Raw genomic sequence first — 143,122 nt, forward strand, 5'->3', positions numbered from 1 at the left:
CTCTGAAGGTCAGGGCTGGAGCAGGCAGCGGTTCAGCTTCACAAATCCGCTCACTCCAGCTGGTTATGGGGAGAGCAAGTGCAACTCCCCCACGGCTTCCCAAAGGCACCGAGTCAAACAGCACAGCACAGAAAAAATTGGGGTCCCTAACGAGAAATTAGTGGCACTGTGGCTCTTGGTCATTCTGCCTTTTTGTTATTACTGCTCATTAATTCAGCCCCATCTGCCTGCAGGAGCCCCCATAAGTGACAGACACTGTGCAGACAAAGGACAAGGGTGGCAATCCCTCCTTCAAGACTAGAGCAATGCTTGGAGCCTGTTAAATCCGAGATGTTAATCCATGAAGTTTTAGGCTTCTACTTTTTTGACTGTATCCAGCAGGGCTGGTACAGTGCATTTCAGAGCTAGGAAACCCCTCCCCTTCACTTGTACTTCTGAAAAGCAGAAGGTTTAGTTCAATTGACAGAGTGCGTTCCTCAACATTTAAAAATGCATGGGCTTGAATTTCTATTGTTAACTTGAGCTCTCTCTGAAACATATAAATTAGTGTTTGGCTGAGAATTCCAGTGCGAGTCGCAGAATACAACTTGCACGATACAGAACTGTAAAGCACGATGAAGCATCCCCAGCCCCTTTGCCTTTAAAATGCCATGGCAGCACAGAGGCTCTCGGCAGAACACCTTATCTGCTCTCCAAAGCTGTGACTCTTCATCCTTTCCTTATGAAGACCCAGGGGATTGCTTACTTAGCATACACCAGAGGCAATGGATAGGGTGAGCAGCCACTGCAGCCAGAAACCCCCAGCACCGAGCACGGGCAATTCCCTCCACAGGCAGAGACTTTGGAGCTGAATTGTGCTGGACGGAGAGCCCCCGGCTGAGCCGTGTGTGCCCGGGAAGAGCAGCCCCTGGCGCTGGGCTGGGAAGCAATGCAGTAAGTGCCGGGATATTGCAGCAGGCACCGCTCCCCCGGGCTCGCCGGGGCTTTGCAGCTGCTGCTGCCAGGGACACAGCCCCCAGGAGCAGGGGCAGGGCTGCATGATTTTTGTTGTTGTTTGGAAGCGAAGTGGAGGGATGGGTTTGCAGTGCCGGGGACGGTGGGGTTTGCTTTGTGTGCCGGTGGGGGTGTTGCAGGGCAGTGCTCGCTCCGTGTCCTGTGCTGAACTAGGGCTGCTGGCTTTGGGGGGCTCTCTGTGCTCCTGCTGGACAGAGATGTGCTTAATAACTTCATGCCAGCAGGCATTTGTGTTCCCCTTAATCATGCAGCATGTTTCCCGTGCTTGGGTGCAAACTATTTTCTGTACTAGTACTAGGTACTCTGGTGCTGGATTTACAGGGGCTGTGCCTTTGGGTAATGATGAATTGTAGATTGAAACTGTGTGAATGAATGAGTGTCCTGATGGTGGGTAATGCTTTCATTTCATATGGCTAATTTCTAGTTTGTGGCAAATTCTTCACTGTGGTCTGGAATTGCAGATGCTTTTTTGGTAGATTAATGTTTGTAAGCAGTACTTTATCATAGCAGAGCTGTGGCTTTCTTCAGATTCTGATGTTGTTACTGTACTCTGCAGTAGCAGCTTTCTGTTTGTACTGAGTAGGAGAGGGTAAGCATGAGTTAAAGTTTGCTTTATATGATGAAGGATTTTTACATAGTTTGAAAGTGTTTTGCAAAATTAGCATTTGGGCAGTAATTGCAGGCCTTTGGAATGATCTGTGCAGCATTTGAAGGAAATTCAACCGTACAGTTTTTGTTCTCTTACTTGGAAACTAATACCAAGCTTAATTCCTCTGGTTTCTTGGTACAGCTTCCTCAGTGACTTATGAGCTTTAGGATAACTGCCTGCCTTCAGCCTCACTGCCATTTTGGGCTTCAGGCATGTTTAACTCTTTAAGGCAATGCTTGCAAAATTCTTTTTAAGAGAAAGCAGTACATGCAACTGCCAAAAGTTAGGGATTCTCTTTTTGCTGCTCAGTCAAATGTCAATAATAAGTAGCTATTGGTCTCTTGTAAAGGAGCACTAATCAAACCATTGCTTGGTTTTCCCACTCATTATTTGTTTATAAGTTGGGGTTTATTTAGTTCTTGTAAAATATTCACATAACAAAGAGAGAAATATTCCTCTGATATATCTGTCATTTTAGTTTTGAGCAAAATTTGTAGCATCACTAATTTGAAGGTATAATTCTCAAAAATTAGGCAAATAAAGTTCAGCTTCTTCTAAAAGAGTTTTTGCAGAGATGCTGCTGAAGATGTGTGTAATGTGTAGTCCCCAGGCATAGCTGATCAGACCAAAAAACACCCTGGAAGTTCTGGCACCTTTTCACTGCCATGCAACACGCATGTGCTGGAGTTTTTTCTTTGAGATTAAGGCTCAGGTGCTGAAAAGAAATATTTCCTCTGGCACTGAAGTAAAGAGAATTTTCTCCTTTTCATCTCAGAGAAGCCTTATGACATATGCTGTTATTGAGTTGCAATTGCTAAGACAATGCAAAATTAATAAGTGATAATTATTCTTCATTAGCTGTACAGCTTTGAAGGTGGACAAATCTACAAGGAGGGTGGATCACATCTGAATCTGATCTGCTCCCCTCCTCCCTTTCTCTCCAACACCTACCTCTCCCCTTCTGTTTATGAGCCTTTGATAGGTGCTATAGCTGCTCTCATTTAAGGACCTGAACCTAAGACCAGTGCAATTTTTCCAGTCACAGGTTCACAATCCGTGTGTGCCTCATCTGCCCTTGCTTTCTCCATCTGGATTTCCAGCAAAGCCAGTAGCAAACTTGGAAGATATGAGAATTTATTATAAGTTATCTCTGACTGAGCATTATAAAGCTGGTGTTGGTATGTCTGTCATGAGGAAAGAGCAGGGATTTTATCTGTAACTAAACCACTCTCAGAATACACAGTTTTGATGACATTATCATCAGATATTTTCAGGTAAACTAACTCCAGTAATTTAACAAGCTATTATTTTCAAATTATTTCCTCTGAGGTACAAAACAGGAGAGGGAAAAAATGCAAAGAAGGAGTTGGATGTTGGAAAGTCACTGGATTCATAATGAGAATCACAAGACAAAAAGGAAGATTATGTCTGGTTTTATGCTTTCATGCAATTCTGAGTCTTTAATCAAAATGTGTTTCCTGAACTGGAACCTCAAAATTATTTGCCAAATATTATTGTTCATGTCAAATGTAAAATGGAGAACATTAGGTATAAAATCTAATTTCTCAGTCCAGAATAAGCATATTAGTAAACATTATGTTTTCACCTCACCTTGTCTGTAAGTAACCCTGGCAGGAGCCTTGCCTCACAAGTCAAGTTCACTTTATTGCATCACAACCTGAGAGAGAAACACGCAAAGGGAAGTTTACTAATTTTGTCCTACATTGCCATTAATGAGCTGCAAGTCAATTTAATTAATGAAGAGTAGCTGCTCAACATTTGTAGTCACCTGAACTACTTTAATTTGCATCACTGTATTTCTACCCGTTTGTGACGTGTAGAGGCACGGGCAGATTTCCCTGACAGTAAGAAAAACTGTCATTTAAGTACCAGAGGCAAAACTCCCAGTACAAAACTGGATAAAAGAATATCCAGTGGGTGGATAAACATGCTGCATCATTTCAAAGCCCAGTGGAAGTGTGTGTCATTGTTGCACCAGGAAGCAATGGCACAGACGATGTCACATTAAAAGACGTTCAGCATATTCTCAATGAGATAAGTTAACTGTGTTTGTACAAGAGTGGGGAATTTTTGTACCATGCTTAGTAGAACTGTCATGTTTATAAAGAAATACATCTTACAGCTAGTGACATCCAAAATGTGCCACATACATAGTCAAAACTTTCTTTCTGATTACAAAAGAAAGGACATTTTCTTCCTTTCTTGTTTTTCAAGGGTAGACTCTGGTGGCGTCAACTACTTAGATATGCTGCATAGTAATTATTTTATTCATATGTATGAAAGAAAATCTCTTAGAATCTTCATTATACTTATCTGCTGTGAGCATCAAGATTGAATTTAACTGGGATTTTCAGATATATGCTTAGACAGTCCGTTTTCAACAACAAAATGAATATGCTATTATTTTCTACTATCACTTCTTTCCAAGGGCAATTACTTAATACTCTGTAATAGCTACAATTTAGGATACTTCATTTGCCACGGTGACTCTCCTCACTTTCCACACCCACACAAACCCCAGAACCTACTGTGAGTAAAGCAGCAGTGCAGTAGCATTCAAGGAGGATTAAAGGACTAAGATTGAGCACTTCCTAAAGCCTGCAGCCTGAGCTGTCATTTAAAACAGGAGCCAAAGTGATGTACCTTCCTTTCCCAAGTGCTACCCAAAAGGTGTAGGGATGCACACAAAAACCATGCAGAATTAGAAAGATCACACGCTATGTTTGGCAAAGTATCTTCAAAGTGCACCTGGTGAGGCAGGGTGACCTTCAGAAAGTGCAGAAGAGCTGGCCCACGATTCTGTCACCTTCTGCATCTATTCCTTAAAGCTTTAGGCAAGAATTCTGGCATCTGGCTTTTTGGAGGATAATTCAGGACATTGAACTTTAAAAGGAGGCTGTGGAAGTCTGTAATCTAACAAACTTAGTCCTGAGCAATAAACTGCAAATCAGCATCTGATTTTCACTGAAACATCTGGAAGAAACTCTAAATGCCACATGCTCAGCTCTGAATCTTCACAAGTTCATGGAACCTTTAATGATATTTTCTTTCCTCCTGGACAGAAATGCAAAGGAAACAACATATGAACTAAACAAGGGTTTGCTTGAATGATGGCTGCAGAGACACACACCTCTTCTCAGCATTATTTTAGCATTTGAGTTTCAAACCTATTTCATCCAGCCCTGGGGAGACTAAGCCTCTGGGGATCCTATTCATGATACTCAGAATTCACAGTACTCAGCCAGAGAGATTCCCAGACAAGAAGAGCATTGCATCCCCCAGTGTCAGTCAGGACTTTGTTCAGAGGAAAAGATGAGGAAATGAGACAGAAGGTTGCTCAAAACACAGATGCTCACATTTCTTCTGCTAGATACAGGGAATGATTTATTTCTTTTTATCATAAATCACAGGTTTTCCTTCAAGGCTTTGCTTTAGACTTTCAATCAGTGCTGATAGCTGTAAAGAATCATATGCCCAAGCAAATCTAAATTACCTGGTGGAAAAGCCTTCCATTTCTTTCCCTGCCCCATCTGATTGATTTCATGATTACTGCAGAATTTGCTGCTTCACACATTTAGTTTGTCGTATAAATTGGTCCAAGGCAGCTGATGTCACCCATCCAATTTTGTTTCCATATTCACATTCAAGCTCCCATTCTCTCTATCAGCCTCACCAACAAATCTAAGACTTCTTACCAAATAACCATACCACACCATATGTTGCAGAATTGATTGGGATTTTCACCAGTTTAGTTTAGAATTCAGCCCTCAGTCTGAGCATAATTCAGCTGGGAGGAGGAGATCAATTCTAGAATCACAGAGTGGTCTGGGTTGGAAGGGGCCTTAAAACTCATCCCATTGCAACTCCCTGCCATGAGCAAGGAATCTTCACTAGACCAGGATGCTCAGAGATCCACCCAACCTCTCCTTGAACACTTCCAGGGAAGTGATTTTTAAAAAGCCTGGTGAGAGCCATGAGCCAAAACCCACATCAGATATTACGAAAAACAGTGAGAATGAAAAGAAGAGGAAACTTCAGTTACCAATACAGAGGGAGCCAATTTTTGTCAGTAAGATCTTGTCAGGAAAGTGTCTTCCATTACTAGAAGTCCAAATGATGATAAGTCAAAATTGCTCAAACTCAAGGAACTCAAAGTAATCAAACCAAAAAGACTGAACTCTGAAAAAATAAACATTGCATTCATTTTCTCTTTCATTTTGGGGTATTGTTAAGGATTTATGCTTCAAAGCTTTCATCTCCAAGCATATGAGAACATTTTAGAATAAAGAATTTTATATCCTTGCACAGTAACTTCAGAAGAGCTTCAAAAGCATCGCCACGTATAAAAACCACACAAGGTTAAAATTTAGGTAATCCCTATATTGAGAATCACAACTTTACAAAACATCACTTGCTTCTTGCTTGTTTTTATTTTTTACATTACATGACCATCTTTGTGTGTTACAGCCAGCAGAAATGTTTCCCAGAAAGAGAAATTGAGAGATGTTCTACCATCTGCATCAGCAAACCACCAGAAAATGATGTTTTCTGGATTATATTCTGCCTCTGAGCTCACTGTATCATCTCTGCAGTTTTGCAAGTTGCAAGCAAAAGGCAGCCAGAAAGGAAATACTCAAGTAAAGCTGATCCAATTCTTGTTCAGCTGCAAAAGTATTCAGAAATATCTCTCCTTACTCTTTTCATGTGCTATATTTGGTCAGCACACTGAAGTTGACTCGCATTATATTCTCTCCCATTCAAACCCTGTCACACCATTACAGCACTGACAGTTCTCATCTCCATGTTCACTCGGGGTATTTTCTGGGAAGAAGCAGATTCTCCTGTTTGGAAACACCTGCTTGCCCTCCATATCACTTTCCTTCTGCCACATCTCAGTAATGAGCTCTTTTAAGAATTGCCTGGAGGATGGGAACAGGTTGGTAATAGCAAGAAAAAAAAAAAACCAAAACAAACTCAGAATTGCATCTGTGAAGGAGGTTTTCCCCAGCTGCCTTCTGCTTTGGGTGTTGATCCCATATCCATGGGAGGCAGTGAGGAGACTCCCACTGACTCTGCATCAGGACCCAAAAGGCTCCTATGGGAGGTGTTTTGGGAGTGGTTTTGGTGATGTTTATGATGCAGAAAAAAAGTGCAGGAGCTCGTGACCCTGCAACCCTGGCCGTGGTGAGCAGCCCCTCCTGGCAAACACCCAGCTCCCCTCAGGGCCTGAGTCCCACACACATTAAACATTCATAGCTGGGCTGTTAGACAATGAAGTTTTGTTCCTTCCTCTTGTTTTTTAATATTTTCTTGATTTAAATTATGCGCGGAACAAAGGAAATAATATTTTAGAAGAGGAATGAAAGCATAATACAGGCATAAATAAAATTTTGGTTACAGACAGAATTAAAGTAGATGGAGTAACTTTTCTTATGAAGAAATACTGCACCTGGGGAGGGTGTTTTGTATAATACTCCATAGCTTAGGATTTGATTTTAAAAGCCTTTTGGACACACTTAGATCTCAAAATGTAGAGAAAACCAGCAAGGGAATGTGTCTCCTTTTTTTTTATATTTAAAGCATTTCCTTCATATAATCCTTGTAAACCCGAGATTTTGCTGAGATAATAAGTGCATACAAATGAAGCAGATTCTCTGAAAGAAGCAAAACCCAAAGAACCAAATAAAGATCTGGAAAGAAAATGCAAGCAGCATCTATTCCACAGTAAGTTTCCTTAAGCAATATTCAGCGCTAAGGCATTTTCTGTTTAATGTAAGAGCAAAAGCAGCAGGCCCCAGCTGGATACACCTGTCTCTCTTGACGAAGCAGCTGAGTGTTTCAGCAAGCAGCCAAGGAAGGGGTATGTCCATGTGCTGCTCCATTTCGAGCTCACTGGACAGACATGTACAGCGACCTGTCAGGGTTGCTGACATCAGTGTTTGTCTCCAAAACTACCCTGTGACACTGGGGTTGGCTTTAAAGGACACTACTGAGCTGTTAGGAAGCACAGTCTGCACAGAAACCATCACTGTCTGTAAGAGGAAGAGTTTGAGTAGGGGTAAAATACAGAGAGGACATTTAAATTATAATTGTGTACAAGTACACACACATACAGAAGCAAACCTTAGGGCTCATTTTGGGGTTTCCACCAGCTGCTCACTAAAAAGAAGGACTTGGGAGCCACTGGAGCCCACAAACCACAAGGTTTTTGTAGTATTTGTCTATGTTATGAAGACAACACACTAAGTTACTCATGAAACAAAAGAAGCTCAGAGCTTTTCTATGCCTCTTTGTTTTTAACACTCTGAGTTTCCTTCCCTGAGCCTGTAGACCTGAAGGAATAGCACCTTACAAGTGCTGCTCCCTAGCCCTGCCCATGGGCACAGATTAAATGCAGCAGAGATGGAGCTAAATTATTTTAAATTTTGCTGCCTGACTCTACAGAACAGTTTTCTGGTTCCCCTGCACCTGGGGTCATGTCATAAAAGTCATGTTATGCTTTCAGGTGATATTTAATCAGTCACCATCCACAAGAAAACACCTCAGCTGACTGCTAGGCTTTTTTCCCCTTGTGGTTAGCATTCAAGTGCCCTTCTACTGATTGTGGAACAAATTCTTCTGTGATGCTTGCCTGGGTTTCAAATGTCTGGACATGCTGCATGTGTGGTAGGTGAAACTTCTCAACCTACTCATTGCAAATACAGGGGATCAGTCTCACCCTTTGCCCTGCAGTTACCATTGCTGTCATAGCAACTTGGCCCCACATATTCAAAGTTTGTTTGTAAACCTGCTGCCCTCAAAACCATTTCTGTGTGCTCCAGTGACTTCACTGGACAGTTTGGCAGCAGAGGGCCACATTGAATTCTTCTCAGTTAAAATTCACAGGAGTTATAGTTTAACACTTAAAGGGTCAGACTGGCTCTGTAAGGGAACCACAGGAGCAACCAACCTAGGCTGAGGTTTTTTATGAACTCTGATTTAGTGATTTAAATTTATTTGGTTTTCTGAGATGGTCTAGAGCTCATAGGCAGTGCATTACTCTGTCGTGGCTGACAAGAGGTAACTTCTAAAGATGCATGACCTTAGTTTCTTGCTGTCTTGGAAACATAATAATATCTCTACCACATTGGAAGTAATACTTTTTATTAAGTTCCCTGCCCCATTTGCAGTTATGGCCATGTTATGTGCTCTGCCACAGTGATAACAGAAACACATCAACATGAACCTTGCTGGAAATAGCTCCAGCACAGCTTTGAAAGCCATTTTCTCAGGTGAATGAAGTAAAGAGAAACTTTCCATCTCCAGGAACATATGAGCCTTTCCAGTGCACTTCGAGGCTTGGCCAGCTGGAAGCAGGAGCTGTAGCAAACTGCTGTGGAGCCTGTTTGGAAGCTGACTCCAGCACAGGAATTGAAATAAATGAATTTGGCACCTAAAAGGAGGTTTTGTGGAGTCAACGCTTTCTAAGCAGAGGACAGAGAGAGATTTGGCAAGGTTGGTGCATACATTATTGACATTTTCATGTCACAAAGGGGTAATCCCAGGTCTAACTCTGAGCCAGCTGAACTTGTCGTGGTCTTGAAGCCCACCCTTCTCAGGTGTAGGGCTGAAGGGATGCTGAAGTGACAGCCTGGGTGGGCAGGGGAGTGCTAGACACTGTCAGAAAATACACACATGCAGAATAAACACCCCACCCTTTCTGCACTAACCTGTGATTTTCTGCATTCCCTACTACCCTCCCACCAAAGATAAAGCTTTTATGTTGATAGTTGTCAGAAAATGAGCATGAGAATGTTGAGAAAATAAATAATTTATGCCTGCTTGTGGTTGTTCAAACCAAAACACTTTTTTAAAGGAATCTTTCCGAAATGGAAATCAATGATGGTTGGCATCATTCTCAGAACATTGCCTTGGGACACTGAAGTGTACAAATGCTTTGCTGATATTTTGGACACAGTGCAGAAGAATTTTCCAAGTGATTTTCCACCTCCCAGGAAAGAAAAATATTGTATTTTCCTATTTGCATTTGGACAACTATTTGTATCTTAAAGCAAGTATCTGCAAAACATTCATGCCTGCAGCATTTTTAAAATTAATAGCACAGAAGGAAATAACACTGGCAGTCTAGCAGATTTTTTCTGTTGGATTTGGTAAGAATGGGATACTCTGTGCAAAGAAAGTCTTGTTTCCCTATTTGCTTAGGGATCAGAACCGTTGTCTTTAGCTTTCTTTTCTCCTGACAATTTGTTCCTGTAATCTCCTTATGTTCCTACATTAAAACCTTTGGCTAAATTGAGAGGTAGCTTAACTGACAATTTAAGCTACACATTAGTAAACATAACAGGAGGCAATGGAACAAGTCACCCCACCAAGAGAGAAAACCAGTCAACAACAGGAATCTGTGCTGCCTCACCTACTTTTTATTCATTCTTTCAAAAAAAAAAAAAAAAGTTTCCTGCAACAGCATCTTTCTTCCTGCATTTTCAAGTTACATCTGCTCACACAAAGCTCATGGTATGCAGAATAGTTTGCACCATGGTCAGGTCTGTTCTAAGGAGATAATAATGGATTTTAATCAGTGGCAAGCACAGGAACTGAGCGTCTGGAGGACACTGAGGGTCTGAGCACATCCAGGGGGGCCAAGTGGCAAGATTTGGATGGGCCCAGTGACTTGTCTGGGGGCACACAGAGCTCCTCAAAACGGCTCAGCATCAGCTGAAAGCATCTTCTCCAAGTGCAAGGTGTGTGGGGTAACAAACCCCTACCCAAAAACCACCCAGCAGGGGATTCCAGGTCACCCTTCCCTGGGATGGGGGAGGACAGGCAGAGGAGCTCTGGGAACCTCTCAAAGAGCTTTGCCATCACTTTTTCTCTGAGAAAGGATCATGCTCCATGACCAGCACAGCAGACACAGTACTGCAAATCTGTTTTCTGCAAGACAACCAGGACTGCCTCACCCAGAGCTAGAGCAGCACCACCAAGGTGCTCAGCTCTTCAGGGAGGAAGGGGCTTGGGGAAGGAATCATTCTAAACCATCAAACTAGAGCCCCAGCTCCTTGGCTAGGACATTTTCCTTGCTTTTTCCCCTCTTCACCACATGATCCAAAAAAGAGTCTCACCCCTTGACTGTCTGGGAAATGTGATAAGTTAGATCAGGAAAAGAAAAATTTCTCCCCCAGCTCCATTAAATTCTGTGGGTGTCCTGAGAGAAGATGATCTTTAGACAGCAGCAGAATATATGATTGCAAGCAGACAGTAATTTTATTACACAACTGCCCAATAGCACTTCTCTGAAATATTTTGAAGTTCTATGGCATAGAGAAAGTCAGCATTTCTTAAAGCATTTAAACCATAAACCAGAGTGGTAACCAGCAGGGGAAAATAAGAATAGCTGTTCCTTCAGAATTTTTGAGTGATTAGACTAATTTTCAACCTTTCTTGTACATGATCTATTATTTAATCTCCCACCTTACTTCATAGCAGCAAACAACAGTCTATTTTAAACCTCTGTTTTTCCTCCATTATTAAAGCATTACTCTCTAGAAGAATGGATTTTTGCAAAATGCTAAGCGGGAGGAGAAAGCAGGAGCAGATCCAAAAAAGGTTCAGATGGCTGTGCCAGTCCTGCTGCTGTGCCATGTCACTGCTGCTGTCAAGAATATTCCTCACCTTGAAAGCCAAATCAAAGAGAATTTTAAAATAAGGAATAAAATTAGAAGATCAAACATGTGAGGTGAGGAAAGTGGGATCTGGTCCAGTTCTTACTATTTTCTTTCCCTTATTGTGTTATCATGAATAAAAATCAGTAAATGCTCTAACTGCAATTTATGTCAGAGTAAAAAAAAGAGGAACAATCAAGTTTCTACAATATTTTACTTTTATCACATAACATTGGCTAACTACTGCATTTTTTCCCTCACTTGATCTCTTTGTAAGGTTATCTTAAAGAGTTTGCTCCCTCTTTATTTGAAAGGATGAATTCTATTTCTAAATAGATTTGCTCAGCAAAATTTTCTGATTTCTGTTCTTACAGTTTCCTCTCATTGTATTAACACTTTGAGTTTTTTTTCCCCACACAGCTCTTGCTAATATATACTTGCATTAACATGTTGCTTATTGGGCCCATAAACAAATTAATAAACAGGGTGGTAAATAACTACTAAAGGTCTTGTAGAAATACATTTAGCAGGCAAGAATATGTTTGAATTAATAATAATCACATCAAAAGAGCAAAGATGATTCTATATATCTCTTTCTTTTAGATATTTTTTTAGATCTCTGTAACTTTCTGAGAAGCTGTGCTTAAAACACCCGTGTGAATACAGAGCAGAACATCTGAAGTAATTTACTTTCAATCCTTCTCAAAAATGCTCTGCATCTGCTTGTAGAGCAGAGCAGCTCTGGGGACACTGAAAGGGTGCTGTGAAAATCACTGCCCCGTAAAGTCCTTGCTGGCTGCTGTTTAGAAAAGGAATTTGTGAAGGAATAAAGGCACTTTTTCACCAGGTTACAAAAAAGGAGAAGGAAGAAATAGTTTCCAGTTGCTGGAACTAAAAAAGGCAAGGAAGTGCAAGTGCATGCAAAGAGGGAAAACCACAATTCTCCTTTGCAAAAAGGAATGATGTGTAAAAGGCATTCAAGAAAATACTTCTACCCCAGCCACAGGGAAGATTTGTGTATAATCAACTTCTGTTTGCTGCAGAGCAGTTGCCGACGTATTTTCATGCAAGCTGATGTTGTTTTCCCTGCTTGAGTGGCATAGCAATAATAAATACATTTATTATTCATTAAATGCCTTCAAAATATTTTAATATGCCTCAGCATTTCCAAGGTGTTCAGATCACAGCATAAAACACCCTGCTCACATAATTTTCTGCCTTAACAACTGAATATTGCAGTTTGTAGTTTAAAGTTTCTGAGTGCACATTTTCAGACAGAGTAGAGAATCACTTTAGGTATCTGGAGCCAAAAGCCTAAAAAGAAGCTTTCCTCTTAAAAATCACACCCTACCCACTCATCCCCCATCAAAAGAAAGCTGGCATTATACACAGTTCTATTCTCCCATATTTTATAAAATAAAATTTCATAAAATAAGGTTTCATGAAATTCACCAAGTTCAGAAGTTGTCAAATGAGGAAAAGGAGATGTTTTTAAGGTGAAGACAGACCAATAGATAGGTGCTATAGTATCTATAGTATGTGCATACATTGCTTTGTGTGATTTGGTTTGATTGTTTCTTTTCTATACACAAAAACACCCCAACAAACAAAAAAAAACCCACCCAAAAAAACCCCAAAAATAAAACCAAACCAACCAACCAAACAAAAAAAATTTAAAAACCATACAAAATAAAAACAAACCCAAGCCCTGCCCCCTGCAAAACAAACAAACAAACAAACCCAAAAAACCAACCAAACAAAAAAACAGGAAAGGAGTGAGGAATCAAGATTTAGTCCTATGAATTTCTTTACTTGCTCTTTGGAAGTAAGACTTCACTGGCCACAGGGTCTCAGCCTAGATTTGCATGATGGAGAGCTCTGCATAGCATTTCCTGAGTGCCAAAGCAGATGGAAGGTGATTTATGGCCTTCATTGTTTATGGGGATAAAGGACGAGAGAATTATGCCTAGATCACTGTGTCCCAAATAATTCCTTAAGGTTATCAAGTTTGCACAGCTCTGTCTTATGTTAAGTTTATGCTGGAAAAAGAAAAATAAATCAAAATAAGAGGAAGTGAACCACTGAAGCAGAATGCCCAGGGAATGTACCAAAGCACGTAGTGCTTATTTATCTACAGCTGAACCACCTCAGCCAGGGAGAAGTTTTATTCCCAGTCTCTGCTCAGAGCTTCCAGTGCAACACCCCCAGATTATATTATTGTCACCAAATCCAGCATTTGGTGAACATTATCTACAATTAGAGTCTGGCAACCTGTAGGCCATAAGCAAATAAATAAATCTGAAAGCTAAATAGTTTTTCTTCTTTAAAGATTAGCACTTGAAACATCTAACTGCAGTTACCAGTGCTGAGAGATACAGAGAGGGAAATCCTTCAGGGAGCAAAGAGCAGCCTGTGTTCCAGTGAGCAGTGCCATGAGATGCTCAGCCCCTCAGCAGCTGGAGATGCCTGCTGCCATCCCTGGAAAGGGCTCAGAGGCACTGGAGACATGATCCTGACTGGAACTGGCAGAAACCTCTCACCAAGATGCAAAATAAGGCTAAAAATGAATATGTGTTGTTTCCTGCATGTCTCCCAGGTAAGAACGTGGAACTCCAGGGGGATGTTTCCCAGAGGTCTGGCAGTGGCAGAGCTGCCACTCATGAACTTCAGCACATCCCAGCAGCCAAGGCTGGTTTTGCCATTTGCTAACATTGCTGCACTTTAAAACTTAAAATGGAGCTTGTTACAGCCCTGGCCAAAGGCTTGTGACAGGGAGTTCTCTTTTTGCTACAAGAACTATTGCTTTCATATTAATAAAGTCAGGCACTGACAAATTTGCTGCTGTTTAGGGTAAATGCTGCTGCAGGGTTATGTGAGGCTGTGGTCTCAGTCAGTGTGGTATAGAATTTACCATTAGTTCCAAAATGAAAAGTGCAATTAAATGCTCTTGAAAATGTCCTGTGCTAAGAAGAAAAGCCTTCCAAAATAGATTTATATCTACTTGGTCCTAGTCCATGGTTCTCTAACCTTTCTGTAAGCAGTAATGGTTTTGTCCTGCAAGACAAATACCCATTGATTTGAGTTTCTAATGACTGCTAGGTCAGGCTTCCTATATATTTGTTTAATTAATTTTTCTGACCTTCCTTCCATTTAATACTTGGGATGACAAACTTGCATTTTAGCAGCTGTGTGGATGTTAGTCTGAAGCACCCATGATGTCAAAGGCTTTGTATTCATTTACTAACCAAGTTATTTTGAGCCTTTTTAAAAATAATGTGCATGGTCAGCCCAGATTTATGATTTGGTTTTTTTCAGGTCAATCTCATATCACTTATCACATGGATTAAAATTAATTCATACACATTAACCTACAGGAAAGTGATGGTTACTGTTTCTTGAGATATGAGGAAAACATCTGAATTCCAGGGAGGATTCCAGATAAATGCATTAATTTTTAAAGTTGAAAAGTTCCTTCCTACTTTAATTAGGAATGCTTCAATTTCCTGCCTGAACACTCAATAATAAAGGTGGAGACTGGAGAAATGCCATATCCAGTACAGAGACTGCAATGCACAGGCAGTTCCAGGTGCCATCCAGCAAACCAAGCACATACCTGAAATCTGACAGCACTGGTTGGGCTTAGGTTAAAAATCAAAGGCAGAGGAATAGTTTGGTTCTTGAATCCTTCCTAGAAACCCCTGTTCTCATTCAAATCTTAGCTCAGCTGCTTTGAGCAGGGTGCTGATAGCAGCAAGGCTGTGGGCTCGATCCCCATGTGGACCCTTCACTCAATAACCCTCATGGGTCCCCTCCAGCTCAGAACATTCTGTGAATTTGTGAAGTGTTAAAAGAAATTAGGAACCTAGATGCAATTATGTCTTGTCCTGACTGCTTTATTCTCAATCTGCCCTCAGTACCTATTTAAAGCCAGGCATGTGTTTAAATCCTGCATGAAAACTGTATTCAGATAAGTGATCTAAAATTAAAGTATCACCTAGCTCTTGTATATTTGCAAATCAAATTTATTTTGACAACAGGTTAACATAATACACAGATGAGACACAGAGCCTAGAGCAAGATTGATTGGGATGTGTGATTTAAGGCTCTGCAATTAAAGACAAGGCCCAGGGATGCTGCCTTTCAAATGAGAGTGTTCAGGTTCTGCCAGGACTCTGCTGTCTGCACACCTGCCACTGAACTGGAGCAGTTGCCATGCTACTTCATGGAAAATATTTATTAAGTCAGTGATTTATTTAGTCTATTTAAAGAAGGTGGAATAAAACACTGGGCTGGCCATAATGATTATGCTGTTGTTATTTATTTTTTAATTAATATTGAGCAGCCTGTACTGCAGCCAACTTCAAGACACTTCAGAATTGCACTCCTCATTCTCTGGCTGGAGAACAAAAGTCTTGGTAGGATAAATAATGTTTTCATTCTAGGACCCTGCAGAAAACTACTTTTCCTAGTATCTTCCTTGCACAATGAAAAGAACTCTTGATTTTTCTACCTCATCTTACAGGGAAAATACCTTTTTTCCCCCATCTCTGAGATATGAAATATAAAAACTCAGAAACAGATGCAGTCCCAGGTCTGAAGTTCCAATAGAGGAGAAAACCAGTTCCTGTCTCTCCATGCTTCTTTAACTCAATGCAATATTTACCAGGACAGAGCCAGGCATGGTCCCCCTCACCCTGCTGGCCTGGGATAAATTGTATTTTCCACCTGTCCATCCCAAACCCCTGTCCCCTCCCCTCCCTGCAGTTTGCCAGTGTGGCTGATCCTGTGCTCGCTCCCAGGCCTGCTCTGGGTTATTGAGGGGAAGTTTTATTAACACATTCAACCTGAAACACCCCAGAGTTTTATATCAGGGATTTGCCATTGGGGTAGAGGGAAAGAAATAAAGAGAAGAACAGCTGGGCACAATGCCCCCAGCTCAGCATGTCTGACCACCAATCTCTGCCTATTTCTAGAATCTGAACACTATATTAACCACTGGGGAAGACTCTTTCATCTTGCATGGGAGCCAGCAGGGTTTTGGTGCTGGTTCATCGCATTTGCCCCTCTGTGAAGGTCAGTGGGACAGAGGAGGTGACTGTCAGTGACACTCCCTGAACTGTGGGAAACCCTTTGACCCAGACAAGAGACACAAAGCTGACTACAAACTCCTCCTGGTGCAATGCTATAATACCATGTTGAGTTAAATCCACAACAGAACAGCCTTCAGAAGCTATTTTAATCAATTAAGAACAGTTGGACCCTTTAGCACATAGTTACCATCATCTACTTATTATGCACTTAAAATGCAATTATAGACAGGAAAATAATGTTCGTTTTCTATTGGCCTCGTTTTCCTTGAGTGAATTAAGTCTGCTTCTCATCTGCATTCACAGTCCCAGCTGCTTCCTGACTGAAACAGATCCTGGAGGCTTTTTATATCCAGTAGCAATGCAGCAAGGCCATATGTAAGGCCAGGGTGTGTGTGGGAGCTGGGATGTCTCCTGGCTCCTGAGTTATTAGGCTGTTCCAAGCTCCAGTGAGGAATCATTCCCTGTGTGGTGATTCATGAGGTAGCAAAGAACTCAGATCCAGTTCCCAGGCTGTGTGTTTAGGGTTGGAAAAGCAATGTTTCTTCTCAAGCTTAAAAAGAACATAACAGAAGGGAAGATAGTTTTTAGAGTTCCTGCCTGTAACAGAGCAGGTCTCTGAGGCTATTAATTATCCTAGACTGGTGGTAAAGTAGAAAAGGTGAATATATAGCACAGGAGTTTTCCTAAACATATATAAATAGCAAACCATTACACTTGCACTGCAAGAAGAAAAATTTGCAGACAGGGCAACGCTCAAGAGCTCCCAAGCCCACAAATGCTTGTGTTCCCTGAATGTCATTGATGCAAGTCACTTGCTGCCATAATTAGCTGTGTCAGAAGACCTGAAATAGAAGGGGAGAAGGAGAGGAGTCCCTGCAGTATAAACTGACAGGGCCCTGCACCAGGGTGGGGTGTGGAGAGGATGCTCCCAATTCCTTAAATCTGCTTTCCTCCCTGACCACAGCATCTACAGGGTCATTTGATGGACAGATATGCATAGGCTGGCCACCTTGCACCAGGAGATTGCTCCATAGTTTCAAGGTTATATTTATGAAAGTCCTGCCAAATGCTTTAATTGGTGTCTACTGCAGTAGGTCACCAAGAAAAAAAAAATAATCAAACCCACCCCAGGGCAGCATTCAGGAAACTACTTCACGGGAGAAGTTTTAAGTTGTGACAAGACAGCCTGTCAGACTTCTGGAAGACTCACTTTAAACTCTACCTTCAGTAGATGCCAAAGGAATAAATTGGATACTGTTCTTTGTGGTCAAGTGCAGGTTTTTATGCTGCTACTATAATATTTAAACACTTCCTATTAAATATTGCATATCAATAGAACTGGCTATATCAAACAGCAGATAATTGCTGGCACTTATTTTTCAAAGTCAAAACTCTGCTTGAAACTTCCCTTTGAGAAAATTAGGGTTTTATTAGCTGGCAGAGAGGGGGAAGTGATTCCAAGGGCAATTTTGGCTTGGGAATGCAGTGTTCCCATCAGAGCATCCTTTCTGGCAGTGAGGCTTTCCTGAGAGAGAAAGTTCAGCAGGGTTTCCTGAGACTGTTTAGCTCTGGTTTTATGGAGCCTTGGAAGATGCTGAGATGGTACCTTCAGACACATGAACCCAGCAAAGCACAAACCCCCCTGTCTTTCTCCCTGCAAAGTCAGTAGTGAGTCAGTGCATGGAATAAAAAAGGTTGAGGAGGAGAAAGTCTAAAGTTTGTTTGTCACACCACTGCACAGTGTGGGAAATGCCAAGTGTAGGCTGCCAGCCTATACCTCCCACTGGTTTCATGGAGGTGTCTTGGAAGCACCAAGTTTACTCACTGTCACACTGTCCCCAGCCCTGACCCAGCAGATTTAAGCAGTGCTGCCCTTGATCTCCTGCTCATGAGGGACATTTACCTCAGCCATGGTGGCATTTGTGTTTTGCTCAGCCCCAAAGCACTGGGTTAAAGTGAAGCAGGCAGAAGTTTCGAGCTGCCCACGCTCTGCCTGGTTGAAGTCAATGCAGTTTTTATGAGGCATTTTATTCGTAAAAGAATTTCTCTAGAAATCAACCCTCCCACTGCCTGTCCAACATTTACAGAACTAATTTAGTTCAAGGATGCTCACAGTCATGTAAATAGAAGCCAGATATTTTTCTGTGCTAGGGGACAGTCATTCAAAGAGAGGTACCCAGCCATGTGCAGGCCATATTTTACCATGCCCATAAAGAGCTATTTTCTAGCTGAGTGCTGTATATCCCAGTGCTTTTGAAGGGTTTGCAGTTGCAGTGTTCCCTCAGCCCAGGAAGGTGCCTGAGGCAGCCCCATTATTTACTCTGTGTCACTCCAGGGCTGCTGACCTTGGCAGCAGGACATGCATCAGGCTGTGTGTCAGCAGCTCCCCAGCCTCCTTCCCATCTCCATCTGCCTTAGCCACCAGCCTGGACATCACTTCCCTCCTTGAGGCTTGGCATATTTACAGAAACTGAATTTTACGGCACTCTCAGCTACTTTCCATTGCTGCCCCCTCAGAGCTGAGGGTGCAGCTGGGGCAGTCATGCACATGGACAGAGGTGCTGGAGGAAATCTCCATTTGCAAAGCTCACTTTGCAAACAGGGAGAAGGCAGAGCCCAGACTTACAGACTGGAGGCAGCGTTGGAGGTTTCTGCTGTTAAAAGAGCTTCCCTGTATCTTTGCTTAGCATCTTCTCAGCTATTAGTTTCAGTAATTCAGAAAAATAGAAGTAATAAGGTGTTATTTGCCTTCCTTTGTAAGGGTTGACTCCTAAATCCTGCAAAAATTGAGGTCTGGCTTTGCTGTTAGAGGTGGCTTGAACAATCCTGCTGTAAACAGACAACTTGAAACAAAACACGGTCCCTTGCCTTGTCCTGCCAAAGATAATCCCTGTGACTGTGTCAGCTGCCCCTGCACAAACCCTGAGCATCTCGCACACCTCTGCATGCCAGGCTCCAGCTACACAGAGGCTTCCACCCGAAAGAGAATGTGCATTTTGGTATAGAGGGAACCATCTCCCCCAGCCACAGCATCCAGATAACTCTTTGTGTTAATCTGCAGTGACACGGGAGAAGATCTGAGGCCTTTTTTCTGTGAATCAGAAACTGCAGAACTGGGCAAAACCCTTGTCCTTGTTTGCCTTCTAAGAGAAGACCTAGGCTGAACCACGATGGAGTTATAAATCTCCTTCTGCCACCTCACTGCCCCCCTTCTCAACCAAACCCTTGCTTTAAGATGTCTGGCTGTTGCTGGCACATGAGCAGGAGCAGCTCCTGAGCACAGCACTGGTGGAACAGCACCAGCAGAATTGCAGCTGAGCAACTGAAAAGCAAGAGCTGCTTTTGAGCTCAGTGTCCTGCCCTTCCAGATGCTCCAGGCTCAGCTGCAGCACATTGAACCTGTGGGAGATCTGGAGTCATTCCCTAACCAGGAGGATCAGCATTAGAATCATCTAGAAGACCTTGCAGGGAAAATAGTCCAAGGGGAAACAAAGAATACTTGTTTAAAAAAAAAAACCAAACAAACAGTTTCAGATCTGCATTTGCACATATATAAAATTTTGCCTTAGAAAAATCTAGTTCTGTATTGAGTCATGACTGCAATCCTGTTAGTTCCTGTCCTAACATAAATCTTCACACAGAAGTACACCAAATGAGGTAGGGAAATGTAGTTAATCCTACTGGTGTCATCGTGTCATGCTCCCTGCCCAGATTTAAAGATCGTGGCTGGATGCTCTGTGCATGCCCGTGAGATGGTGCTCAGAGGTAATTGTCTCCTCCTTAGCACTCACAGATGTGGGGATGGAATTCCTGCATGTCAGATGCTTGCTTCTGGCCCAAAGTCACCTGTACTGCAAAGCAACTCTCCATTTTCTGCATTTGCAATTAATTAAACTTCCAGGAGCGTGGGCATAAAACGAGCCTGTGACAATAAAGAAGTAGCAGCCATGGACAGGCAGAGACCCACTGGGACACATCTCACCTTATTATTCATAGGACTGAGCTGCTTCAGTTTAGTTTCTTTTCATGCATGAAGAGCTTTTGAGGAATCTCATTATTGTACTGAATATAAATATATTCAGTAAATATGAAGAGACAGAGTTAAACTAGAAGCGAAGATCAGTGCTGGTTTTAAAAGTATTAGAGCTGTATTACTTACAGATACAAATAGAGATAGAAACTGAAATTGGATCAGATCTTAAATATCTTCTCTTCTCTTAAAGGGACTTTCCAGAGGCAGCCCAAAAGCATCCAAGAAATAAGAGCATAAGAAACCTGTTGCTGGGGCAGCCCAGTGGTCTGAGGGGAGATGCTCCTTGGGGACACTATGTCACATTTGGCAGCCCATCCTCCAACCCCCACAACTGCTCCTTGAGGAATTCATAGGGAAGACCCCTTATTAGTGTTTTCAGAGTCTTTTTCTGGACCAGTTGTCTGTAATTCATCCAGTTCAAAAAACCTGCAGGTGCTGTCTCCAGTCCTCTGTGTAGCAAGTTTTGGGAAGTCACTACCTGCTGAATAAAGCAGCTCTTTTCTCTATAACAAGCTGGTTATCTACTACTGCATTGAATGCCCCCAATTACCTGTTTTGAAAACAGGTGATTATTTTTTTTTTAATTGGGAGGAAAAAATTTTCCCACTCACTTGATCCGGGATTTTTATATAGCTCAAATATGATTCCTCAGCCACCTTTTCCCCATCTTCTCCAGACACTTATAAAGCAACTGATCATCCCTCTGATCATTTTAGTTATCCTAAAGAGAACTCCCTTGGGGCAGGTGTCTATTCCTCAGCCCACTTCTCTGCTTTCAAACCACAGTGATCCTAGTCCATAAAAAAAAAGAAGATAAAAGGTGGCTACAAGGGGTAAAGGAGCACTTAAATTTGGGACGTCTGGGCACATTCAGAAGTCAGTGTGATCCCTGCAAGGGAGAAAAGACCTTCCAAACTGCTGAGTCAGCTCAGGCAAGCCCTCGTGGCTCCCTGTACATTAGGTTCACTTAAAAATGTTCCTTGTGGCTAATGGTGCATTAATAAGGTGTTGGCTGTCTGGGACTGTTGGGGGCTGTGCCAAAACCAGTCCTTTATAAATTGAACATGTACAAAGGTTCTGGCAGTCTGATTCCAGTGACCCCCTGACAAGCTACTGATCTAGCTGAAGATGTGGAGAGGGAATGTAATTGCCCACAATCTTTTTAATCAAGGACTACACTTCCAGTAATCTGCTGCAGTGACAGAGGAAACAACATCAGGCTGTAACACACGTCTGGAATCAAAGCTCTTTTCTGTACAGACTTAATTAAAGAGTGTTTCTGCTACAAGTTTTATAGAAAAGTCAATGAGCTTCCAGCTGAGGAAAGGACCTTTCTTGATGTGATGAAAAGGCTGAATGTATACTTAGAGAGTGTACATGATCAGAAAAAAACCCATGGAGAAACACAGGTGGCACTCAGGCCACGGGTTATACTTGGGAATATCTTCAATACAGACTGGAATGAGAGGGAAGGAGGGAATGAAAAAGCATCAGTCATCCCCAAAACAAGCAAAACTTTGGCCAAAGCCATCACTAGCCTGGATCAGAGCTGCTGCAGGGAAGCTGAATTAGAGCCTGGCCTGGAGTAGCCCCCAGGACCTGAGGATTCACCTAATGGTGGCCCAGGGAACATGCCCCAGGAATGAGAATGACAGCCAGGTGATAATCATGGGACGGCTTTTCACTGCTTGGACAGCTTCAGTGTCAGGCTGTGCTGGTGCTCACTAATTTGGGGTTCTGCCCACCTCCTGCCACCAAAGCCCAGTGAGAAACAGGCCCATTGTTTCACCATTCTGAGAGAGAATTTTTGACTCTTCTCTGTCTTTGATTAAAAACAAACTGCATTTTATACCCATCCATCTGGACTTCTAATGAATACATTCCACAACCGAGAGATACTCAAAGTTTACAAGTTTAATTTGTCATCCCTCTAAAACCACATTGTAGCATAACAATCTGTCACAGAGGCCAAGTTGAGCAGGATTTCATACAATCACAGAATGGTTTGGGTTGAAGGGACCTTTATAGGCCATCAAGCTCCAAGCCCCCTGCAATGAGCTGGGAGATCTGTAATGAGATCAAGTTGCTCAGAGCCCTGCTCAGTCTTTGAATATTTCCAGAGATGGAGCATCCACCACCCTGCAGTGTTTTACCACCCTCCTTGTAAAAATGTTCTTCCTTATATCAGAGCTAAATCAATCCTGTTTTGGTTTAAAACCATTGCACCTTATCCTAACACAACAGCCCCTGCTAAAAAGTTTGTCCCCATTTGCACAGGCAGCCCTTTACCAGCCAGCCTTGATGCCAAAAACCAGCCTTGGACACATTTGATTTACTGCAGTAAAATTGCCCACGTGTCCTGGGAAGGACAAGAGACAGAGACCATGAACAGCTGGGGCTCAGACTCAGGATCCTGCCTGATCCTCACTCATCTCAGCAATGGGCCATTTATCCTTTCCCCCAGCCTTGTTTGGTGACATGCCAAATTTGGAGGCTGCTATATTTGTTACCTACCTACAGAACTAGAGACTAGAGCTCAATTATCCTTAAATTCTTATCAGGATCCTTCACTCCAGCCAGGGCTGTCATGGAAAATGTAATGCATGTCCTGACTCAAGGTTTTGGTTCATTTGTAATAAAAATCATCTGGCCTCTCTCTGAAGGAAGATGCAATCCATCCCTGTTGGGAGACAGTGGAAAATGCAGTTTATGTGGGTGCCAACTGGATCCTCATCAGAAAGAATCTTTTGTGCAGTGCTCATGTGCAGAAAGGAGGGGTGGAGGGGTCTGAAAACAGGAAGATTTTTCTGTGCTGTTGAGCTGTTTGGCTGCTCACACTGATTCCAGATGGTGCTGGAGGCACTCAGTGCCTCTGAAAACAGGCCAACTTTCACTCTCCCAGTTCTTATAGTAGCTGGAGAAAAACTGTCCTCTTGAGAAAAGAAAACAGGGAAAAACTAGTAATGATATTTCTGCTTCTCCTGTTGGCAAATTAGAGCTGGAATTAGATAACATGCTGCAATAATTCTGGTCTTCCAGCTGGAGAGGAGAGAAGCTGCTGTGGGTGTCCCATGCAGCACAAGGCTCTGCTCCCTGGAACTGCCCTAACCCAAATTCATTTGGATCCCCTGGGGCCCCTAAATTTCATTTCAGATCCTCAATTATTCTTTCCCCCTATTCCTCACACCAGCAAGGAGAGATAAATCTGTGTAAGCAGGGCTGGTTTTGCCACTGTTTTCTAAGGGTTTCTCATCCTTACCCAACACCATTTCTGGGCTCTGGGGCTCCATTTCTGCCCAGTGAGCTGGCAAGGGAGGCTGACAGGGTTAAACCTCATCTCCTGCTTTGCAGGCAGGCCCATATTTCTGCTGCATCTCAGGCTGATTCATCCAGTCTTTAGGACTCCTTTGCAAGATTTCTTTTCCAGTTTAAGATAGGATGTGGTTCAGCTGGCACCACAGCCCTGGTCAGATGGCCACAAAGAGCCAGGGCAGCTGCACAGGAGGTTTGTGCATGAGCACAGCTGCAAACATCCATCCTCACCCTCCCCTGCAGCCCAAACTGCTTCAGAAAGGGAACAGCCAGGAGCAGTGCCTTTGATGGAAGCCCTTGTAGAGCCTGGGCTAGTTTGTCTTGTTTTGAGCCAAGTCCACTCTGGACTCTGAGCTTTATTTTTGCTTATGTTTAATTGATCAAATCCCTCTCCCCACAAATTTCTGAAGTGTCCGAGAAAGGCCTGCATTAAAAAAAGTGTATGAATCAGTTATCAGTATGGATTGAAGAGTACCTGAAGTTATTACAATGGCAAAGCTACCTGTATCTATTCTGGATATTTTGCTGCTCATTTATTAAAACTTTCTTGACTAGGAGTTACCTTCATTAGCAAGAATTTAACTTTTGATTTGAAATAAGTGATTCAGAGATGAAGCAGAGCTATATGATTATATGATTCCTTTCTGCCTATATTTGTGGCAGTTCTACAGGCATAACCCAGCTATTCTTGCTGAGACTTCATCCACAATACTTTTCCTCAACTGGAAAAACATTGATACAGCCTCAATCTGATCTGTATGTAGCTTTTCAAGATAAAAAAAAAGATGTGTCTCTCAGAAGTATCCTGCAAGTTGGAGAATACTGGACATAACCACCACAAAGTAATATTTATGTAAAAAGGAGTTGCTGTTCTGCCTTGAAGTGAGCCTTTTGTTTTTGTTTAAAAAAAAAATAAAATCAGAGTAGTACAGAAAAATATGGGTCATTTTTCCTCCTTGTCAGCTTTGCTGCAGTGAAAAATTTCTCCATAGTTTTGCTTATAATTCTCCTGGCTAACAGTCATTGTTTAATTTATAAAATAACTGCCAGGACCTACAGGCATGTTTGTCTCCTTTCAGAGGATTTAAACAGCAGAGAGTTTAAAAAGCAGATACTCCATTAAAATGAGTTTCTGTCATATCTATTCAGACCTTACAAGCCTTGGCTTAAAAGCCTAATCCATTTGTTTCTCTCAGACTCCTTTACATCTTGCCTTGATGAAAGGGGATGCACTGAGTGCATCCCAGCAGTGATAAGGGAAGCAGCTCCAGCCCCCTTATCAAAACACACAGGGAAGGAAGGATGGTCCTGCTCACACAGGTGTTCCTTCTCTAGCTCATCTAAACTTTTCATATCCCAGGTATTTGCATTTTCCAGGCATTATCTCCCAGAGGATGAATCAGAGTCCCCAGCAGCCCCAGCGTGGAAGGAGCACTGCAGGGATGGGCTGAGGCACCTTGTACAATCCCTGCAGCTCTCCCACCACAGCAGGAACACAAACAGGGGACCAGAGGAGTGTCCCTGCAGCTCACACAGGAGTCACAGAGCTCCTTCCCAGGGATGAGCCCAGGACAGTGCCAGGGAGGGGAGGCAAAACCCTGGGCTGGGGTCTGAGGATGGGGGAGCACTGCATTTTCTCTCTCCTCCTGCTCCCCTGTGGGTTATAAAGCAACTGATACAGAGACAGCATCACAGCATCATCCTGCATTGCCTGCTCTTGATAATAAAAAACTTGAGTCCTGTCACTTCCCACTCTTGTGTGCACCCAGCAAACCACAGACAGAGAGTATAACTGCTCCTGCCCTCTTTTTCACCTCTGAATGGCCACTTCCAGCCTCTAAGAAAGTTTCACAGATGTCCTCACCTCAGCAAAGTTTAATCAAGGATTTTTCACAATAGTTGAGCTTTGGGAGGCTGGAAGCACCTTTTCCTCCACATCCCAGCTGTCCATCAGCTCACTCAATAGTTCTGAACAGCAACTTGTTCCCAAGCACAACCATCTGTATTTTAATCTTTTGTTAATGACTAATTCCACATGCTCCTTGAAGTGAGTGAGAAATGATTATTTGATTTAGGATGCTCTCAAATTATAAGCAGCCCACGGTTATTTTAAGTGTATGCTGCATGTTTTTCTCAATGAAGATTAATGTTATTTTTGCCATGGGGCTATGTAGGAAGGAAACATTTGTGCAACAGCAACTTTTAAAACTTTCCCCAGATTGATTTATGTGTTTATTTGTTTTCAACTTTTGGGCTCTTGCAAATGATGTCTTTAGTCTTCTGATGGAGTACTGGCACCCAGTGATTTACAACTGGCTAAAAGCAAGTGTGTGGAGGGAAGATTGTTTGTCTCTTGACCGTAACTGAGGGCTGGATTGAATAAAGGAGTTTGTATAAACTAAGCTAAGCATAAAGATTTAAAGTCATTATGTAAAGCAGCAAATAAAATAGTCCAACAACCAAAACAAAACACCAAACAGTGAATTAAAAACAAAGATTAAACTTGCCTTCAGCTACACAGGAAAAATCATGCTTATAGGAAGGCAGAGTTACTGAAATGAAGTATTGATTTTCTGCTGAAAGAATTGTAAGCATAAAAGGACAATTAATTTTTAGGCTAAGCTAACGGTCACATTATTGCTCTCCGGGTGTAGCAAGAAGCTCATCTGTCTGTATCTATCTGCAGCATTTGACTCCCGTGCTCAGAGGCAGTGAGTTTTTAATCAAAACTAGATTGTTAAGAATAGTAGAGTATGATCAAGTGTCCAGGCTATTCCTGTAGAGATTTGAACTTCAGATTGAAGGTGACTTTTTTTGACAAACACACACACACAATACCTCTCTCTGGAGCAGCCTCTCCCCTTCCTTCCTGGCCTTCACCTCTAGTCCCCTGCCTGAGCACACCCTGTCCTTTGAGTCCCCTCACAAGGGTTTGGGGCTCATCTTTTGGCTTGTTCTTCTCAGCCTTCCCATCCTACACCTTAGAACTCCTTTTCACAGCAATGTGCAAAAAGCCAGGTTTGTCATCCAGCAAGCATTGCTGCCTGAAACTATTTTGTGTGTGTATCCCAAACCAGACAGACTTTAAAAAAAAAAGGCAAATAATTAATAGTTTTAAGTCCCGGTGTATCAGCTCAGATAAATCAGGCAGTTTTGTCTAAACAAACCATCCAAGCCCTAAATAAATATGCAGACTCCTGAGCAGGATCAATTCAAACCTGGCTGATCTTTCACTATGATTTAAAAATAGGATTTTCTGCTTGCTTAAGAAGAACTATTGCTGTGACCTCAGGCTTGAGCACTGCTTTTCCTCTCATAAATGTTCTTCCAGGGAATGTGTGCCAAAGGAATCCATCCTGTGCACGAGTGGCCTCAGGCTGTCCCTGGAGCTGAACGAGCCCGTCCCTCCCACACCCCACGTGAGGAGCAATTGTCAATTATTATTTTTTTCCAGAACACCCCGGTGAGAACTGCTTCCAGGTCTGGTGGAGTGAACCTGAGCAGAGCCCGGACGCCGTTAAAGCGCCACTGACCGACAAAACTTTTAAAATATGACTGCAGGGAGGATTTTATCTCCACCATGCTGCTATGCTGGGATGTGACAGGCTTCCTACCCAGGGCTGGAAGGTATGGATCTGCTTCATACATGAAATCTTATCATTTCCCTTCCCTTCCCTCCCTGTACATCTAGGAGTATAGAAGGAAAAAAAAAAACCAAAAAAAACAAACAACAAACCAAAACCAGAGACTGTTTTGAAATATATCCTGAAGGTTGAGATGAGGTGAAACGTGATTAACCAGCACAGGAAACAGCTCTCTGCTGTATGTGGTTCATTATCAGTTTATATTTAAAGTGACAGTGCCAAGATTGTCAGCTTAGGGGGAAAAAACCTCAAAAATATATCTTTTAAAGTATCTTGCATAGGTAGGGCTGATTGCAAAATTCAGGCACACTGATGAGCACAAATGTTACAGAGAGCCTGTAACAGAGCTGGAACACTAAGGAGGATGTCAACATCCTGCATAAGGTCATAAAAATTAAGTATAATCTCTCTTCTGTGGCAATCCCTTGTGAAAAGGGCCCTGGGAAACAAAACAAGCAGCAAAGACACAAAACAAGCCAGGGGAGCAGGGCACCAAACCTCGAGGATGCCAACCCCTCTGAAGAGGCACAGCTGCTGCCTGGTGCTGGCCCTCTGCAAAGCCCAAGGAGCCAAGGGCAGAGTCACTTTTGGTGCTGAATGACTCACCCAGCACAGCTCCATCCCTGGGTCAGCCTGCCTGTGGCACACAGCTACTCTCAGAGAGGTCACAGGGGGAGAGGCTGCACTGAAACACCCAGGGATTTACAGGAAGACATAGATTCAGGATGGCTAAATTGCCTCGTTGGAGCCAGGGATTGTTCTTCTTCATCTTCTGGCTTTGTTTAGACCTAATCACCTTTTCAACAAATCTGAAGAATTTTATAAAACCACAATTCTACAGCTCATTGCTGTCAAGCTGGGGGAAAAAAAGTAATTTTCTACAATTCAGCTATTCAGAGAAAACTTGATCATTCAAGTGTGAAACTTTATAATTGTTTCTGCTGATTCCTCCCCCCTCACACACACAATGCTGTGAACATCAACCCTGCTAGTAAACAAGAGCAAAACATCCAACCAGCCTGTAGCTGGAGAGAGAGCTAATTTCAGCAGCACTGATGGATTTCACACACCAAACCAAGAAAAACCGACTGCAAAACCCCTGTGCTGACCTGCACAGACATCCCAGGGCTGGGATGGAGGGCAGTGTGCAGGGAGCATCCAGCATGGAGCCACTCTGCTTCATCCTGGGAGACACTCCACAGCCCACTCCTGACCTCCTGCACTGCTGGGCACCAGGGCAGTGGGGAGGGAGTGGAGGCCCTGGCCAAGGAGATGGGAATGGAGCAGGACAAGTTGTGCAGCTGTGACAGAGGTGGAGGAGCACAAGGAGCTAGCAGACAGCAGGACACAGTGTGTCCTTGTGATATTTGGGAGCTGCACTTTCCCAAGAGGAAACAGTCCTGGTGAACACTATTTTTTTTTTTTTTAAATTTGGGGACTATTTTGCATTTTTTGCATTTTTGAACACATCTACTTTTGCATTTGGGGACTGTCTCTTGCCTGATCTAGAACAGCAATGAGTTCCAGCCACAATAAATTAATCTGGAGACAGCTGCCCTGGGCAAAGCCCCATTCCAGCTCCCAGCTCAGCCCCATTCCAGCTCCCAGCTCAGCCCCATTCCAGCTCCCAGCCCAGTTCAGCCCCATTCCAGCCCCCAGCCCTGCTCAGCACCGGGGGTTCCTGCCCTGCCAAGCCTGCTGGAGTGCACCTGCAGGGACTCACAGCATGGAACACACAAAGTGCCTGCTGGCCCCAGCCTCCCACGACTCACAGGAGCCCTTTGACAAGCCATGCCTGCAGAGGAGGCTCCACTCCTCTGACTGACACATTCAGGTGAGCAGACAAGCTGAGACCAAGGACAGCCACAGCCAGATCCTTCTGGCCAGCCCCAGAAACACAAGTGACTGCATGCAGAACAGCGCTCAGCATCAAAACGTTACCAAGTTTATGGGGGGACCAGAAGGAGAGAAAACATGATTTATACAACCTCAAGAATACAACTTTTTTTTGGAAAAAAATATTTCTAGTCCCACCGAAAATGTCTGCTTTTGTCAAAACAGATCAATATAAAACTGAAATCATTAGGTTCAAGTTGTCATCGTAATTCACTGTGCAAACCACAGCTCAGATGCCACAGCCTTTCACTCTGCTCTCTGGGTAGATCCTTCTAAAGCCTGGCTGTCCTTTCCAAAATGTGCTTTTCCCTTCCAGCTGAAGAGAACATCCTCCAGGCACAGTCCTGAAGCAGAGGAATGCAGCACTTAAACCAGACTTCTATGAGGTTGAGTGATGCCATTTTGAAGAGAAAAATCTCCAAGGGATAGATCTCTACTTGAAACCTCTGATCATTTTCTGAGTAAATTATTCATCTTTCCAAAGAAAGTACATTTGAGGTAAATTGCAGTTTTCCCTCCAAGATCAGAAATGATGGAAATTACCAGATAGTTCTGCTATTCTGCACCAGGTAACTTAGGGTGAAATGATCCCATGTGGTACAACAGCCAGAATGTCAGACGGGGAAAAAAAAATTAAAAACCACACCCATCCTTGTTGGATCTTCACAAGAGCACTGCAGGAAAAGACCGGGATACATTAACAGTTTTGATAACATTTCTTTCTTTTTATTCATAAAGTATTCATACTTAATACTCAGCTTTGCTGACAAACCCTTTTTTCATCAAGTGAAGTTATAAACTGCAATGTAAGATCTCTTGGCTGGTAAACTAGAGTGGCAGCAGAGTCTCTTGGGAATATTAGACCCCTGACCAGGCAAGGTGAGCATTACAAGCCTGACCTCACTCCTCAGAGATTTCTTCATGAGCTCCTAAGGATGTGACTGGTAAATACATGAGATCATGAGATGTCTGCTTGGTTTCATTCACTTTGTGTCGTCAGCTTCTTTCATTTCCCTGCTGCAGGACTGGCTGTCACAGTAATTTCTACGCTTTCTGGAAATTAAAAAAAATCTGACATCCTTGTGCTTAAAATAGACTCAAGAGCCCAGCTGATTTGTACTTGCCTTGTGGGATCTAGGAAGTTGTGAGGCTGGAAAACCACCTGAAAAGGAGCAAATTATGAGACAGGGAAGAAATTGTGAGGTTTTAAAATAAAAGGTCTTCAGTTCACCCTGAGGAAGACTTGCAGGGTTCAGGAGTTCAGGAGTCTCTGGGACACCCACTGGCAGCTGGCCCAGCACGGTGCTGCAGGAGCAAAAGGCTCCAGGCAGATGTGAGCCACCTCTGCCACAGCCCTGCCAACACAGCCAGGCGAGCTGGTCTGTGTAATAAAGCTGGGATTTCCTCACTGTTAGTGCAGTCACAGAGAGCAGCTGGGCTGGTTGGTACCCCAGGCTCACACGTCCCCTCTGCAGCTCAATATCTTCTGTTCCCATCTCTCCTCTCCAGTAAAGCAGGGACTGCTCCTAGGTTGATTACTGCATTTGATGTGAATGACTTTGTTGTTTTGTTTGTTGTAAAGAGGTATTCCATGTTCCTGAGCTGTAATCCCCACTGTAATCCCCAGCACTTCTCCCTCCCACCTTGGCCCAGCATGGATGTCAGGAGAAGTTTCCCCATCCCTGGGCAGTGACTCAGTTCTGTGTAAGGTCAGCTCCTCTCCTTCAGCACAACTATGCAAAGCAGTTTGTGCCACCAGCTGATGAACTGTCCAGAATCAAACTTTCAGAGGGATTCCATCACTGCTGAAGTCATTTTGGTTATGGATTCAGGTGAGGAGGCCAGAGAGACCTTCAGCTATGCAGACATCTGCAGTGAATAAGATAATTCTTGTTCTAATCACATAATCACCTGTACCTCTCTGGTTGATAAAACATCCACTTAAACATTATATTGCTCCTAAAAAAAAATCTTCTACTGCCTGGAGAACCTTGAGTACCAGAGATTAAAAGATTATGGAAAATAAGTATGCATAATTTTCACTTTGCTTTGTGCCAGTGAGAGACAGAGAATGTTTGGACAGAGAGGAAAATTGGGATAGAAACAGTCTGCTCTGCCATTTGTCTGATCTTTCACACTAGCAGAGAAATGGAAATATTTTTGTGATTAGGAAATGCTGAGACAAGAACAGTGTCTGTGCCTCTTTTAGGAGATATTTCAAGCGAATAGTGCTCACTCACTACTGCCTCTCTTTTCTTTGTTAACATCTCTTTTTAGTGTCTCATATTTTAGCCAGAAGCATTTGTGGGCTAAATTAAGGTGGAGATGAGGTTTCTTCTCACAGCTCTCAGTCAGATGAGCTACCACATTTCCAGTGGGTTTAATTGCCTGCAAGAATTTATCAGACCTGTGTCCAGCACAACCCCTGCTTTTCCCCACGTCCAGGAGCAGCAATCCCTCGTGCCTGACGCCGTGTTTGTTTTGCAGGAGCTCGATGATGTTAGGAGCAAATTCAAAGCCAGATGAAGAGCGGCCCAAGCAATGGAGGTGCCAACCCCCGAGCCCGTGTACGTTGACGTGGACAAGGGACTGACGCTGGCATGCTTTGTGTTCCTCTGCCTCTTCCTGATTGTGATGATCATCCGCTGTGCAAAAGTCATCATGGACCCCTACAGTGCCATCCCCACGTCCACGTGGGAGGAGCAGCACCTCGATGACTGACGGGCTCCCAGGCAGAGCCACGGGATGCTGTGGCCCAGGAGGCCTCTGCCCAGGGGCAGGGCTGGCACACCAACAGCCATTTTCAGATTTGCAGGGCAAAGGCAATATCTCCAAGAGCACATAGTGTAAATTATTTCTGCTCAACAGGTCAAGGTATCAGCAAGCCATTCTGGCAGCAGAGTTTACTACTATGCAGCAACTCTTATTTTACAGTTGGCATTTTAACTCAAGTAGCACAAGGTTCTCCTAATCTAGTGCTCCTAAGCACTAGATTTTCCTAATATAACTCTTGGTCTAGCACAGTTTGTCCCACCCTCAATATCACCTATAAACCCAGGGTAACCATCAGTACCATGAAAAAGCAACAAGAGTATTCTCTTTTTCCTGGAAACAGATTGCTTCAAATATTCATTGCTTCCTTGGTCGTTATGGGTGCATTTTGGGAAAGGCCCAGATTTCTTATTCCAGACCATCACACTAAGTAGAGGTGCTGAAGTACGTCTGGCTAAGTAGAATTATACAAGCAGATTTATTCTTTAACTCAGCTGGTTCTGCACTTGCACTCCCTACCCCACTGCAGCCATATTTCCAGTGACCAGGATACAGAAGCACTCAGACTTAGGGGGTTCTGGACTGTTGTAGACCCCATAGCACCACCTTGTTCTGTCCTAGTCATGCAAAAAAACAGCCATTTCCTCTGTCATGGGCCCTTGGATTAGTCAGGCCACTGATTTTGAGCTTGGTAGGCACCAAAAATCCCTGGAGCAGAGCTTGGACACTGCTGGTGTCAACTACATAAATCTTGCTGTGGTTTTCAAAGAGTGATTCCACATGCAATTTCACCCTTCTTTTGCTACAGGTGTACTTCAGTGGGATGAGACAGGACTGGAATGACAAAGACAATAAGCAGAGAGACTTTTCTCCCAGCTTTGTCATTCAGACTCCTCAGCAGAACATTTACAGTCACACACAATAATAAGCATTCTACCTCGGAGAAATTCAGCTCCTTCAAAGGTTTTTCCCACAAATTTGTAAGGTACATTTCTTTCTCTCAATTCATTAAAACAGCCATTATGCAAGAAGGCAGAAGTGAACCTGGGAGCTCTGGAAATTCATTATTTATCTTTGAAGAATGGGGACTGCAGCATACCAAAGTTCTCTATTCCTCAAATTCTAAGGTTTGCTCATGCCTGCCTTTTCTCTCATGACTACAGGTTCAATTTATGGGATTGAAAGGAAGCAATTCAGAGCAGGTGCTGCAAGCACCATGAACAGACAAGGCTTGAGAGCACAAAACTTCAAGAAGGACATTTCTCCATTTCCCCTCCTCACCATCCTACCTGACCCCCAGGTTCTTGCCGTGAGACCACACACATTGGGTGGGAAAGGTGGAAGCAAAGGCTGTGACAGGAAAATTAGGACACAGACTTTGTAAGGCACTGGCTGTGTTCTGGCTGTGACAGATTTGTTTGATGATCACACAAGTCAATTTTTATGTGCCTCAGTCTACTCATCAGTGAAATGGGTGTAACAATCTCATCTTGTCACACCTCATTTTGTCTGTCTAATAATACCAGAAAGCACCTGGAGAGCCTTAGATAGGGACACAGAAATGAGGTTCTTACTTACAACTCTTCCTGCTAAAATCAACAGGGAAGGTCTGGGTCTTGTTACACTGCAGGACTCTGTTACAGGGCAGGGGACCTGTCCAGACCCCCATTTACTCTCTCACTGCAGTATTTTGGGCCAAGCCAAATGGCACCAGGCTTTTTTACACAGCCCACTGGTTTCTGAGGATGTAAGGTGCTCAACACTGAAAACCAGAGATCCCAAAACAGCAGGCTGTGAGGCATATGGAGACTTTTGCATGGATCTTTTGAACCACACAATTTTTGCTGATCTCCGTTGTAGGAGATGCCATTCCTGAGGCAGGAAATTCAAAGATTAGCTTTCCTCCTGCTGTCCTCTAGCAAGAGACCTCCACTGCTTCCATTGCCCACTGCAGATTGCTCCTCAGGCTGTTATTTAGCCTCAGCTTCTGCTAGCCAGGTAATCACCAGGAACAGAGCACTTTTTCAGGCTTGAATGTTAAATGTTCATTGTTCTTGGAGCAAACCCACTGTTCTCTACTATTGGTGGGCAAGTCTATCTGTACCACAGGAATGGATGTCCCAGCTCAAAGAACAACACTTCTGTTCCCTGGGCTAAAGTTTGGAACCTGTTTTTTTTCATTAAATCTTGTATCCCTCTATTGGGGCTATTTACAAAACAAGCAAAATAACAAAATTACATCCAGGCTAGGGACACTTTCAGTGTGCAGGTCACCTGGCTGAGCTCACAGCTGGTGCAGAGCAAGGACAGAGCTTGTCCTCACACCTCTCAGTGCCAGCCCTTCACTTGGTGTTGATCTGCATGCAGGACTCTTTGGCATTGTCACACATCACTGACAAGCCCCAGTTCAGCTAAGGACTTTTTCAGGTGCTTAAGTTTAACCCTCTGAGCAGGCTGCCCACCTACAGAGACCAGGGTCAGTCCTGTGGCATGCTCCTGGCAGGGCAGGGACAGCAGCACACAGTCCCTGGAGGAGAAAGCCTGTCTGAGAATGAAGGGTTACAAATGCTGAGGAAGCAAATTGACAGATTTGCTTTGCAGGGATGGTTGCCACTGTTTTCTCTTTTTGTCCAGCTGAACAAACCATTTTATGGATTTTCCTGAAAATCCTCATGAAAACACCCCTCTGGGTAGCTTTGTTTTCTAATAAAAAGGCACTTGTCCTCCTGGCATAGCCTGTCAAGTCCATCCTTCTGTTGACAAAAAATGGCTTTATAAAAATCTGGATATTCACATACATGACTGCCTAAAAGTCAATGAGATTGTTTTTATAGTGAAAATGTAAATCTATTGGTCTCTTCACTCTTGTGACCAGTGACAGGACTCCAGCCAGTCTGAGTTCAAGGAGCCTTTGGACAACACTCTGAGGCACATGGTGGCACTCCTGGGATGTCCTGTGCCAGGCCAGGAGCTGGACTCAGTGATCCTGATGGGTCCCTCCCAGCTCAGCATATTCCAGGACTCATTCTAATTTCTGCCTTCCCCCACTGGTTACAATCACACAACCTCATTCACTCCTCTTTAACCAAAAGCAATACTGAACATCATGCCTAAGCCAGACATTTTGAGCTCCTTCCCCTGGAGCCAGGGCTCTCCCAGCCCAGGGGAGCTCTGCCTGGTGCCAGCCCCTCTGGCAAAGCTGAGCTCACGGCCAGGGAAGGTCTCTGTCAGCAGGAGCTGCATCACTGGGCTTGGTAGAAACTCCAGCTGCATGCAACAAGTGCCTCTGCTAGTTTTGGTTCTTTTTTAATCATTGTGCCATACTACCAGCAACTGCACTCAGAGGATGCAAGTCAAACTCGTTGCAAGTGTATTTATCTAACATAATAAACAGCTTCGACATGGAAAACCTCCTTGCTGTCTCTGTTGTGGTTTTCTTACAGTTGCCAGGATATCTTTAAAAATACTCACAACACAAGATGATTTACAAGAAGGGCATACACTCATGTCAGCCCTCCTTGGAGAGTGAGAGCAGAGAACAGCTCCCTGTGTAGCTGCACCACTACGGATTTTTGGAGCTCAGGAGCTCCAAAACTGGAACTGACGGAGCCCCAGGTGTTCCTGGGGCTCTGCAGAAGGTCAGTCTTTCCAGAGGGGCTATTTCAGGCTTTTCCCTTGGCCAGGAAGAGCACTCAGCTGAGCTTCAGCTCAGTGGGGGACTGCAGCATCTGTATTTCGGCAATTCATTATCAGTAACAAATTTCATACCAGAAGAAACAGGGCCACTGAGACCAGAATCCCTCCTGCTGGCGACTGAAAATGAGGAGCATGGAGCATCTGTGGGGGTCTCTTTGAAGAAGCTCCAGAGTACGGGATATGCAGGGTAAAAATCACCTAGGGAACTCCTCCTCTTGAAAAAAGATCAAGAGACGAATTGCTAATTCTTTCATCTTGAGAAAGAGCTCTGTTGCCTGAAAGCTGGGTGCTTTACAGATCTGCTTGGCCCTGCAGCGAGTCCTCTGGCAGCAGGGTCTGCGTGCCTGGAACCCAGTTTGCCACAAAGACTAAACCCCACTGCTAAATCATTACTGCTCTCCTAGTCAGGAGCAGGGGCTGCAGTCCTCACACTGTTTTCTGTACAGCTCCTCTGGCTGAGGTAAGAGCAGACCTGAACTGAGGCCAGCAGCAGCTGAATTTGAGCAGACACCCTGGAAATGTTTTTCTGGAAGAAGGAGGGACTGATGGCAAGCCAGAGACCCACAGGATGCTGCTGCAGCCTGCTCTGGCCAGAGGTGTCCCCAGCTTGCTGGGTCATTACAGTCTCAGCAGGCAGCTTCAGCTCAGAGGCAAACACAGGACTCAGATGGGAAATGCTGTGCTCAGGCTTCAGCCATCTCCTTCACATTTTTAACATTTTTTAAAGCCATTTTCATTAAAAATAGTCAATACCTTGCTAGCCAGGAGGAAAACCCCACTCACACACACATCTTTAAAGCAATAAACAATTTGAAAATGCCAGTTGCATTTACTCTCAGGTCATCATATATAATTCAATTCACAATGGTGTTAAGAAACAATGAGTGGCAAAATTCTTAGTTACAAAGCTCCATGTTTTGTACTGGAACCTATCCAGGCAGCCCACACAGGGAAATCAGAAACCAAAAATGTATTAAAATTGCATTAAGTGTGCCGAAGCCACAAGGACTGCAAAGTTTTTCAAAACTTATTTTATATTTAAGATTGATTGGATTTCTCCTGCAGCTGCAGATCAAAGGAAGTACCTGGCAGGGGTGAGCAGGCAGCAGAGCTGGGCACACTCCAGCCCCTGCAGCAGATCCCAGAGCCCCCCAGTGGGGTCCCGGACACCCAGGGCTCTGCAGGGGCTGAGCCCTGATCACACCCACCCTGGACCCAGTGCACAGGGAGGAGTGGGACAGGAAACCCTCCCTGTGCTCCCAGCCAGCCCCCCAGTGTTCATGACCAAGGGTTTGATCCTCCAGGCTGAGCCAAGGGATGCCCAGCTGCCACCAGGGACTTCTGCTCCTGCAGCATTTCCCTTGGGTGTTCACAAGTATTAACACCAGCCCTGCCTCAGCTGCTTACTGAGCAAACAGCATTGTAAAACCAGAAAGCACAGCTAAAATCAGAGAGCACAGGTCTGTGGTTAAAGCTTCACGGAAAACCAAGCACTTGTGCAACACAGAAAGAGCTGAGGTGAAGAAGTTCTTGGGAATGAGGGAAGCTGGGAAGGAGGAACAGCTCACAGCCAATTTGTATGGAGCAGCATGGTGCCAGTACCTCAGCATGTCCCTCACGTACTCCCAAAGCCTTCAATCAATTTTAAAATCCCAGAAATGATCTCCCTCTTTCTCACTAAGCAGCAACTGTGTGGGCATTCTGAACAGAAGCAGCAATCAACCCTGAGAAATGTTCTCCTGCCTCACTGCTTTACACCAAAAGCTACGTGAGTATCACTACCAGCCCTGTCCCTCCTCACAAAGTCACTACCTTGACCCTGAACACCCTGAGTGTTTTACTTTGAGTTATTACGGCCTGGGTAATGAAAGAATTATGAATATTGCTGACCCAAATGCTTACATCAAAACTAATTTTTTTTTGCAAGATATTGCACCCATTTCTAATTAGAAACTCTGCAGAAAACTACTTCAGATGAAGAGTGCCTGCATTTCACAGCAAAAAAAACATTGGTTCCTTTAAATTCTGAAATACATTTTAAGGGTTTATTCCATGCCTTTTTTTTTTTTGACACTTAATTATACCCACAGCACTATTATAAATTACACCCAGCTTTTTCATTACACACCAACCCGACGACGCTTTGATCTGTAAGAAAATGCATCTCAAAGTACTAAACAGTGGCTGCCTTTAGTTTTGCTACCAGCAAAATAGCAAAAGCAGGTGGAATAGTCTCAGGCAGGATGATTTATTGCCTCTATGCCCACCCTGTGACAGAGCAGCACAGCCCAGCAGCAGCTCCTGCACCCCTCCAGGAGCTCCCATCCAAGAGCCCAGCACTACTCACCCCTGGGATCACTGTGCTCCAGCATGGATTGCTGCTGAGTGGGAAATACCAGGCAGGAGAAGGATGCTCCAGGCCAGCACAGGAGCTGTGGTTTCCACTCAGACACACATTTCCATTTCCTCTGGTCACGAGCGAGGCTCTGTCTCCCCACACAGCACTGGATGACCCTGAATGAGGCCTCTCAGATGGCTTGCACAGCAGAAAGGTTTTAGTTTTTTCCTCCAGGCTTCTGAAGATCCAAGAAGGATTTTCTTGTTCTACACACAGGTTACAAACCCACAAACCTGGTGCTATGACAGGGCAGTGAAAAAGGAGCTCTGAGTTTGTTTGTGGGTTTTTTCCACTTTTGCTTGAAGCCAGATTATAAGCAAACTAAGAAAAATACATCTAAATCAAATGAAAATTAGTTATCTCTAGAAGAAGAGACAGCCATGCTCAACCCTAACTGAAACAAAATCTTCCAGAAGTTCATAGGATTTCTCAAGGAAATTAATCCAATTGAAACTGGCACTTCAAAGATAAACTTTTTCCAAGCACCCAGTCAGCCTGTTGAACTGAGAGAACCAAGGCTAAAGCACCTTCTTGTTCCAAAAGCCTAATCTTTCTACCTGTGCTCAACTTCCCCCAAAAGCAAGCTCCATGACCTTCCTTTTAAAGGACAAGGGTGCAAACTGGCCCCAGCTGCCCCAGGGGAGGTGGAGCAAGCAGGAGCTGCCCACACCACCTGTGTGTTTCCCAAAATTTGGGTCAGAGGCTGCCTTCCCCCCAGGCAGTGGGTGCTGCTGGTCCCAGGCCAAAGCTGTTTTGTGGGCAGCCCTGCACTGGCAGCACAGGTGTGCCCTTCCCTCTCCCTTGACACGGGGCACCCTGGCAGGGATGAGAACCAGCAGGGCTGTGCCTCCGGGCTCGCTGGGTTGGGTGAGGGCAGCGTGGCCATGTGCCCCCCTTCTCCACAGTGCCCACCCAAAAAAGAGCCCACTGCCTTCTTCTGGGGGGGGAAGAAAGTGGTCTTGGGCACGCAGAAAAGTTTGTCTCCTTTTTTATCATCTCCTGGCATTTTGGCCCCCATCCATGTAGCAGGCAGCAGATGACTCTGAGCTCTGTCCTGAGATTTTGGACTTTGTCCAGCTCACCTCTGAAACCTGCTGTGCCTGAGGTCCTTTCCAGAAATTACCCACCTCCTGGGAATCTGGAACTTCTCCAGGTGTCCCCAGGCTAGAGAAGCTCAGCTCAGTCACCTTGGGGCCACAGGGCCCATCCCTCCTCCCACCCATCCCCAGCATGGTGCAGGGGTGTTTGGCCTGGGGATGTCCAGAGTGGCCACTGCAAAGCCACCTCCTCCCTCAGGGCTGGCTGGCTCTGGGGCACGAGCCAGCTTGGAAGGATCTCAGGCTGGATGAAGGATCTGAGGCCTCCATCCTGGCCAGGTTTGGGGTCTCAGCACCACTGACCTTCTGCCTGAGCAGGCAGCAAGCCCAATTCCCACCTGCTGGCAGGAATTGCAGCATCCAGTTGGGAGAGGAATTCATTGGGTGTGTGCAGGACTTGCCTTTACCTTGCTCAAAGTTCAGCAAGAGCCCTATGGATTTACAGTTCCCCTAAGTATTCCTGCATCCAGAAAGCCTTGACAGCACAGTCCTTGTTGGCTGTGCAGTGTCTTGCATCAAGGTCACAGCTGATGGCCAGTGACATATTGCCCCAACATCAGCTCTCTGTCACACACTGCACTTCCAGGACATCAGATATGCCAAGGTGCACCATGGATGTTGCTTCTGCAGAGAAATTTCTCTCCTGGATAAATGCTTTGTGTGTCCTGCTGCTGCTGCCAGGAGCAAAGCCAGAGGAACAGGATGGGTTATTTCTAAATCCAGGAGGGAAGGTGTCAACTCACAATTGTCCTTTGAGGTCAAAAGATAACACAAAGCATCTATAAATTGATGATCCAGTCAGAGTACATTAAATAAATACCTGCCTATTAGTTCAGCTCCAAGAGCCTGAAGGCAAAATAGCTTTTCCTTGATAAACAACAAAGAGCCAAGGTTTTCCTGGCCAGGTCATCCTTGATTTGGGGATGAACCTCCAAGTATCACTCTTTAAAGAACTAGTATTGTTGCACACTAGAAGAAGGCCCATTACAGTGCACATGCCCCATCAGCAGTGATTTATATGCACTGCCACATTTTTTATTTAATTTTCATTTCAAATTAAATTTCCTCTTCTGCATGGCCAAGGTTGACATTCCTGGTCAGCCCCAGCTGCTCCCCAGGATGACTTTAAATGCCCTCACAGCCCACATCAGCAAAACCACCTGGCAGAGCTTTTGAGCAGCAATGGGACAGCCTGGAAAAGCAGCAGCATGGGCTCACCCTGCTGTCACCACATGGAGCCAGCAGCCTCATCAGGTTCTTCACTTTGAGGACCAAGCAAATATTTAACAAGTTCCCCTTGCACTACACCACAGTTCATTATCCGGTCTCCCGAGCTCCTCCAGTCAGTAATATCCTCTAATTGATGTGATTTGGCACTGGGCCATGGAGTTAAATTGATTTGTAGGCCAGCAGGAGACAGCAGATGCCCTTTACACTTGAGGAAAGTGGCATGTGGCTGTGCTTGCTGGCTGCTGCAGGGGAATGCTGTGGCACGAGATGCCTTTTGGGGGGCAGGAAGGGGCTTGGCCTGCCTGGTGTCCTCTGTCACAGCCCCTGGTGAGTGACAGGGTGTGACAGCCACCAGGGAGTGCCCGGGGATCACTCCAGTGATGAAATTCCCCCTCGCTCCATGACCCAAGGGATGCTGGCGAGAGAGGAACAGGGAATTCCCTTCTGTAAACCAGGGCAGGAGGAACAAGGGTGATCTTTTGACCATGACCTGTTGAAGGGTGCCCCAACAGAGTCTCCCCTCCCTGGCCTGGAACCAATCTGGGGCAGGAGAGCTGCCTCTGGTTGTGTAAGGGCAGGAGGAGCAGGGACATCCTGCCTGTTGCCTTCAGTAGTGCTGGTTATCACGTTTCCAAACTGCTTTGTTGCAAATCATTTTAGGGCAAGCCATGTAACTCTTGCCCAGGAAGGTTTTAACAACTGTATGCAACTCGCCTTCAGGATCTCACCTCCAGCATATTAACACTGTGGAAGAAGGAAGTCAGCATGGAATCCCAGCTCTTATCATCAGCCTAGTACTCTGAATATTTAAGCTTACTTGAAAGCCTCTTTTTATAATTATGAAAAAAACATTAATATGGTAGAAGAGTTAAGAATCTCATTTTCCAATTCAATCATCTTATTCATATTCTGAGAATTTTAGGCTAGCACTGAAATCCTTTTCTTATCACACCAGAGAGCCACATTCACCTTTAAGATATTTATTGATAATTAAAAATTGTAAGATTACAATCACTCATATAAAAATAATAAATCTGAATAAAGCAGGATGACTGGTAGAGGTGGGAGGAGGGTTCCTCCTTGGATGCCACATTACTCCAGGCCTCACGGATTGGACAGGGCTGGCAGGATTTTCCCTGAGCACTGGCCAAATCCCACACGGAAGCCGTTGCCCTGGCAGTAACCTAGGGACAGAAAACAACACACAGCTTGTTCTGTGAGGATAGCAGGAATAAAAGTGAATAAAGGCATAAAGAGACTAAAACCAAGTGAAAACAGCTCAGATATGCAATGAGGGGCAGAAAAAAAGAGCACCTGGAAGTTCAAGTTCAAGCAGCCCAGGAATATGAGGGAAAAAAAGAAGCACAAACTGTTAAACGCAGCAATATTCAAGTTCAGTGAATTGATCAAAGAACAAACAAGATGTGCCAGCAATATTTCTGTTTTCAAACCTAACCTGCAGCACCATCAATCTACCTGGCAAACTGATTCACTGCCTGGCCCAGCCCTGCAATTAATCAAATAAATCTGGATTCTCTTTCTGCAGCTTCAGGACTGCTCTTGGGATGCTGGGATGCTGGCAGCCAGAAAGGCAGTCATTAAACCCCCTCCAACAGCAGCACCCACCCTGGCAGAGGCTGTTTCTCTTGCTAAAGTGGTTTAGTTCCATGAGAAATTTGGCATCTGACTCCAAGTTCTCATTAATGCTGTGTTATATAAGAGGGGTGGGAGCTCTGCTGCAGAGCTCATGGGGCTGTGACAGTGTCTCTGACCAGGGACAGCTCTGGGGACAGCTCTGTGTCTCCCGAGTGATGGAGGAGATGAGGCTGGGACAGGGATGCTGCAGCTCCTCCTGCTGCCATGCATGGCGTTCACATTCTCTGAAAAATCCCTTGGCCCAGGGTTTTTCTCCTGGGAAGCTGAGGAGCCTCAGAGAAAAGGAAAACAAGTTCTTATCATATTTGCTTCTCCTGCGTTGTGCTCACATGTGGAATGTGTTTGGGGATGGTTTACCCACAGGTGATTGTTTCACTGGGTTCTGCTGTGAGTTGTTTTCACTCTTTGGCCAGTCAGAGCCAAGCTGTGTTGGGACTCTGGAAAGAGTAATGAGTTTTCATTATTATCTTTTTAGCATTCTGTAAGTATCCTTTCTGTATTCCTTAGTATAGTATGGTATAGTTTTCTTTAATATAATATAGTATCACAAAATAATAACTTAGCCTTCTGAGAACATGGAGTCAGATTCATCATTCTTCCCTGCCATGAGGAGGGAGGGAAATACAAATAAAATAGCCATGGGCCAGCCAAGCTGCTCCACAAGCAGCAACCACCAGCAAAGCTGCAGGCAAAGCAGGGGAGGGGACACAGCCAGGGCCTTGTGGCCCCTCTGAGGAGTCTGTTCTGGGAACAGCAGCTGAGGAGACCTAGTGTAGCCTTCTGCTACCGCAGCTAACCAAAGGAAGGGCAAGTGGCATATGCTGCATTTTAAGGACTGATTGCATAGTTAGAGATGGATTTTCCTGATGGAATACATCACCTGCATGTGATAAAGAACAGCTGCCTTCAAGAAGGAGCTCAACAGAACAGACCCTAATTCCCACCCTTAGCAGAGATGGAAAACTCCCCTGAGGAAGAGAAAGGGTGGGCTCAGGCTGCCAAAGTGACTGCAGCACAGAGAGAGACCCTGCCAGCCCTAACCCACAGTTCAACCAGGCTGAAATTCAAGTTTTCCAAGGACAGTGGTGTCTCTAAGTGCTTGTGTAAAGCCACAGACACCGTCCTGGTGTCTGCCAGGTAATCCTCATCCTTAAGCAGCAGTGGAAAAAGGCACTGTAAGGCTCAGCTCAGCTTCCATTTGCCTCATTAGGCTTCATTGCCAGCTTTCCTTTGAGCAGCAGCTGATTATTCCAGTCCAGTTTGGTTATCCTTGCTGTCAGGCACAATTTAAAGCAGCACCAAGGAGCAGCACACTGAACAAAGCCAGCCCTGTGCTGCCAGCAGCCCTGGCCCGAGCTCTGTGTGTGCCAAGGAGCTACTGAGGGGTTTTGCAGGCAGCTGCCAGCACCAGCAGGAGCCCTTCCCCTGTCGTGCTCCCTCCCCGAGACTCTTCTTGGGAGATATACATTTCTCTCACTTTATGTGTTAAGTCTCTGAAATGGGTCCCACGTGGGGAGTAAGAATACAAAGTTGAACCAGAAAACCAGAAATGATGTGTTGAGCACTTGGCAAGAGCTAATGGCAGTGCCCTGGGGGAGGATGGAATAGCACCAGGGGTGCCTTAAGGCCCTGGACCTGCCACACATCACCAAATAAATAAATAAATAAATAAATAAATAAATAAATAAATAAATAAATAAATAGGAGCAGCTCCCAGAGAGCCCCAGCAGCCCCTGGCTCTCTGCAATGCCCTGGTGCCACAGCCACAAGGTGTGGCAGTGTGAAATGGCCCAGCAGATCAATTGCCATGGCACTGCCCCACTGCCTCCCCCAGCTTAGCAGCAATGCCATCATTAAACTTTAAAGACAGTCAGGATTCTAAGCATTTAATGAGTTAGCATAGCTTGTCCTGGGCAGGAAGAGCATGGCTCGTGGGCTGGTCACATTTGTCCCCAGGCTGGCTCCCCATGGCAGCAGCTCCCAAACTGTGAGGTGCTCCTTGCCAAAAGGGATATGAGTGTGCAACTGCACCACCCCTCACTGCTCCCTCATGCAGGGCTCCTGGCAGAGTTCCTGGAGGGAGGCTGGGGACTCTGGAGGGCAGTGTGGCACTTTGGATTGCTGCAGGAGTGTCCCTGTGGAGAGCAGCCTCAGGCGGCTCCACGATTCAGTCACCGGGCTGCTGGGAGGCTGGAGGATGTCAGAGGCACTGGGGGCTCCTCAGGTTCATCACCTATGGCTCTCTCTAGCACATCTCAGCCTCCGCTGTCTCAGCATCTGCCTCTGTCAACTGGCACAGCTCACAGAAACATGATTTTCAAGGCTGTTGGATGGGCTGCCAGGCAGGAGGCACTGGAATTGCCAGGGGACAGGAATACATACATTCCTTTTTTTTTTTTAATCACAGAAAATTCTTGACTTTTCTTAATTTTTCTTTTTTTTTCAGAGAAAAACAGTTTATAATTGTAAACTGTTTTGTCAGAAATCCTAGGAGTCCAGGTTGGGCTGGGCAGGCCCAGGTACACAGGCACATATTAATCTCACACCACGAGGCAGCTGCCCAGGTGTTTGTCACTCACATTCTCCCTGCCCTCAGTCACACCTGGGAAGACTTTCCCCATTGCTTGAGCCATGTGCTCCTGTGCAGATCTCTCTGATCACATCACAGGATGGAGCTGCTCAGAGCCAGGTGTGGCACTGGCTGGGTCTCAGCTGGTGACACACAACATTCCCTAAAATCCCAGTAGGTCACACAGCAAAGATATTGCAGGCTTGAAACAAAAGTTTTCATGGCTGTTCTTGCCAAATATTTGCCACCCCAAACATGAGAGGAAAGGAAAAAATAGATTTGCTTTGCACTAGGGCTTTGGGTCAAAAATAAGTAGGAGTGGGATTTAGATCACAAAACACTGTGGTAGGTTTTAATTCATAAAATCCTTAGATTATCAAGATGAAAACTAAAATCATGTCTCAGCATGAAACAGGTCTCAAGCAGAGCCCTTTCCAGAGGGGAGCTGGTCAGCTGCTCTAGAAGGCTCCATGGTTTCCCACATACTTGATTTGCAACACACTTCACTGAATATGCCTAAGTTACAAATTAAATATTATTTGAAAAATAACTTTTTTTTTAAGCATTTGTCAAGCTCTGCTTGCAAACTTGCACTGTGGTGGAAACAATTCATCAACTGCTCCTAGTCCTGGGGTATTTTCACCCATAAAGGCAAACCTACCTCCATCACCCTTGGTGCTCACACAGCGGCATAGCAGGAGCATTAAGGACTTGGAAAAGCAAATAATCCATTTAGAAAACATTTATGGCAGGGAAATTTCCATCCCCTGCTTGAGCCTCCTCACAGGTAGATGGAACAGCTGTGGTTGCATGGCAGGTGTGCACAGAACAGCCCAGCTCCACACCAGGGGCTCGTGCTGCTGGGATCAGCCTGTGGAAATGTCTTGCTGAGTGTAAGAGCAGTTATCCAGCCATTACCTGTCAAAATTACTTCATCTCCATCCTGCAGGAATTTACGAGACTGCCCACTGCCAAGAGGGATTTCTTTTGTTCCATTCCAGGACAGCTCCAGCATGGAGCCAAAGCTCTCTGGCTCCTGCAGCAAGAGTTCATAAACAAATAAACAATTTTTTAGTATCTTTCCTGCTGTTCAGCTTCTTGCTGCTGGGAGCAGACACACAAATAGGTTACCTCTACAGAACAGAGTTTTGCTGTTGATTTAATTAATTGATACATTGGGTCCTTTTCCTGACGGCATTTTAATTTCTTGCTGGCTATTAGCAGTGATGCTTACAGCTGTTGTTATCTGGTGTATTTAACATAGTGTTCAACCTGTTAAAGCAGTTTGGGTCTGCCACAGCAAGAATGGAAACAAGTGGAGGAGGCTTCTACAAATCCAGTGATTTATGTATTCATATTTCAGATTTTTAATTACGTTTTGTTCTTCAGAAGAGCAAAGCTGGTGTTTGTGAGTCTTTACAATAATCTGAAGAGTCAAAAAGCACCTCAGAAATGCTCAAAAGTGAAGTACAGGCATCCCAGCTTGCAAACACCTTACCTGAGGCTGTCTTTGAGACAGCATGTACAGGATTTGTGTTTGGTGGTTCAGAAAGTGAGGGTTGCCCATACATTGCAGCCACTGTCCAAATGGCAGCTCAAGGGGGGCAACAGCTTGTGAAGCTGGCTCCAGCTTCATTGGAGAAACTAAAAGTTATATCCAGGCACCTTTTACATTCTTTTCAGAAATACAAAGCTGCATTTCATAGAGGGCAAATGGACTGTGAGGATGCTTCCACACAGAAGTTAATTTGCATCTATTGTAAAATAATTCTTAGGGAAAGAAGCACAGGAGAGATCAAAACCCTAAAACTCAGCAACATTAAAAAACAGCCAAGCAAAAACCCTACCCAAACCAAACCACCTCCCAGTGTGAGTTTGGGGCCACCAAAGCAGCACCCCAGAGTGCCTGGGAAGGAGCTGCAGATGGTTTTTGGTGCTCAGATCAGGAAGGGCTCAGCCCCAAGCCCTGCTCTGCTGGTTCTGAGTTGCTGACCAGTGATTTCATTGTTTCAACACTTACAGGTCCACTGATGGTGCCAGAGGCCAGCAGGTCTCCAGGCCTGAGGTTGCAGCCATTGATGGAATGGTGAGCCAGCTGCTGTTTCATGGTCCAGTACATGTGCTGGAGGAAGGAGGAAGAGGGGCTAAAGCAAGGAAGCAACGAGGACAAACTTCTCTGGAGGCCATTAGGCTGTGCAAAATGGAGTCATGTGGCCTGGCCTATGGCATTCATAAACCCCACACTTTAACATGCAAATTAGTCCCTTAAAATTTTTCTTATTTCAGCTGGATTTCATTTTAAATCTCTTCTTCCTCTCTAAGACCAGTAGTGCTGACCCAAGCTCCATGATTACACCCAGTATTTTAACAGCCTTGTAGAAAAATCTACTTATTAGTGATTTGCTGACTACTGATTTACTGATTAAGGTAATTACTATGCCAAGAGCCAAATGTGAATATGAAATGGCTTGAGAACTGCTGCAGCTGGCACATAAATCTGCTGGCTTCAATCAGTGGGTGGAGGCAGAGGCACCACGCTGCCCACAGAGGGGATGGGGCAGACCCAGGCTGGCAGCAGTGAGTGCATCTAAATTAGAGCTGTGGCTGCAGAGCTGTACTGCAAGAGACAATTCCCTCTTCCTGCAGTCCTCTGTTCTCCCTGCCGAGTGGGCACAGAGCTAAGGATGCTCTGGGCACCCCAAGGTGAGCAGCAGGGAGAGCTGTCCCCTTCATCAAGCATTCAGGGTTCCCACCTCACAGGGGGAACCATCACCATCTTCATTTCATCTTTCAAAAATGAAATGTTCTTCATTTTATTGAAAATTTTGGTCTGCTCAGGGAAGTGGTAGATTCATCATCCCTGGAAGTGTTCAAAAGGTGTGTGGATGTGAGGGACATGGTTTGGTCATGGGCTTGGCATTTGGACTGGATGATCTCGGAGGCCTTTTCTAACTTTAGTGGTTCTATGATCCTGTTCTACGAGTCTAATGCAAAAAGCAGTGTTTGAAATTGCCTGGGCTGAAGCTGATGGCATCAGCAAGATTGCAAATAAACAAAAGATTCTGGAGCCTTACCTTGAAATTGGATCTGCATATAGTAGTTGGTGTGCTCATTCCTTCTCCTGCAGAAAATAAAGGATAAAAAAGAGAAAAGCAATTTTTTTGTGTTGGATGAATGATGTTGGAGTCTTTTTATTTTACAGATGAATGGAGAGTTCTTTTATCACTGTAATCCCTAGTGAAAAAGCGGTAATAACATTTTCTATTGCCATGAAGACTGGGATTTCATGGAAAACAAGTGTGGGGATTGCACTGGGGCACCATCCCTGGTCAGCAGGGCCCTAAGGTGGAGGCTGAGCTGGGTTAACATCTGGATCCCACACAAATCTGCTCATTCCATGCCCTGATGACCCCTGCCTGTGCAAGGAGACCCCCGAGGGACCCTCAAGGGGAGCTGCCAACTGGGGGCACTCCCTGCTTGGCACACTGCTGCACAGCCAGCAGGGAGCAGTTCTGCCCCTTTCTCTGGGCAAAGCAGGAAAAGAAGGAGCACAGAGCCCAGAGCCAAGTGCCTGGGGGTTGTGGTGGTGCCACAAAGTTTAACTGGCAATTGCAGCTTTGTAACCCACTCAGCTTCGCCATACCTTTAATGGCAACAAAGAGCTTGATGTCAAAAGTGTAGGGCTCTTTATCCTGAAGGTAGGGCAGCGGCTTAGGATCCTAAAAGCACATTAAAAAAACACATCACAGTCTAAATCAAAAGGAATTTTAAAATCCACAAGACATTCCAGTGAGTATTGGTGTACCGGGTCTGTGCTGCACAACCCATTCACTCCACCATTCTTACTGCTCAGATTATCACTTTTCTTGGTCTCATGCACACACTTTCAAAGATTTTACTGAACAGACATGATATCCATGTAATCCAATTCCTTTCTCTGCACAAGGCTTGCAAAAGCCATGCCCATCATTTCAGCACGGATGCTAATCCAGCACAGAGTGCCAGCACACCTTTGCTCTGTGCCTGCACAGAGAAGATGGTGAGGTCTCTGCAAGACTCTCTTATCTTTTCCAGTTTTAACCACCTGCACAGTGCAGACAACTGGAAATGCCTGAACAAAGTGTTCTGGCTTGACTCCAGCCTCTCTCCACCACTTACTGGATGCTAAGTGCTACCATGGACCCAGAAGAAGCTCTGATTAGTTTATTTTCCAGGTGTTTTAAAGATGATTTTTCTGCCCCCCTCAAGGAGGATGACAGCACAACATGTGCCAGGGCCAGTGGCATCAATGAGCACTTGGGCTCAGAGGGCCCTGGCTGCTTCATCTGCTCAGAAGCAGAATCCCAGCTGTGGATTCCATGGAGACAATCCTTGGCATGGAGGCAGCTCAGTGATTTCTGCTGAAGGCACCTTCCTGCTCTGCTGACTTTTTTCTAGCACTGCTTTTCCTTTATTTCAACCTTTGCTCCTGCTGACCTGGACAGGGTTTGGCAACACAAATGGCATGAGAGCTTCCATGGTGACAACCCACGGAGAGATGGTTGTGCCAAGGCTTTTGCTCAGGAAAGGACCCAGAGGAACATATTCCCACTTCTGGATGTCACGGGCTGGGAAGAGAACATTCAAAGCAATGCAGGTGAACATATCCTGGGAATTGCACATCCATCAGACCCATGGAAGAGTAACATGAATTAAAATTGCTACTACACCCAGCCTTTTCTAGCTGTTGTGCCCAAATCCTAATTAAAATCCATCCATTTTCAATCAAATTTTCTTGGGTCAGCTAGATTAGGATGATAAATCAACAATAAGCAAAACAAACCAGATCATCCCCATATAACCAGTATTTTTTACCCATTCTTTAATTTTTTATAATTTATAATATTGGTAATTTATGTTATATAATTTATAATAGATAAATTATAAAAATAAATCTATAATAATCCTTTTATACCCAGCTAATGGTCTTTGCCAGCCATAGGGAGAATTTCAACAAGTTAAATCTTTGCAGATACTGAGGGATTTGTGATTGCCAGATCCTTTTCCTGACACTGAAATCAATCACCATCCTTGGTATCACCATTCTTAGGACTCCTCCATCCCTGCCCAGAAGAAACTAGACTGAAATTAACTCTTTCATAAGTAAATAAATCTTCATTAGGCAGCAATTTCTGGTTCTACTAATTAATCAAAGATGGACTGATACAGGCAACTCTTCATTTTCATCCCTTCCAGTGTACCAGTGCTTTCAGTGATCAGTTCTGCTATTAGAATATGTAATTTCTGCCTCTCCAGGCAGGATCCCACAGCTCACTCACCGCTCCAGTCGTTCATCAGCACCATCCCAAAGATGTGCTCCTGGGCCCTGCTGATGGGAATGGGCTCCCCAAACTTGTTCCCAGGACCTACAAAGAATGCCTGAAATCAAAAATAATGATGTGTTGATTACGTTTTTGAAGCTAAAAGTCTTTACAGCACAGAGAGTTATGGACAGCAGCAATAAAGGCTGGGCAGGATGAGTTTTGCACCATTTCCCACACACACATTTGGACAAAACCCAAGGCCTGCTCCCCTCTTCTCCCCCTCCATGAAGCTGGCAGGCTTGAATTACTTAAGAGCTCTGTGTTGCTAAGAGACAGGCATTAAACAAGGGCACCATGTTGTCAAAATGCAGGAGGAAAAAATGGTCCCTCCTAATTAGATCCGGATGCAGAACAGGTTTGCCCACTGAAGGGACTGATTGCTGCAGACAGGGAACAGGAAGGAGTTTAAAGTCATCCAAGAGGACACCGAACGTGGCTGGAGCCTGATGAGACAGTGGGGAAGAACAGGTGGAGAAATGTGCCCACTGAGTAAAGTAGGCCATGAACTGGGTGCCTGCACTCATTCCATAGGAATCCACAGCCTGCACATGCAGAGGATTTTACAGGAAAACTCAGCTGTCTCTTTCTGTCTACAATATGGAAGTTTTTCCTTCTGTTCTTGCAGCAGCCAGCAGTAGAACTCGGGCTGGAAAGCAGAGCTGTGGGATCCCCACTTTGTGGCACTGCATCTCCCCTTACAGCACTGATTGGCAAAGCACACAGCATTAAAGAGCTTCACTGCATTTTTATAACCATTTCCATCAATATTACACTTCTTCCAGTACTTTTTTTTTAAAGGGAAAGGATTGGGAATAAAACATACAAAAATTATATAAGCTATTAAAATTATATAAACCTTAATAGAATCCTATGAAACCCTCCCTTCTGGACCACACTAAGCCACAGCATGATGTGACTTCCCACCATGTTTTTTTACAACACCCACAGCACAGGTTTTAACTTTCCAGGCAGGAGAATCAGGAGTTTGAATCCCACTGCCAAGAACTCGGGGCTTCCAGCACAAGGTGCAGACAGCCTGGACTCCCCAACCCCTGTGTCCATTGATGGATCCTGGCTGCAGTGCAGAGGTAACTGCTGACCAGGAAACTGGCTGTGGTGGCTGTGAAAAAGAATTCTGCTGCCTGACTGCACCACTGGTGCTCAGCTTTGGCCAGGTGAGCTTTTTCCAGCCTGAGAGCTGTATGAGCAAACCTCCCAATGAGCTAAGGCACCCTGCTCCTCACCCAAAGCAAAGGTTTGTTCCACAGAAATCCTTACTGCCTCCAGCACTGACAGCCCAGAGAGGAACACAGGAGTGGACCTTATGGGACATTGAGTTTAGAAGAAGCTAAACCCACCCTTTCTTCCCTGTTTCTATTTTAATATTTTTCAAGTCATAAGGAGAAAAAACCTCTCACCATTTCTAACTCGATATCCAGACGTTTACAAGCACCAAACACTGGGGGTTTATCTGTGGGTAGAAGCAAGAATATATTACAACAGGGAGGCAGCTAGGGAAATAGAAGTAATGGCCAAAAGAACCGGCAGCTGGTGCTGCTTGGCATGGAACAGAAAATGTATTTAAACCAGGCCTTTCTCTCACCCTGACCCCAGGCTGGGCTTTAGGCAAGGCATCCCAGACCCTTCCACTCCACTACTCCATCATGTGGAGCAAAATTACAGAATGAAAGAAGTAAGAATCCGGATTAAAATCCTGGCAGAACTCACCATTGTCAGGCTTCATCTGTCCCACGGGTCTCCGGATGGGCGTCCCAGACACCACAACAGACGACGCCCGGCCGTGGTAACCCACAGGCAAGTGCAGCCTCGAGAAAGAGCACCACAGTGCCCGGGTTAGCTGGGTGCCAGAGCAGCTTTTTGGGGTGGAAGCACCACGGGAGTGGGAGGTACAAGGAGAAGGAGCTCTGCATGCATGGGCACAGACCTCAGCACCTTACTCTGATATAAGGATGGAAGTGAAATGGAATATAATAACAAAGCCGTGTTGCAGTCTTAATGCACTGCTGTGCCACTGCTCCAATTAATTCCTTGGATCTTAAATTCTGCTCTTTTTTTTTCACTCAGCAGAACCTAATTTTTTAGGCATATTTGTTTTTGAACTGGGGGGCTGCACAGTAACTGGTATGGCCCCTGCAATGAAGGGCAGTGCAGATTCATCTGGGGCTGGGGACATGTGGAATTTGGTTCTGGTATTGAACTCTGGACAACACTGATTCTCATCTGCTGTGAACTGAAACCAGTGTGATCCTGAAAAACTACTCAGACCTTTAAAACATCACGTATATGTACAGATAAGCCTCCAAAATACTGCTGCACTAGAGAACAAACCAACAATCCACCCACCAGTTCGGCATCAGAGCGTTCTCCTTCCCCCTGAACATGATCCCAACGTTTGTGGCATGCTGGCGTGACGAATAGAAGTCGGTGTAGTCTCCTGCACGAGGAAAGGAGCCATAAACCAGGGATCAGAGGCAGCAAAGCCCCTCATCTGCGGGGGCTGCAGCACGTCACCCGCAGAGAAGGAGCTCAGGGATGTCAGTAACAGCACCAAGGGCGATTAACAGTTCACCTACAAATTATGCAGATAAAAATGACTTTTTTTTTTCTTATTTTTCTAAAGTCTCCAGTAGACAAGAGGCGGGAACACGCAGGACACAAAGCAGCAGCCCCCTTTCCAGAGAGAAGCAATTCCCGCTGCTTTTCTCCAGCCGGCGGTACCGGCACAGGGATTCAGGATACTCAGGACATCTGCTGCCCTCTGCTGCCATCCCTGCAAACAGCTCCCACCCTCCCGAGCCACGGGAAAACAGAAGCCATGAGGGGAAAACACAGGAAGGGTGTGTTTGCATTATGCTGGTTAGTGAGCTCAGTAATTATCCTGCAGCTCCAGGAGGATCCAGCAGTAAGTTATCCCCTGCAGTTCCAGCCTCCCACAGGAGGACCCAGCCACCAAGGAGAAGCAGGAACCACACACAGGACAGAGCTGTGGAATCCTAAATGCCTCATATCTGTGTGATCCAGCACGGTCACACCAGGGCAGTCCATTCCCAGTAGCCATGGGAGCCAGGAGCCAGCAATTGTCTGACAGGACATGTTCAACCTAAAACTGTTTTCAGGAAGGTATCACACCTACGGGAACTCCTCATGGTTCCTATGGGACAGGCTAGACTTTGTCCCAAACCAGGGTTGTGCCCCCAGGAAGACAAAAGCCAACTCAGAAGAGAGCTTGGATAGAAAATGGGCAAGATCACATCCCTGTTCCTGTGCAGGTCATGCCCTCAAGTGACTTTGATAAGGTTGGTTTGAGTCCAAACACAAACTCCTGCCAAAACCAGGAAATGCTTAGGTATCTATAGGGATATAGGAATCCCAAAGCAGTCCTCATGGGAGTGGAGGCAAAACCTGGGATGCAGATTAATGGTCTGGGAGTGGAAACTCATACTTGTTCATGAGGCTGTGCTGGAATATCTGCCTTGGAAACTTTGCAACATCTGAAATATTTTCTGATGGCAAAAGGGGAAATTGTTGGAAACTGAACAAGCGTTTCTTTCCTGGCTCTAGTCACAAAGGCCTGTGGTGATGCCAAGCTGATGACAGGAGTTATGTACCACCAGACACCCCTGATTTAGTGGAAATTGCAAACAGGAGTGCTCTGGCTGCTATTGAGCTTCCCCAGGCTTTTATTCTTGTGCCACAGACAGCACCTACCTTTCATTATGTACAATAATCTACTTGTGGCTGCTGCAAAGCCCATTCCCTGTCACAGCTATGATGGGTCTGTCTGAGCCAGCTGGAAATGAAGCAGCTGCTCCGTGTGGGAGCAAAGGGCAGTGGAGGAGCCCCTGGCTGCCCCACACTCACCAATGTGGGCAGGCAGGTGCATCGTCGCAGCAGCTTGAGGAACAAATGCTCTGAAATGAAAAATGATGCCTTCAGATCTCAGCAAACTTGCAGCTCCCACCCGCAAGAAGCATGGAAGAGGCTGACTTGCCCTCCCAGCTCCTCCCTTAATTTAGTTTGTAAAGCCCTGCAGAAAAAAAAACAGCCTGTCAGAAAAGCTGGTGACTGCACAGGCTGCTGTTTCTGGGATGGGCACAGAACAGCAGCAGCTGCCAGGGTGTGATGTGAGTGGGGAGGGGGCAGCCCTGGGCTGGCTGGGTTCCCGAGGGGCACAGAGAAATCCCAGAGCCCGTGCCCAGGACAGCACTGCCTCTGCTGCGTGGGATGGTGAATTCATGGCATGTGGCTACTGGGGGGATTCCAGCTGCTGGCCCTGTTCGTGGCCATTCTGTTCAACCCCAGTCCTGCTCATGAGAGCCTAAATCCTCCCAGTCCCCCTGGCAGGAGGGGAAACAACTGCTGCCCACTGCCAGGCACTTGTGGTGCTTAAAGCATCACTCCAGAGGTGTGGGGTTAATGGGCACCCCCATTTTCCATCAGCACAGAGCACAGTCCTCCCCTCCTGCCCCTACACCCCTGCACAGCCCCAAAGCTGAAGATAATTTGACCACATGCTCAGTTTGAGCAAAGCCAAGTGGTTACTGAGGACAGTCTGGGGGGTGTCCCCTTCCTGCTCCAGGTGTGACAGGCAGGGAGGAGACCCCGGGGCAGGTGGGAGAGGTGGAGACCCTTGAACTGTGTCCCCATGGAATGCCATGGTGGAGGGGGGTGCCCAGAGGAGCAGCCCAGCCCCACAGCAGGTCTGGACACACCCAGGGCAGAGCTGGCTGTTCCAGGTGGAGGGTGACACCCTGGATCTGCGGGCAGTGACAGGATTAATCAGAGATTAATCTTTAGGCAATTAAGAGAAGGAAGCACTCGACGTGCACAAACCCCAGTTAATTCCCACGTAGGAGGCGGGTGGCCACGTCAGACTGTTGGTTTTGGTGTCCTGTCACTCAGGTGACAGAGGGCACAGCTCCCTGTGCCTGCAGCCACTCTCTGCTCCCTCACCTTCTCCGCAGCTCCGCGTTGTCCCTCAGGGTGGGCTCTCCAGCTGACAGCAGCTTCTGGAGGAAAGCCCTGGCCTCGGTCCACGCCGGCCTGCCCAGCCCCATGAAGGCGTTCAGGGTGGGCTGACAGTGACACACAGGTGCAGGGACAAAGAAAAAACCACATTTTGCTAATCCTTCACTGCAGGAAGATGTCCCACACCCCCACCCCGGTGTTGGATGCCTGTGCCCGGGGTTATGTGGCCGTGGCTGCCCAGAGCACCCGTCCCCCTGCCCATGGCATCACACCCCACAAGTCCTATGCTGCATGTTGGCATCACCCCATCCTTCACACCACTGCAGGCCCTGCTGGCTTTGATATCTCAGCCAGCTGCAGACAGAGTTGTTTGTATTTACCTTTATCCTTTACACAACCTCCCTGTCATTAATATCCCACCCATGGAGTGTTGAGGGCACAAGCAGGAGTGAATTAATATTCAGGATTTGTGTCAGACACCTGCATTGCCAAAGGATGATGACACTTTCCTGGAAAATGACCTTTGGACCCCCAAGGCCCCTGCTGTCCTTGCTATCACACCTGTGATGGTTTTTGCGCTACCAGAACCTGCCTGACAACACATTCAGGTCATGTTCATTATCTCACCACAAGTTGCTAAAGCACCTTATGGAATATTTTTTAAATGTTTGTGGAAATCAGAACAGACTCTGATAAATACCTGGTCAAAGACGTGCTGGTGTTTGGCAAGAGCTGGTCCATTGAAAAGATGTTTAATGATGCTGAGATCCAAAATCTGGTCTCCAATGGCTACCCCAAGCCTGTGCCGAGGCTGCAAAGCAGCAAGAGGAGGGGGAAGAGAAGAAGAATTTATGCTTATACCCAAAAATGCCCCAAAGAGGGCATAGAGGAAGACAGAGAGTTTAACCAATCCAGGACAAAGAGCTGGTACCACAGCAATGGACCTTCAAGAGCCAGTCTGAGGCTGGCAGCTGGAAAATGTTAAGCCCTATGGGCAGAGCATCACTGCAGACTCCCTGCAGACCTCGAGGGGTGGAAAGAGCCTCATCCCCATCCTTTAGGGAAAGGATAGCACAGCAAGCAGAGGTTTCTCTCCCTGCCCTCTTTCCCCCAGAAAGAGGCTGACTTGCTCATTAACAACCCTTATTAATGAGAATAAGCCCATCCACCTGCAATAGGCTGTGAAGAGGGAAAACACTACTGCTCCTTCTACCAGTGGGGAACAGAAGCATAGGGAGGCCATGGGCAGGGTGAATTCCATCCCTGTGGGTATGCCACTGGAGAAACAGTCATTTCTACACCCCAGCTCCTCCCCAGAGGACTGAGGGACTCCCCTGGTGATGCCAGGAGGCACAGCATGCCCAGGCACATGATTTCTGTGCCTCGTTGGACGAGGCTGCCCTACACCACCCATCCTCACAGCACACCAGGAGCTCAGGACCCCGAGCCCAGCCTGGATCCCTGCTGGATCCTCGCTGCAGGAACAGCATCCCACACATGGGGAGATGGGACAGATGCAGCCCAGGAGACAAAGCTCCTGTTCATGCCCCGGGCGCGCGCGGAGCCAGCGGCGACAGCGGGGCAGCTGCACGGGGCAAAAACACACCACAGCCTCCATTATTGTGTCTGCAGGCAGAGAGAGACAAACTATTACAGCCACTCTGAAAAGCAGCTCACCAAAATAACCACCTTCAAAGATCCACGCTATTAAAACTATTTTTCAACCTTTAATTTCCAAGCAAGATTCCAAATGCGGTAGTAGGCATTTATTCAGCAAATATTCCTGCAGGAAAAAACTAAAGGTCACGTCAGGTTAATTTGTAACTGGGATAGTCAGGAATGACACCAATTGTTTTAGCCTGAAATCATTAAAATATTCAGCTACCATCACAACATTATTCTCCTAAATAATTTCTGTAAGTCTTGCCTGTCATTTCACAGGGTTTGAGTGAAAATGTCTTTTTCAGAGAACAGTTACTGAGGAAGGCAGAAAAATAATCCAAACTTGCTAGATAACAGCATGCACACCATCTCATTTTAACACACCATCTCATTTTATCTTCAGAAAATACCACATAAGAAAACACAATCTTCTGGTTTATTTTTTTTTAACCTACATGGATAACTAGCAGAAGCCAGAAGACAATAATGAAGTTTCCATAAGCAGTGACAAATAAATTCTCCACTTTTTCCTTCTGAGAAGCAGCTCTTGGCTTGCTTCCCTATCTCCAGGAGCTGCATCCTGTCAGGCACTCAGAGGTGTGAGGTTCAGCCTTGCTGGGCTCAGTTCTCATGAAAATTGGGAACTGAGAGCTACCTCCTTGGTAGAAAGGTTGAGTCACGTTTTCTTATGTGATCATCATAAATAGAAGGCCTGGAGCTGGTTCAGCTGGCAGGCTTCAGGCCCAGCTTCAAACATGACACATTTGCACACACAAAATGCAGCACTGCATAAACACACACCCAATAGAACAACAGGTCAGCTGCAAAAACAGGTAAAACACACATTTGGTGTCCTGGTTTAATGCTTTGGCAGCCACCAACAAAACTCCCCAAGAGCAGTAGTTACTGGGGCTTTTTAAGGGTGGTGGTGTGATTACAGTCACAAAGAAAATGAAAGACCGCATTAAAAATAAAAAAAGTTGAGTGTGAAATGTGCTGTGCCTCTACGTAGGGAGTGGAAGGGTCAAATGTCAAAATTATCAAAACCACACAAGAAGTACTGTACATATTAGCCAAAGTATTTCTCATCAGTATTAACACTTCAGATTTCTTTTGTGCAGTTTCAAAGCTGTAATCAAAACAATCACACTAAGGAAACAGACAATGTGTCAGCTACAGCTTTGCCATCAGGTCAGGAAGCCCATGAGTGTCTCAGGCTGGGAAGTCTCCTTTATCCCACATTGCTGGGAATTCCTGCTGTCTCACTGCCTTGGAAGAATTACAACATCCCAAGAACAAAGTTTGCTGTTACTCACCTCCTCCTTCGTGGAGAAAACCCCATAGGGGAGGTTTTGGAGAGGAAAATCCGAGTCCTTGTCTACCTGGATGAAAGACATGCTGACCCCCTGCTTGTACACAGCTCCCACCTCCCAGGTGCTTTGTGCCTTCCTCGGAAAAAGATCCTCTCCAGGTGCTGCAACCCAGAGCAGAGGGGCATCAAATCCCACCCTCTGCCCTAAGGCACAAACCAATCGCTGCTCCGTGGCCATCCCACCCCCTGCCTGGCCCTGGCAGTGGTTAATCAGTGCCAGAGGCTGGCCTGAGTCAGCAGCTGTGAATTGTTCCAGCCAGGCAGGGACCCCGGAGAAAGGGGGTCTTCTCCTCACAGGTACCTCTCCTGGAGGTGTTCAGAAGACGTGTAGATGTGGTGCTAAATTTAGGGGGGGACCTGGGATAGCAGTTGGGCTTGATGTTCTTGGAGGCCTTTTCCAACCTAACACTTCCATGATTTTACAAACTCTCACATGAAACCAAGGCCTTCCTCCAACAGGTAACTCTGGGGGTGAAGGATCCAGCAGCTCAGAGCAGAGGTAACTGCCCTGGTTTCACTTTGGAGGGGTCACTTATGTGCCAGGGCCCTGGTGAAGTGACCATGTCCACACTGATTCTCCCACCACAAGCTCAGCAGCCCTTGGGAAGTTGCACAATTCACACTGCACCTTCTGTGGTTTTTAGTTTTGTAATGCTGCTGCACCTCGTCAAGTTCTTCCATTTTCTCCAGGTAGTTCAACCACCTTAAAACCAGAGACATGTGCAGCCAGCCATAAAGAACAGGGAGGCTGGTGCTTCTGCTCCCAGTCCCAGCATTCTCCTACCTGCAGCAGAAAACTCACGCAGTCAGTAGAAGCCAATGAGGGAACATCCTCAAAATTAAATAGCAAAGGCCATATCTTTCCAATGAAAAAAAAGGAAGACACTTGGCATTGCCAAACCAAAAAATTGGTTTGCTGCTCAACCTTTTTTTTTTTTTTTTTTGACAGAGGAGTTGTTAGAAGAAATGCAGCAAATGGAACAGTTAGAGATTTAGTGCAAGATGATATAACAGCTGCTCCCTCATTGAGACACAAGCTCACAAGGTGCTGTTTGAAAAGGGGTCTTGCTTAAATATCACAATGCCTAGCTTGTGGAAGATTTCTGGTAAAATTTCCCCTGACTATTGGAAATGTTTTAAACACACTGAAGAGGTTTTGTGGACAGATTATGGGATCTGGGCTATAGAACCTGTTTATTCCAAAACTGAAACAAAACCACGTTGAAAACCTGTTCCAATATAGAGCCCAACATGAACAGACAGACTCAAGCATTTTGTAGTGCTGTGAATGTGCTGGTGTTAATTAAAATGTTAATCTGCTAACCTCAAGCTGATGACACAAAATACAGATTGAAGTGCAGATCAACCACCAGGATAACACAGGACCATTACCAAAGCAAACAAACATGACACAATTCCATGTGTGGACATCCAGTCTAAATGTAAGCTTATAAAACAGACAGGAAGTATGTGAATACTTTTCTCATACCTTTCCTTCTTTCAGGCACCAGAACACACAAACACACCAAGTTTTCCCCCACTTTGTGAAATCTATGGTGTGTTCTCTCTGCCTGGCCCAGAAGCAGAGAAAGGTGAAAGGCAGATTGGTCAGGAGGGCACACAGTAGAAAGAAAAGGAAAAGAGAGACCAGAAATAGGGAAGAACTCAAAGTGAGAAGGATTAGAGAATAGGGAAGTAGCAGCAAAGAAAGCAAACAGAAACACCCACCAAAGGTGACACTGCTGCTCTTCCATGCCCTGTGCTGTGTAAGAGGAAGTTTAGCAAATGCTTTGAGGAAATACAGGCTCTCTGACCCATGATAAGGCAGACCATTACTGAAACTTGCCAGTAAGTTATTTATTCCTTCCTTCCTTTACTATAAACTCCATGTGCTTCGTAGATTGTGGTTAGGCCATTTCTGCAAGCACAAGCTACTTCATTTATTATTCAGTCTTGCAGATTACTTTAACTACCAGAGAAAACTCCTTCTGCTGTACAGTTTATATCCTACATGTACTGCTTTATCTATTAATTGCCAGCCATAGCTTTTTAAGAGCATTCTGAATTTTAAAATCAACAGACAAGGTCTGGAAGCTGCAGTGTCTCTGGTTGTTACAGGTGAAAAAATTTAAAAACCCATCAGAATTTAACTGGCATTGGGATACACGTGGTAGCTGTAAATGAATAAACTTTAAGTAAAGGAATCACCAATGGAAGGTCCCCACTAAAATAAAGCAAGAGAAATCCAACTTACATATGCCAGTGACAGCCACAGGGGCTCGGATTTTTTTAAATTTTATTTAATCAAAGTTAAGACGTGGATAAACATAAATACAGCACAGGTACTTCAGATCATTCTTCATATTTGTGTACAGACAAACTGATGGATGTAATCCCAATGAAAACTGCAGTCAATGAAGTGCATACAGCCTTCCCCCCACACACACAAAAACAAACCCCAATTAAAAAAAAAAAGAAAACAAAAAACCCCACACAATCTCAGCACACACTCTCATTACAAATGATTCATACATAAATAGGTAGAGGGTGCAAACAAGCTAATATGCGAACATGTATAACCTCTCGTTAATGGGAAAAAAAAACCAGAAGCAGCCATAATGATTAAAATACATTCAGTTACTGATAACTAGTTGTGCCATACAAGGCATTATCAATAAAAAAAAAAAGGAAATTGTGCTGCAGAGAAAAGCTATATACAACAAGAAAATAAACTGCAAAGTTAACGCATGCATGTTTTATCCTGGAAAAGCACAGCCCTCCAATATTTTCTCCATGTTTGTTATAAAAGCCCTCTGCACTCAACTAAAATTAAAATGATCTTAAAGGATAATACTTGTAAAGTTTACTTAAGTCTTCAGCCACAGAAAACTGCAATGAAAATAATGTTCAGAGTCATTTTCAAAACAAAAAAAACGAAAACAAAAAAATCTATTCATCTGATGACATGCATGATTAAAAGGTCTAGGCAAGATACACTGCTCTACGTTCCTGATGACTAAGGAAAAAAAGCTCAAGTCAATTTAATCTGCAGATGGTCAGAAGATTTTTGTATTCCAGCAGAAGCAGCAGTTCAGATCTTCTGGATCTTTTCCCCAACAACTACAGGATTCTCTTTTCTGATTTTCTCAGCAGCATCAGCTTTGTAATTGTAAGAGCAACTGTGTACATCTGAGTAACGGTGCATTCCGCAGTAAACGTTCCCACACCGGCACTCGAACCCTGTGGACAGAAACAGCAGCTCAGACATTTCAACATTCTTCATTGCACTGGTTTGCTCTAAATCCTGAATGTGTTCACTCACTAGCAGTAAATCTCAGTCACCAGTGGCAATCAATCAGCCAAAGAGCCTCTGCTGCAGAAAGCATAAGAATCACAAGTAATACATTTTTAAGCGATTACAGCAAGATTTGACTTGACCATTCCTTCTTTTTGCATGACACTCTAGCACAGAACATTCCTAGAGAACTCCTGCTCTTTTGCCTTGTTTATGAATCTTCACCCTCCAGAACTCAGGCCCTTTCACTGAAGCACTGCAAAGCTGGCTAGTGAATGGCAGCAAACTACCATCCAATTCCTTAGCTAAGCAGACTTCCAAAAGGAAGTATTTGGAATTATGAACTTCACTTTAAGACAGGAGGCTGAAAAACAAAATGATACATGAATGACTAATCTAGTAAGAGTCAGCTGAAAGCACCTTTGACTGTTATTCCAAATCAGTATCAAAGGACCATGCCCCATTTTCCCTTTAGGATAACATTTCAAAGGGCCAAAGCCTAAACAAGCCTAAGGAAACTGAAATCAGTATTTCTTACCAGTCAGTCCAACCTTCTTCCTGCACATGAAACAACGATTCTTTTTCTGTTTTGGTTTGTCAAGCGACTTGTCCTGTTCTTCAGGTGTAGGCTCTGCATTCTCTGACACTGAAGCTGACATTAAAAAAGTTAGTAAGAACAGTGGAGAAAAAAAGTCTGTCTCTCCCTTTTAAAGTCCTACAATAACCTAAAGCCCGTGTTGTACATTTGGCCATTTTACTGCAGCTTCCATGTCTGAAGTCTGCAGTCATGCACTGGTCTCTCTGCAGAGACTGGAACTCCCTCCTTCTAGACCTTCAATCTAATTTAAGAAAAGAATTCACCAAATGCTTGAAAATACCACAAAAACAACGAACATTAGGTTTAGCAGCATGATTCAGCACTGTCAGATCCAGGAATAAAACCCAACAGCCAAGTGTTTCCCCACAGTGTTACCTGCCCAGCTCCCAAAATCTGCCTGCAAGAAGCACTCTATGTAACAGGATCAGTTGAGCCAAACACCCTCTTTCAAATCCTGAATCAACATTATTTTTACTGAAGACTACAACATGGAGGCCACACAAAAGACTGTGTTTCAGAATAATCTACCACTGTGATGCTGCTGCTCTAGCACACCTGGAAAAAGCCTGCACAGGACATAAGTCACCACCTGGGGTGAGAAACACCAGCTCAAGACACCCAGACATATAGGGTGGAACTACACTGCACTGGAGCCCAGAAGGAAGCAATAAAAACCTGATTTTAAAGACATTTCTCCTAAGGCATCTTTCAACCTACCTTAGTGTTCTCTCACATCTAAAAGAAACAGGTTACAGGTTGTGTGGGAGAGTATGAACAAGTAATAGTAGTATTTGCCCGAGTCAGGTAAAAATAGAAGTTGGCTGGTTTTCCTCAAGTATTTGCACATTCCTTACATTACGAAGCAGAAATAGAAATAAAAAAAACCCAACTTCATTTCAAGAAGGGCTAGGAGCCAACCTCTGCCTACCAGACATAGCTGGACCACAGCAGGACAAGTCTCCAGTGAGTAAGATACACAGAAGTTGGGAGTATTTGCAGCAAAGAAAAAAAGCAAGCTCCAGCTGGGAGGAGCGTGGATGGAAGCAGAGCTAGAACCAGCGCTCAAAGGAAGGGAATACAACAGCAAGCTCAGACATTTGTCAGGGAAAAAGCTGCAGGCATCTCTGTGCAGCTGGACTTTTGTTTGTCAGGGACTGTCAGATGCAGTTCTGTGCTAGCTCTTCACCAGCTGACAGCTCTTCTGCACGACAAATCCAGTGGGGTTTTTCATGTGCTGCTATTCTGATTTTTTTTTAAAGGAAAGGGCACTCATCACTTTGCTACGTATCAAAACATTGTACTAAGCAACATCAGTGGATAGCAAGATACCTGATCACCAGCAAAGACTTTGCCTGAGGGGACAGTATATTCCACAGATTAATCTAGCAAAGATACTTTTATACATGGTCTATTAAATCCTTCTCAGTCACCATCTATGTTACAAGCAGAGCTTCTCTTTGTCTTGAAATTTATAACAATTCATAGTTTGCAAAGAAAATATAAGTTCAATGGCTCTAATGGCTGTTAAAGGGCACATTTCTGAGTGGGCATAATATCAAAAGGATTGCAAGATCATTTGGTTCTAAAATCAGCAAGCACTAAAAGAGGTGAGGGAAGTACCAGAAGGGGTTAAGACTTACTCAAATGAACTTTTGTAGTTTTACACAAAACAGATATTGCAGTCTTTATTAATTCATTAAGACGTATTCATGCCATGAGCTAACATTCTCCAGCTTGCATTTCCTGTTGTAGCAAAATCCAGTTACCTCAATCTAAGTTTCACTAAGAGCCTCTGTAACTATTAGCTAAATTTAGGAAAAATTGGCACTCTTCCCTGCATAACAAGGCTCTCATACACCCTTACTTACATTTTCTTTGTGCGTATGGCTCTCGCATTAAAAAGGTTTAAAAATATTTAAGAGCTGCTGCTCACTGTAGAATTGAGTGGGAAGATTCTTCTACTGCACCACAAGTCACTTTGTATCTACTGTAGTAACCATAAATTTCAGGTCTCAATTTGCTTTTGGATAGAAGCTAGAGATTTGAACCAAAATCCTCTATGATAGTCACAAATATCCCAACCACTTTAGATGACCCAGTGCCACTGTTCAGTCTATAAGCAACTGTGATGACCACAGCAGAACAAAGCCAGGTACAATGCAATACTGCCCAGCTTGGAGCCACTCCCAACTGCTGGACTTCACCTGGATTCCAGGATGCTGCTGCCTGCCTTCCTTGAACCAAGTCATCCCTTCCCCCAGCCCTGTCTGCAGCTGAAGAACAGAAGCAGCACCAGTAAAAGCTGCCAACTAACCAAAAAGAAGTAAAGTATGAACTCCTATTTCTGGAGTTGACAAGTTGGGCTGGTCACTAGAAGTTCCCTGATTTACAGAACATGTTCCTAGCTGACTAAAACAAGCAGAGCCTGGATTTCCTCCTAAAGGCATGAGCTTTTCCTATTGCTTTGCTTGTGCAAACCCCTGCCTGAGCTTCAGTGTGCTCTGACTGAGCACAAAAACAGCAGCCACATGACAAAATGCACTCCAGCCTCTGCACCCCTGCAGGCACAACACAGCTCTGTGTGTGCAGCAAGACACCCAACCTGTTCTCTCTCTCAATGTTTTACATCCATCACCCCTGCATTACTGAGCAGAGATTTTCAAAGAAAAAGGTTTCTCATTCCTACAGAAGAGCATGAACAGCTACATTTACTTCTCAAGAGCATTTCACCAGGGCTAGTAAGAATCCCCACAATTTCACTCCAGAGGAGTGAAATGTGAAGTTAATCCAAAGGAGAACATCACTACTTGTGAACATTTTAAACTGACATAATCAGCCTAAAATACACTGTTTAAATGTTAGGAAGTGGCAAATTAAGTAAGAGCACACTCACCCACAGAATTTAGTTTAAAATCTTTCTGTTGAGTGTTGGCTCTCTCCCTGGAGCATTCACCCAGTATATCATGACATCCTGTATTATTTGATACACTTGTATCAAAATCATACTCTACCTCTGAGTCCCTGGTACTATCACAAAAGTGAGGAGCATCCATCAATTCCTTTCCAGTACTCTCTACTGAGCCCACCCTGATAAGGCCCACTGCAGCTGAAGCCATTAGCTTGACTGCACTCACCTAAGGTTCAAGTAACCCCAGCATAAAATTCTGTAGCAACCTAATTATTTTGATATCAAGTTTTTAAACTTAGTTTGAACTTCTGTTTACTTCACTAAAATCCAGATATGCACAAAATCAGGTGACTTCATCCAGAACAGCCTTTTAGACAGTTAATCCAACCTAACTTTGTACTTTGGTTTTTCAAATAATAACCACACCACATGACGTGAGTGATGGCTTTTTGCAATGCTAATAGTACATGCTCCTCTCCAATTCACAACAAGCTTGAAAATCACAGAGGCTGTTTTCATTCTCAGAAGTTTTCAGCCTCAGAGGGGCTGAATCCATCCATTAATTGGATTTCTGCTTTTACCTCCAGGTTCTTCAGTTGTAGGAGCTCCATAATGTTTGTGGTGGAGTCCTCCTGCCTTCCCTGACAAGCTCCATTTACCATTAAAATCCTCCCTGAACCAGAAGCATGAATCCTCACCTGGATGGCTTTAACTCCTTTACCCCAGGGAAGTGAAGCACCTCTTCACCTGCTTGCAGGCTTGCCTGGAGGCAGTCCTGTTAATCCTCTAACAAATCAGGAATCCTGACTGGCTAATCCCAACAGGGCCATCATGTGGAGCAAAAGGCACAACAGCCCAGGAGGTAATTAAAATTACTCTGAGAGATGCTCAGAAGAGAAGAAAGCTGCTAGAAAAGCTGGACTGTACTTAATGAGTTTTATTTTAGGTCATCTTTAATGGCATGTTCATGGTATTTAAGAACATTAAAGTTAAAAAAAATTCTATTAGTCCATATCTTATCTGGACTTTTGCACTGTTCCACAAGCATCACCATACAAACACTAGCTCTAAAGTCTACACTTCTTAACATATTCTAGAGTTTTCCTCTATATCTTCTGCAATGCACAAATCCAACAAAAACAAATCTGAACTGCTCTTTGAGAATTTTATCCCTTTGTAGTTTTAGCTTGACTGCAAACAGCAAGGACTGTGTTGCACGCAGCTCGAGTCTCATTTATCTGTCTGCTTTAGAAAAGTAATAACAGTAATCTAAGAAAGCTTAATTATTCACCCAGTCCTTCATTCAATGTTGTGTAGCCTGGTAATTTTTGTTAAATGGCAAGTTAAGGGGACCTCAGCTGAACACAATACATTAACTTACACCAGCAGCACAGAACAACTCGCCCCAGAACAGACATTCCCACAAGGCAAGGTTTTATCAAAATAAATACTGACTTTATTTTTCCTCTTCCCCTACATCAACAGAAGCACTATCACTCTGAGACCAACTAGCACATTGCCGTGAATTTTTTCCTAAATGTTAGAAACTTAGGCAATGCTAAAAAAACCCCTTGGATTCACATGTTTGTATAATATGCTTGTCAGCAACCTAAAATTCAAATTCCAAAAAAAACAAACTTCAGGATGCACAACTGTGACAGCAATTCAATGAAACCCCTCTCAGCATCCATTCTAAGCTGCTTGCCTTCCAAAGTTACATTTTCAAATCAAAATGCTTTAAAACTGGAAACACTACATTTCCTATAATTTTCAGTCAAACGACAACACAGAAGGAACTCTTAAGGAAGTAAGGCTGACCCTGCCAGAGAGTTATAAATAGAGAGAGATGGTAATTTAGAACTGCAACTACATGCTGGTGATGTTCTTAGTTTAGAAATGAGGGTACAAAGAAAAGGACAGAGGACACAGTTGAGTAACCTAAACACCTGATCCTGCAGATACATCCCTAAATTCAAAGCTTCTGGTTGAGAAACCTCTTATCTTCTCATAAGGAGCATAAATTTATCCAAGTGTGTAAGAGAGACATGCCTCTGATAACTTGCTGTGAAAAGTCTTATCACAGGCCCAAGACACCTCAGTGCAGGGTCAATAAAGTAATGTACTCCCTCTGTCTCCCAATGAAAAGTCAGTAGTCAAAACTGAGACAAGAGCTCTCAGCTCCAGAACACAAACTTCCTAACAAATATTAGAGTGTATATCTAGAATGTATCTTTTCAAGAGTAAACATGTTTCTAACAATTGACATCTCAAAGATTACTAAAGTGGTAAAAAACTGGAATTAAAAGCTTTTCTCCCAAGTTTTTTTAACCAAGGAGATGGCCTTACTCAGCACAGTAGCTGACTAATGACTCTTATAATATTCCACCCTACAGAAAGGGACAGGTCAGGTTTAGAAAAGTATCTGAGAAGCAAAACTTTTGATACCAGAGATACAGTAAAAGAACTAATATTTAGAATGTTTAAGTGGAATTGCAAGTTGTATCTGCAAAAAAACCCACACTTCTATGTTTAGACTAGTCCACAGAAAAATAATCCTCCCCACTAAAGCAAACTGTCTCAGCAGAAGGCAGAATACTTACTGACTTACCTTTAAATACCTTTCATAATGCCTATAGGTTACCAGGCTAAGTACATTTTGTATATTACCTGGCATTTTTGATTTCCTAAGAAATACTATTAAATAGTTTTTAGTCTTAAGCTCTGAAAGTCTGCACATAGAAAACAAGAAAAAAGTGAAAACAAACTTCACATTGTACCAGCAAGAAGGACCTGTATTTTAGGCCAATATAGTTAACCCACTCAGCCACTGTCCTTCAAGCAAAATATAGCCTGTGTTTTGGTAATTTTATATTTGATAAAGTGAATTTCAGTAGTTCAATCTTACACCACTACAGCTCAGAGGTGAAAGGTTCTTTTATAGGTGTTTCCTGTTTATAGAAGATACTGACCCTGTTCTGGCAATGGCTATGTCAAACACCCTCTACCACAAACATGCTCAAACTTCTGATATGTGCTGTAAATGGTCACTCTGAGAAGTAACAGATACCAAAACTCTACTCAGACGTAACAACCATGGCATAGAGACAGAACAGAGTGTTGATTTATGATGTTCATTTCCAACACCAATTAAGTTTATGGCAGACACTGACATCACCAATTAAACAAGGTTTCAGTTTCACTTGCCATTTAAGAAAAGAAACTTTATTCTTATTTTGCCTTCTGATGTCACAGAGCATTTGGGTTTGAGAATCAAACATATTTGAACAGGAGTGTATTAAGAACAGTAAAGTTTAAAAAGCATTATTCATAAGTTCTGTCAATGAAAACTAGGCACCAACCTTGCAACTCTTCTGTCTCAGGTACTGTTTTGTCCACAGCCGTACTATCCGGTTGGGATGATGCTACAGATTCTGTTAAAAGTGACTGACTGGACACAGGGCTGAGGGGCAAAAGAAGAAAATTATTATTTTTATTATGCATTCTCACATTCCTTTCCTGTAAGAGATACATTAGGGCACATCTTGAAGAGAAGGTATCCCAGAACATTTCACTCTGAAGTTGTTTCTGTAACCACTTCAAACTGCTACACTCTGAACTGACACAAAAGGTAAACTTTTTTTTTTAAAAAACTCATACTGAATGCAACAAAACCGTTCCACTATAAAAAAGGAAAAATATTTTGGGTGGTTTGGCATATCATTGTTCCACACAGAAGCAACAACGCAACATTCACCATACAAGGATCTTTATAACAGAAGTCAGCAAGATAATTGTAGAGGAGATAGTTTCTGGAGATATGAACAAGAAAATTGCAGCATGCCAATGTTTCCAGTAATAAAGCTGCAGCAGCTGCACACAGAACCCTTGGATTTTCTCTGTGTAAAGTGGTGCAGGCTAAACTTCCCAACCTTTAGCCATACTGCTAAATCATAGCATGGCTGAACACTCAACAATGAACACCCTGAGCAGTTCAGAGAGAGAATTCAACACTGGCCACAACTCCCAGCCAAGCTGCTCAGACAGCAGCTCTCCTATGGAACAAGACAGAGCTCAAGTCCCAAGCAAGAGGTAGCACCATCTCATTTGCATTTTTTTTTTCCTTTCTACTGAGGGATTCGCTCTGAAGGCAAAAACCAGCAGCCCATGAACCAGCACTCCACTGCACAACGGGAGCACTGGAGTTGCAATTTTAATTGTCAAGAACTGCATGTAGGTCTTGAACTGAGAGTCTGGCCACCTACAAAAGGGCATTGTCAATTGATTTCATCTGTCCTCAGAGTATCCTAAGTCTGAGGTATTTCCAGAGACCGAAGCTGAATTCCTGCTTATTTTATTTTGAAGCAAAAACCCAAGCAAGTAACACTGATTTTTTTCAAGTGCAAGTCCAAGAGCAACCACCCACTCCTTTCTCCTGCAGCCAGTAATCAAGCCAGTGATCACTGAGGTACTTCTATTCTTCTATTATTTTATTGAAGTTGTGAGAGCACAAAGGCAAGGCACTGTAATTGGTTCACATCTGTGCACTGACCTGGATGAACTTTTTTTTTTTTTCACACACACAAGAAGAGTTGTTTCAGGGTAAGATATGTATTTTCTACCCCAACTATAAACCTCAGAATGGAAAGACTAAATATAGCATCAAGCATGGCACCTAGCTCTCAGTTCATATGCAAGATCCAAGCACGAGGATAACACCTCCTATAAAAAGCTAGGGAGCAGAAAAGTCTGAGCAGAATCAGTCAGCAGTAACTGATGAAATCGCCTTGGCCTGTGTTTTACTACATTCATTTTTTTCAAGAAAAGTTGAAACGAGTATTACTGCAAGTTTAACTTCCATAGTACATAACACACTAACACTTTTCACTCAAAAATTTTCCAAAGCGCTTAAGCTGCTGTTGGTTGTGTCATTCTAAACTGAAATGGAGCCACTAAATATACACAAATATTTAGCTTTTACAAATGGAGAACACTTACTAAGTCTGAGTGATTTATAAGAGGATATTATGTATCCTTGAATAACCCAGATGGAAATTACTAATTTAATAAGAGATCAGTTCAGTAGCACAAATTGTACCAAGACTTGTGTCTTTACCCTGTTCTAGTACTCTCCACTTCTTGCAAAGCAACTGGCTTGTTAACACATTATCATACATTTATTTATGAGAGCTCTTGTAAACAGCTCCCTGCCATTTTACAAAATCTTCAAATTTCTAGGATGAGAAGAGCTCTCCTTTGGTAAATGTACAACTACAAGTTGAGGAAGCAGAAGAGCAGCCAGACAAATCTCTGTAGAACAGAAACTGACAACTTCTGTTTGAAGCTAAACTCTAAAGACAAATTTCCATTTGAATGCCATATGAAGCACAGAGATCTGCTAGCATTCACCCTGAGATCCCATGCTTTTAAAGTTAGCACTGAAATCTTACACCTTTTCCTAATCTTGGTTCCAGCATTTAATTATGCAGGATCAGCACACTTCATTTAATCATTCTGACAGATTTTTCTGTAAAGACACAGAGCAGACTGAAGCCCCTTACCTTGGCTGCATAGATGGAGTCGATGTAGAATCTAAAGTGGACTGAGTTTCCTGGGCACTGCCCTCTGTGCACTGGACCGGTAAGGACTCGGTGATACTACTGACAGAGGCTGCTGCAAGACACACCCAGGAAAATGTGTTATGCTGCTTCCTGGGATGACAAAAGTTACACATGGCATTTACTCTTTGACCCCTACGACACCAACCAGGAGAGTAATGGAATCTACCTACACCATAAGGAAACATAATTTCACAAAAAAGTAATTATGTTTGGCCCCAGGCTCCCAGAACTTACACTGCAGAAAATTTTGAAGCTGGAGTTTTAAATCAGTTACTATTTTTCACTTATTAAAGCACCTATGAGCAGCTTTCTCAGCATAAACTGCTCTACTCTGACATGAGAAGCTGGTGTTTTGTTAAAAAAACCAAGATGGATCTGGGAGAACACCAGTATAACACCCTAATGCCAACTCCAGATGTATTTGGAACGTGTAGAACCCAGATCCCCAGATTTCAATAGAAGATACTGCTTCTACTTAAAAGGTCAGGTTGAAGGAAAGGCAACACTACACAGGGCACTGGGCCAAAAAGAACAGAAAGTATGTGAAGTTAAGGAGAAACTATAGTTGCCTTTTCCCAACCTGGAAATGAAACTTGAGATAATTTTAGTAATGAGGAAATATAAGAACAGATCTTTCCGTAAAGGCCTTCAGGGGCAGTTATGGAAAGATGTCCACAAAAGCCCCTGAAGGCCTTCAAAAGGAAAAGGCATCGCTATCAAGTGCTTACAGGTTAATCCTTTAGAATGAGGTCACAGAGAGAAAATAGCTGTATTTAAAATGCTCTTCACAAACTTTTCCCAAACTCAGTCCTATCTGTCAGTAACTTCAGCAAAAATATGTTGTAGTGTTTTTTTTGCAGTTTTAGCATATCAAATCAGAAACACTCAAATGAAAACAAAAGGTATTAGTGAGAGCAGATTAGAGGCAACACAATTACATGATGAGCATCCCATCCAGGCTCGTTCCATAAGGAAAGATGCTGGAATGAAAGGGTTTGCACTAATGCCCCAACAATCAGAATCTGGACATGGCCAGGAGGCTGCTGCCCACTGTGTCAGGTTGAGCTGTTGACACACACACGTGTGCTGGGGTTACTTACCAGGAGGGCTAATTCTACCATTACTGTTCTGCCTTTGAAGGTGTTCTTTGTAGCACACTGAACACATGCCATTCGTGCGAGGATTCCCGTAAAATCCGCAGCCAGTGGAACACAGCATAGGCACTTGGCTACGGTTAGTTTCTTGAGCCATCCTCCCTTCTTCTATAAACCTGAAATTGATACACACAACCCAGCATTTAGAGGCCTGAGAAAACCCTTCTTTTACAGCTGACATTTGAAAATCAGGAATTTCCTATAGCTCAGCAAAAAGACCATCCAGAAAAAAATGCCTTGTGGGTAAGTCAGTGCCCTTTCCCAAGAAGTCTATAAATTCTGCCCAATAACACAAACACAGTCATATGTAGGCTTCACATCACCCACCCTCCCAGCTCCACCAATTTATTTTCAATAAATATCCCACAAAGAAAAGTAATTTTATTAAATATTGGAAGTATTGCTGCTTCTGGCAGTCAGGTAAGGGGAGTAAGGGAGGGGGACACTTATGCTGAAACCTGAACACCTGACACTGTGCATGAGAACTGTAAAATAGAGACAAGCCATGATAACACAGGCTTACTTGCTGCATAATTATAATTAACAACAGTCACATGAATCCACATGTCACTGTTTAGTCACTGCGTCATTAGTGAAAGACGACACAACTGCTTATCACAAACCTTGTATTGTGATTTTTCACACACTAAGAAAATCACCCTTACAGGCAAAAGTATTAGACCATGTACACAACCTCCTGTTTATAAATGCACAGTGAAAATATAATAAAAACAAGAAGTAAGAGATATATAAGTTGAGAGATATATCATATATGAGTTGCCACATTATAAAACCCAAATTTAAGGACGTTAAATAAAGACTGTATAATTTCTTTTTCCCCTGGCTTATATTAATCAAGTTCACAGATATTTGCAAGACATTACAAGAAAATGACAACAAATGACAATTTCCATCAGTGTTCTGAGACTCCTAACTGTTATCAAGTGGTCTAACTTGGAAATAATTTTTCACATGTCATTTCTTGAAATAAGTCAATTTTCCATTTTCCCCCTTCCACAAATACACAACTGCACTTTTTTTACCGATTTTGAAAAAAATCCACAGCTTCTCATTAAGAAACTAGGTATATCAAGGTATAAATTACCTATATTTAATTCAAGATCAACTTAGGTCTACCATTTTCTGATTAAAAAGTAAGCTGAAGCATAGGTAATTTAAATTCTTGTAAGTCAAGCCAAAGATAAGCAATATTTCTGAAAAAATAAAATCAATCTTGCAAGTAACACCAGTATACATTTCAAACAACAAAAAAATCCAGAGGGAAAGGGGTTTCAAGATACTTGAACACTTCACCAACTGCCATGTTATAAAACTAGATGAAACCATAGTAAGAAGTGCCACAATAAAAAAGATTTCTTTTTACATAAGATGTATTCAAAGCCAAACACAAACAACATTCCCATTATTTGGTTTCCAGAGAAATCTCCTCATGTCCTCTCACTCCCACATCCACTCCATTTTGTTTTTATTTCCCCAAAACATATGAAATTGATACCAAGACCAAACCTCTGGGTTGCAAAGCCAACAGCAACACAGAAACAAGTCAAGTCCTCTGCGCACAGCAATAAGGTACTCTTATGGATGAGGAAGGATTCAAGATATAAGACAAGGAAGATGTACAGGCAGGAAGACAACCAAAATCTGATAGTATCTTTTTCAGCTTCAACCTGCAATTAAGCTTATTTCAGCTGTTGACTACTCTCCCCCACCCCAACAGAGAATCACTTGCTTTCAACATACAAAGCCCCCATTGACCTCACACGACAGCTAAATTTGATTTTTGCTGAAGTACTGCACTTGTAGCTGAAAGAGCACTTTCATTCCTGCTTTTCTCCAGCAGTCTTTCAGAATGAAACTGCAAGTAGTGCATGTGGAATTTAATTCTTATGCTGGACCCAACATTTCAGAGAAGCCATTTCAGGGAAGTGCAAATGAATATGAGTTTGCTGTGCTTTGGTAACCAGAACCAATTTAAAGCTGAAACCTTACGCAAGTCACTTTTGGCATAGAATGTTTAAGATTGAAAGACTAATTAAAAACACTTTCAACTGAATATTTCAAGAGCTATTAGAGATTCAATGTCATAATGCAGTATTAATCCTTTTAACTTTAGGCAGCAGCATATTAAAGAACCCTACACTAACTTCCAGACTGTACCATGGTTTTCTTTCTGTTCAATATTGGCTTCAAGCAGCACACAGGAACTCAGTAACTGCACCAGCCATTGCTAATGTTCTCCAACACAACATTGCTGAAGGGACCTGGTGCTAACACAAACACGGAATAACAATCTCTAACTTGGACATTAAAAAAAAAGTGCTGCACCAATTCAATAAACAAACTGTGAAAGGTGCCCAAAGATGCCCAGACGAAAAACAAGAAAAGCTGGCCTGAGTTCCAGCTAAGCCAGTTCCCAAGTTCATTAACCAGTGGATCCTGTCACCAGTCAAAGCACAAGCCACTGGCATGAGGCTCCAGAACACTTCAATCTCCAAGGGGAAGTGCCAGGGATTCTTCTGAAGAGTTTTAATAAGGGCCACAGGAAGCGGAAGATCTTTCATTGGTTGCTAATATTTGAGAAATACAACGAATAACAGATAGGATCAACCTGATGCAATGTTATGAAGTCAAAGGAGAACTTGCACCAAGACAACAGCTTGTTGGTTATGAAGGGACAATTGGGTAAAACCCACCTCACCCACACAATTACTGCTGTGAGCTACCAAAAAATCCCACCAGGAAAACAAAGCACCATCACCAACACAGAATTTTCTGACAGTTCAGTGAGCTCAATCAGTTCACATGCAAAAACACAAGTAGAAAGTCCAACACAGGAGAGCCTCTGGAACTGATGTGAGGGAGGACATGTGACCAGGAGGGACAAGACAGGTTTTAGCAGCCTGTAAGCTCCTGGGATGGTTGAACTCCTCTATTTGAACCCTAAAGCCACAGAATGCCAAACCAGTATAATAAGCACTCCCATGCTTCGCCCTCCCTTTCAGGGCTCACATGTACCAAAAGGAAACAAGGAAATGATCAAACTTAAAAAAAATCAACCACTCCACCTTCTGCCAATTAGTTTCAACACAGATTGGTTTCTGAGCTCATTTGTCACGTGTGTGCTATTTGGGCAGGAGAGAGGGTCTAGCTGCAGACACGTGTGGAAATGCCTGTTTCAGCAGCAGAGCTGCTAAGAGAACCACTAGCCAAAACCAGGCATTGAAAAGAGAACAAAAGACACCCAAGTCCTGGCAGTTCTGCCACTGCACTGGAGCCATGCCTCTCCTGTACACAGGGATGACACAGCGCTGCTGCCTTGGGGACTGCGGGCCCCAGGCAAAGTGCCACCAGCAGAGCAGCCGGACTCTGCCCCACGGCAGCAAACACGGGCAGCGACAGATCACGGAGCAGATGTTTTTGGGGGAGGGAAGGACCTCCCATCAGCCCAGTTCTTGGCTCAGCTTCAGATGATTTTTGTTTCAAAACCGTAATGCCTCACACGGGAAGACCCACAGTATGACCGAGCCCAAACATCCCATGAAGCAGAGGAGGTGGGCAGTCACTGCTGAAACCACGTCCGAGGGGCAGGCATGCTCCCACAGCTCTGGCCACTGCTGCCCCCATCCCTGCCTGCAGCCACATCAGCTCAGCCATCTCATGGAAACAACACAAATATTTGTTCTGGTGCAGTGGAGAGCTTGCTCATCTGATAGAAGATCAACTCCAGAGAAATGACATACACTGCACAGGAAGTGACATGGCTAAAAATAGGACAACCCTTTCTAGGGGCAGCAAGCCCTTCCTGAGCATCAAGCCTACTGTAAAATAAATCCCAAGTGCATACACTACCCATAATTTCAAAAATGGCCTCCCCTAGCTTGGCTTCAGCATGACACTTGAAGCAGCTTCACAGCTAAAATGACAACAAGGTCTCGGGATCAACATGACTACATGTATGTCCCCCTCGGTTTGAGGTGTCACAAAACAAAGGTGGAGCTTGTCAAGCTCCTGGAAATACCTCTGGGCTCTGCCTGTTCCCCCAGAGCTGTGCCTGCAGAGCATTCATACAGTAATGCTATGAATTCTGAAGGTTATTCTGAATGCAGAATTGATTTATCTTAAAGAAAAAACCCAAAACAGAGATCTTTACAATATTTTAAGCACACTCCCTGCTTTGCTTTACAATATAGTTGTATAACCAGTTGTACAAGCCCTAATGAGAAGGAACAGACTAGAGGGAAGTGCAAGAGCTTTAAACAACTCCTCTCAGTGCAACCCCAGAGCATCTACTTTATTGAAGATTATGGAGTAAACATCCTCTTTCTGTATTAGCTAAAAATTGCTAAAAACTTCAGCTGAAATTACCTCTGTTTTCTTAAAGATATTTATTGCCACTAGAAGCATGGCAGCACACACCTCTGCAGGCTAAGCCCTCCTTTTCCTACAAATAAGGTGCTTACAGTCTACTTGTTCCTGTTACTCCTGCACTACACAACTTCATTCATTTAATAATGCCCTCTTACTACTACTGCTTCTACAGGTCCTGTCTTTCCTCCCTTACCATCACATCCTCAGAGTAAATTCCTCTCTGTAACAAGCAAAAAATATGCAAAGGACATGCCTATAAAATGTATAGGGTTGAAGCTGTGGAAATACTAAAGCAGAGCAAATCTTCTGGACATCAAGTTCTCTGGAGAAGGAGACACATCTTCCAATACTCTGCTAAAGCAAGCAACAAAATACTTGTGGACATCTTTTCCTCACAGAGCAAGCACTGTGATATTGGTCTTCCTCCCCAGCCCCCCTTTCTATTAAAATGTTTATATGCCACTAGTTTCAAATAACTGATACCCTAGCTTTATAGGCTTCAAATGTTAATCAGTAAGATCAGAGAGAGCAGCATTTAGCAGGATTAAACACACAAGGTTTAAGAATAATCTCTTTCACTGCCTCCCCCCCCCACCCAATTCTAGACAAGAAAAAAAAATCTGGCACAGAAGCCAGCTTTCTCTTCAGCTGTCTTCTCCAAAGAAAAAGGTCTCTTGAATTCCAGTTCCCCTCTTACTTCAAGTTCTGGTAAGAAAAACAAGCAGATCCTCACATCCTGCAGTACAGTCTTGTGTTCTGCAAACACTCCTATAATCTGTGACTGGTATGGGAAGGATCCCTCCCAAAAGCTAATGCTGAGACCACCCAAACAGCATTATGCCTCAGCAGCTCAGCAGACACAGTCTGAACCATTCTGATGCCAGCTTCCAAACTGCTGCTCAAAGAGAAAGCAGAACACAGTGTGAACTACTTTTCACTGTCAAAATCAGCACACTGACAGTTTTACCTGACACTCACCTCAAATGATAAATCCAATTTTAACAAGCGATTAAAATATTCCCTCCTCTGTCATAATCACTTTTATAATGAAGCAGTTCAGCACTGACTGAAGCAGCATCAAGACTAAGGGTCATTCTCTCTTTGTGCTAATGAAGCAAAGTAGAAGCTACAGAAGTGGTTACGTGTGCTGCTTAGACATACAAAGCTTCATTCCAAGCACAAATAAGACTCAATGTTGGGCACACAAAAATACACTTCACTCTTTAGCATGTACTGGCACAGATACCCAATACCACCTGTACCACCATATGAAAAGGCAGGCTGGTACAAAAAGCAATAAATAGGAAATGCATTTCTCTACAGGCTTATCATAACAAAGGGCAAATAAAAGCCCAAGAACACAGTTCTGTTGAATCTTGCTGCAGATGCTCCCAAAGCACTGGCTGTGATTGCGGATACCTGTTCATATCAGAATTTGCTGCTCAGGTGTCTTGCTTCCAGCAGGACACTACTCAGGGTATAAAGCACTAGAATCACAAATTAATAGCAAGCTACAGAACAGTCCTGGGTTTTTTTACTCCATTGCTGTCTCCCAAAAGGCTCCAATTTACATTCACTGAGCAGTCATTTGTAGCTGCTTTAAGGCATTATCATGTCCCAGCAACTTGCTATGGAGCCAAGAAGAACTGGCAGATTTGAATAGGGGCCTCAGTCACTACAGCTCAGCCCAGTTTGCTGGTTGCAGTCAGACATGTCATTTCATCTTACAGCTCACCCCTGCTAAAGCACTGCAGCTGGTTCACATTTGCCAGCACAGCTACATGTGTAGTTACACTCTGACCCAGTTTCATCAGAATGCTTTGAGTTAAAAAAAGTGAATATGGTTAAGGACCAGCTATGCAAGCAGATCCGTAAGGGCAGCGACCTCTTTGTTCCTGTAGCAGCAGAACACACAGCTGCTGCATTTTTCAAAACACAGGAGTTCCAACTTCCTCAGCACCAAGAGAATCCATACATTTTAAAGCTTTCTACTCATTCCACTGAGCCTCCAGTTTTCTTCCTGCTCAAACAAAGTTTTAAATTGCAATGTGAAGTAGAATTTATATGACTTCATAACAAAAACAAAATACTCACGCTAGTGACCAAAGACTTATATAAGATGTTCTTTTAACTCACTTGACAAGTCATTTAATATCGTCTATGTTCCTGTCTATTCCTGTTGAACAGCTTTTTATTTTTGTTTCATGCACAGACTTAAATTAGCCTACAATCAAGTATTTATACTAGACACTCCTAGCAGAAACTTTACAAAAAGGTGTAAAGAGTTAGAGAAGTCTTTTCTTCACTTCCAATTTTTATTAGTCAGCAAGCGTAAATCCTTCCATAGAAGAACTAAAAAATAAATTAAATTGTAACTCTTAAGAAAGCTATATCTCAGATTTAAGATGTCAGACTATGAAAGAATCACACTAGTGGAAAAAAACCACACTTGTGAGAGAAAGTGACAGATGGACAGAAAAGAGACAGTTCAGGTCTTAGGAAGGGACAGAACATTAGCAACTTTTGTAACTAATCCTAGCCAGAATACCATAACCCAGGAACACCTGGTACAGACAAAGCCTCCAGTGTTAAGGCGTGTATGCTGCTAAGTACAGCTGACTGCTCTTGTACTCAAGGTTACACGAGGAACAAGAGAACATTTCACTACAACCTCTCCACTCTTGCTAAGCAAGAACAAAGATGCACAGATTCTATACTGGTATCAAGGAGATCACTGATAATAAGGACTCAGCTTTCCATGCTTGTCTACATCCACTATTAATAGATGTTACTTTGAAACTGTAATTACTACTTGTGACCACGCTTAACCTTTGCAAAGCATGGATTACCAGACCCAAAGATTAACTTCTGTAAAAGTAGTACCTCAAACTCTCATTCACCTCATGCAAAGCATCTAACTGCTTGTAGTAACCACTCGAAGTTGACAAGCAAAAACAAGTATGAGCAAAATTTTCATACTTAATTTCCAAACTTTCTAGTATAGTCAACACACCAAATAAAGGGCAAATTCCATGGACGTCATTACTCTACTGAAGATTAATTCTTAAAAAACCCCAAGAATTAACAAGCAATGTAAGAGGTATATTTTATTACCTATTTAGGAAGAATCATATTTTATCTATTTTGGATTTCAAAAAGGCAGAGTACAGACAAAAGGATTTACATTGGAATTGCAGAAAGCTGCCACAAAAAGCCACTGGTGTAATGTTGGGTTTTTTGCAGGAATGACCACTACTTTATGGAGCATCTGCTAATTGCTAAGACACATAAAAAAATAAGAGCAGCACTCTGTACAAAGCCTCCAACACTCCTATTTATCATGCATTTCAAATTGAGTCTAAAGCAGCAAAAATACAAGTCAGGATGCCAAGGATTACACTGTTTGTACATTCAAGCCTGCACATTGGGACTTCCTAGCTGTTCTAGACTAGCACTGCAGCACCACTAGAACTAGATCCTTGCATATGACAGCATCCAAACTTCCTGAGATTCAAAGAAACATCATTTTTTCCTCTGACTTAGAGAATTTAAAAGCCTTTTATTCCCCAGGAGCACAATACATTTGTAGGCAACCCCAGTTCATCCAGCAAACTCCAGTCCAGAGCAACACAGAAATGCTTTCAGAAAGAGGCACCACCAGCAGGTTTTAAGTTTCTGTCTCTCCAGTGATGACTATCAGAAAATCTAAGCTGACAAAGCTGCCTTTTTGGAGAGGTTAACCTGAACGCAAGTGAAAACAACAAAACAAAACCCACATACAACTCACTTCTTGGGTTCAAGAGAAAAAACAGCAAATAACCCTTGGAGCTAGACATGCTTGTTTACAGTGAGCCGTGACAGGGACCTTCAATAATGATAACTAGTTAAACATTAAAAGCACTGAGAGCAACACAGTAACTACAGTTGTTCAGTACATAGTAAAGACAATTTCTGATTTGCAAAGAAAAGTGAACACGAGAAAAGAGTATATCATGTGTTTCAGGAAGCTGGTTTTGATCTGGCATCCCAGGGGAGGCATGGTGAGAGAAGTTCAAGAGGCATATCTGAGGAACGCAGAGAGGACACTGGCCAGCCACCCCCTCGTCACGCTGTCCTACCCAAAGCACTCTATGCCCATGCACAAGCCAGTGAAGAGTGGAGTGTCCCCCTAGATATGAAATTTTACTTACTCACTTTAGCCTCCCCGGCTCCCCCAAGATCTAAGGCAGACAGGCTGAGCAGGCCCATTTTTGGAAGATTGTTGTCCCTAAGACAAGACTGACGCAGAAACCTGACGTGAAGTTACACTTGTGACAGAATGTGCAGCTACTTTTAAAAGAGTACCCTTTTAGAGTGAGCTCTGGCATCTCTGCTCAAGAGGAAAAAAAAAATTCAGAAGTTACACCCATTAGAAAAATCAAACCATGTCAGTAATTGCTCATCAGCAGTTGGCTATGTCAGCTCACACAGTTTCCATCATGTGTGGCTGAACTGGTGCCAAGCTGCACAAGTCACAGATATTGCTTGAGGAGCCCTCTTCTTTCCCCTGGAGTTTGTGCCATCTCATACCTGTATTCTGGCATTCAGGTGCTGCAGGAATACTTGAGGTGCCCTTCACAGTCCCATAAATTTAAGGTTTACTTGAAATCTGTCAGATAACAGAAATGCCTTCTTTTAAAATGCTCTACAAAAGGTAAGAAAGCTACCCTGAAACAGACCAGACAGGGCTGGATTCTGCTTTCTCTGGTATCAGATATTGAAGCTGGCCATTTCAGAAATCAGAGGTTGTAGAGAACTAGAACCAGGAGATTCTAGAATTCTCTAAATTCCTTTAGAATACCAGGCCAACAGGGATGCAGGAGAGCAACTCCATAAACTATCTTTGGTGCTGTATTTTAAAACAGGTTTGACTTAACCCACTGATGAGAAATAATCTGTAAGAAGGATTCAAACACTTACAAGATTACCCTCATAATTACTGAAAGAATAGATATAGATTCAGTAATCGCTTCTTTTGAGCTTCAGTGAATAAGTAATCTTCTCTCAATACAGCATAAGTTTCACTTATTTTAAGCATATCAAACCCAGAAGAGATAAAAGCCGCTTTAACACGAGTTCCCGAAATAGACAGCTTCTTGTTAACAAAGCACCTGTTGCCGAGAACTGACAGTAAGCACAAAACACATTATAATTTGTTTTCATAAACAGCACTATGTTGAATTTTAATTAGCTTATAATGCCACAGTTCTACATGGGTCTAATGCTAAGGGAGCTCCTGCTCTAATATTGGGGTTCCTATGTGTTAATAAATAAAACTGTCATCAGTCAGGGCATCTTGAATTCAGCTTAACTTCCAAGAATGCTGTGATTATCATGCATGATGTGTAGTTCTATTTAGAATTATGCACTATATCTAATTTAAGTGTGTAAAATTATACAATACCCTTACTGTGGTTTGATGGGAAACTCAACCTGAAGCTAAAGCCTGACCAAAGAAAGAGGGTATGTAAGGACAAGTTTTCAGCAGAAGAGGTATAAGTACAGCATTCCCTGTGGCAAAGCTGCATTCCTCATCTCCTGCAATACACTTAAATTTAGTCAAGGGACTCAAAGGTATTACTTTGTTTTAACCTCAATGCTATTCTGGAAGGGGGGGGGGGTGTTTGCTGCTTTTTTTATCCTTTAATTATTATTTCAATCACTGGGGAAGCCAGCTTACACGATCCCAAACAAATTACATGTACTACGTAGATGTCTACATAGTAAAACTTATCACCCCGCACAAAGCATAGGAAAATACTTCACAGGTGATCAGCAGCTGCCATGTTGGACAACTGGTATTTATCCCTCACTTCAAATACACTGTCAAGTTTCACTGAAGACAGGAACAGACCAACTGGACACACTCTGAAGTTTTGCATCTTCCCTTAGTTTCCTCTCAGCTGTCACTTTACACTCCCTGAAACAATGGAACATGTAAACATCCAACTGCAGCCTATACACATGCATTCAGGATCTACTCATATGCAACAAATGCAATGGCTTCATGAAACAGGTCATTTGGGGCTTTAGATACCTCTGTCACAATATTGCTGGGACAGGAACTGATCTACCCTGAAGACTTCATTTTTCAAAAGCTTGGATTGGCCCTTGGATCTGGCTTGTGGTGCAGCTCTCTGCCACAGGAGTCAAAGTTAACAGTGCACTGCAGGAGAAAGGTGAACCTACCAAGTCAACAGCAGAACTAAAGTTTAAGGCATAGCCTCACTTACAGCTTAAGCCTAGGAAAAAGGCCCACATCACCAGGAGGTCAGAGCCTGAATTAGTGAGAGGTGCCTTGTGTCAGCTTTAAGTATCTAAGTGTCAGGTCAACATATAAGGGGGCTAGAGAATGATCAGAAATTTGCAATGAGACACTCTCCTTTCTGAAGGTTTCCAGAAGTACACCACTTGCTCAGATGGAGAGGTCACTGCTTAAGAAAAGTTTAAAAAAATACTGGAATCAACTTGATTGAGGACAACTGGCATTTCTTCCCCACTGCCATCATGGAACAGAAAATAGTTTTTTACACTTCTTCCCTAAGCCCATACAGAACAGACTGCACATATTTCAGTTTCTCAAGTGAGGAGAAAGCCAGAGCTGACAGCTCTCGAGTAAGAGTCTGCACTGCAAACACTGTGCTTTAATCACTAGGGCATCTTTTTTACCTACAAAATACTCCACTTACAACTCTGTGAACTGCCCTCCTGATAACCAAGTCTGCTATTCATTCTGCTTCCAGACAAGATTCCACTGTGAGCACTCATTTCTAGTACAATGCCTCTCCCACTCACTGTCCAGAACACTTAGATCAGCAAGTTAAGAACACAATCACCTAAAAATAGCATGGCTGGATGCCACTGTCTCCCCACTTATTACTGTGCTACCTTTGTACAGAGTTTTTTTCTACAATTCTACATGGAAAAATAAAGCCATAAATGGCTTTAAAGGAGGGACTTGGAATCAAAAAGGCCAAGCTGTTAAGTAGTGCCCTGGCATTTCCCCTTTTTCCTCAAGTCACATAAACAGAAATATACATTTTTAGAAGCATTTTGAACAATAACTCCTTAAGTAGATCCGATTTCTCTTTTTATCCTCTTGCCATAGTGATTGTATTCTGCCAGAGAACAGCCTGACATATGGCAAAGTAACAGCACTTTCTCTAGAAAGAAAAGTTCAAAATATAAAGGAAACTTACATAAACATGGACAAATGCAGGCCAGATCATCAACTATTTTGCTTTGCATATTAAAGCCAGTGTCACACTTCAGATAAAAATGGGGAGAGAAAAAAATCTGCTCACAGGATATTGAGCTTCAACTGTCAACAACACGTGGCTTCCTATCATGATGCTCATTCCCTTCCATTCACAAACTATGGCCAACAGGGCTATTATCAGGACAATGGAAAAAAGAACAAAGTATTTTCCTTTTTATTATGGTACTGGGTCAGAAACAGGAGTGTAATCAGTAAGAACAAGGCCCTTTAGCTTGGCCTAAGGATGCACTCACAGGCACAGCAGCTTCAGAAAAGCCCAGTGCCCTTACACTGCCTCCCAGAAATCCCTTCTGTCTCACACACCTTTTGTGAGAGCAAAAGCCCCCACATAACTGTTGAAGAATATCTGCATCCCTTACATTAAAAAAACTATTAATTTTAACCCATAAGCCTGCATTTCAAAAATCAACTGTCCCATTGTAAAACTTGATGCTGCTCAAGGAAACCCAGCAACATTGCACTGCACATTTTACACTGCACATGCCACCCTGTTTAAGCTCACCAGGCTGAGCTTTCAGGCCATACAAAAAAGTTTCAAAACATTCTTCATTTCAGGCCTTGAGAGTCTGAGAAATTAAGATGTCAGAGCTGCAGCAAGGACACAGGTATTATTCAGAGAAGAATAAGGTTCCAAGCATTCTGATTGTGTGGGATCTGAGGTTGAAGTCAGAAGGATAAGTAGGTAGCAACTAATCAGGGATTTATTTATATACAGAATGACTAGGTATAAACTTAAGACCATGGGTCACAGTCACATTATGACTTTGCAGAATAACAAGCTAATTCCTGCAGAGAAACCAGAGGCAAGAGCCAGAAGTTTCACAGACACCAAGTAAGAGAAAAGCAACTGCAGGAAGGCAACAAAACCAACCAAGTGACCAGAGTGTGAAATGAGATTTTTCTGTTGTTATACTGGAAGAAAAAAATTAAAGCAAATTCCTCCACTGTTTTGCACAGAAGTTTAAAATCATTTTTAAATGCACTCAAAGCACCAAGTTTGACTGGACTTATTAAGAAGGCAATAAAATGCCCAGCTGCCAGACCATTCTACAAATCAAACACTCCTTGATTTCAGCACTAGTCTTAGCTCCTGCATGGTTTGTCACACACAACTGATAATTTGTTTGTTATGTAACTAATAGTAATAGACTTACCTTAACCTGTTGTTACTAACACTGCCTTCCTCCTCTCCAAGGATACTTTAAACAAACCCCATGAAAATATGCTGATACTCAAAACAATTCTACTGAGCCATTCTAAAGTCTTTTCCCTAAAAAGTATTTCAGCAAAGTTCTTCCATGTGGCCACAATTTTCTTCTCTTACTTTGCACATTAGTAATCAAACATTTTGATATCACAAAACACTAAAATACATACTTTTCTCCTGGAGAACAGCATTCGTTTGATAACTAATTCCAATTAATACCTACAAAATCACTTAAGGACTTGACAACAATATCCAACAGCATGTCATACTAGCATGATATTTGGATACATAATCCCAACATGAGAAGTCTGGTGAGATTCATTTAGAAAACTCTCTGGTATCAACAACTAAAGCTACCTGATAAGCACCTTACCTGATTCTGAAGCAGCTGGGCAAGGCGAGCAATCTCCAAACCTTTCAGTTTAACACTCACAGCCATTTCTTTTGCCCCTACCTCGATAATGATGCAGATCCCAATACAAGGTCATCCTGTTGCACAGAAACCTTTCTGGTACATCACAACATTGCACTGCATTAAGGACTTGACTGTATCTGATTTTAGAAAAATGTCCTGAATTCATACAAAATTCATATGGGGGGGGGGGGGGGGGTAGTAGAGAAACAATTGTATCCTTCTTTGCAATCTTGTATCTTCCCTGCCACCCCATCCTTAAAACCAGCATGATCAACAACTCACTGAATGCCTTCTGGCAATCTAAATTAGAGAGATAGCATTCTGTATAAAATGCATTAATATGTCAAATTTAGGTACAGAATGTACATTTTTGCCTGAAGAATCAGTGGTTCTCTTGCTGCAAACATGTTTTAAACCTTAAGTGAAAAATACCTGCCTTTCTCATATTCTGTTTTCCAATATTCTGCTTTCATCAGCACAACTATATTCCACAGCACACACATGAAAATCATCCAGACTCCTGCATTGTTCAAACCAAAGGTGAAAACTTCAGGCCTTGCTTAAAAAACCCATGCAATGCAAAATGTTTCAGCGAGCCCAAAACACCTCACTTCCATCTCAGAAATACCTCTCAAGCTCCCATTCGAATTCGATTATTAAGTTTATATTTGTCTCCCTAATTCTTCACTTCGATAAGGACGCATTAGCATCATGAATTACAGGACACACTGGTGCAGTGCTCTCTTAAACCCTGGGCTAGCTGAACTGCTGGGGTGGCTGCCAGGGCCTGCCAAGCCACACTTGTTTACAGTTTAGTTCTCCAGATACAGGATTATTACGTTTCAGACTCACAAATACCATATCCTGAAGGTTAGAGTCCTGTGACACAAATACACCCTGGCAGGGCAGAACAGCTGAGCAGGGGTGGTCTTCAGCACAGAGACAGTCTGAGCTCCTGCAAGACTGCTGAGGCATTAAGTTAAAGGAAGAACTGTGAGTTTAATAAAACTGCTGCTTAGAAAGGAGCTATTTTTAGGAAATACTCAAATCAATGTATTCATTTGTCTAAGTAATACTCAAAATACTGTCTTAAACTGAGTTAAATCCCAACCTGATCCATCTTCTGCTCCATTTAGATCAACTTATCTCTTAATGTATAACTTAATAGCCAAAAAAGTTACTTCTCAAATGAAAAAAACCCTCAGTTTATTTGAACAACTGGAGAATGAGTAAAAAACCCCAACATGATTGAGGCAAAACAGTTTTTGCACTGTCAAAGCTTTGTTTTAGCTAATCTCTGTTTAGCTCAAAAGCCCTATAAACACACTTAGAAGACGGGATCTGTTAAAAATATATCACCCCACCCCTTCAATTAAGGGCTGAGAAGCTTATGACACATCTGAGAGATCCAACAAGAACAGGGAAGAAAGACTTAATGTTCCTGATACTTCTAAAGGTAAAAAAAAAAAAAAAATTAAGCAGCTTTAAAAATCCCCAAACATGTTTCATGTCTCTGTTAAATAGATTTGAGACCAAGAACAGATCCCAACTATTTTTATTCCTTTGTAGGTCATGTGCAATTAACTGCTTATTTTCACAAAACCTTATGACAGTATAAACATCACTGGGCAGATGATCTGCCCCACCCAGAGCGAGCTCCACACCACAGGAGGACACACAACTATCTCCTGAGGAGCCCTTGTATCTGCAGCAGAGGGCTGCTCCTGGGCACCAATCTGCCCTGCAACAGCAGCCCCGTGCTGATCACGCCTCCTCAGCTCCCCCTTTCCTAGAAACTGCAAGAAAACCAGAGGCCAAACTCACAGCTAAAGCAAGGGCAGGTGTCCCTGTCTGGGCATCGCTGACACGCTCTAGGATGACATTATTCTTCTCCCCCCTCCCTTCTGCCTTGGGCACAGGGCAATTAGCAGAAATGATCCCTAAACCACTTGGGAAACAGGGGGAGGAAGAGAAGGGGAAAAGAGCCAGTTGGGCAGGCTCCAGCCACCAGTTCAGAACAATTTGAGCCAGCCTGCCTGACTGTGCCTGCAGTGCTCACAGAGCCCACTCTGCTGGGAGCGTGCAGCAGGCCCCACGAATGGCAGAGAGGGCCAGCAGGCAGGGGGGACCCAAAGCCCACATTCCTGGTGTCAGGGTGGACAGCAGCCCTCCGTAAGGCTTGGGAATATTTTACAGAGATCAGCCCATGGCAGGCACACAGCCTGCTCCAAGGAGCACTGAACAGAACCAGAGTGCAGGGTCACCATCCCAGCTCGTGCTGGGCCACCCACCTCACTGTGGGCAGTGCCACCAGCAGCTGGTGGGCTGCAGGGCACAGATGTCCTTTGTCTCAAAGAGGGGAGATAAAATTTCATCCTGTGCTCTATACACAGAGTTACAGTGGATTTTGAGAATCTCTTATTCACATCAGAGATGTGTATTCCTTCCTGGCACAAGAAGCAGACACATAAATCCCACAGCACACAACACATTCACAGTGTTTAAGATGTGCAGATGGAGCATGTGCAGGAGAAGGTTTTATGAACAAGAAATGCTGGAACAACCAATCGTCGTGCAGGGACAACACAGGTCCTGCCAGCAACGGCTTTGAATGCAGGCAAGAAACATTTGCTGTAGCCTGAATACAGAAGTTGTACAGCTGTGCCAGCAAAGTGGTATGTTTATCCTTTAGGGCAGATTTGCTTTCTACAAACAGCCTGCATTAGAACTGTATACATGTGGCGAGAGAGTCGAGCATTTCACTCCTGTGTTGAATAAATCAGCCCAACTGGTCCCAGATAATACATCTTCCCTAAGTTGGGGGCCAGAGGGGACTCAGAAACGTGGCTGCTCAGTGATCAAGCAACAGGAATCAAGTTGCCTCATGTATTCAGCTTTTATCTGGTTCTAAATGAAAACAGTTTTTGGCTAAATGTAATATTTAATAGCACACAAATACCTTAGTTGCCTTGCCTCAGTTTCAGCAATTCTAATACACATACTCATCAGTTTAGAGGAAACTTTAACTAGCCACTTAGTCTCAGGCCTAGCATCACATGGAAGTTAAAAAATTAAGATCCAGGTATTAAACACTTACGTATCCTGGTCTCAAGCCCAGTACAAGAAACCTATCCTAGCTCTCTGCCAGAAGACCATATATAGTCATTGCCCATTCTAAAATAGTATTTTCAGGGTTTAAACACAATGCAGGACATTTAAAAATGGTATAAACAGATAAAGACAGCAGGAGCAAATTAGTAATTCAGACCTATAAACCACTGGCTCATGGCAAGACACCAGTGTGTCAAAACACTGCTATATATACACCTTAAAGCAATCTATACCCAGCATTTTGGGAGAAAACAGAATGGCTCAATGTAAAACTGAAAGAACGAGGCATACTTTGAAAATAACACTTGTTTACGTTCAGTAAAGGTCTAAGCAATTGCTTTCCACGGTCATTTGAAAGACTGTTGCTCAATTTTTCACATCCATTCTTCTATCACCATGACTAATCATACAAAACCCACCAAACTTCTCAGACTCAACAAGTATTGGGGACATGAGTATTTCTTTCCAATTCCCAGGAGCAGCTGTGTATCAACCCAAGTGATTTTATAAAAACAGGAAGTATTCAGGGAAGTAAGAAAATAGATTTCCCAATCTGAAAGCTTTGTTCTGTATGTGGCCTCATCTAATACAGAAAGGGTGACAATTAAAAGAAAGTCTTTATTCTCATTAGAGCCCCCCTGTTTCCTGCCTCACCACTTCCTGCTTTCCTCCCTCTCACCCTATCCCATGCCACCCATGGCAATTCATACTTTTCCTGTTCCTGAAGCCCTTTCAGATGCACAAAGTGTCACTAAAAATACCATATATGATATAACTGGTGCAGAAACTGAAAATAATCTTCCCTCAAATAAAACACCTGCTACCATTAGGCAATACAGGCTTCCAAAGAGATTCAGACCAATTCCAAAGGAAAAAGAAAATCCCTCCCCCCCCTTTTTTTTCCCCCTTAGCTGGAAGGGTAATAGCTGCACCACAGAGCAGTAACACTTCATTTTTCTTGCCTGTGTTTGTAATCAGAGCTCCTACAGACCCAGACACCCTACAAAACTGATTAAAATTGAGGGGAAAATTGCCATGTTTTACATAGTTTTTACATATCTTTGTTCTAAATGCTGAAGACCTGCGAGACATTCTTCTCATCAAGAACAAACACACAGACAACAGCACAGCAGCCTTCAGAGATACAACAAAGGACAATTTAAGACAAATGACTTGGAGCAAATGCTATCACTGAATAATCCCACAGCAGCTGTCATAATTAGTTACCTCCAATCTCATCAGAATCAGGGAAGTTAGAGTTAAAATCGAGCTCTCTTCCTGTAACATTGTGTAACTCCAAAACAGCAGCATTATCCTCGCTATTTTAGAATTAACATTTCTCCATGAGATAATGTGGAACCGCTCGATCCTTCCACGCCAGAACACCCGGTGCAAGCCGAGAGATGACAAAAGAAACTCGGTCAAGTTTGAGTCTCTCAGCACCTTATTTCCTGTCTAAAGAGCCCTTTTGTTCTGCTTCCCTGCATAAATGTTAATATCCTGCCATCATTAGAGAGCGGAACGACGAAGGAAAGCCCCACGCACATGAACTCCACTGCCCCGGAGGGCGGAACGACGCCACACGACGCGATTAGAACGGCAAAATTCCTACCACCACGGTCTCCACAATTTTCTGCTCGCTTCACCCCAGATTAACTTCACTTGGAGCTGCACTTCGGCGCAACCTACCGTGGGCACGGGGCCCGCCCTCCCGCTCCTATTGGCCGAGGCGGCGGAGGCCCGCCCCGCCGGCCGGGCCGCGCCCGCTGATTGGCGGAGCGGACTGTCCGTCACGTGAAGAACTTTTCCTCGCTAGCAGGTTAGGCTGGGCGGGCTCGGGCACCCCGGGCGCGCGCTCTTAAAGGGGCCGTGCCCCGCTGCCGCCGCGCCGAGCCCGAGCCGCGGGCGGGCGCACCCCGAGACCAAACCCCGACACGGAGCCCGGTCCCGGCGGGGCACCCACCCCTCCCGGACCGGGGGTCGGGGGTGGCAGAGAGGATAGCACCCGAGCGGGCTGGGAACGCTGCTCCCGCGGCAATTACACAACTGCCGCTTGCTCCACTTATGGGATAAAATTAGCTGTGGGTTTGGAGCCCATCCGCGCTTTAAGGGTGACTGGAGTCACCCGGGGAGGCCGAGCACACGACATAAATTAGTAACCCCGGCTAAAAATACACCGGCTCGCTGCTTCCAAAGACTTCCACCCATTTAAAGCATGAGTCAGCAGGAGCTCCGCAGGAAGTGACTGTCTCCATCCCACAAGGTACCACGGCTTCTGCCAGAAACTTTTTGTGCTTATTCAGGCTTCACTTGACTGAACAAATTTGCAAGGTCCTGGTCACGTTATGAGAGCAGCGTTTCCCACGGCACAGCTTCCTCTCGGCACCACACAAAAACCTGTCTTTTAGATTAAAAGCGGTTCTTTTTCCTTCGTGCAAACGCAGATGTGGTTCCCTACACAACTATCCAGTAAAAGATGAGTAAAAACAAAACAAGGCTTAACAAATATTTCACAAGTGCAGCCAGGACACCTGGTTCAGGACGAACCTTGCCCCATCCTAACAAGCACGCAGGGAAGAGCCAGAACACAGTCAGTGCTCCCTCCTGCACCCACAAGTATCACCACAGTTACACAAGACTTATCTGGGTAGCAAGGCTGCCTTACATAAAACATTTTCACGTGTTTAGTGTAAAACTAAAAATATTAAGCTAGAGGAAGATAAAGCACTTGTCAGCACAAGCACATTGGGGTTGTTTTTGTCGTGTGCGAAGGCAGAGAGGAAAAACTTGTTTCTGGTTCTTGTCACCTTTCCCAGTGCTGGAACTGCCTGCCTTCCCTTACTTCACCCACTACCATTACCACGAAACAGGGAAGTTTTAACTTCCCTAATACAGATTAATGAAGTCCAAGGCAGTCCAGCACACTGCTTTACTGCAAATACTACACAACATCAGGAAAATATTTACAGCTAAGTGCTCCCTTGAGGTGTGATACACCAAAGAGAGCATAAAAACACCTTCAAGAGGGACATTTACTTCTGCTAAAATGATGAAATTGCACATTTTGTGTTACCTATTTTAAAGCAACCTACCATGCCACAAATCCAAGTACAACTGAAAAGCAGCAATTGGTTATAAATTGATATGTATGAAACACTACAAGAACAGAATTAACAATATTCACATAACTTACAAAAATACCTAAAATACAAACTGAAAGAACCAGACCTTAATCCTTGCAACTGAATGCAGAGCCCTACAAGAGCCAGCACTGCTGGAAACTGATCTGGGCTCCACTGAGCATAACTCATACTTGCATGACACTTTTTTTGACCAACCCTTATCTAAGCAATCAAAACCAAGAACACGGTTCACACAAACAAAACAGACCAATAAAGGGTCCCTCAAGTATCTCAGGAACCAATCTTGGAAAGCTTCAATTCAGAGCACATTAACTTTAGGCCCATAGAAACAGCAGCACAAGTCACAAATTGTATCAAGCAAACTGCCAAGGGCTTGAAGACATAACAACCCTATGGTAAACATTGTTGTTGGGATACTTTAAAGAGAAGAGGGGGAAAAAAAACCCAAACCAAATATACTACTCCAAAAGCTTCCAGCTCTGTTTGCTACCACAGCAGCCTCACCACCTTGTAATGGCAATGAAAAATATTTTTTATCATCAAACATCCCACACTTCAGCTCATGCTTCTGCCACACAGGCAACTAGCAGCTCTTATCACTACAGGGGAGATGTTCCATCCCTTTTCCTCCCCACCTCTTCCCCCCACGAGCCCTGCAGTCTGGCCAACCCCTGAAAGCAGCTCTGGTGCTAATCAGCCCCTTCCACCTGCCTCGAGTCTGAGCTGGCAGGAGTTTGGCCAGCCTGTGATGGGCAGAAGTGTGGCTTACCCAGAGCAGAAAGGGGATGGCAAAGCAAACCCAGCACTGGCCTCCCAGATTTTCTTACCCACCTCACTTAAAAGCAGAACACAAACACACCATAACTATCCTAATAAGAAAGCCCCAAGAGTAATTTGCTATCCTCATAAAAGGGAAGATCCCCACATGATCTGTCAAGTGGGGTGTCCAAACCAGATTCATGGCTGACCCTTAGGTCACTGGACTAGAAATCACAGGTAAACATATTTGTATCTGAATGTTGGGAATCCATGCATTAAAACATTGATATTCAAGTCATTGACCCATGCTGAAGGAAATGTAGTGAAACTAGATTAAAAAGCCTAATTTTCAGCCTCAGTTCTGCAAGAAGCCATCTATTTTCCCTCTAAACACACATACATTCTGGGAAAATGGTACAGGCAAATAAATATTAAGGTTCAGACTCAAGTTAAACCTTTGCTACTATTACAATTATCTGTAGCAATGCAGAAAAAAAGGAAAACAGCAGACTGCAGCTGCAAGAACACTAAGCAGGAAAGCTTTCACAGCAGTGTTAAAAAAATATCAGTTTGCTGCCACCCAACTTTGCACTTGGACAGTAAGAGAGCACCTGACTCTCATTTGACTATGGGAATCATGCAACAGCTAAAAGGCCATTTGTTCTGTAATCTTACACATACAAGACAACAAGTTTGGGAGACTTGACAGCTCAAGAGATCAGGAACAGAGCCTTCCATCTGTAAGTCACCAGTTCAAACAGAGACAAGAATAGTAGTGATCAAAAGCCACATGTGATGGCTGTTCAGGGATTAGATGAAGAGACGGTTACCCAACCCAGGTCCCAGCAGATCAGTGTGAGCCACAAGAGCTTTCTTTGCTATCTTGCAGCTGGTTTTCAGTCCTGAATCCACTACACCTCCTGGATTCTGTACATGTTAATAAGTAGGAAAGAAACTGATCTGCTGCATACACACACTGAACTGGCACTGGAGAAAAGGACTTTACCCTCTGGTTGTCAATGATGTCTACACTACAGCATGTGCCAAATTTTTTATTTATTATTATTATAGTTCAGACTTTTAGTTTTTCTTATTTCTAGAGACAGCTTTCAAAGTAATATTTAACTTCCCATGCCTTTCACACCCTCAGGTGCTGTATTTATAAACAATAGTTTATAAACCCTATTGATAAACAATAGTTGCCAAACTTGCTGTGTATTTCTGAAAATACAGCAATTTAAGAAGTACATTAGCATAGGAATTTCAGAACTTTGGCATTTGAGAAATAACTTTGAGACAATATTATAAATTTTTTTTATCAAACCTAAAAAAACCCCATTATTTCATGAGTGCCATAAAGGCAGTGGGAAAAAAATCCCTAGCTGAAGAAACAAGCATTCCTTTTCATATTATACATTCTTCAATACATCAGTCTCTGCAAAGTCTGCTAGCAGTAGCTCCTTTCCAGCCTGATTTCAGTTTTGAAAGTCTGCAAGAGTACCTGGAATTTCCAAGCTGGATAAGCAAGAAGAAAACAAGTTCAGAGTGTATGTTGACTGAAGGTCCCCAGAGCTTGGGTTCATTGTCCTGCTTCAAACACCACTACCAAAAACAATCTTCTACAGAAGCCCAACAATACACAGTTCATAGTTCTTAGCAGCACATTACTTCCCGAGAATGAAATTGCTGATGAAAAGCCAAGACCCTAGAAACCTAGCAGGAAACTTATCCTTAGCTGTAACTAAGGAGGCCCTCACGTACAAAGAATTCAACTTGCTATTCCAGGAGTTTGAAGAGAACAACATACCAGACTGATGAGATTTCAGTAATCTTGAACTTCTGAGATTCCTCTTGCTGCTTTCAACGCCAGACGTACTACTGCACTGCAATAATCAGATCTGGAAACAACAAAGAGGTGCATGTGGTAAACACAGAGAGGTCTGCTGAGCTGTCTGGACAGCAGCACAGACACACCAGACAGACACATCCCACTGGATTGTTTTAGCAGCTATCTCAAACCTCCCAAAGCTTAGCTGACCTGAGATATTATTAAAGTTCCAGCATGTTACATCCCAACTCCTTCTTTGTAGGCAATAAACCCTTAACAGAATCATCTGTTCCTGCCCTGTGGCCTGCTGGCCTATAAAGCTGGACATTCTTAACAGATCTCAATTTCTCAGCAGCTGCCATCTGGGTTTGCTTTGGGGTTGTTGGGTTTTTTTTGGGGGGGGGGGGGGGGGGTGTGATTTGGTTGGGTGTTTTTTTTTTAATGAGAACACAGAATTGTATCTTGTACAGCTGCACAACCAAGGTCTCTGATGACAGAGGGCTACATCACTTGCTTCAGCCAAAGTCTTTGAAAAAGGACCTAGACATTTTAAAAGACACTTCCTTGATATCAGGTATCTCTTGGGTGGAGCACAAATAAGTATACTACAGTGTCCACTGAATTCAGCATAGTCCAAGTGCTTTTATACGTAATCTATAATAATCTTTGTAGGTCAAATGATGTATCCTGAATATTAGTCACAGCCCATTCAGTATTAAAAAAAAAAAAGTGCATGGCAATTAACTGCCAAGAAAATGGAGCCAGAAGTTTGCATACTTCCAATTTTCTCAGAAATCAGACTGATTAATATAGCTGTTACAAAACGACACACTTTCACAGAAACAGGGATTACCTTTATCTGTAACCATAGCAACTTTTCAGTAGTTTCTGTTAATGTTACTCTCCCTCTGATAACTTGCCACTATCTCTTTCAAGCTATTTGTGTAAGGTTTTGAATGTGCCATCTGAGGCCCTGAAGTAACCAGAAGTTGAAATGTAAACTTACATTCTTCAATCACACTCCTGTAAGTATACTATGTCATATACAATGCTGTTAATTTTTGCCATAAATTCATGATTAGTCAAGAAGTTAAACAGTAACAGATTAAAATAAATTTAACATGATTCACAGGTTTTTAAGACAAACATTTCAAGAGGTATTCTATGAACATATGCAAGAGACAGTTTTCCCACTAGTGAAGATTATCTTCTCTATCTGCAAATAAACCCAAGGAATTACGCCACTGACATGTCAGAGACCTTGCTATTCAGTACCATAAGGAACAAAAATCCTCCCATTATACGTTTATTTTGGCCTGCAAGACAGATCAGAGAAGAGCCAGTCCCTTTGTTCTAAAAGTTGGATGATAGTAAAGAACAGGTACCTCAGCATAACAAAAACAAATCAGATAAAATTCACAGAGTAAAGCTGTAAAAGTTAGACGACAGACAAGAAAGAGACAAGGAATGAATTGACATATTTACTTCCTGAGTTGTTGACTTACCATCATCCACAGTTCAGAAGGATTAGCACTCTGTGCAAAAAATTATTTAAGACGACACAAGACAAACAAAAATATTTACTTGTAAGCAGGAGGAGGAAGAGAATATTTTTTTAAATTCTTTTTTCACTGAAGTTCACAGGGCAGCTTACCAAGCTGTGCCCTTCTCTTTTCAGTGTAAAGTTTGGCACAGCTAAGATGTGAGCACAGAACCTTAGAAGAGTGAAAGAAACTCGGCACGCTCTTTGCTCCCTGTAACTCTTATGCAATGACACCTAGTAAAGGACAAGCCTGGACAAACACTCGGGAATGGACTTCAGAACACAACGGTGCACTTGAAGTCAATCCATGCAGGGGGTGAAGTAACCACCACGGTTTTGCTGAATGCCTCCACATTACACCAGCGCATACGGTGGAAGTTTCTGTATTTCGTCGGCGCTGCTGTTGTTATCAGCAGTAAGGTAACTGCCCTTTTTATTTTCTAAGGTTACCCAATCCCAACATCCTGTGGAAACACGAGTGGATGTTCACACCCTTTATCTATCACTCCAGGCTTTTGGCAAAGCCTAGGAGGCAAATTGGGTTAAACCTCACAGGCCTCCTGGGCGAACACCAAAACAACAACAATAACTTTTCACAACGCAAAACGCCGAAGTACGACAGACTTTACAAGCAATAACCCTTAACCAGAAGAGCGGCACAGCACAAAGCGCTCGTTCCCGCCGAGCACCCCCGTGCCCACAGCAGCCAAGCGAGCCCGCGGCACCGGGCTCCCCGAGGGGCGGCGGGGCCCGCTCCGGGCTGGGGGCCGGGGCCGGGCGGGGTCTCGGCCCCGCGGGCCGTGCGGAGGGCGCGGGGCCGGGCCCGGCCGGCGCAGCGCTGGCGGAGGGCCGGCTCTGCCTCTCCCTTCCACCCAAGGACACGAGTACAAACACCTCTGCCCCGGGATGGCTCCTGCGCACGCAGCCGCCCGCCGGGGGTGGGGAGACGAGGACGGAACCACCAAAAAAGGCAGAGAAAGAGCCGCGGGCCCCGCGCCCGCCGTCGCCCCGCAGCCCCTCGCCCGCTGCCTGCGGGGGTCGGGGGCACGAAGGGGGAGCCCTCCGCGCAGCCCCTCCGCCGCTCCCCGAGGCCAAGAGGCGGGCGGCCGCCGTACCCCCGCCCCGCGGCGGTGCGGGGCCGCCGCCGCAGCCCCGGCGCGGCCGCCCCGGCCCCGCCGCGCTCCCTCACCTGCGCCGGGCCCGCCGCGCCCGCCGGCCGCGCTCGCTCCGCACCAAACTTTTTTTTCCCCTTTCTCCGTGTTTCGTTGCCCTCAGAGTGACGCGGGCGGGCGCTGATTGGCGGAGCGCAGGCGGGGAGGCCGCGGGGAGCGGGAGGCGGCGCCACGGCCCGCGAGTAATTATTGCACGGCGACGGCGGCGACGTGAACCACGGAATGCTATTTAAAGGGACAGCGGCCCGCCCCGCGTCCCCCCCGCCCGCAGGGGTGACCTGAGGCGAGCGGGCAGCGCTGCTGGGGCGGCGGCGGGCGCCCTCCTGCCCCACAAATAAATTCATTTTGCTGTAAAATACCCTGGATGCGCCCGCTGCTGCCCTCTCTGCCCTTCAGGTCCGTGCAGGGGAAGGTCCCTCCTGGCGGCGTTTCCTGCGGGGCTCAGGGCGCTGTGTGGGGTCAGTCCCTCACAGGCCCCTCGCGTTCTGTGCCCGGCGGTGCCCTTGGAGTCTCTTGTTGTCTATAATGTCGCCTGCTTGTGTTTTCTTCTCTCCATGTGGGGCTCTCAGACAATCCACTGCAGCTTCTTTACATGCACACCATTTCCACCTCACGCCCGATATATACAGACATAGTTACTTTTTTTTTTTTAATACATTCTCCCCGCTTGTCACAGCCCATGCCACGAAGGGAGGTTTTAAAGGTGAGATTTAAGGATGATGAGTGGCTCGATGGCTTGAAGCAGATAAGGAGTACGGGATTCCAGGGACGTGAAACAAGCCAAATAAAAGGAGAATTTTATCTGTGGATAGGGGAGAGGAGCGGGCCAAGGCTGGAGCAGCTGCCAGGGGGTGAGTGGAGCTTGCAGAGAGTTTTGGAGGAGGGAAGGAGAAGCGTGCAGTCGTGCAGAGAAGCTGAGTAAAATGTTCCCATTTCATACAATCACGGAATACACTGAGCTGGAATGGACCCATCAGGATCATTGATTTCTTTGGGGTACTGTGAAGAGATTTAAAATTTGGGGTCTCTTTTTTTTTTTTTTTTTGAGCAAAGCATTGCAAAGGGACACATAAAGATTTCAGCAAAGATAAAATCCAAGCAGACTTCTCATTGCTAGGAGCTTGCCATCACCCACGTTGAGAGCTGAGTAGGTAGATGTATAAACCTGGAAAAAGTGCTAAAAGGGAAGAAAACACCTTATTTGTTTGTTTGTTTTGAATATCAGAGCTTGGATCAACACTAGAAAATGCTGGTGCAACCAGCATGAAAGTGCTAACATAGCTCTACAGCTATTTTGGTAGAGATTATTCAGTCTTGGCTGTCTTTGCTGATGCAATAGGTTTTCCAAATGCCAGGTTGCATGAGCAGAAGATGACCTGCATTGCATGTGGGTATCACAGCATTCACCACAACGTTATTTGGAGCACTTTCATGGTCTTGGCAGTAATCATAAGGAGCTGCAGGGAGTGATGATTGCATTCCTCCCAGCCTCTCCATGATCATCTCTTTTTAATATGATTTTTTTCAAACCTTGAATTAATTCCCTCTGGTTGTTCTCGGTCTGTTTTCTTTGTGTCAAGTTTCATCTCATCATTGGAAATACAAATGCAGAACAGTCGGGCACAACATCCTCAGTGTTCAGGAAAAGGCCAGCTGATTGTTCTGCAGTTGGGAGTGACCAGCACAGCAGCTGGCAGAACAGCAGCGCCGATACGAGGGAAAGGCAAACAGTGAACAAGACAGACACCTCCTGCCAGGAGTTACTGACCAGCAACACATGGTGCAACAAATGTTAGGTTGTGGCATCAGATGTCAAGGGGGAGCAGCAGAATGTTCAAATGTGATCTTGCTCAAGTTGCGGGTGACGCAAAAGAGAAAACTCAGTACAAAAATGCTGGAGTAAGTGAGGTTTTTGGGGCGTTCAGAATCACTATGTTTGGTACACTCAAAAGCTGCCACAGCTCAGAAGAGGCAAACAACCTCTAGGAAAACAGGGAACACAAAGTTTTATGTCATTTGCATTTAAAAAAGCTTGTAGTCAAGCTGTCTCTGAGGAAGAAAATTCCCAAACAAGATGACCAGATTTATTCTTGGAGTAGAATAAAGGATGCATTTAGAAATTAAATGGACATGTTGTTTCACTGTGAATAAAAAGCATAATATTGAAGTAATAGTGTTCAGTTTTTTGATTTGAGGATCTAGGTACTGATTGTGAAACAGCAGCTGAAAACAGAAGCCTGTTTTCTGTGGGCCACTGCAGAAGAGTTGGAGGCTATTGTTCCACCTTAAGTTGATCAAAATAGTTTTTATTTTTAAGAGTCACACATGTTCAGTAGGGCACAGGACTGCCTGAAGCACAGGGAGCCTGGTACTCAGTGGGATGTTCTTCATGGAACAGCTTCATTCTACCAGGCATGATTTTGCTGACAGAGAAATCCAAAAGAAACTCCAAACAATTAGGAGGAGATCCTAGTCCCAGCTGAAACACCCAGGTGAAAGGTTTTTCCCAGCTGTGCCAGTGATTTGATGATGCATGGCAAAATGGTGAGTGGTAATCAGTGAACGTTACTTCCTCTTCTGTAACGTCACAACTGGAACGGTGTTTATTCGCCTTGACCTGCATTACTCAGCTCTGCTTTCATATATTAATGCTCCCATCACCTTCATTCCCCAGCACAACTTATTTTCATGGTTTTAAGGACTATCTATTCATATAGTTCTTTAGAAAATATGGGCACAATTTTTCTGAAAGAGGTTTCTTCTGATTTTTACTCACTTCTCCCAAATCCATTTAATCTATCTGCTAACACAGAGGACCTTTTCCTTTGCCTCCTTTTATGTTTGCTTCTGCTACAGTGGCTTGTTATTTCTTTTGCTAAAGCTTTAGATATCACTAGAGGAATCTTAGTAATGTATTCATTTTGAGGTAGATTTATCTTCAGAGCTGGAAAATGGGAAGACTCTTCTTCACATCAGTGGGCTTTGGATTTGGTGTTAAGTGCTAACATCATTTCAGTTCTAATCTTGTTGTTTGGGGCCCAGTGTGCAGCTCCTGACTCTGCTGAGATTTTCACTGTAGGTTTATTGAGAGCAGAATCAGCTCCTGCTTCCTGAGAGACAGACTATAAAAATACAAAAGAAATAAGCACACAGTTCTGTTGAACAAGTGAATCTTAAATTTTATTTTATTTGATTCTGAGTCTCACTGGATTTTTTTTTATCCACAGGTACTTTGACCCCTGTTCTAAGCCTTAGCCTAACAGGATGAACTGGAGTTTCAGCTACCCAGGCCTACTGGAAATTTGGCCCAGCAGTTATTTGGCAGTGGCCTTCATGAGCAGCAATGCCAGCTTCCCATTGCAATGCCCACATTCAGAGATTTGCAGAATTAGAGTCCAAATTCTGCTTTGCAAGCCCAGAATGCCACTGACTTCAAGGGGGTTGTAGGATTTTAGCCAAGAGCAGAAATTGGCCCAGGATTTTTTCAGACTCCCTCATGCTTCTGTTTATAGGATATTACCATCAAGCTCTATTAGCATGCTCCATGATGCATTTTACTTTTAAATTACATAAAGGATATTTACTGTGCTGATGCTACATAGTTTGCAAGAAAGATGCACATGTGGAAATGAAAAAACATCAATTACCATCAGGATTTCCAGCTTTCAGCATTCATTTTCCAAAACAACCTAGGGACTATTTCTCATTAAAAAAAAAAAAAAAATAAAAGAGCAGAAATGAAAATCCAATTTCTTGGCATTTATGTATTGCATTCTGGAGCCTTACTCATCAAGCCTGTTGTGAAAATGGTTGGAATAAAAAAGCCTCGTATTGTTCAAAACTTTAATACTCTGCTTTTGTTTTCTGGATACTGGTTTCCCAATCAGAGACATGAGTCCATCCCTAAAAATAACAAAATGCTTTCCTGCCTCTCAGAGGATGGGAGAAGAAAAATCATCTGGTGAAAACTGAGTGATCATCAGGGATAATGGGTAAAAACACCGGGAGAGGTTGAGAATGAATGGATGAAACCTGTGAAAACGGGCAAGTGGGATGCCAGGCATCAGGCGATGCCCACGGCTGGCAGTGGAGCCAGGTCAGTGCTGCCCTGCCCGCAGGGCTGGCACCGCTTCAGGGCCAGCAGCCCCTGGGTGCCCCTGGAGCCGCCGAAGCCGAGGGCAGAGCGGCTGCTCGGTGACTTTCCTGGGCAGGGGCAGCAAAGAGAGGAGGGGTTCCCCAGGGCAGGCTGCTTTGGAGCCACCGGGCAGCTCCGCATCTTTCAACATGAGGCAGATCGTGTTGCCACGTGGTTACAAATCTGGGAGCTTCCTTCTAGATAGCCTTGTTTAGAAATCTGGGCTGGGGCCTTTTAAAGCCCTAATGACTCCCCACTTAAGCTTTTAATATCCATGTTAAATAGTTCATTAAGCGTTCAGGAGAACAGTGTGCCATTGTGGGCTGATGAGTAACTTTAGGCAGAGAAGTTATTTTGTACCTCTGTGCTTTTTCTTCTCCCTCATCTGCTTTGTCTGTGTAGATAGTAAAGTCTTTCAGGGCAGGAGTGGCTCATGTGCGTGTCTAGTCACCAACACAGCAACTCCAGTCTCACTGGGAAATTCTCTGTGCTCCCCAGTCCCGCCCAGAACACAGCCCTCTGAACATGTCTGTCTATGCTTTGTGCATGCTACAGGGTTTGAGTATTAATTACTGTTAATTACTATTTGAAATCTGGACTCCTACATTCTGTAACATTAAAGTAGCCATTTACCATATGGATAAGCCCTTCCACAAATGGGTCACTGCACAGAAAGCATGGAGGCTGTCAACTGCTCTGGCGACCAGCTGCTAAATTGTGAGGACACAGGGACCCGAGATGTTCCAGCAGGATGGGTTTGGCCACTCAAAAGTCTCCACGTACTCAGGAAAGCTGGCCCTATCTGTTTCTGCTCTAACCCTTGAAATTTATGGGGAGCAAAGATCCCATTGTCAGGGCAGCACTGCTTGGTGATCCTTTAATAGCAGCACTCCCTCAGAGACCTCTAAATCCAGCAGAATTCAATGCCTCCCTGAAGGTACTCTGAGCCAATTTTTGCTTTTGCAACTTTTTGTTGTCTCCACTGCATGTAGGAGAGCTCTTAGCTCATACTGTGTCACCGGATTCTTGGATTTAGAGGGTTGTTCTGCATGAATAAACTCAGTGCCTGGACACATCCTGGTGTCTAGAAAGTAAACAATAAGCCTGAAGCACCTGTCAGGGATCTAGGTACAAATGTCCCAAATGACAAAAATGTCTGTTCAGCCGTCTTCCCACCTGCTTAGGAATGCCAGGAGCACCAGACTGCTCTGGGTTTGGCACTCTTGTTTGTTCTGTTCCTGTCCATCTGACCTTGCTAGCTCAGATAGGCTATTTGTCAATGCCAGAGGAATCTGCTGCAACAACAGAGGGAGTATCTGGTGTCAGTATTCTCCAGCTCCTTGAGGGAACTACCTCATTAGGGAAGCTAAAACATCACTTTGATTGCTTAGAAGCAAACCATTTGTTCTCCAAAACTCTCCAAGCAGTTACTCATTTCTTGTAAAATTATAACGCCTGAAGTCCTTTTCTAAAGCAGTCTTGGATACTTGAATGGCTGGAAATTTGCAGGTGATAAACAGTTTTACAGCAAAGCTGACCTGATCAGTGTTTCCTTAAATTAGACAAATATTCTTCTCTGTCAAAGTGTCATTAGATTTTGATAAATTAAAAGGAAAATAAAATGTTCTACTGGAGAAGGTTCTAAAGCAGGACATTTCTATAGCTTCACAGACCCTCAGAATGCATATGAGATTTTGTAGGCTTTCTTTAGGAAATTTGAAGCTGAGGCTTTTAATATACCTATAGCACATGTTTTTGTCCACAATATCCAAGCATTGTGTCATTATCAGCTTTGATCTCTCTCATTAACATTGGCAGAGGACATCAAGCTGAGATGGGATTACTGCTGTCCTGGTATTCTTCCTCAGAAAAGAAGTCTTTTGGAAGATTGATAGCGGGGGCTACCTTTGGGTAGTGCCTTTCATTCAAGGGTTCTAAAGCAATCACAGAAATTCCCAAGTCTTCCTAGGCAGAGATTGGGCCCAGCCTTCCTGCTTTTCTGCAGTGTACTTTGCTCATTGTATCACATCAGGAGGGACAGAGTCTATCCATCTTTCTCCTCGGAGCTGGCAGTTTCCCAGGGAATTGCTAGTGAGCACAGATTACAGACCGTGCTCCTTGCACTCCACAAGGGAGAAGGAAGGTGCAGAGAGGGAGAGGTATCGTGTTCCTGTTCTCCTGGAACAGATGGAAATCCCTTGGGTGGTATCACATTTGAGCAGCTCCTGCACAGCTGTAGCCTGTGTGAGAGCCACAGTGACAGAATCAGAGCAGAGGCCTGTCCATCCTCATTCCTACCCTATCCCTGATACATTTTATAAAAGCTCTTCTGGTCCAGCTGATATACTGTTTAATTTAATTTCATATGAAGAAACTCTGATGCCTGATTCCCTATACTGTCTTTTCATGTCTTGTGCACTGCCCAGGAGATATTAAAAAGCCATACTAGCAACTTACCTGAATTACACACACAGGAAATGCCCAGTGGATTTCCTGAGAAAAAGTACACACAGAACAAGATTAAGGATTTGGATCACTGACAGGTCTACAGTTGAAGAGCAATAAATCACACTTCTCTCCCAGCTTGCTTCTCTCTGCTTCCTCCTTACTTTTCTATTTCTCCTCTTCTAAATGAAAGGGGACATCTTACAGGCTTGCAAAATCTTCCCTCCTGTGGGAAATTGCTAATTATCAGAGTTGCCACAATAAAGAACAATTTCTGCTGAAAGAGACCAACACACCACAGTAGAGCACTGCAGTTTTTTGATTTTTTCCTTTTTACTTAAAAAACTATGCTATTTCTGAAAGTCCCACCTCCTAGAATATAGTGTCCTGCAGGTGAAGATATAATGGGTTTCTGTGCAGTTCAGCCATGAAAATGTTGGGGTGTAATGTAAGGTCTTTGTGAATACTGCCTCATAAAATCTGCTTTTTACTCCGCTTTGTTCTTTTATCTAGCTTTCTCTAGAATGTGCTTGGGAATATTTATTTTCCCTAATTTCTTTTCCTTAACTGAGACAAAATATTTACACACCCCACACCAAGCTCACAAAGAATAGTGCTTAGTACTGCTGCTGTTCATTTGCTGGCATACCTAATTACACAGTTGAAAATGTCAACATTAAGTTATGTCTGCATTGATGTGGCTCTTATGTAACACAGGTGTGCTCAACCCACCTTCTGCTGAGGCTCAGGCTGTGCTTGCAGCAGCCATCCCTGAGCCACGCAGGCTGTAAAACCAATCACAGTAACATTCATTGAGTCACTAGCCCGTGCCAAACTGGCTTTAACAACATGAATAATTGGTAATCAGCTCGTGAAGGCCTTGTGCAGTGTGTACCCACACAGCAGTGATCACAGCCCTGGGTCACAGCTCTCAGAAGAGCAGTGGTGGTCCTGGCCACCAAAGGATATGGTTCATCACCCCCTCTGTCTGCAGCTTCCTCTCCCTGAGATGTTTCCACCTGCCTGGTGGGGACTGCAGAAGGGGATGGTGACCTAGTTTATAATTCAGCTTACAGCCGTGATGGGGATGCATTGGTGCTAAAATGCTGGATTATGAACTGTGGTGCAGACACACAACCTTTTGTGCTATTTTATGCTACACTAGTGTCTGCAGAAAAGACCATGAGAAGCACTGATCATATACAAAACTACTGCTAGCTGTGCTGGAGCTGGGCTGCCAGAGCCCATACTACCAGAAGGGAGGAACTGGGAGAAACACAAACCGTAAACCAGAAACCTTTCTACTAACAAAACATCCCAGTTCAAAATCAATATTAAGTCTTGAGTAAATCAGAGAAAGAAGATCAATAAGTAAAACAGGGGAAATAATAAAAATTAAAGACATATGTATTAGTCCATACCTAAAAAAAAGTTACTTCTCTGGGATGTTTTTCTGAGTGCTACAATAGATCTTCTGTAGGATCTTGGGCAAAATGCATAATTTCTCTCTGCCATGATGTTAGATAATACTTCCCCACCTTATACTCCCTCATGTTGTGAGTTGCTGAGTGTCAAAGAGTGCTCATTACACAGGATTATATCAGGTCCTGAAGAAGGGAGAGGACCTGCAGAAGGCAGATAAAGATGGGATGAGTTTAGTTGTCCTTGAAGGCATCAGAGGCTGAGGGCATGGCAGATGCTCAGTTGTTCTCTGGCTCAGTCTCTTGCTAAGGAAGCATTTCTCTAACCAGCATCCAGGGAGCACATCTAGCACAGGGGCAAGTATTTACAGTCACAATACTCATGGGACAACATGATTGACTGCCAAAAAATGTGGTTTGATTTCTCATTGACACCACTTCTAGAAAATATTTCAGTGGAGTCAGGACTGATTCCTCCCCTGAAGAATGAGCTTCTGGTAAGGTCTTGAGAAATATCTGAGTAAATGTCTGGAGGAAGGCAGTGGTGGGTGTTAGCAGGTGACTGGGTATGATACCCCTTACAGTGTTACATATATTAAATTGAGTAAGAGACAATAAGAAACACTGTAAGTGCTAGCATTTGAGAAGACATCAGTACTTAGAATTCATCTTATGGGTAAATCAAGTGATTTTTTTTATGACTGGATTTTATGCCCTTCAAAATGATTTCCACTTGTTAACAGTGTAATAACAACGGGGAGATGAGAACAAACCTCATTGACCATTTCTGTGCACAGATTAGAATCTTCTACCTGCAGCTCAGTTCCCTACCCTATCTGTTACCTTTATTGCCTTATGCATAGCAAAGAATTAACACTTCAGCTTTGAAGCATTCTTTGTCATGCCCAGGTAATTAAAAGAATGCCACTGCACCTGGTAGAACTATAAAAATGTCCTTCTAAAAATCTCTGCAACGTTTAATATTTTATTAATTGTTGTGTTGCTGTGTTTTGCCTGCAGTAAAACAACCTCATGGAAGTGAGACACTACCACTGAAGGCTAACAAACATTTTCCCCTCAACCTCTTATGTTAGTACCATGCCGTTTTTCTCCTTCCATTTTGAATCCTTGTTTTTAACAATCTTCCTGTTTTCAAGCAAGGAAAAAAACCCCAACAAACATCTCTATTGCTGCGAGCAGGGAACCAGAACAGGCAGTGTTGAAGCCTTCATTCCTTTTCCATATGTGGAAAAGACTGTCTGAAAACTTTATTTCCCAGGGAAATAGAGTCCACGTTTTCATCCTGTAATGTCTGAATAATTGCCCTGCATATAACACTCTCTCCTGTTAGTGACTGAGGAACAAGAAGGAAAAATAAAGTTTAACATATACAAAATAACTTGATAGCTTTATTAGAGAAGGTGTAGGAAGCCAAACCACACAGACACAGCTATTAAAGGAAAATTAGAAAGTTGTCAACACAAGCTGTTAAAAAATCATTTCAGGTCCCCCAAAGCCATGTGATTGGCTTGCAGAATTTCAGTCTTCCAAATACAGGTTCAGAGTGTTCTTTTTTGTCTTCACTTTTTGATATGCCGGGGAATCAGACGGAACCAACTTTATTTTACAAATGTGGAGGCTGAAAACTTTTTGCTTAATAAAGATTCTTGAGTGCTACCATGACTTCAGAATCCGGAGATTTCAGAAAATCATCACCAAGGACACATGGCCAGCAGTAATGTGCAACACTAGTCTATTTTTCTAGCAAAAAACCTCATGTTCCACACATGCAGCTCCCTGTGGGCATGCTATGTTTTTCCATTCAGCAACCTCATCTCAGAGAAAAAGGGCTCTGTCTAGGATTTGCAGACATCTTGTTGCACAAAGGGAAGCAAAAGCAGGTTGGGACATCATGAAATCCCCATTATGTTCTGTGTCTGCTCAGATTGCCCATAAATGCATATGCAGTCTGTGTGACTCATCCCCAGATCCTGGATGTGAGTATAGGAGCCCCAGGTGGAGAGTGTGCCAACAGTGCAATAAGCAACATGACTAACATCTATCATATGTATTTTGTTTTCTCACCCTTTTTTTCAAGGCAAGGCCACATGTGTTGGCAGGTACCATTAGTGCTCCCTTTGCATCCAAGAACACGAGCTCTAGGAATTGCATCTCGCACAGGAAGCAGAAGGTGGTGACGTTTGCCATGGCCATGAGCCCCTGAGGGAGCTCATTATTTACCTTGGGATGTGGCCTGTCCCCTGCCCAGACAAGCTGCATTGTCATTTTGCAGAATCCTGTTTACCTGAGGGGTGAAGCTGCCAGTGAGGTGTTTAGTCTGAAGGTCTGGAGGATGCCGTGTGCCAAGTCCAACCATTTGACCATCTTGCTGTAATGTCCAAAATTTACAATGAGAAAAAGAAAACTAGTCTTCTCTGCTTTACTTTTATTTCCTTTTTTTTTTCTCGTTGTAAATTCAGAATGGTATTCAGTCCAAGTATATGGAGCTGTGTGAAGGTGAAGAGGTGAAATGAATATGCCTAACCCAAACCAAATCAGTAGCACATAGGCTGAAAGTGCAGAATTGGAGGACAGTCCACCCCACTGGGACTTGCATCCAATTCCAACTCATTGATACCATTTTTAAAAAGCCTCAGTAAAAGCAATCTACACTTTCTCAAGTAGTTTGATGTATCTGAACACTGAGACATTGTGCTGAAGTGGAAAGCAAAGCCCTCATTCTAGATGGAAAGGAAAAAATCACGCATTTAGTTTCAGTAAGTACATTCAGTGTCAGCACCAGTCTGCCAATTCTGGCCATTAGGTCTTATAATATTTCCTGTTTTTCTGAAAACAAGAATTATGTGTAGTTCATGACAAATGAATACCCTGAATTTCTAGCTTTAATGGTTGCAAATCAGGGCTTGAAGACTTGAAATGGGTGTGCCTCACAACCTTAGAAAACCCAAAGGCAAATTGAAAATATGCATTTTATAGTTTTTGATCAACCTTGTGATTTTAAGTCATGCATGACTTTTCTTGGAGGCCTGACTCACAGCTTTTAAATGTTCATGTGGGGCTGCAGTGCCCCACAAAGAATGAAATGCAGCTACAAGAGCTATAGCCAGGTGACAGGTATGGGGCAACCAAGCAAACGTGTAACAATTGTGTTTCTTAGCAATTTTTGTTTCATGTTAGCAAGCATGAGGAGCCTGACACTGGTTCTTTATGGGAAGAGAGAAAGCTGAGGAAGAGCAAGGCAAGAAGAAGGATTCCTGCCTAACTCAAAAAATAGGTGAAAGTTCATCTTGAGAAAAATAAATAAACTAAATCTAACTGCTACCGCTGTTTTAATGAAGGGTTGGGAAGGCAGAGGGAAGGCATGTGTTTGTATCTCAGAGCTGGTAATGAGGGATTCCTCTTCTCACCCTGGTTCTGCCACTGACTCATCCAGCAGGGTTAGGCCTGTGTCAGTTCTCACTTCAGAGCAGATTAGACTTAACCATAGACCCAGCTGCTGTCTCATTTACTTGTGTTGAGTAACACTTTCTTCCCTGGTGACAAAAGCTGTGGTGGGAGAACTCCACAGTTCACAGGAGGTGAATGACAGAGCCCCATTGTACAGAGAAGAAGCATCTGCAGCACAGAGGGCTCTAAGGCTTGGCTAGCTCCATGCCCAAAGCATCTCTTAATTAGCTGAGCCATATGTAGATACCAGGATCTGCTCCTCTCCAGGCTTTTCTTCGGGATCAAACAATCAGGAGCTAAGGAAGATCTGCGAGCTGGGGTTTGCTCGGTTGGCAAGCTCACCCACTCAGTCAAGCAGCTGGCAAGGTGGTGAAGGATCACCTTGCCCCTCGTCCTTGTTTAACTGAATCAGCAACAGAAAGGCTGAAGATCACAATGTATTCATGGAGATGCTTCTAAAAATCACGGTAGTTATGGCTAAGATGCTCTGCTGCAGGAGTGAGCTGAGTTTGGAGCCCAGTACAAGTCTCCTTTGTAGAATTCCTGCCAGCCTTGAGTGCACACAGCATACCAACACCCAAACCTTTTACCAACCACTGACAGCACAAGGGCACAACTCAGGAAACCCTCCCAGGGAGGTTTTCTTCATGTCAAACAAATGCTTGCTTGAAAAATTAAGTTTTAACAAGCAGCCAGTTGTATGGATCCCCAGACATCATTTGTTCAGGAATTATTTGGTTAATAGTGATGAGTATAATCAACATTTATATATGCATATATAATTCAAAGGTACCAATGAATATGATATATCTGCTTCTGTCAGTGCTGGCACCCTGCCATGCCTCATTCCCCCTTTGTAGAGTGGCTGCTCTATTTGTTAATATTTTGTTAGATTTGTTAATAAGCACTAGATTAGAAACTAAATCTCATAGAAACAACACTGGTTTCAATTGTATTATTATGGCTATATTGCTTAAATATCAGAGTGAAGTTTTCTACAGATTGCTCCTCAGATTTCAAATAAACCATGTGTGTTGTGAATTTAGGTCAATGCCTCATTTGTGCTCTTATGGAGGCCTGTACATTTTTACTTTTGATTTGAAGTGTTTCACATCTCCCTTTGCTCTTTTCTCATAGAAAATATTATCTTGCTACAGCTCCCAATTCCTACATTATCTGCTTCACCTTTATTGTTATTAGTCAGGTACACAAAAATATGACTGAACAGCTAAAAATTGTGAAGTATTAAATGCACACTTCAGGACTTACAGCTGCTGTAAACCCCTCACCTTTACACTTACTGGCTCAAGAACTTCATGTTCCCCTTTTATTACACACCCATAACTTACAGCAATATAAAAGCACATCATTGTTTTTCCTGATAATTTTGCCACCCTGCTATTTTATGAGCCAGTCGGTTGGGCTGCAAGTACATGCACCAGGTACTGTATCTTGATGAAGGAATTGGATTATTGCCAAATAAAACAGCCAGACTATTATTATGGCTAATAGCTAGAAGTGTTTGCAATGGGTTTTTAAATAATCCTCTACATTTATATTGCACTATTCATCCTGAAGAGATCCAAGGTGCTGTGGAAGGCTGATAATGGGTCTTTTTGCTCATTGCTAGAACGTGACTGCTGCTAAGCTGGAGAAATAGTGACCATCCTGCTCAAACAGCATTAGCAAGCACAGCAGGTAATGAAGCAAACAATAATATTGCCATTTGGAATTGCAAGGTAATTGCTTGATTTGGAATTTGATGAGGACATAAGAGCTGATATGCTGCTGCTTGTAAAAATATGCTCCAAAGTATTTTGTGGTCGTTTCATCACTTGTGAGTGATGATGGCACTTCTACAAGCATCAGCTTCCCTGTGACCATGCTCAGCACAGTATTTCCAACTGAGCTCAGGGACGAGGCTGGGACTTGCAAGGTTCATTTCCAGCAGCACATGAGTTCCTCTAAAATATTTCCTAAGCAGTCCAGTGACTTATGAAGCCCAGCTCTCTTTGGCTCAGGACCTAAACTCACAGAGCTCTACTCACTCCAGCCCAAACATGTGATATGTGTGGGAAGGTGGATGACAGGCAGCCTTCAGCCAGGGATGTGTAGGTGCTTTGCTGATGTCTGACTTGTAATGCAGATAATACCACTTTATTTAACAGACAGCAAATCTTTCCTCAGTGTAGTAGGAGGATATGTAGCATTCTACTGGACTTTGAGAAATGAAGCATCCTCAGTGTGTTCCCACAGTCTTCTCTAATTTCTGCTTGGGGGCTGGCTCTGCCACGTATCCTTGAAGGATAAAATCAGAGCTGAAGATAGGGAAGCTGAGAAATTCTTCCATTATGTCACTTTAAAAAAAAATCACTGTGTTGCTATATGTAGTTATGAGAGGACTTAGTTATTACCTGAAATAGCAGATTGTTCCTAACAGACTGTCCATATCATGCTGCCTGTATAACCTATCGTGATATGAATGGAACTGTATCACAAGGGAAGACAACTGACCAGACTTCCCTTGAAAAATTATTGCCAAAGGCAGATGGGAAATACCAAACCAGCATACACCAAAGATGAAATCTTACATACAGGGAAGATAAAGGAAAAATTTACTGTAAAAGTAGTGGTTTATACCCAAACTGGATATAATGCCAAATGCTTTGCAAATTAAAGGTTTCCTGGAGCTTACAGTTGAGTGCCATTTTTGAAGCCAGGAGCCCAAATCAGACAAGTGTTGCCCAACTGGACTCTTGAGACTGAGGGTAAGAAAGGTCCGTCCCTCACAGTGGGATAAAAGCTGAATCCAAAGCTTATGCCATGAATCCATTACAGTGTGCACTGATGTCCCAGAGCATGTTTATTCTAAAGCCCATCTTCACCCCTCACTCCCAGTACTGGGAACTGAGATACTCACACAGCAATGCTGTTTTCTCTCTGGCTCCCATGCATCAAGCACTGTAAGTCAAACAGCTTCAGATGGTGCTTGTTTTTTGTGCTTAACTGGAATCATTAGGTAAATTATGTACCAGGGGGCACAGGGATTTAGCAGTAGGATTTCCATTAATATGGTCAGACATACATGGCTAAACTCTTGGCACTAAAATTTCCCTGCACAGTATTGCCTTAATAATCTTTTTAATTTCAACAGATTGTTCTGTCTATGCAGAGATGCTGCAGACAAACTCAAAATAAACTTTCCCAGATTTTAATCATTCAAATGTCAATATTCTCTTTCTTTGGTCTCCTCAAGCAAGAAAAACCCTGTGATGACAAAAGGACAATGTGTCAGATTAAAAGCAATGTAATTATTGAAACCAATTTCTATAATTTAGTTCTCTGGAGGCTGATAGCTCCACTGCTCTCTAGAAATAAATTTCTACAAATTCCTTAGGAGTCAACACTGATGCAATCCCTTATTCATAGTAAAAAGACAGTGCTGACTCAGTATTCTTCTTCATCTAGTTATGCCAGAAGGTATCAAAATACCAGACTTTAATAAAGGGGGAGATGGAGACAAGAGACATCAGCATCAGTGTTAATGATGACAGAATGTTTTGTCACCATAGCCTAACTCAAATAAGTACAGGGATGTACAGAAACAGTCATAAAGGCAACACCAGTGAGAGTAGTTAGCTTTAATGGTGAAAGTCTTATCTATCATTTTTGTTGTTTAACCATTGAACTCCTTGTAAAACTTATCAGTGGTACAGAACAAACCTTGGCTGAATATCAAACAGGTACCTCAGGGCAGAAAGAAGGTTTACAGCATTACTGCACCAGCACTCAGGTAGCTCCAGAGCCAGTGCAGGAGTCAAGGGGGAATGCTCTGGGGGAAGAACCACAGCAGTTGTTGTGAGGCATGCCTGAATCAGAGCATTCTGGAGTGTTTCATTTCTGCAAAACCATTAAAAGGAATGAAATTATAAAACTGTGAGGGTTCATCCAGCTAGCAGAGTCTGTCTTAGCTCATTTATGAGCAACACACAGAAAGTAATAACTGAAATTCTCTGCTTTGTGTTATCAAAGAGGCAGACTGGATGCTCCAATTCTAGCAGGTGCACATTTATCAGAAGGAAGGAACCTGTTCTGACCTTATTCACACCCAGTTGCAACCTCTCTGTTGCAAGTACAAAGCAGAGGCAAAGCATCACCAATTCATGACTACAACACCTACCTGGGGAAACAACTACGTGGGCTGTAGGGCAACCAACCTAGAGCTTAGGCACTTTATATGGCTGGCAGCTAAGAAATAAATATTGTACTTTTGCTTGTAAATTGCTTATATTTGGTCTGGACTTGGTGAGAGCAGCCTCCTGCAGCTTCGAAGTAACTTTTTTACCAAGTCACTTTTCACATCAGAACACAATTTTCAGTGTGTTATTTGGCTTGTAAACGTTTGTCTCAGTATTGTTATCTTGCTAATATCACCAGAAATTAGGCAGCATGTGTGCTAAAACTGATCCCTATTCAGGAGTGTGAGCTTTCAGGCCAGACTTTGTTTCCCAGCCCTGCTTCCTCAGAAGTGTTCAGAACCCCTTAAATCCAGACAGAAGGTGCTCAGGTTGGATCCTGCAGCTGCATTCCACCTCCCTCCCTGCAGGAGGATGCCCCACCGGCACCTGACCCACGTGCATGTGAGGCTGCAGGACAGGGCTGTAAATCCGCAGAAAGGAAGGAAGGGGACAGGATAGCATGGATGTTTGAGGATGAAAACAATGTCTCAAAGAGAAACAATAGCTGGAGGTCCCCAAGGCACCTAAAACGCCTCCTGATTTCACACGAGGCCATGGCTAATAGAGACAGCATTGTTTGGCAAGGAATTGCTGCAATAAACCCCCAGATATTTTCTTTGTTGGTATCCAGCTGGACACCATGAACAGAAAACCTGACTATATCATGCAAGTGTGTTGTGTTTTTACCTTCCAGGGGAGATTAGTTTCCATTCGATTACAAGTTAATTAACAATAAATGTGGTTTATTGTTATTGCAGTTGTTTCCAATTTGCCAAACATTACATACTAGCAAAACCATTTCTTTATTTTAAAATGAGATTTTTACCCTTTTATGAAATCTATAATTCTAAACTATTTTGGAGAGCTACACGACAAATTAATTTAGTACACTAAACACTAAAGAATATGACCATGACTGAATAGAAATCCACTCACAAAGTGACTATCCAGAAAAAGTGATTAGCATATTACAAAGGACAGAAAATTTACAAAAGTAATGTTACAGTTACAAAAGAAATGCTGTTCTATAACAATTTCCAATTTCTACAAAATTAACTTCTGCCTAAGCGGTTAAAAAGGAAGAATGTTTTCAGGAGCAAGTACGTTGGATCAAAGATCAATGCACAAGAAAACAAATTGCCTCAGAGTGTGGTAACATTGTTTAATGGAATAATTTTACAGCTAGCAAGCCATATTGTGAAAGAAAAGTGATTTGAAAAGATGAACTTGATAAAACTGCCTTTCAGGTTGCCTCACTAGCACTCAATCTTAGGTGACTGAACCAAAACACATGTCCAAAGAATTACAAGCTCTGCATCTGTGGCATCTCTAAAGCAGACCTAGCTGCTATCTACAATGTCATGTGGGAGAAAAAATGGGATTCAAGACATATCCACACATTCATATAAAAGCTAAAGCCAGCCTCTCACTCATAACATGCTACATTAGGCTGGGTACTAAACCAGCACCCAGGCCTGGCCGAGATTAAGGCCCCAGTGTGTCAACTGCTGCATAAATAAACAGCTCCACTGACTTCCAACAAAGGATGGAAAACAAATATTAGGGCTCTGACTCACACACAGATGGCAAATGACTGGAGTGATGCACGTTTGAGTCAGCTCTTACCTGCTGCAGCTCCACTGAGCTCGTGGCTACAGAATAATCATCATCAATAGCCTGAGCATGGTCCAGCCCAGCTGAGGCACCACATACAGAACCCCCTTGCCCCAGCACACCTCCTTGGGAAGGCTGTAAATACAGGTAACAGGCACAGACCTGAATGCAAGTCTCAAATTTCCTCTGTTTTAGAAGTGGGGAACTGGGTCATAGAGGCGCCCATGGTTTTCTCAATACAGGCATAACTAGAAAGTTACATCCTATTGCCAGAGTCAGCAAATCTTTTGAAGAAGCCCATCCAATAGATGGGGAAACCAAAATTCAGCAAGTTGAAGGGGTCTGCCATGCCACAGGAACACCAAGTTTTACATTGGATATAATGATTTTGTGGTTTGCCACCTTTTGTAGCAAATACGGGCCCCTGCTGATAGACCCAGCAAACAACTGAGCTGTGCTCAAGTGAGACAACAGCTCTCAATCCCCTGTAGGCAGCCAGAAAAATTAACTCCCTCTGGAACTGCAGTGGCCATTTATTAGCTCAGGAATATAAAGGAGAGACAAGTAAAGTAAACTAATTACGTTTCATGGGGGCTTTTTGGATCTGGGTTCTGAGTTACGAAATAGATTGGGAATGGCTGTTTATTGTCAAGCCTCCAAAAGGAGATTGAGGGCAAAGGAGAAACAAGGATGTTGCTATTATTTACGTTGCTTGAGCACTGGCCATTGGAAATGCGTTTCTCATTGAGTGATTAACAGTTATCCAGCACAAAGAGCAAATAAAAACCTTGTCTAATTCAGTCAGTCCCATTTTCTCTGCCCTTACTGCATTAAATCACGTGCAACTGGCTGATTTATTTACTGTTGCTTCTTAATATCCTTATTCTGCTGTGATACCATGTTTCAAAATCAAGAATAATTAAGAAAACATAAGAGATTTTTAACTAAAGTTCTTTGCTCTTGAAAATCGATAACTTTAGGTTTCATTTAGCTCCCTGTGGACAGATTCACATCCCTGCACAGATGAAGTTACCAAAATCAATACAGCTTTGCAGAGGCACAGGGGGTCAGTCTGTGCAGAGCTCCTCTGACTTCATGAGAAAGGCACTTGCTGCTGGGTCCAAGCTTCCATCTGCACTGGGGTTTAAAGAGGTTTCTCAGCTCCAGAATACGCTGTGAAAGCCCTTGATGAAGTCATTATGATGCATAATTCCCTGGCATGCCAAGAATCTATTCCCAAATTGATACAAAGGCAAGTCTGCTGAGGATGAGTGGGTATTCTGGGGTTTTATTGTGAAAACTCAGAGTTACATGCACTGAACTGCTGCTATGGAGTTTTGCTTGCTCTTGCTACCGATGGCCATTAAAATGCCTCACGGATTAAATGCAATCAACCTCACCATTGCTAATGAAAGACTGTCACAGCCCCACTCCTGCTGTAATGTGAGGCCAGTGGGGTTTGTGTTGGCTCAGTGAGCTGGGGCAGGACACTCCTCCAGGCTTGGATGGGTGAATTCCCACCACAGAACAACCCCCAGTCCCAGCTGGGGCATTTCGGTGTTGCTTTATTGCCCATAACAGCTGGCAAAAAGTCATTTGGAAGGGTCTAAAAGAATTCAGCTTTCTTAAAGACAGAGCATTTTAGGGCCTGAGCAGGCCCTGGGATCAGTATCACTGCTAAGATGCTTACAGGTTTAATTCCCTCGATGACCTCAGGCTCTGTACACAGCCATGGCAATGGAGATGGACAAATGTAATTCAAAGCACAGAGCACTGTAAAGATCCATCAATAAAAAATGAGCTGAAAAGCAAATCTCTTTTTATTCTGCCGTGGTTAAAGAATGGCAGCAGGTTTGGATAACTAGTCACGGTAGCATCAGCTTCCTTCACACTCACTTAACGGGACATCATTGCACTTAAAAAGATCGAGGGGACAGTGTTACACGCTCAGACAGCACAGCGAGGAATGTGGCATAAATACCTGGGGAGACAGATTAGTTTGCTATTTCTGCTCACAGCCTCCTCCTAGGAGCACAGAAATGCCATCTCAGCATGCTTTTTGGAGGATTAGAAAACGTAATAAACACAAGGATAAAAATATGCCATGGGAGTTACAGCTAATTTCTTGCTCTAATTTGCAGCAATTTACACATAATCATTTGAAAATACTGCAGAGTGCCAGCAGCCGAGTGTCTGCTGCAATGGTGCAAATCAGAAAAATGAGAGATGCAGTTAGGGCTGAAGAACCCTCCAGAAGGGTCATTTGGGATATTAAGTTCACAAGCTCTGCCTTGCAGCTGAGTAATGAAGGAGATTTTATTCTACCGCATGGAGCCCAGTTTCTTAGGCTGTTGGTGGGTGGAATGACCTTCATAACAACGGACTTCAGACTTCAGAAAAGTCCTGCCAAACAGCAATGTAGTCTGTGTCTTTTTCTTGTACATGAAGGCTTTAAAAAAATTTTATTAAAAAAGGAGACTGCAAGCAGTAGGCACCAGCACCACATTTTCATGCAAATAAACATTTGTAAAGGTAATAAAACTGTAGTAAAATTACTGAATTAGGGTTTAAAAATGTGTCTTAATATCAATATTTATTGTGAACATATGAAAATTACTGAAATCCCATTACACATTCATTTCCTAATCATAATTTCCATCCAAAGATCTGGATTGATTATAAATGAGGAAAATATCTATACACTGTACATTCATATTTTTGTCTATTTTATAACTTTAAATATTTCAAAACAATTTGAAAGGGGAATAAAAACAAATGTGCCCCCAGACTGGAACTGTGTATGCAAAACAAATTAAAGATGAATTATGAACCTCTATGAAGAGAAATTTATAGTAGAAATGCCACTGTTGCTGCAGCCTTCTTTTATAGGATCATCAACAGAGGGGATATGGAAAAAGGGGGGGTAAAATGATTTATTAAGAGAATGCATTCTCTTCTAAAGGGAAGATATTTAATCTGTGGATCACAAACACTTGACCCAGGGCAAAGGTACCAGTAGTACCATGAGAAGATGCAGCCTTGATTTAAATAATGGAGAAGTGCAGGAGCAGAGGCAGGGCTGATTTAAAAGATGGAGAAGCACAGAGGCAAGCACGCTCCTGGGAGGGCTGGTGTAGAGGACTGCAAAGCTCCAAGGCACCCAGGTAACTTGTAATTGGTAAAGTGAGCTTGAGTTTTAAAGTGATTTATTTTAAAAACGTGAGATACATAAGCTTCTCTTGGAAAATCAAACAGCAAAGGATTTAAAAGCATGCCTAACTTTAAACTATTAATAGCTTTAATGAATAGCTGCTATTCTTTTTTCCCAAAGACACCTGAAGGAACTGGGCACCTATATCTTATCCTTGCTCAGTGGAAACTCTTTACCTAAATCTTGTTCATATTTTGAAGTTGTCATCAAGTGGGACTCTCTGCATGCTAAGCAAGGCTCAGATATATCACTGAAATGCTGTCTCACCACGTTTTGAGTATCACCAGTGTCTAAAATAGGTTTAGGTGCTGAATGCCTGTCTCTCCTGGCAGCACTATGTTGCTGAAAAACACAGATCTGAACTAAAGCTGCTGATCAATCACAAATGACTGTGCACATGTTCATCTGCCCCAGGAGAATGAACCAACACTCAAGACCACCCTTGACTTGTGACACTCTTGACTCAGCACTCAGTGAGTGCCAGGGACATACAAAGTTTTGGTTATCATTTTGGGGCATGAATTCTTGGCTTCTTGTTTCATGAATACTCAAAAGCAGATTTTCATTTTCTCCCCTTCTGGGAGCAAGTGTTTTCAGCCATGAAGCTGACACCAGTGCTTCTGCTGGCATCTGCAAGAACTTGCTAAGCTTCTACCAAGACTTGTTCATGCTCCATTGTCTGGGAAGCTTAGGGACCTTTACATTTCTGTGGCTCACTGCTGACAACGATGACTATGTGTTCAAATGCTCCTAATCCAAGATAAACATTTAGAAAGGCTTAGGAGAACGCAGAGCATGTGTCTGCACACATGCACATGATGACACATGACACATGCACAGTGGAGAAGTATGTTTGGCTGCTCCTTGACTTATGGTGATGACAGAACCAGGGATTCAGAAGAAAACAGCCTCTGACTTGAGATGAGTTACCAGGGGAAGTGACGAGGCAGCAGCTGAATCCTGAGTAACACAGCCAAAGCTGGCCATTCCTACAGTTCTCTTGGGTCTCTGGAATGCTACAGAGGAGTCATAATGGGGGTAGAATGACCACCTTCTCATGTCTGAGCAATGGAGAACCATGGTGCACCTCCATTTGATCCACCCCCTCAGCCTTTCCTGGGTGGTATTTTGGGAGCAGGAGAGAGCCTGTGCCAAAGTGTGTAGCCCTCAGTCATTCTAGAGGGCACTGCAGCTCAGTGGTGAGCTGTAGTTACTTTAGGTTATGCTGGGGACCACTTTGGCTTTCTAATTAGCCCAGAATGCCTCAGTTGGCCCAAGAGGATGCAAAACCAGCTGCATCCTCCCATTCTTTCTGGAGCTTGCCTTCAGAGCATGTCTGACACACAGAATGAAAGCTGGGTCAAAGTCTCCCTTTCAAGTTGCCACAGAATTTGAGATCCACGATCCTGATATTTTGTCTCTATCCTAGAAAGACTAAGAGATGGTCTTAAATGTTTTAAAGTTAACTGCTCCAATAATTGATGGAGATGACCTTTCCATGCTTTGGACAGGAGGCTTTGGTGCTTCCCGGCTGGCAGAATTCATAGAATCAGAGAATCTGAATGGTCTGGGTTGGAAAGAGCCCTAAAGATCACCAAGTCCCAAACCCCTGATGTTGGCAAGAGCACCTTCTACTAGACCAGGCTGCTCAGAGCCCCGTCCAACCTGGCCTTGAACACTTCCAGGGGTGGGGCAGCCACAACTTCTCTGGACAACTTCTTTCAGCACCTCACCACCCTCACAGTAAAGATTTTTAACTAACATCTAATCTACTCCTACCTTCTTTCCATTCAAAGCCATTCCCCTTCTCCTGTCATCCATGCCCCTGTAAATAGCGTCCCTCCACTTTTCCTGTAGGCACCCCTCAGGCTCTGCAAGGTTGGAATTAGGTCAGCCTGAAGCCTTCTCTTTTCCAGGCTGAACAATCCCGATTATCCCAGCCTTTCCTCATAGGAAAGGTGATCCATCCATCCATTTAATCAACTTAGTGGCCTCCTCTGGAGCTGATCCAACAGCTCTGTGTCCTTCCTGGGCTGGGGACCCCAGAGATGGACACAGCACTGCAGTGGGGTCCCAGAGCTGAGAGGGAGCATCCCTCCATCGCTTTTTGGCTGCAGCCCGGGGCTTCGGGAAACACAACATCCCTTATTAACTTGGCTCATTAGCCGGCTGCATCCCAGTCCCGCGGGATTTCAGGTGTTTGCTGCAGAGAGAGCCCGAACCAGGGACGTGCGGCGCAGCTCCCCCGGCGCTGCAGCGCGGCCGGCTGCGACTAGATGTCAGCACTCCACTGGGCAAGCGGCCCCGCAGCATCCCCGCCTGGCAAAGGCCACCCAACCCGCCCAGGCTGCCAAAGAAAGGCCGTCTAACCTGCCCAGGGCTCGCACCAGGGCTGTGCAGGACAGCTGCAAAGCTACAAGTGAACCGAGCTGTTCTTTCGCAATGAAATACAATGCCACACCAAAAAAAAAAAATTTAAAAAAATTTTAGAAAAATCACAGTGGACCACAAAAAGAGAAGAAAAGGAGGGAAAAAAAAAAAATCTTCAATCATTTCCTTAAGGCCTTGGACTGTTCCTCCAGATTAAAAAAAAAAAAAATAAAAATCACAGTTCCCACAATAACCTGAACTCTGGCAAGGCAGATGCAGCACGGATAGCTCAGCAAAGCTTTTGTTATTTGGCTTGGTTTTGTCTCGAACGTGATGAGATAACATCGTCTCTCACAAGTCAGTTTTATGAGGATCTGTCAACTCAGTCCCCATCTGTTCTGGAAAAATAAGCCTTTTCAGGTTAGAGTAGGATGTGGATTCAAATCCACAGGGCACAGATTTAAATCAAAGTATCTGAAGCCCCTTCCAATTGCCAAGTAGCGAGGGGAGGGTTTGCATTTGAGCTTCCCTGACAAGCTGACTTCTGTTTCAAGCCTTTTATCAACAATTAACACTTAAAGTATATCCAGCAAAGAGGAAAACAAGGAAGAAACAGTGTATGACAATGCAGTCTATGCAGCACAGGGGAGACAGAGCAGGTAGGAAACAAAGTAGAGTTTCATTAATTCAGAGGTATTCACTTACAGCTACAAAATGAGAATGAAGTCTGCTAGAAGCAAGCAAGACACTGCCTAATGTAGAAAATGACAATCAAAGCATAAAAGTGGCATGATGCAAGAGATCCCAAAGCCGATTTCTTAGAGTGTTCAGAGTTTGTTCTTTACAAACTTGTGTGTATAGATCCAGAAACTGTCACTGCTACTGAACATCCAACACTTGGAACTGCACCCTGCACTGCACACTATTGAAAACTTTGAAGGAGAGAGAGCTGGGGCATTTTCAACAGCTCCATCCTGAGCTCTGGTCACCAGTGTCACAGCTGGCTTTTAGAGATCTCTGCTCAGAGCTGCCACCCCATTCTGGGAGCTGAGCCCTCAGCTTCACCTCAAAGCCCTTTAAGAAATCAAGAGACTCTAAGTAGCAGCATTTGCACCGAAATTGCCAAGGTACTACACTGATTTCTTTCAGTAATGGTGACATTCATAGTCTTATTTCATCACCCTCCTCAGAATCCTAAATGCTCCACTAAAGAAACAGCTGCATCTGCTTGTGCATTTTTGCTACTGCCAGTGATGAAGAAAACAAAACTGTCTCCTTAGGCATTGTTCACTGTCCTCAGATTCAACCATTATATTCTCAGAGAATACCAAAAACTTTTCATTAATCACTTACTAAGAAATTCAGGAGTGATCTGTAATTTCACAGACTGTGCTCTATAGGAAGAGGATTCTTGTGATGTCTGCTCTAGTACCTCTCTCAGCCCTGTTTACAGCAAGCATCTGACAGGAGGGGAGCTGTCTGGGTGAGCAATGACTTCCCTCTGCACCAGAAATTCCTGTCCAGTTGGAAAGAGTTAGCAACTGTTATATCCTTTTTTTTTTTCTCTCTCTCCGTTTGCATTCCTCATAAAATGATAGCATTTTGCTGAAATCACTGAACATAACAAAGGCAAAGGCAGCTCTGCCAAAGCAACAGCTGCAGGTACTGGATAGGAAACACCTCTGAACTTTCAAAATGAGCTGTGGTAAGAACATGAGTGTATGAAAGAGGGGAGATTCAGCTTCCCACACCCAGCTCATTCCCAGTCCTGCCATCACATCCTTCCCTGGGGGTAACATCTAATATTGGAGTTTTCCAGCTCACACTGCCCTCTGAAACACATTCTCTCCCAAAAGTGAACACAACACCAAGCCCCCTCTCTCTTTGCTTCCAAGAGAAAGTGAGGGAAATAATCCTGAAGTGCTGGATGCTGTGCTGGCTCCAGCTTGAGGTTTCAAGCCCTGCTCTGATGGAAGATGACTGTGTCAGTCTCAGCCAGACTCACCACGTACAGAAATAACCTCAGCAGGAAGTGGAAACTACCCTGGTCTAGTCAATGGGTTTCTGCAAAAACTGTGATGTCAGAGCAGCAGCACATGCATTTTGGGGGGCTGGCTAGGGTTAGCAGTGTGTGACACCAGAGCTGTTTCACAGTCCAGACAGGCTTTCCCCAGTGCAATTAAGTGCCAGTGCTATCCTGACATCTGAGACTGCAGCTCTGCTCCTCTTCTGTAAGTCTGAGCATCAGGGAGTGTCCAGGACTGGAAACAGGCTCACAGCCACTCCTGGGACAAAGAAAAGCTTTGGTGGGGGGTGCTGGGAGTGCCTTTTGCTTTCAAGGGAAGAAGAGCAGTGAAAGAAAGGTGGGTAAGAAGTAGAGGGATAAAGAAAGATGGAGAAAGAGAGGGGTCTCCAGACATCAAACTGCTTGCTGCTCTTTGAAGCCTTTGCAATGGGGTGAAGTTCTCCATGGACACATCCTGGCTCTTTAGCAAGATCAGATTGCCTCAGGACAAGATGTTTGTAAAGAAAAAGCTGGCTAGATACCCATGCCTCTTCTCCCAAAAATAACAGCTTGACAGAAAATTTGAAATTAAGAGCAGTTGTAGGTATCATGATACTTCTTTTTTACCTGTCCTAAAAGATTCAGGTGGTATGACACATCACTGGCCCGATATTTTCCATCCTATGTTCTGACATGCTGCCTGCATTAGCATTGTCTTTCATACTTATAACATCTTTTACAGCAGAGCTCCCCATGGGGGAAAGAAATCTTTGAAGCTTCCCATTCAAATCTTCAAAGAAGGACCTTGAAGAGCACTCAGAGAGAGTGTGGGAAAGTCTGGAACAGGGATAATGCTATAAAGCTGACTTTCCCCTTTGTCCATCCATAATTGTACCGCTCTTGTGCTCCCACTTTTTGCATTTCTGTAAAACTCCCTGAGTGCTGAAGAAAGTTTATCCATTCTTCCATCCTGTTGGGAGTTTCTTCACAAAGTTGTGACCAGAAATAACCCATAAACCTGGAATACAGATTGCAGCCTTAACCCTGGCAGTGAGGAGATTGCACTGGAGGTGCTGGGCGTCTGCATCTCCAGCAGCAGGCACTTATTGGGCATGTTTTTTCAAGCCAAATGCCAAACCTTTGCTAGCACACACTATTCTTGGAATTTTGCAAGCCAAATGCCAAACCTTTGCTAGTGGTATGTAACAAAAGTCCCTAGAAAATGCCAAGTTGTGCTTCTAAAGAATGTGGTAAAATCTGGTCGATTTTAGTTGCGGAATAACACTATTTGGAGAAATAAATCACTCAAGACATAAAAGGAGACACTTTTTCTTTCATTTCCTCTGTGACATATTCCCCAACGCAGCCATTAAGTCACTACCTTCTACAGGAAATTCTGTGGTAAAACCAGAAAGATTCCATCAAAACTGACGAAACAAAACCGTGTGCATGTCCTGTGGCTGCTCACTGCCGAGCCTGACTGCGAGGAGTGAGCTGCTCCCTGCACTCTGGATTGAATGGAAACTGCTGAGTTCTATTACGTTTATTACTTAGCCCAGGATTATCTGCAGTATGTGCTCCAGGAATCACACCTCGGGCCAGCCCAGACCAGGGTTGCTCATGTCTTGAGAACCATGGCATCCTCTCTGCAAGACCAAACCGAGGAGGCTCTCAGGCCACTCCTGGACAGGATTGACATCACCTCTGTAGCTGTTGCCAAGAGAATTTTCAACGGAGTCATGGATGAAAAGTTTGCTGATGGAAATACTAACTGGGGACGAATTATGACCATATTTACATTTGGAGGTCTTCTCACCAAGAAGCTTCAAGAGCATGGGGTTCAGCTGACTGCAGAGGAGAAGGAGCAGATCTCTTATTTCATCACAGAGTACATCATAAACAACAAAGCTGAATGGATTGATGCGAATGGTGGCTGGGTGAGTTTCTCATTTTGCACCAAAGTCTATATTAGCAGATTTCATTAATTATTGCTATAGGCACTGTCAAAACCATTTTATTCAGGGTTTCATTTGGTGGCTTAATATTTGGTGTCTGGAATGTCTCATTGAGACTTACAGTGAGAGTTTGCTTCTGCTTTAAACAGAACAGTGATAAAAGACAACTTTATTTTTAAAAGGCACTTACCAATTTTGAATGACAGGATCATACTGTAATTCAGGTTGACAATGACCTTGGAAAATCATTTGGTCCAGCATCCCAGTTAAAGCAGGTTAAACCACACATACCCTGAAATTTCCATTATTAAATCTAAAATTAAGTGACATCCTAAGGTCAGTGCAGCAATTTTGCTTTCATAGAGATGTTGGTCCAAAAATACTTAAGTTCAAGGTAAGGAAAGAATACACAGGTGTGATCCTCACAAATGAAGTCAGCACTTCTGTTGTGGATTTCAACAAAGCCATTATTTAATTCCCCAAATCAGTTTTACTTACAACTAATATACCGGTAAGTACAACTGGCATTAAATCTTTTCTGTTTGGACTGAGATAGTCCTAGAACTTCCATCTATGAATGGTCAATGCTGAGAAAAATACTTGTTACTAAGTGGACTGTTTTGCCAAGCTGCTGAAATTCCCATTCTGCCAGTGAAGGGAAATATCCTTTTGCTTTGCAAAGTTTTATCGCACCAATTTTTTTTTTTATTTTTTTTTTTTTCAGCTGGGGGAATTTGAGCATTAATGACACCAGTGTCAGTTATTTCCTTGGTACTTTTTTCCTTTCCTTATATGTGAATGTTACTTTTTCTTTCCACCCCTTCTCATCCCACTTGTCTCATATTTCCTACTACTTTTCCCCCCAATTTATTTTCTAGTGTCTTGCTTTTCCTTTTTTTTTTTTTTCCTTCCTGCTTGTTTTAATACTTCTCTGTCTGTAGCAGCAAAAAAAGGTGATAGCGATTCTTGGCCCCTTAATACATTGGATTTATTATAGAAGCTTATCTTTCCATCTCTTTCAAAGAGAGTCAATTTTATTTCAGAGAAGTATCAACTCCTGGCAACATTCTGTCATAATAGGTGGCTCATCATAGTAGAATAAGGAAGCTTAAAGGAAGATATTTCTGGGTGTATTACTACATCAGAAACATAGTACTTGTACCTTCCTGGAAGATGTGGGCTCAGATGATAGAGTTCATGTTTGTTTTCTATTTACACAGGGAGGGCATAGCCCTGACTTGGAGATGAAACAAACATTCAGCAAGGTGCAGCTATTTTAAGTTGCTATTTTTAAAGAGGTATTCATCTTTTGGAGGTAGAGCTCTGAAAAGCTGTCCCTCACTGCACAGTGCTGCAGCAATGTTAGATTACTCTGACACAGAGAGTGGTGTGGTTTCCCTATGTGCTGCTTTTAAGCTGTTCCTAACTGTGTGTGTTCTTTTCCACAGGAAAATGGCTTCCTAACAAAGTTTGAAAGAAGATCACTACTGTCCTTCTCCAAAATTACAGCCCTGTTCATAGCTGTTGTTTCCTTGTTCAGAGAGTACTACTGAAGTAACAGGATCTGCCATTCGTGTGTAATCTAGATATTGCCACAAACTTCACTTCTCAGCCTTCCTCCAAGCAATATCAACAAGAGAATAATTTCCTTCCATCATTGGTTTTTAATTTATTTGTATTTATTTTGACTAAATACAATGTTTAACATGCTATGCTCATTACCAAATCTGCAGATGAGATCCTTCCACAGGGGAACCTGCACAACATCATGCAGCAATTCAAGTCCACCTTTCCAGGCAGGATTGCCTCGAGATCATTTTCCACTTCCAGACAGCTCTTGGAATCTCTCTTGCATCTCCATGAAAGGACATTGTTTTAGTGAAATACAATCCAATGGGTTAAGAAACAAGTTTTTATGTCATTTGTTTTGTAAATGAAATACTACTGTAATGCATTTTAGTGCAACCTCTGTATAAGAAAAAGGCGGGGGGGGGGGGGGGGGTGTTATGTGAAGAAAAAAGAAATGGGAACTCCAATATAGAAATGGGTAGAAGTTACTGACACAGACTAAGCAATTTATATGGGAACAACTGTTTGTGGAAGCTAGCAACTTAAAAATGTGCACTCACTTACTGTTATAGCAATGGTATGTGTTTCTGCGCTGTATTTTTTAATAGCTCACATCTACAATGAATGTTCTTTCATATTTGTGTGATGTAGTCATCTGGCTGAATGTTTTTTAAACTAGATGTTTAAAAATAGGCAAGCAAAAATATTTTTAAATGGGAAATTTGTGTAAATACACTAATATTTTAAGAAAATACATTAAAATATGTATTTTAAAGTCTTAAGATTGGTCTAATTTTTCCCAGAAAAATCGGTGCATGGAAAAAGATCTGTCTGAGTAAGATAATCTTAGAAGAGTTATCAAAATGCTGCTGGAAAATCCAAGTAGTTTATGGATTTGACCTGAGGTCCAAGGATGTAAAGACTTTCATTTTCTGTAGTACTTTTTAGGCACTATCTGGTAGCTTGCATAAGAAACAGATATCTTGTGTCAAAACAAATAAACTGGATCAGCTCTGATGACAGTAATCAGTGTTTTGGGATACATCATAAAACTCAGCAAATTCATAGAACTTCCAGGCTTTTACAGTCTGGGGCAATTCATGTTTTTACTCAAATTCCATTTGCCTTCCAAGCCTAAAGAGTAATTGTTCAAGAATTCATCCTAGAAGGGTTTTCTTCAGCTGTAGTGATTTTCCATTAGGGAACTAAGGCTGGGTCTAAACACACTTCTTCTTTTTTTAGACATGCTGGGAGGTGAACCAAGCAGAGCCAGCAGCCTGTGGCACACAACACCGCTGTTCTCTGAGACAGATCCTCTAAAAATCCAGCTTTGTGACACTGAGAGAACAAATCAGCCTCTTCTGTAACGGGCTCCCATCTTTCATCTCAACATAAGACTCTTTTTTTGCAGTAAGAACAATTTTTTACTGGAACAACCTGCCCAGGGGTGTGGTAGAGCCCTGCTCCCTGGCAGTTTTCAGGGTACAACTGAACAGGGCACTAGATAGTTTCACCTAGGCTCCCTTTTCCAGGAAAGGCTGGACCACACCAGCTTTCAATGTCCCTTCCAGCCTGAATTGTTCTGTGATTCCATGGTCTAACTTGGTGGGTTTAATCATAGAACACAAACAGATGTTAATGTTTGTTAGAGCATGTATTTCTTTTTCTCCTTCTCCAGTGAAAACAAGAAATATTATTTAGCATGCAGGCAGAATTTGTAAGATAAACTCTGTTGCTGTTGAAGAAAAGATGTCCAAAGAAGAAAAGTGTTCAAAGGGCAGGGGGGGCAGCTAAAGGAAAATGCCCACCTCCAGAACACCTATGGCAGCACCTGTCAGAAATGACATTTTGGAACATGTTATGACATATGTCTTTATAGGCAGTCTAAGTCTTCATGGTAAGAACAGTAATTCTTAGTCAGTTCCTTTTTGAGCTCTACTGCAAGCCACACATTATAGTGGCTAACACCAATCTATTAATACTACCTCCACTTCCTTTTACACTGATCTAGTAACCTACTTTATACTCAGAAGTACAATTTTTTAGTTAAATATAAAGGGTAACTGTGTCTTTTCAAAATGTAGGTGATACAGTAATTTTAGAACTTGTCTTCTTAGTAAGGGCAGGGTTTAAACAAAAGAAGCCTGGATGGATCATTAGCAGTCCAGTGGACTCCAGGTTAACTTCACTGGGAGAAAACCTCTTTTTTTCAGTGCAGAGCAAGAAAAGCAGTGATGATGCACCACCCCTATTCTAAGCATAATAAAGTGTCTGAAAACAGCAGGGCTATTAGCTAAGTTTTATAAAATAGTGTCCATGTAACTGTCATGAAGTTATCCATCCATGACACTGAGCAGTGCCCAGGTCCTGGGGCACCGCTGTTTGAGGGATCCTTGGATCTGCCAGGGGAGAGCCATGCGCTGCTTCTAGAGCAAAAGGGGAGGCCAAAGAGCTGCCCAGAGGGAGATGAGATGTCATCAAAAGCCACACAGAAGAGATTTATTAAAACAGCTGTTCTCCTATAGAAATGTCTATTTCCGCAATAAAAATCACAGAATCAATTAGACTGGACAAAACCTCTAACATCATTGACCTTTGGCTGGTCACCACCTTGTCAACTGGACCACGGCACTAAGTGGCACATCCAGTCATTTCCTGAGCACTTCCAGGGATGGTGACTCCACCATCTGGGAAGGTCAGAGGCGTGTTGGACCCAGAGGCCTGCCTTGGGACAGCACATCTTCCCTGTGGGCACAGCTCCCGGGCTGGACACAGCTCCCGGGCCAGACACCAGAGCCACGGGCCCACCTGAGCCACGGGCACGGGGCTGGCTGCCACAGGGATACGAAAAAAAAAAAAAAAAAAAAAAAAAAGGAAAAAAGCCCCACCACGCTGGTGCTGGCAGGGGCCCCGCAGCACTGTGGGGCTGGTGCCACCCGGGCTCGGGGCGGGCGGTGCCGGGCCGCCCCCGCCGCCCTGCCCGGCTCCGCCGCGGGCCCGCCCGGCGCACTCGCGCATGGAGCGGGCCGCGCACGGCGGCGCGATGGCGGCGGCGCTGAGGGCGGCCAAGCGGCAGCTGCGGGCGGAGCTGCGGCAGCGCCTGCGGGCGCTCGGCGCGGCCGAGAAGCAGCGCCAGTCCCGCCTGCTCGGGCGCAAGGTGGGTGCGGACAGCCGGGCACGGCCAGGGAAGGGCTCGCCGGGAAGCGCGGCCGGGACTTTCCAGGCCCCGCCGGTGATCGAAACCGTGACTCAGGGGCCCTTCCGCCGAGCGGGGGTGAGCTCCGCCTCGGAGCCGGGCCTCGTGTCTTCCTCGGCAGCGCCGGGGAGACATGAACTGCTGGTGGCACCGCCTAAAGCGGGGGTGCTGGGGACGCCTCATCCCGGAGCGGTGGTCACACACCACCCTGGTGCTGGGGACACTTCACCCATGGGTGGTGACACATCGCCCTGGTGCTGGGGACACTTCATCTCGGAGCGGTGGTCACGCATGTGCCCGGGGTGCTGGGGACACTTTACCCTGGAGCGGTGGTCACACACCACCCTGGTGCTGGGGACACTTCACCCATGGGTGGTGACACATCACCCTGGTGCTGGGGACACTTCATCCCGGAGTGGCGGTCACACACCACCCTGGTGCTGGGGACACTTCACCCGTGGGTGGTCATCCTTTGCCCCTGGGAGCTGGGGACATCAGCCTGGAGCAGTGGTCACATCTCGCCCTGGTGCTGGGGACACTTCTCCCATAGGGTGCAGGTCTCACTTCACCCATGGATTTTGGGGACAATGGGGGCAGACTGCCACACACCCCAAGCAGGGCTCCTCAGGGGTGGTGGCAGGTGTTTATCTGAGACATTTCACACCAGCCTGGCTCTGGCCATACATACAAAACTCAGCCACTGCCTGATTTGGCCTCTTGTTTTATGTTCTGTCTTCTCCCTTCTGTATCTTCCAGCGGTGTTTCTTCCACACAATTTTATTTCTAATATAATTTTCACACTCTAAAAGATATCAAGCAGGGTTTGCCTAACTGGTATCCTAGCACAGAGTGATATGGGTATGTACTTTTGAAATGTCCTGTTTGTGTTTGGATTACACAGTTTTTATATAGATGTATTTTATCATTTTAATAAACATAATAAAATTTTATTTTGCAGTCACTGCATGTAATAGAACACAGTCCTCATTTTTTTTGCAGCACCAGCGGGTACTTCTAGATGATCTACATTTATATGGTTATTTTCCTGCCAGAGGCTCTCAAATCACTTTATAGACTTCATTTACTACTAATGTGTAGCCACTTCATGAGTGGGATGTGGCAGCACAGAAACTTTAAGTTGTAGGAAGTTTTAACTGGAATTTACATAACCCTTTTTTTTCCTTGGGATGCGTTTTAAAAACATATCTGTATGTAGTGTCCTGCTCTCATGATAATGCATTATAGTAATCATACATCCTAGACTTAAATATCTTGAATTTTAGCAAATACTGGTATGCATCCCCTTCAAAAATTCAGAGTTCTCAGCCAATTTTTAAGCACCTAGCCCATGTAGTACTGAATTTTTAGGAGCCCTCAGCCTTTGTCTAACTATTGCTGATAAACACAGCAGCACAGCACTCATTTCTCCTCTAAAAGATACAGCCTTTGTTTTGCTTAAAATAAGGCATCAGGAAATATGACATAAATTGATATTATCTTGCCCTTTTCTTAATCTGACACAAATTGAAAATCTTGAGCTTGCTTGAGACAGAGTGGCTCTGTGGAAGTGGCAGAAAGTAGAGTTGGCTTCCTCATGGGGGGTGGCTGATACAGCAGGCATGGAGAAATTTTGAAACAGCCTGAGAAAATGTTTGGAATTATATAAGGTAAAAAACGTAGCTTTGTAACATACATCAGTGCTTGTAGCTAATTAAAGTGAGCAGGTTATTTTACAACACCTGAGTAATATTTTTAGTGGAAAAATCTCATTTCAAAATAATCTTTAAATTCAAAATGAAATAGATTCACAGGCTGACCTAGCCACCAGTATTTAATTAGCTTCTGGGTGATTACTCTTTTTTAATGCTTATGTTCATGATTAAAGTCATGCTATTTGCATGCTCTGATTCTGAAAAAATTTCCATCAGCTGGTGAACAAAAGACAGATAATATTTGTGAAGCGTGGAAATTTTTTCAGTCTTCTCAGAAACTGCTCCGAGTCATAGCATGAGCATCTACACAATTCTGAGAATATCTGAAATTGTGTCTTCCTGCTCACATGTGGGTTTGCATCTTCAACCTCATTTTTGTTCCTATACAGCCTCATTAATGTGTTACTGGATAGATCAGGGTGGATGGGACCCGTGTGGTGCCCACAGCACACAGCCCTTGTCTGAACGTGTCTCAGTTTCTCTCTTCACCAAACCCATGAGAGGTTTTGGCTCTGGAGGCCCTCAACATGAGCTGTTTTCTGGATAAAAGAGTCTACTGGACTAAATAGTCTGCTTTTTGCAGCAAAAGCTACCATGGAATTCTGGTCTTTTGAGAGCTTAATCCTGTGGAAAAATCCATGTGTAGGATTAGGCAGATGGAAAAGGAAATAAAATATGGTTTGAAATTGTTAAAATGTTTCTGTGGCCAAGCAACACATACACCATCATTTAGTCTGGAGTGTTTATTTTTTTTCCCCTTACAAAATTACGTCTGTCTTCTGAATATTTCACTTGGGTTTTTAACTGCTGTGATGGAAAGAAAATAAAAAATGTAGTGGGAACCATATCTTGACTCAGATGTGGGCATTTGTGTCTCAAAACAAGGCCAGGGCAAAGGCTAAAGCTCATAAGAGTGAGTTACCCTGCAGTTATACAAACACTGAGCAGGGCATCTGGGGATCTCTGTTCTGTAGACACTAGAGAGTTTCTCAATTGTCTGATATCATTAACAGATTTTTATCTAAGTGTGTAGAATAAGAGTAAATCACATTAAGTGAGTAGGGACACATTTATATTTGTTTTGTCCAGATGTAAGTGACAAAATATATAAGGTGCTAGAGAATGAGAAGACAAGCTTTTAAAAGCCTCCTTTCAAATTTTAATGTGGAATTCAGTCTGGAATGGGCAGAGACAAGTGAGGTATGAGTCTGCTACCACTTTTTCACCATATAAGCATTTTTTATTTTCCCTCCTATATTCAACCTTTTATAAGCCCAGCACAGTCTCATGAAAAGCAAAAAATGGCAAGGCCATCTTTCCTTTGAGCTCTGAAAAATGTGCAGTAATAAGATCACCTGTTAGAAGCAGGTGATGTTTGAAGGCATAGATCCCATCCTGCTGCAGGGAAGACATTCAGGTTAACAAAAGAAAGAGGGGCCTGTTCTTGGAAGACTTTGTGCTCCACAGTCATCTGCTCTGGTGCTGATTTTCCTTTGAGTTATTATCACTGAGGCACTTCCCGCTCTGCCTAGGCCCAGATGAGAAATGCAGCCTGTAAAAAGGATGGAAGAAAAGGAATGCTAAACCCTCTTGGCTTGCATAAGCTGGCAGTTCTGGCCTGGTGTATCTTTCTGCAGTGATGTTGGGCATCTGAGGATGTCTGCACTGTATGGTGCAGATCTTTAGGGGATTGGAAGATTGTCTGCAAAATTGTTTTTTGCTGGCCCAAATTTGTGTTGTAGTGTTTAGTTCACTAGATGCAAAAATTTGTCTATTTTGATTTTGCTGATGGTAGAAGTCAGTTTATTCTGTTTATGATCCATCAAAGTTGGTATCTCTACCCTTTTCAATAAATATTTTGCTCCAGTTTTGTGTTAAATGAAAGTAAGTTGATCTTTCCAAAAGCTTTTCATAAACCAGTTGTGTCAATTTCCCATGTAGGTGATTGACCATCCCAAGTACCAAGAATCCAAAAGAATTGCAATCTTCCTGAGCATGCCAGATGAAGTCCAGACAGAAGAAATCATTAAGGACATTTTTAAGCAAGGCAAGGAGTGTTTCATCCCCCGTTACAAACCTCAGAGCAATCACATGGACATGCTGAAGTTATCATCTGCTGAAGACATTTCTTCACTTGCTTTGACATCCTGGAATATTCTTCAGCCCAGTGATGATGACACTGCAAGAGAGGAAGCTCTTGCTGGTGGTGAGTATTTTCCTGCTGCATCATGGGATTGTGGAGCAGGAGTAGCCTGGAGGCTGGTAGGAAATATTTTGACAGCCGGAATGAAATTAAATGTTGCACCTTGTTTTCATACATTGTAGAGAGATGCTCTTTTCTCTTGCCTGTTTTTCTCTACCCTGCGCCACCTCAATGACATGCCAGCAGAGCAGGAACACAACTGCACTGATCCAGCTGAAAAATACCTCAGCCCTCCAGATAAGTCATCTTCTTGGTCTGATCCGTGAACATCCTCAGCACAATCTCAGCCAGCATCATGCAGAGGCTTGTAGAGGAAAGAGGAGCTTGCTGGGGGTAGCTTAAGCTGCCACTGAAAGTCATGGGGATTCACAGGTTTAGGATGTGCCCTGAGAACTTTGGTCTGTGCTGCCTGAAAGGTTGGGAGCTTTTCAGGTGATGCCCATAGACTGAGAATTTTCTGAAATCTTTGATCCTGCAAATTGTGTTGCCTGGATGAATCACAGTGCTGATATGGAGCCTGCCCTTGTAGAACAGCTCTCTGGACTGAGACCTTAGACTGAAAATAAAGGACTTTCTTGGCCTGCAGTCTTTTCTAGCATCATTCTCTCACATTTTTATTTTGACCTTATAATGCTGTCTCAGACAATGGATTCTTCATAGGGTTGAGAAGGTACAAGTTAATTAAGATCAAACTTGTGTGTGTTTTGATACCCAAATAACCTCTCTTAACCTAAAATTCCCCATCTCCTATTTGTAAACAAGCTTACTTTTTGTGTATTTGCATTTATTATTTGCATTCTTTTTGTAAACACTTTAATGTCCTCTCAAAACATCTGCAGAAAAGTTTAATCTTTTTAATGGAAAAGTCATGTTGAACTCATGCTTTAAACCTCAGCCTGGGAAGATTTTCTCCAGGTTGAAATTCGTCATGCAGACAACTTCCACACCTCACACACTTGCCAGCTTTTTAAAGTGCTTGATAAAGGAACATAACATTTCTATGACTCTGTTTGATTGAACTTGGGCTTGTATTTGCTTTGGGATGCCAATGTACTTTTCCAGAATGCTTCACCATGTTTGTTTCTCTTTTATTTTTGGTCATTACCTCTTCCCTAATTCAGAATCCTTTCTGTGTCTACATTTTAGCTAGCAAGGGATTTCGCTGCCTCATACAATCATCTCCTTTACATTTATTATTTAGTACTGTTTGATGTTTTTCTAATGTTTGTCAAAAAATATGTATATTGGTGGGATTTAGGGACTTTTGAAGGTAATAAAAAATTTCCAGGGTTCTGTTGACTGAGCTTAGTTCAGGCACTCCAGACAAGCTTTTGTACTACTGGTGAGCTGCTGTTAATTGAATTTAACAAGTCGGGTTAGACATCACAGAGCAAACACACAATTTGAGCTATGATGGGAGCAAGGACTTCCAGGTGTAGAGTGCATTGAGATGTACCTGGGTGCCAGACAGTGAAGGGTGGGGAGGGCAGGACCACACTTTGGTACCTGGCTGGTCCTGGAGCTGCTGCTTCCTGCTCTGCACCAGGCTGTGGGCAGAGAGCAATGCCAGAAAAGCTCCTGTGCTCTACACAGAGGTGCCAAGAGACCAGCTGTAAGAACTGATGTATGTCCATGTCAGACTTGTTCTGCTTGAAACTCAATATTAGTTTGTACTGTTCGTACAGTAATTTTGGAATAATGCTATTTGGATTTGGTAAAACCTTGGTCCTTTATCCTGGAACAGTTTTTGTAAATTAAAGAATTAGTTTAGTTTTCTTCCACTGTTGCAGCATCAGACACACACTACTAACTTGTCCCCACAGAAACACACGCTTCATCCCAATATGTCTTTCTATTCATTTTGCTATATTTTTTGTCACCTATTATATTTTTTGAACTTTGGTACGTTTGCAAGAATGCAAATTGCCTTGCTGCAACATCCATCCTCCATTGTTGGAATGACACATGGATGCCACGTTTATCTCAGAGATGTTATCAAATACTTTGGTGATCTGAGGCATTTACATTGTTATAAGGAGATAACATGGTGTTACATTAGCAATGTTCCCATGGCTGGCATAAATTACTATGTAATTTCCAAGAAATAGCCTGCAGGTACATAAATAAGCCATGTAATTTCTGAGTGTATTCATTTTGCATGACAAAAAGCTTAAATTCACACTGTCCTTAAAACATCAGGCATAGTTACTGTTAAGAATAGCTCAAATATAAGACTAGGTATGATTTTTGCATGGGGTTTCCTAGTCTTTGGTAGCACTCATGGGCAGTGTTGAATAGGCACAAGCCCTCCTTTTGGAGATGATCCTTTTTTCTGCTGGACCAGGGTTTACCTCTTTTTATCTTGGCAGTACTCACATCACACCGTGTTGGCATAAACAAAGATCATTGCTTTTGTGGTAGGAGAAAGTCTCATCTTCTCTACCATGTGTGGGTGACTCATTGCCATGTGAAAAGTTGCTTTTGTTAGGCTACATGGACACAATAACAGAAAGAACAAAGGTGAAAGAAGTTCAGATATTTTGGAGTAGGGGTGTGTGTAGGTGCATGACTTGGTTCTTTTCCAGCTGTATCTGTTGAAAAGATTTAGACAACTTCTGGGGCAAGCCAGTGGTACATTTTCCTAATAGGTACCAATTCCCATTTTTATCCTTGTCCATCAGAGGTATAAATGTGCACTGGTACTGGGTTTTGCCCAAGGTAATGCTGCTGATGAAAGTCCAGGCAGGTTGCAGTATTTGTTTACAGAAGTGTAGAAACCTTGCACAACTTTGGAAGGAGTAAATCAGATAAAACTGTACTCCGTGTTTGCTTTTTATCAGTACTCCTACAGAAGTTTAAAGAACGTTTTGCCAGCAGCTTCATTTTCAGTGTGGTTTAGGGAGGTGTTGTGATTCACTGAGCTGGACATGGGTTTCCTCATTTGTAATGTTATTTATCCTTACCTAGACTCGCTCTGAGAACTGTGAGGGAAAAGCTAAGTTATTCCTCTGAAAAAGAGATTATTCTTACTGTGACACAAGAGAAAAAAAAAAAAAAAAGGAAAAAAAAAAGACTAGGTTGAATGTTTCCTTATGGTGAAATTCTTGGAGGCTTCTTTGAAGGGAGGCACATGGCCAGGGATCTCAGCTGGAAGGCTTGGACCTGAGCAAATATGCTTAAGTGTTCATAACTTTACTGACTGGTAGCTGAAGGTGTTCAATAAATCACAAACAGCTTTTCTAACATTCACCTGCATGGTGGAGAGAAGGGGGTTTGGCCTAAATAGTTTTCTTGGCCAAAAAATGAAGTGTTATTAAAAATGATGGTTCGGAATCTGCTTACTCTAATGTATTGGGACATGCTTTTCTAAGAAATGCAGGAAATGGGATTATGTGTACAGACTTAATTCAGCCTCTTAATCTCTGTCAATTCTGCCCTGGTGTCACAGTACATTATTACATGGTCCTCATCCCTCAGGTGTGAACTCCCTCAGAGATGAACCCAGGTGAAATGGTCTGGGCTCTTTCAAAGAGGCAGAAGATGAACTCTGCTCTCTGTTAATGACTGTTCTAATGAGTATCTGCTCAGTGGTTTGCTTTCTCCCTGCCCAGGTTAGAGCTGCAGGCCTCTTTACGGTGCATTATTCAAACCTCAGGATGGAGATCTGCGTTTCTGTATGGGCTCTTCACCACTGCACCATTCAGTGACTTAAAGATATTAAGTGGTACCTGCTGATGGAGAAGCAGCAGCAGAGGAGTTGTGCAGAGGAGCTGCCCCCAGTGAATACAGACTCTTTTGCTTGTTTTTCCAACATTAAGTTTTCTTCTCTGTTCCCTCCAAAACAATAATTTCCCAGATTTGTCTCAGCCTTGGACTAGACCTCCTTTTTCAAGCTTTAATTTCTCTACCACCCTAATGTCATTTTCCATCCTTCTGCTCTTTGCCCAGCTTCTCTGAAACTCCCTCCTCAAGTGTCCTTTTCTGGCCTTTCTCACTGTATTTCCCACTTCCTCCTGCTCTCAGTCCCAGCCTGTCATTTCAGGGGCAGCTGGGCCAGCATAAATAGCTTGTCCCTGCCAAAAGGGAGGAGATCATGTGTTTTGTCTTCTCTCACTTGTCTGCTTCCAGACATATAAGATTCTCTGTCCCCATTTACTCATTTCCTTCCCCACTGTGCTGGCTTCTTTCTCTTTTGCCTTGGCTTAGAAAAACTTATTTTATAGTACTTTCCCCACTAAATAGCACAAAATACATACTTTTGTGATTGTTTCTTTTGGGCAGTGCCTGATTAAATAAGCTGCTGCCCTTTCTCCTCCTCTTGGTCCCCACCAATCCTCTCCTGTGCCAGCAGAGATGGCCCTGCAGCCATGCTGGGACCTCTACTGGGAAACCAGTCTTGGTTAGGAGTAACCCTGCAGCAGCAGAAGTTTCTTCTCAGACAGAACCACCACACAGGTTTGGACTGATGCAATTGAAGGAAGCTGATGGTGAGGGATTGTGAAAATGAATGCCATGCCAAGAAAAGTTTCAGTGAAACTTCAGTCATCATTTCCTTCCATGTTTCGGTTCCCAGTCTTGCCCCAGACAGCAGGAATAGCAACAGCCAGTGAAATGAAAGTCCTTTGGAGTCCTCACTGCTGAGATGGGCCTGGCAGGAGGAGCTGGGCCTGCAGCTCCACATGCTCCATCTTTGCACCAATACCTGCTTAAGGAGTTTTCCCTCCTTGTGGTTTCAGCCTATTCCTGCCTCTCTCTGGTGAGCTGGATCAACCTGCTGCTCTGGGTGAAGATTATTTCCCTCCTTTCCCCTCTCCTCTATTTGTTGGGATTTTTTGAACCCAGATGAGTGGATCCAGTTTACTTTGTGGCCAGATACATGGAGGGGGGCATCTTCAGGGAGCCCCAGAACTCACCCTGACACATCTGTCCCAAGCCTGTGCCAATGGCAGCTTTTCACATATTTGCAGCATTGCATAAGCCTGGCTCAAATGGGTTTGAACAGTGCTAAAGCCACATCACCACCAGTGAGGGTGCTCCCAGCAAGATTTCAAGTTCCTACTACAAGGCATGGAGCAATAGAGCTTCTCTCCTTTTTTTTTTTTTTAACTAGCTTTGATCTTGGAAACCAGTGAACCATTTTGCAGTAGTAAAACAAACATAACCCCCCTGCCCCCATCTCAGTTTGGCATAAGTACCCAAGCTGAAAAATGTCAGCATTTGACAATATGGCATCTTATATATAATGGGAAATGCTGAATAATCTGCTGCAAACTCAACTACAGCGTAATGCATTTTTGCTTTAAGAAATGAATCTATTAAGAACTTGAGCTGTATTTTGTAATTTAGTTTGGAGACTTCTGGTATTTTCAACACTGAAAACTTTGGTGGCCTACTGGTCACAGCATTTGTGTTGTAACTTCAAGATAATAAGTGCAATATTAACCAGATAATCAATGCTTTCAATGACAGTAAAACATTTATTGTTAATAAAAAGAAAAGATGTGAATTTGAAGTAAAATAAGGAAATAATAACATATGTCTAGCAGCAGCTTCTTTCAGCTTTGTTTTCATATAACCTTTTGAATGTTGGCTTTTAAGGTTAAGGTAGTTTTATCTTTCTGCCCTTTTAACTTCCAGAACACTGTGAGACTTGCTGTAGCATAAATTACAACAACCTGCTGGTAGCAGACAGGGACAGCTTACCTGTGTGGTGGCATTTAGTTTATAAGGGTTTATGCCAGGGAACATGATTCTCTTGCAAGGAAACTGCTGGCTACCTCTAGGCTACAGTTCCAAACCTGGAGTAGTTTGAAATTATTCCTGAGTGACCACTAACCCTGTTTGAAATTTTGCCATCGGGATTTGCCCTGCAGAAGCATTTCTGTCTGCAGAAACTCTTTTTCACCTGTCTTTAAATTCCTGCTATTTATTCATGCATTCAAAGATTCTGCATTTGCTGCCAGGACTGATGGCCTTGTGATGCCATCAGTATTCTTAGTTATTCCAAATTTTAGCACAGTTCTTGAGAAGTGTGACTGAATTGATGCCAGCACAGTCTTAAGAGGAATAGGTTTGACTTAGAACTGCAAAATAAAATGGGATTTTAAAAAAGGATAATGGGTTCCTCCCCCACCCCCCCCCCCCAAAACATGCACCAGAAGTGAGAGGATTTTGAAAGATGAGACACATTAGAGTTTAGAAATAAAAACCACTTGTGAGTAGAAAATGCTGTGGCTTGAAGCATAGGGAAGGTCTATTATCCTACTTCAGCTGTCCATGAAGGCATAATGGGACCATACAAAATGATGCTAATCATTCTGAAAAAGATATGTAGTAAACAATGCTCAGAGGTAGCTGGGACTATTTAAATGAGCTATGTACAGATAGAAATGTATCAAGAATAAATGAAATATGGGTATGTGAAAAGCAGAGATGTTAAATGTTTCTGCTGAGGAAAAAAAAATACCCCAAACAAGATTGTAAAGTGATTGAAGGTACTGTTAGATTTTCTTTTCCTCTGCGAGACTTGATTAAAACTTGCAGTACAAAATATGTCAAGGGATAGATTATAATTTAAAATCTTTTTACACTGGTCATAAAAAGAAAACCTGAGAGCATGGCACAATACAAAATTGAAAATTGAGGCTTAGCTGCTAATGTAATTTATTTTTTAATGAAATGATTTAAAGTTTGGAATGAACTTCTGTTTGGAGACAATGATCCATAGTATTTTTGATATGCAAAAGAAGAACAAAATTCAGTGCAAATGAGGCATTAACATTCTGGCCATGAATCTTGCTGTGGAGAGAGGATCCTTCCCATCACCGTGCAGGATCTGCACATGCAGTACAGCATCACATGTTTTACAAGAGTCAGGAAATCTCACAACTTGGAGCTGTGTAGTAATAACTGAAGGATCTTCCACCTCTGCAGCTGCAGTCCCCAGATTATTGCCTTACAAACAAGATCTGGTTTCTCTTTCCAGCAGGCATTTGGAGCATTCCTCTAAGCATCTAATTTTATTTGTATTAAGCCCTTGGCTCTGCTGCTTTCCAACAGCTGTGAGTTGTACTGGTTAGTTAGTTGTAATGTGAAATATTATGTTCCTTATTATGTTAATATTATATTATGCTCCTGTGGCATGTGAAATATTATGTTCCTTGTATTAATTTTAAATTTGCTGCTTTCAGTTCAAGGGATGCTTATTTTTCTATGATGAGAAGTAAATAAGGATGTTTGAGTTACATTCTTTTTATTATTCATTTTTTAGTTACACCCGTACTGTGAATACTATTGTATTCTTTTCTATCAAACTTTGACTGTTTTATTTTTCTTGTAGTGAAGCTTTTCTGTAGGAGTTCCAGCCATTGCTCTTTCAACATTTACCATTTCTCTGATGTTATTCTGAAAAAAAAAAGATGCCTGGGAGAAAATTTTGTGCCCAGGTAAAGAAATACTGTGAAATGCATGTGCTGGCACAGGAGATGTTAATTCTTTCTGTATAAACCAAAACACTGCTTTTCAGATCAGCTCACTGAGCAGGTCTGTCAGTGGTTTCCACACTGGTATTCCATAATGACACATCATTACAAAAGGGCCTGTTCCACTAGCAAATATCTATAAAATAATTTTATATTATTCCATCTAGCTTGTTCCTTAGGAGGTAGAGCTAAGAAAATGCTTACTTGGAGATAAAACATCTCAAGTGATAGCAGATTTTCCTCTAGGGTTTTTCTGCATCCCACCCTTCAGCTGAAAGGTATGTGACTCCATCCTGGCACTGGGGTTACTCTCCCCTGGAGCTGGTCCCAGCCCTTCCCTTGAGGTCTGCACCAGCTTCCAGAACTCTCTGAAAGAGCTCAATAATCAACACTTAATTTGCTAAGTGAAGGCAGACACTTCTACCACTTTTACACTTTCTCCCAGAGCTTCTGTTCAGAAACAGGTATGACACAATACAGAGACCTTTTTTTTCCCAGGTTTTTAAAAAAATGCTTTGAAATGCAAAAGTTGATGTGTTTATATGGTGTTGCTTTGGTGTCCTTATGTCCTGAATCTCCCTTGTGCAGACTAAACCACAAGCACCGTGTGGTTTAATTTAATACCACCCATGCCAGGGTGTCCTGCAGTGAACCTGAAAGGCTGAGAGCTCTGGAACACTGCAGCTTTTTGCTTCCATAAAGTTCATTAAGGCTTTAAAAGACTGTTTTTCCTTGTAATCATCTTAAGTGTCGCATCCACATTTGCCTTCTTGCAGAAAACTCATCAAAACAACTGAAAAGATTACTTCTGCTGTAATCAATTAAAGTTTGAAGAGACGTGAAGGCAACATGGGCAAGGGCCTTGAAGTCACTGCAAGTAACTCTCAAGGGTTTTGTTTCAAAGCGCTAATTTTGCTTCAGTGAGTGTGAACAGTAGCATTGTCATTTTTTTTTAATACAGTTTCCTGGAGACAGGAGTCTTTGAAAGGTAGATAAGAGGTGAAATTCATTTCTGGAGTGTGGCAGGAGTCTGTACAACTCATGCAGGGGAAATGCCAATGTGCAAGTGTCTCTGGCTGCAGTAATTATCCAAACAGACATCTTTGTCTCCCTTTATTTTCATGTTTTGGAAGGGGAGACTCAGCACCAGGCTCATCTCTGTGCACACACTCTGGGGAAGAGGAGAGGAAGCTTTTCCCTGCTGCCCACCTGTGTGGGGAATGGGGGTTGAAGATGTGGTTTGGTGAGACAGCTCAGCCCTCCGTGCTGCCAGAGGGGACAGTCCTGCTGCCTCTTCCTTGTGCCCAGCTCTGTGCTCCCCTCATCCCAGGTACCATCTCTGGTACTTGCTGCTGAGCAGATTCTGCTCATGAATCTGGCAGAAATTTGTGACTTTTTTTCCCTTTCTTTTTCCTAGGATTGGTGTACTGCCAGCTTAGTGGGCTATTAAATCAGGTCAGCACTTTTCCAGCTACAAAAGATTTGTTTTTCTGGCACAGTTAATCCCTTCTGGTTTTGCTGAGATTCAGAATACACAGTTATTCCCCTGGATGGTGGGAAACTGGCTTTCAGGGAGCAGGGCACTCATGCTGCTGTTTCATGGTGTAAGGATAGCTCTGGATCTTCATGTTTGGTGTCACGCTGAACTCAGTCCCTGCTTGGGCTGGCTGCTGTGCATGTGAGATGGGAATGAGTTTTTGGGATGTAGATGAGGGCAGATTCCTGTCCAGGAGTGACATGAAGCCTTTTGCCGGCAGGTGTCAGCATTCCATACATTTACCATGGAGCATTGGTGTCATTTCGGCTGCTTTCTTATAATTAAAATCTCATCCAGGCATTGCTCTCACACACACAGGAGAGCAAATGCTCCAGCCTCATTTCCCATAAAAATTGGGGATTGAAGTGAGGGAGGGGTAGGATTCCAGGGAGAACCGGATTTTTAAACTGTGCAAGCTTAAAAAGATACAATAAAATCTTGTGATGGAAGAAGCAGGATTTCTCAGCTGTTGTGGTGTTAACACATTTGACAGCAACTGTGAAGGTGCCATCACCTCCCAACCAGCTGACTCTGCATGTACAATAAACCCTGCCTGTAAGCAGCCTGATATTCCCATCAAGTGGTGTCACTCCTTACAGGAGCCAGGTTTTCCACTGACTTGGAAGTTGTTGTCTCACCTGTTTATATTTCATGAGTAATTCTGCATGTTTTATGATAGCGTATCTGCTGAGTGAGTCAAAGGGTATTGGAAATATTGGTAGTGATGCATAAAGTATTGAAAAAACCCCAGATGATTCACCTCTGTCTTATTTTGACTTAAAATTACCCAGACAGACGTATGCAAAAGAGGACCAAGAGTGAAGACATGCACGTGTATCCAGTGGGAGTATTCAAATGAATGCTCAGGCAAACACCATGGAAGTGTAGCTGATAAGACCATAAAGAAATTCCCATAAAAACACAAAGATCCTTGTGTTTTAGGATGCAGCAGTATTCCCACATAAACAGTTCAAGCATCAATGCCTTGTGAGTTTCTCTAAAGGAGCAGATTTGTAGTCAGCATTTGCTGATTTAACAAGATATGTTGATGTGCTGTAAAGTGGCTCTAATACCGTTTCTCCTCTCTTTGGAATTGCTCCTTGGTACATCTGGTTTCAGAGTATTTTGGTGGTTTAAAATCACAGGAGAATCCAGGTGCAAGACTTGGAAGCAAACATTTTTGATTGCCCATGTTTTCCCAATCAGACTGTGCTCACATATATGAATATCAGAAACACATTAAGTCATTTTTCACAGACTGATGACTGGGAAGTCCTAAGCTATTTTTTCCTTTACTCTGAATTTGCAAAACCAGACATTTTGTGGGTGGCATTGAGTGATCATGTTTTATTTACAGGGCTTACACAGGCTCAGTGAATAATAGTGAAAAAGAAAAATACTTTTCAAATTTTCTTTTAGGTGGAGCTCTGAAAATGAGACTCTAGTCCCCATCTTACTGTAAGTTAAACCTCAGGGGAAATGAGTGTGATGGTTATAGCCTCACACAGCATTTCCACATTGTGAAACCAGCCAGAAACACAAGTCTTAGCCTTGTACTGTAGCTTCTCTGGTGAAACATGAAAGGACATTTGTCTGTGGAGCAGGATAGGTTTGTTTGAGCAGGGCTGACAAACTACAGCTGATGTTGTGCAGTGCACTTAGCTTGTCAGATGCATTGGCACTAAACCTGCAAGATTTTGGTTTAATTCAAAATCAGAGGTATTTACTTGAGCACAGCTCAGTAGCAGAGGAGCTGATCAAGCAGCTTTATTATGTGTTTTTGAGGTTTAATAACGGGCAAGTGGCTGCCACTCAGTTGTTTTAAACCTTTATGACTGATGGCTATCATGTAGCTTCTCAGGGAGACAGATAAATATTTTATTATGCTGTAGTTCAGCAGGGCAAGTGTGAACTGTGAAGACCAATGTTTCATGCTGACACAAAGCACTGACATGGATGAGTAGACAGATAAACGCTGAGCT

At 43.5% G+C, this 143,122-nt stretch overlaps 5 protein-coding genes and 2 long non-coding RNA genes across 17 annotated transcripts in view; 3 read left to right on the forward strand and 4 right to left on the reverse strand.

Annotated features, from left to right (window-relative positions):
- The first annotated feature begins 493 nt into the window (after window positions 1–493).
- On the forward strand, window positions 494–34,841 carry CTXND1 (cortexin domain containing 1). 5 transcript variants are annotated; one of them, XM_064388808.1, is made up of 4 exons: window positions 494–933; window positions 27,233–27,405; window positions 29,635–29,816; window positions 31,806–34,841. In XM_064388808.1, exon 4 carries the CDS (start codon window positions 31,860–31,862, stop codon window positions 32,037–32,039), a length of 180 nt encoding a protein of 59 aa, XP_064244878.1. In that variant the 5' UTR covers window positions 494–933; window positions 27,233–27,405; window positions 29,635–29,816; window positions 31,806–31,859; the 3' UTR covers window positions 32,040–34,841. The 5 variants fall into 5 exon arrangements, with proteins under 5 accessions (XP_064244878.1, XP_064244879.1, XP_064244876.1 ...); XM_064388806.1 differs by lacking the exon at window positions 29,635–29,816 and adding an exon at window positions 8,990–9,178 and having other exon boundaries at window positions 498–933; XM_064388807.1 differs by lacking the exons at window positions 494–933; window positions 29,635–29,816 and adding exons at window positions 8,265–8,350; window positions 8,990–9,178.
- Window positions 30,665–38,805, reverse strand: LOC135280662 (uncharacterized). Its single transcript, XR_010347535.1, has 2 exons — window positions 38,134–38,805; window positions 30,665–31,187 (listed from the first exon to the last, which is right to left on the reverse strand). It is a non-coding gene; the product is annotated as an uncharacterized LOC135280662 (long non-coding RNA).
- Window positions 38,806–41,486: 2,681 nt separating this feature from the next.
- FAH (fumarylacetoacetate hydrolase) lies at window positions 41,487–60,269 on the reverse strand. The gene is made up of 14 exons (XM_064388486.1): window positions 58,067–60,269; window positions 55,789–55,899; window positions 55,074–55,195; window positions 53,982–54,031; window positions 52,464–52,554; window positions 51,828–51,925; window positions 51,518–51,570; window positions 50,055–50,154; window positions 49,213–49,343; window positions 48,380–48,455; window positions 47,811–47,857; window positions 46,757–46,858; window positions 45,655–45,772; window positions 41,487–41,695 (listed from the first exon to the last, which is right to left on the reverse strand). The coding sequence occupies exons 1-14, from the start codon at window positions 58,298–58,300 to the stop codon at window positions 41,616–41,618; spliced, it is 1,413 nt and encodes a 470-aa protein (XP_064244556.1). The 5' UTR covers window positions 58,301–60,269; the 3' UTR covers window positions 41,487–41,615.
- A 132-nt stretch (window positions 60,270–60,401) lies between these two features.
- ZFAND6 (zinc finger AN1-type containing 6) lies at window positions 60,402–96,746 on the reverse strand. Of its 6 annotated transcripts, none has more exons than XM_064388481.1 (7): window positions 96,598–96,746; window positions 93,845–93,935; window positions 71,642–71,811; window positions 70,482–70,593; window positions 68,283–68,383; window positions 61,956–62,069; window positions 60,402–61,362 (listed from the first exon to the last, which is right to left on the reverse strand). In XM_064388481.1, exons 3-7 carry the CDS (start codon window positions 71,790–71,792, stop codon window positions 61,214–61,216), a joined length of 627 nt encoding a protein of 208 aa, XP_064244551.1. In that variant the 5' UTR covers window positions 71,793–71,811; window positions 93,845–93,935; window positions 96,598–96,746; the 3' UTR covers window positions 60,402–61,213. The 6 variants fall into 6 exon arrangements, with proteins under 6 accessions (XP_064244551.1, XP_064244552.1, XP_064244555.1 ...); XM_064388482.1 differs by lacking the exon at window positions 96,598–96,746 and adding an exon at window positions 95,371–96,055; XM_064388485.1 differs by lacking the exons at window positions 93,845–93,935; window positions 96,598–96,746 and adding an exon at window positions 89,825–89,847.
- A 25,863-nt stretch (window positions 96,747–122,609) lies between these two features.
- BCL2A1 (BCL2 related protein A1) lies at window positions 122,610–125,096 on the forward strand. The gene is made up of 2 exons (XM_064389276.1): window positions 122,610–123,424; window positions 124,891–125,096. The coding sequence occupies exons 1-2, from the start codon at window positions 123,005–123,007 to the stop codon at window positions 124,993–124,995; spliced, it is 525 nt and encodes a 174-aa protein (XP_064245346.1). The 5' UTR covers window positions 122,610–123,004; the 3' UTR covers window positions 124,996–125,096.
- On the reverse strand, window positions 123,016–123,749 carry LOC135280897 (uncharacterized). Its single transcript, XR_010347704.1, has 2 exons — window positions 123,286–123,749; window positions 123,016–123,197 (listed from the first exon to the last, which is right to left on the reverse strand). It is a non-coding gene; the product is annotated as an uncharacterized LOC135280897 (long non-coding RNA).
- Window positions 125,097–127,976: 2,880 nt separating the features above from the next.
- Window positions 127,977–143,122, forward strand: part of MTHFS (methenyltetrahydrofolate synthetase) — a 23,647-nt gene continuing 8,501 nt past the window's right edge. Inside the window, exons 1-2 of one of the 2 annotated variants that reach the window (XM_064388816.1) lie at window positions 127,977–128,168; window positions 131,861–132,125. In XM_064388816.1, coding sequence (XP_064244886.1) covers window positions 128,028–128,168; window positions 131,861–132,125 — 406 coding nt within the window. In that variant the 5' untranslated portion in view covers window positions 127,977–128,027. The remainder of the gene's footprint in view (window positions 128,169–131,860; window positions 132,126–143,122) is intronic. The other variant, XM_064388815.1, reaches the window with a different exon arrangement.

The sequence above is a fragment of the Passer domesticus genome, chromosome 14 (genome assembly GCF_036417665.1).
Source record: "Passer domesticus isolate bPasDom1 chromosome 14, bPasDom1.hap1, whole genome shotgun sequence".
NCBI classification, from domain to species: domain Eukaryota; kingdom Metazoa; phylum Chordata; class Aves; order Passeriformes; family Passeridae; genus Passer; species Passer domesticus.

Excerpts from the sequence above, each read along its gene's own strand:
- CTXND1 (XM_064388808.1), top strand. The coding sequence starts at position 31,860 with ATGGAGGTGCCAACCCCCGAGCCCGTGTACGTTGACGTGGACAAGGGA.
- FAH (XM_064388486.1), bottom strand. The coding sequence starts at position 58,300 with ATGGCCACGGAGCAGCGATTGGTTTGTGCCTTAGGGCAGAGGGTGGGA. Across the intron at positions 55,900-58,066 it reads TTTTCTCCACGAAGGAGGAG|CCTCGGCACAGGCTTGGGGT; the intron begins GTGAGTAACAGC and ends GCTGCTTTGCAG. Across the intron at positions 54,032-55,073 it reads AACGCGGAGCTGCGGAGAAG|AGCATTTGTTCCTCAAGCTG; the intron begins GTGAGGGAGCAG and ends TTTTCATTTCAG.
- BCL2A1 (XM_064389276.1), top strand. The coding sequence starts at position 123,005 with ATGGAAACTGCTGAGTTCTATTACGTTTATTACTTAGCCCAGGATTAT. Across the intron at positions 123,425-124,890 it reads TTGATGCGAATGGTGGCTGG|GAAAATGGCTTCCTAACAAA; the intron begins GTGAGTTTCTCA and ends TCTTTTCCACAG.
- ZFAND6 (XM_064388480.1), bottom strand. Across the intron at positions 62,070-68,282 it reads TGAGACAGAAGAGTTGCAAG|CTTCAGTGTCAGAGAATGCA; the intron begins GTTGGTGCCTAG and ends TTTTAATGTCAG. Across the intron at positions 61,363-61,955 it reads GAAGAAGGTTGGACTGACTG|GGTTCGAGTGCCGGTGTGGG; the intron begins GTAAGAAATACT and ends TTCTGTCCACAG.